Below are 144,032 nucleotides of genomic sequence, written 5' to 3' on the forward strand. Positions count from 1 at the left end.
GAACCCTCAACAACATCTAAAGAACAGCATATATACATATATATATATATATATACACATACATACACACACACACATATATACACACACTTATCTCATGGCCACAAGTTAAACGTGGGCACGCAATAGCATTTCGTGGCCTCAATGTAAATATGTTTTTCTATCTGTGATCCTTCTGGTGCTCCGCAGAAAGTTAAGTAATGTTATAAATTTGTTTTAAAACAAAAAAATTTCACGAGACAATAGGAAAAATGTGTTACAATGCCAGTTTTTGTTGGACTTGCACTTGGTAGTATTAGTGTGTTTCACATTTGCACCTCGGTTAGTTTGTGCTGTAGAAAAAGTAAAAGTCAAAATCAGAGCAATATTGGAACCATAAACAATATGGTTTCAACACTGTTGGCGCTTGGACCGCTAACAAAATAAACACCAGAGTTGTAGCTCTGAGGTTTTCCCACTGCCAGCAGCACTTTCATAAAGTGACTTTGATAAAAAAAAAATAAAAAAAACGTGATAGAAGTGTGATTTTAAAACACGCTGATCTGAGGTAGAGTGACAAAAAGGGATACTTGTGAAATTAAGTGTAAAAACTAGTGAGGTGTTCGGTTATATTACTCAACTTCAGTATCATTCAGGATTCTTTTGTTTCTCATAATTTTCTAAAATATATACAATAAATATATAATATATTTAGGCTTGTTACCAATGCATAGCCTAAAATATTTCCCTCTCTTGTTCTGGGTGAAATATAAAGAAATAAAATTAAAGACCAAACTTGGCCATTAAACTGTACAACGGCATATTAGGGCCATTGTAGGTGAAAAAAGAAATTACGGAGCCGGGGGAGGGGGGTAATAGTTTTAGAAAAAAACTCAAAATTTTGACGATTAAAGTTGTAAATTTACGAGAAAAAAACTTGGATATTCTCTGAGATTAAAGTCATACATCTACGAGAAAAAACTCAAGCCTCCAACCTATTTGAGTGACCATAAAATTAAGTGTTATTATGTTACAATGAGTTTGTTTGCATGCATGTGTGTGTGGGATGTAGACTTTGACTGTTACCCCTTAGGGAGGGCCTGTGCACGGTGCATGCTTCTCATTTCTGGACTCACTTAATTAGTGTTGGTCATGTTATGACTGGCTGACTAACACACACACATACACACACTGGATTAGAAGACAGCAGTTTTGATACTAACTTGCATGTCTCTTCAAAGTCCGGATGCTTATGATAATATGGTGATTCTGGGCTAAAATCAAGAGTAAGCTACTTCCTTACTGCTAAATTATTCAGATTCCAAAGAATAATTTGATTAGGTTATCCACCTTGCAAAGTGAAGCGATGTGATTCCTTGAAAAAAAAAAAACAATTTTCACGAGTTTTTTTCTTGTAAATTTATAACATTAATCTCAGAAAATCAAGTTTTTTCTCCTCGTAATATTACCCCCCTCCCCTGGCTCCATAATTTATTTAATTATTTTTTTTACTTACAATGGCCCTAATACGCCATCGTAAAAATGACGAGTAAAATTGATTTTTTGACATGTTGGATTTCGGTGGCTGACTCATCTCTCAGCTCATCACATTCATACCTTGTTAGCATTGAAAGCTCATAGCAGGTACACACATAAAAATCTCTTAACCCTGCCAAAAAAAAAAAAAAAATTGTTCTTCTTTAACAAAAAAAGAGTATAAATCAACACTGATGTTTTGGCTGCTGTAAATATGTTGTATAGATGTTTTTTTTTTGTACAATAACCAATAAGAAATAACACACAGCATTAAAATAGGGCTTCAAAATGATACAGCTGAAGGTAAAAACTCTTGTTTATCACAAAAACAATCAACAATTTCAAGCTTAAAGATGAACAATAATCCTTCCATGAAAAATACTTCTCTTTCCTTTCAGGGGAAATTATTTGGGTGTATCCCAAAATTGGATATAAATAGAGGGTGTTAATATTCTTTTTTTAAATATAAATTCTTTTTTAATATAAATGTCATGATGGAAATTTGTCCCAAACGGTCAACTCTATGTCAGTATTGGCCTTGCAAGGTTCAGGGTGATTTCAAACAGTATGATGGCGTGTTGAGCCATTTTCAACCCATGAAATGCAGATTTTCATAAATTTGGTAAGAATGTCAATATTAACACCAGCATTTATGTGTTTCATCAAAGTACAGTCATACAATTTAGTTTACAGATCAAAAAACATGTACCTCTTTAAACTGTGCTGTCCCTGTTGGTCCCTCCGTCTTTCTGTCAGTCAAAAAATCTTTGTCAAATTGAACAAAGACATCTTATATGCAGCTCTTTGCTCCCACCCCCTTGTGAAAGAAACATCCTTATTAGTCGCTCATATGATGTTACTGCCTCCGCACCTGGTCAGTGAAGTAATATGTGAGTACCGCCTTCTGGCGAAGAAACATTGATGAACAAACAATGCTTTTAGAGCTTCTTGATGTCAATCGCAATCTTCTGACAACAAAAGTATACTTAGTCCCGCCCTGTGGCAAAGAAAATGTTTCTTTGTTACAAAATGTCAATCAATCAAACCATGATGTTAGCCGCACCCTCTGTGGTCCTTCCACCTGTCCATCAAACGATACTGTCCTGCAGCAGTGGCTCAAAGTCCTCGTCGCTGGCGGTGGGAGGGGTGTCCTCATCACTGCCCGGCAGGGGCATGTTGATGTGGACGCCAGCCAGCGAGGACATCGACTCTTTGCCATCTGGGTGGGGCTTGTCGCTGAGGGACAGCTGGGAGGAAAATGAGCAGGAGGGTTTCTCAGGGATGAAGAGAGCTACGAGGAAGGCAACCACCACGGTACACGCCCCCAACAGGAAGGGCGGGCCAGGGATGAGGGCTCGCTGAGAGAGAGAGAGAGAGAGAGAGAGCGAGAAAGAGAGATACATTTTCCCCTTAATTTAAGTATATCCAGTATTGCTGTTATTTTCTGAGATAAGCATGGCAAGGCAATTTAATTTATATTTATAATATATATTAATTACAAGTAAAATCAATGTGCTTTACATTAAAAAGCAGTTTTCAAATGTACTGACATGAGCACAAACTATATTTTCTGCGTCAACATAGCTGCGAGGGACCGCATCACTAAATTACATCATCTGCCTGTGTCTGGGTCCATATGAACATTTTGCGGACGTGCGCAGCCAGCAGTGTATGACAACGTGGTTCACACATGCTGACTTCACATGTGTGAGCATGTCTGCGTATGAAGCCCAACTGAAATTGCATTTAGTCATCCTTTATTGCAGACAAAAATAATTTCAAAGTCATTTTTAAGCTAATTTTTAATAGTTTTTTTCTTATTAAAAGGAATATTTTTGGGGAAGAAAGCTCCTTTTCCTCTCACTGGTTGGAGGGATGTGTCGATGAAAGTAAATAAACTTCTGCTGTAGCCTACATGTCATGGACAGACAGCGTGTTGTTAGTGGTATTGAAGAGTAAGGACCACACCAGCATCTAACTGGACGCAAGTGACAGTTGCAGGTACGTTTACATGCTGTTTAATGTGCTGTAGCTGAGCAGCTAATTATCTATTTAGCCTGCAAACTGACATTAGCAGTGCACTTTTCCCTGGTGGATATTTGTTCAGTTGTTCATTCAGCAGGCAAAGGTGCAACACAAGACGTGTCCTTGTTTGTGAATAAGAAGGAGACTAATGTGGGTTGTTGTTCAAAGTCTGTGTTGTGTAGCAGGCTGCTGTCTGGCTATAGCGAGATGGTCTGCCAATGATAGAACGCTGATGTTACTGCGTTGTGCAAATATGGTTTAAATGGAAACAAGTTCTCCATCTACGTAGACGAAGAACTAATGGCATTCCGACTAATTAATGCAAAGATGTGGGTGCCATCATGAAACCAACAAATACAAAATATGTCTCTCCCTTTGTTTTTTCTCAAAGGAAAATAAAGGACATGTGATTTACAGAGCAGATATTTATTATGTAGTGCACGCATGTCCAAAGTCTGGCCCGGGGGCCAATTGCGGCCCGCATTCAAATTTCAATCGGCCCGCACTCTCTGTCATAAAATCAATAATATGCGGCCCGCCGGCACTGTTGACTACAGTATAAAATACATGCGTGCAAAAAAGCTATTTTATATTTCACCAGAAGATGGCAGTAGACCTGTGGCTGCACTCTCGCCGCGTGACGCTTGTGTGATCCTTTTCGCCCATTTCTGAAATGGCGACTGCAACTAAAAAAAGGAAAGGTGACAGCGAGGGCCGCCACTTCCAGGACAAGTGGAAATTGGAGTATTTTTTCACTGAAATACGAAACAACTGTGTCTGCCTAATTTGCCAAGAGACTGTGGCTGTTTTCAAGGAATTCAATATCAAGAGGCACTACCAGACGAAACATGCTAACTATGACAAGCTAACTGGGAACAAACGTGGGGAAAAATTGAAGCAACTGGAAGCTGTTTTAACGGCATAGCAGCGCTTTTTCACAGGAGCCTGTGAGTCAAATGAAAATGCTACAAAGGCGAGCTACGAGGTGGCAACACTGCAAACCTTTTACTGAGGGTGAATTTATTTCAGACTGCGTGATGAAAATAGTGGAGAACATTTGTCCTGAGAAGAAGCAAGAGTTTGCCAATGTTTGCCTGGCTTGTAACACTGTGGTATGGAGAATTGAAGACGTTTCATCGGATATTAAGAGACAGTTGGAGGCAAAAGGAGTGGAGTTTGACTTTTTTCGTTAGCCTGCGACGAAAGCACGGATGTATCTGACACCGCTCAGTTACTGATTTTTTTTGAGAGGAGTGGACAATGAAATGAACATGAATGAAGAGCTACTTGACCTCCAGAGCCTTAAGGACCAAACAAGAGGAACAGATTTATTTGTTTCTGTTTGTCCCGCTGTAGATGACATGAAACTACCGTGGAATAAAGTCACTGGGATTATTACGGATGGCGCACCTGCCATGGCTGGCGAGCGAAGTGGATTATCAACCCTAGTCTGTAACAGTGAAGAATAACAATAAAGAATAATAATAATAATAATTATAAAACTCCACTGTATTATTCACCAACAAGTTCTCTGTGCCAAACATCTGAAATATGATCATGTTATGAAACTGGTGATAAAGGCTATTAATTATATTTGCTCCAAAGCCCTGCTTCACTGTCAGTTTCAACAGGTTCTACTCGACATCCAGGCTGAATACGGAGATGTTGTGCATCACAATGACGTAAGATGGCTCAGTCGGGGGTCTGCACTGCAGCGCTTCTACTCTCTTAGGGAGGAAATCGGACAATTCTTGGCAAAAAAGGGACAACCAATGCCAGAACTATCTGATCCTGTTTGGCTGGCTAATTTTGGATTTTTAGTTGACATAACACGACATCTGAACGTGCTGAACACAAGCCTTCAGGGGCAAAATGCAGTGGTAAGCCAACTGTATTCACACATCAAAGCCTTTGGGACCAAGCTGCTACTTTTTCAAAGGCACCTGTCACAAACGCAGCCCAACACCACACATTTCCCATCGCTGCAGGAAATAATGACCAGTTTTGCACAGAACAATGTCAGTACGCAAATGAGGAGGTATGCAGCACACATCTCTGGCTGAGGAGTTTCAACAGCGCTTTTGGGATTTTGCAGCTATTGAAAAGGAGATCACGCTTTTTTCCTCTCTTTTCTCCGTGGACCCTGATGACGCTCCAGACCACCTGCAGCTGGAGCTCATTGAACTGCAGTGTGATGCAGAGTGTCGCAGTCGGCACCAACAGCTCCCTCTTGTCAACTTTTACCGCCAGCTGGATAAAGGCAGGTTCCAAGAGATTCGAACATTTGCTAAGAAAATGCTGAGCTTGTTTGGCTCAACATACTTGTGCAAGAAGACATTCTCGGTTATGAACATTAACAAGAACCGCGTGAGGACGAGACTAAGTGACTCTCACCTGCGTGACATCTTGCACATCAAAACCACAGTTTTTGAGCCAGACCTGGCCTATTTACTGCAGTCAAGATCTCAGTATCACCTTTCACATTAGTGCAGGCAAGTTATTTGTAGGTGAATGAATTTTAAAATCTCAGTGAATTGATTGTTTTTGTGATGATCAAAACCACAGTTTTGAATATGCAGTCTTTTCAATCCGTGTATCATTTGTTCTTTTGTTTTTCAATTGACAATCAAACCGGGTCTCGTAAACCTGACAACTTAAATATTAAAATCAATGTTTTGTACTTCTGAATAACTGTTTTCCTGTTCACATTTTGAATTTAGAAGTTTACAGTGAGCATTTAATAGTGAATAATATGTAATGTTTCAAATGAACCTAGATATGTTTAATATTCCCAAAAGTTTTTTTTTCTAGACATACTTTTTCTTCATTTTATGTGGTCTTGAAATATGAAAGGCAGAGTGATTTTGGTAAAAACTTGTTTAGATTTATTTGTGTTCTGTGTGAAAGAAATGAAAAGTATGCCATTTGCAATAACAATTTCATAAAATAGTTCATTTGCATTTAATATTAATGGTTCAAAGAATGTCAGGCTGAATGGCCGGCCCCCACACATTTTCACCTCACCAAATCTGGCCCTCTTTGCAAAAAGACTGTAGGACTGACAACAATGAATACTATACCTCAGTGGGACTGTGCAGAGGCAGGGGGTCGATGTTATAGTCTCCCTGGATGGGGTCCATGGTGTTGAGCTTGACGTCAAAGAGGAAGAAGATGAATCCGTACAGAGCTGGACCCAGACCATTACACAAACCTCTGATCCCTGTTATCATCCCCTGGACCACACCTACAAGGGGAGGAGACAGGCCATGTTATTGGTGATGCTCCACAATAACACACTGACCTAATGATCTGAGAGGAGAGGAGAAGAGAGAGGAGGAGAGGAGAGGAGAGAAGAGCATAGGAGGAGATGTTCTTTGTCACCTTGTTTATCAGCATCAGCAGACTGTGACACCAGAGCAGAGACAGCAGGGAAGGTGATGGAGGACATTGCTGCTACAGCACCAGCCGCCCACATCGTCCTGTTAACACACACACACACACACACACACACGGTTAATGGTGTATATATGTAGCTGTGTATTTAAAGGTGTATCTGATCTCTTTGTGATATCGTCCATATTGTTTTTCAGTGTATTGAGTATCTGACATCAGTCTGAGCATTCACACTGTTGACTAACGTACATGCACAAAACAAAACAAGTCCTTTTTGTGGTGCAGTGTTTGCTGCAGATAGATGCCTCAACTGAACGTCTGCATCTCAGCTTTCCTCCATCTTTACTAACTGGAGCCACCAGCGTCATATATGATCAGCTGCCAGTGTAGAATCATCATGAATGATGACTGGAGTGATGTAAAAACAGAAATCTGATAATATAGTTGTATTCGTTAATAAAGAATTTATACATTTTATATATATCTGTTTATTATATAAATTATTGATTAATCTTATCAACAAAATTAACTGATGTTATGTTCACAATCAATTGACTGTTTCCCTCCATCGAACAGACACTGACCAATCATAGCTAACATAACTGTAGGTAGGCACGGCAGGCCTGTCAAGATTTCTACATGCTGAAATGTGTACGGGTGTACGCGAATCTGTAGTTAGAGTGATACTTGGTCTCCAAGAGTTTGGAGAGTGGTGCCTTTTATTCTTTATTTATTCTAAATAAACACAAGAACACTGTTTATTTGCTCTAACATAAGATGGAATCTTTAGCATATCCAGCTAACTAGCTTACTAACGACAGTAGTACCTGTAACTAAGAGTTAGTATATCATTAACTAACAACATTAGTTTGTAGGGTTACATGTTACGTTAAAGAAAGCCTCATTCACAACTTGAACATCCAAATTATTTCCCCACTGTGTGGAAGCCGCTGCTGGATGCTATCAGAGTTTAGGCTAATGTTAGTCTTCCTGCTCTCTATTAGATTTGGGGAAGTTTACACTTCAGCAACTCCAGCCAACGTTACCTGAGATAGCATACCAGTTGCGAAACACATCGGTTAGTCCTCATCCTAAAAGACTTCTCTCTCGTAACGTTAAAGCTAAGCTAAGCAGCCAAACAATTGTTAGAATGAAATAACAGTCGGATCTTACATTTTTTCCTTATCATTCTTATAATGCTAGGACTAACTAGCTCTACACTGCAATACAAGAACAATATTGTTTCTTTATTTTCATGTCTTCTATATACTGTAGATCATCAGTTGATGAGGATGATGGTTTTTTTTGCCAGAGACATGCAGCTTTAGTCGCAGTCTTTTAGCATGATCATGCAGCTTTATGTAGCCATTAAGCATATATTTAAGACCCAATTTCCAAAGTTCTCATTTTAAAGGTGGGGTATGCGATTCTACTCCAATAAATATCTTTTTGTCAAAGTGAGTGAATATCTCCTCACGGTCCGCTAGCTGTCCGTTCAGTGTGTGCGCTATAAAAAAATATGGTGTTTGTACTGTACACAGTCCTGGCTCTGTAAATGGGAGATAAAGTGGCTCAGACCGAGCCATAAAAACACTATTCCAGCCGTTCCAGCCATGATTTGTGTGTCAGGTAACATTAAATTACTTGCCCACGGACATGCAGCTTACTTTCTAGTTTGCCAATATATGCTGTTGTTGTGAGGTTAGATGTTAAGAAGCAGGACAGTTGTGAGTATTGCTGTCTGGCGCTGGGAAACCGTCTCGTCCTCTGCATGTTAGCTTCGCAGCAGCAACTGTAGCGGCAGTTTACTAACCCACAACCTAGCTAACGTTAGTTACATTACTTGCTGTGTTGTTGTTCGCTCTATATTTAATTTAATTTTATTTATATAGCGTCAGTTCACAGAAGTTATGTCATTGCACTTGTCCTATAAAGCAGGTCTAGACCGTACTCTTTATAATATTATTTACAGAGACAATTCCGACCATGCGAAAACATTTGGCGACAGTGGCAAGGAAAAACTTCCTTTTAAGAGCCAGATAGCAGCAACTGTAGCGTAGGGTACAGATCACTGGTAAGAGGTCAGCTGTGGTGGATTTGCTCCTTGCTTCTGGCCAATCTAAATACAGAACACTGACGCTGCTGTGCAGCAGACAGGAGTAACAGCAAATGGTAAATGGAAAATGACGCCTTTCTAGTCTTTCTGACTACTCAAAGTGCTTCAACTGCGTATCTCATTCACCCCATTCACACACATTCAGCAATTTGGGGTTGAGTGTCTTGCCCAAGGACACTTCATTACACAAAAACAGAAAACACACTCAGATCTCACCAAGGCTCTGATCCGAAGCCGTACCAGGCCAGCTGAAGGATCTGGAAGCCCAAACCTAACAGAACTGTGTTTTTATTACCCAGAGTCCTCATCAGCAGAGTGAGGAGGAGAGTCTGACAAGAGAGAGGGAGAAGAATGGAATTCTTTATTTTGTACTAACCTTGTACTTATGTAACAAACGTGTATAATTAATTACCATTTACCATTATAATAAGTAGCAAAAGTAAGTAAAATATTTAAGTATGTAGATGTAGTATGAGCACATGTGATTATTTGTGTCCATTTACATTTTTCATTTAAATATTTGCACTTAGCCACATACTGCATCTCCAACAATCAGATCACAAGTCATCCATATGTTTGTGCAAATTTATGATAGTTGTTAGTTGTAACGGTACGTGTATTCGTCCCGAACTGTTTGATACAGGACGTTCGGTTCAGTATGCCTTGTGACCCAAACAATTACTGTCAAAATAGTCTATATCTACTACTCACGCATGCGGAACAGAAATTCTTGAGCATTAGTTTTACCATGAATGTTTTGGCAGTGCGCCAGTTGTTAACTATAGTATGCTAATTGGTTTATCCCAGTTAGCCAGGTTAGTCAAGTTCATGTAGTGTTGCTGCCATCCGAATGGCAAAAACAAATGAGTGTTTGTGAGAGCTGGAGGATCCTCCCTTGACATTTAGATCCACTGTAGGAGGAGGAGCACATTACAGTTTCTCGGTTAGATACAGCGAAAATGGGCAACGATTAGTGTCAAACTGTATGCCTATATTGTTCAACTGATGTCGGGTATGTCTTTTGATACACTTAAAACATGTCATTTGTGACGGAATCACCCGAATGTGTTGATTTGCGGAACAAGACAAAAACAGACTGGAAGGCGAGTCCTTCTCCCCACAGCGTTCAAGCAGCCTCTCACTGTAAATTCGGACCGTGCAAAAGCAATAACTAATGCTATAGGAGCGTTTATAGCTGCGGATATGCGACCATACTTGGTCGTAGAGAACAGAGAATCCAGAAGCCCTACTACAATGTGCCTTCATGTGTCAGTCCATTATGCCTGCCCTGTATAAACGAGTGCAAGCTGCAGTTGTTCAGGAATTATCAACAGGTCAGAGTCTCACGATTATGTCATTACTGACAATTGTGTTATTTATTTTGGTTATTGATTTTTCTTATTGACAATATGCCAGTATTTAAGTGCCTTAAATGTTACAGTATGAATTATGGCCAATGAATCACTGTTGAACTACATACTGAACTGTGAATTTTGTGTAGTGTTACACTCCTAGTTGTTAAACAGTTATTCTGGTAACTAAATGCATAAATTATTCTTCTTTTGTATTTTTTGCAGCATATATTGCAGGAAGCCCAAGACAGATGCTATCAGATTTGTAACATGGTTAACGAAGACATATATATGTATATCGCTATGTGTAAACAAAGGTGTATTAAATTACATCTAGATTGAATCCGAATATGTGACCCTTGAAATGACAAGTGTAAATGGGGTCTATGTGTAAAGAGTGTTTGTGTGTGTGTTACCTGTGCTACGATAGACAGAATGCCCACCACTCCAATAAAAACAGCAATGGTTGTGGAGGAGAAATTTACGACCTGGGGAGACAAACAGAAATTATTATTATTTAGTTACTTTCAGAGGAGCCTGGCAGGTGCCATGCAGAAAAAAATAATTAAAATAATTTGCATGCACGAATTAAAAGAACATACAGACATACGCCAATATATTGTTGCCATTTTAACATATGTTTAACGGATGTCAATGCCAGCACAACAATATTTGAAAGGTAAAATTCAAAATCAAAACAAAATGCCATTAAATCCAAGCAGCTCATTTAGATTAACATGGTGTGACAACTTTCACAGCTTCACTGAGATACGTAGATATATATACTTCGAATTTGCCTGTAAAAACTACTTTGTGTTATCTTGGACATTCTTTAGATATAAGTTAAAATATTAACTTTAGTTTAAAGTTATGTTCTGTTACTTTATGCACACAAATAATTAATTTAAGAGCAGAAATGTCACAAATTTGTTTTGTTTCGTTTATTGTCCATGACACCTGCCAGGCACTACAACCATTAGTGTATTCATCCCAGTGTAACAGCATGCATCGCTGCCTGCTAAAATGTCATTTTTGATACCACCACTGGAGGCACCAAAGATGAACATTTTTTAATTCTACACACAGCGGCTTTAAAATGCAGTCTCAGTAATAATAGCAGTAACAGTGTTTGTACTAGCAGTATTGCTAGTATTTGTAGGAAAACACAGTAGGCAGTGGTGTGTCTCACCTGTCTAAGGTAGAGAAAGAAGCTGGAGTACTGTCCAGCCTCCGGCAGGTAAGACAGGAACACAGTGATACAGATCAGTAAGACTGTCGAGTCCTGACCCACCTTCCTCAGAGACTGAAAGAGAGAGACAGAGAGAGATGGACAGAGAGACAGGAAATACAACACCGGCACTGTTAGGCGATCAGTTAATCTTCAATTAACGCCTGTAACATTGACCCTTCGAGTGGTCAGTGTTACAATCTGCGAAATGCATCTGACTCATATCCACTATCTCATTTTATTATATTATTAATCAGCAGTAACAGGCTTCCACACATACTATAAACCTATAGCATCATTAAATTTTTAAAATAATGTTACTGTGTTGAGGAACATTGAGGTGCCTTCGCCCACATCTCCACTCTACTTACTGTGTCCAAAAACGAAGAGAATCAAGTCATTGAGAAAAGACTACAAAACGAAGCAAATCAACCTGCTAGGAGTAAATTTTTCAACCAACCAATCAGATACTGTACTATAAATTACTAGTAACTGACAGCGAAGGGGTCGGCCTGCTCCCAGGATATGGGAGCCCCCCAGGTGTTTAACCTCATCTTGTCCGGCAGAGACTCGGGCACGGCCAACAGGATGAAGCAGATGTCGGCCAAAGCGATCAGTGTGGCCACCAGAACAACCAGGTTGTCTCCGTACCAGGCTGACAGGTACGCCCCGATGGCTGGACTCGTCACCAGGCTGGCTGCGAAAGTAGCCGACACCTATGGGTTAAGAGGAGAGAGGGTAAATGAATGGACTGTACCGACTAGTCAAAGCTCTTCAACTACATATGACATTCACCCCATTCACACACTGATGACAGGTGCCATCAGTTCAAAGAAAGTAGATCATTCTCACACACTCACACAGGCCTCGGGAGCAATTTGGGGTTCAGTGTCTTGCCCAAGGACACTTCAACATGTGGGTGAAGATCGAACTGCCGACCTTCCGATTGGTGGACGAGCCGCTCTACCACTAAGCCACAGTTGCCCCTTGGGTGATGGAGAAAACTAGTTTTAAAGGATGGAAAACCCAGTTAAGGCAGCATTTTATTTGCGGAGCCATCAAAACAATGGCAGAGGCTAATGAAAATTGTCTAATGTAATCCAGGTAAACAATTCCCCGAGACACAGAACATTTGCTAATTAAAGACAAAGTCCAGTTGAGGTTGATGGGAATGTGATTAGTCTGACAGGTACATGGTCACAGAAGTATTCGACAAATTTAAATTTTGACCTGGTAGCTTAAAAAGGGCCTTTTTTGGAACTTTACATATGGACCTGAACTGAGCGCACAGCTGACAGCTGTAGAATTAAGGAGGTGGTTGAGTTAAAAGATCAAGACTGGTGGTACCAAACCAAAGCTTGTCCAAAGGTAGGAATAGTGTGCAAAATATAAGTTATCAAGCTAAAGTCAGCTGCTGCTATCGTAGAAAAGGTTTCAGTCATAGTCATCTGGACACTCAGAATCAAGACGTTTCGGCTCCCATCCGGAAGTCATTCTCAATTGTGAAAATGGTCTGAGAACTCTGAGAAATTTAAGCTACTTTGTGTTGCTTAAGCCCTGCCCTCAGGGAAGCAGCACAGAGTGTTGTTTAAGCAACACAGAGTAGCTTAAATTTTTTCTTAATTTCTTTTCTGAATTTGAACACAAAAGATATACAATGGTGTGCAAAAGTGTTTGCCCCCTTCCTGATTTCTTATTTTTTTCTTAGTTTGTCGCACTTAAATGTTTCAGATCATCAAACAAATTTAAATATTAGTCAAAGATAACACAAGTACTGTCGTAGGACTGGGTTTTAGGACCCAAACATAGAACACACGGGACAGAGCACGGTAAGTTGACCACAGTCTTTATTGATCAGATAGTAGGTGGGTAGTGAGAAGTTCGGCGTAGTTGATGGCCGCCTCGGGAACTTGACCGGGCCGGGGACGAAACTGGCGGTGTTCCGGATGAGACGAGGTTAGCCGGCTCAGGACTGACGAGTATAGAGGTGGTAGCTGAACTGACCAGGCAGTGGACTGGTGAAGCCGAATGTGTAGAGGAGTCTGGAGCGGTGATCACCGGCAGCGAACGTGTCTGAGGCAGAGGGAACGCCCTCATGAGCGCCTCCCCATTCCAGCCTGAGGCTGCGGCCAAGGTGTGGAATTCGGCTGTGTAGTCTGCGACGCTTCGGTTTCCCTGATGGATCCACAGTAGCCGCTTACCCGCGTTGCCTCCGTTGTCGGGATGGTCGAAAACTTTTCTCAGTCCGTCCAGAAATTCGGCCAGGGACATCAATGAGAGTGGTCGCCAGGCGTGTGTAGCCTCCGCCCAGGCTAGCGCTCTGCCTCTCAGTAATCCTACTATATAATTTACCTTTGACTGGTCCGAGGCGAAGGTGACAGGGCGCTGGCAAAAAACCAATGAGCATTGCAACAGGAAGCTCCCACATCCCGTGACATCACCAGAGAATGGAACTGGGGGTGTCGCCGGAGGTTCCGCCAAAGGCGAGGGTGACGCTGACGGGGCTGTGGTGGAAAGTTGGGCGGAGAGCTTGGAAACTTGTTGAGCCAACTGAGTGAGCTGAGTAACCATGGCCTGATTACTCTCGGCGAGAGCCTGTATGAGTTGCTCATATTGGCCAAGACGAATTCCCTAGCTGGCAATCGTCTGCTGAAGCGGAACTGTTTCCGGGGTTGCGCCTGCTGGGTCCATGCGGGCCAGATCGTTCTGTCGTAGGACCGGGTTTTAGGACCCAAACGCAGAACACACGGGACAGAGCATGGTAAGTTGACCACAGTCTTTATTGATCAGATAGTAGGTGGGTAGTGAGAAATTCGGCGTAGTTGATGGCCGCCTCGGGAACTCGACCGGGCCGGGGACGAAACTGGCGGTGCTCCGGATGAGACGGGCTTAGCCGGCTCAGGAGTGACGAGTGTAGAGGTGGTAGCTGAACTGACCAGGCGGTGGACTGGTGAAGCCGAATGTGTAGAGCGGTCTGGAGCGGTGATCACCGGCAGCGAAATTGTCTGAGGCAGAGGGAGATCAGAATTAACGAAAATACTTTTTACTCGTAACTTACTGGAGGCCGTAGCGAACGTGGCGTACTCATGTACGGGGATGATCTGGCGTCTGTGGTGTGGAGGTGCCTGGTGCCAATGTGGCCAAACAGCTGAAGAAGAAGTTCCACGGCGAAAAAAAGTACCAAAATACTTTCTGCCCTCATTTTCATAAAGAGCGTAGTTTAAACTATACTTACACACAAGTTACTCAAGTTTGGAAGAAAAAGGAAAGTTAAAAGTTGGAAAAAGTAAGACGACGAGACGGCAACGGGCAGCATGCGGGCTGGTGAATGCGCACACATATACATACATACATATACATCCATACACACATATACATACATGAACATAAAAAAAACCAAAAAAAACTTTGTCCAGTGGGTGGTCTCATCCTTCGAGCTCGGGTCCTCTACCAGAGGCCTGGGAGCTTGAGGGTTCTGCGCAGTATCTTTGCTGTTCCTAGTACTGCACTTTTCTGGACCGAGATGTCTGGTGTTCTTCCAGGGATCTGCTGTAGCCACTCCTCCAGTTTGGGGGTCACTGCCCCGAGTGCTCCGATGACCACGGGCACCACTGTCGTCTTCACCTTCCAAGCCTTCTCCAGCTCTTCTCTGAGCCCTTGGTATTTCTCTAGTTTCTCATGTTCCTTTTTCCTGATGTTGCCATCACTTGGTATTGCCACGTCAACCACAACGGCTTTCCTCTGCTGTTTGTCCACCACCACGATGTCTGGTTGGTTCGCCATTACCAGTCTGAATCTGGAAGTCCCACAGGATCTTGGCTTGGTCGTTCTCTACCACCTTTGGAGGTGTTTCCCACTTTGACCTCGGCATTTCCAGTCCATACTCCGTGCAGATGTTCCTCTACACTATGCCAGCCACTTGGTTATGGCGTTCCATGAATGCTTTCCCTGCTCCTGTGCAGCCATGATGAGTGCCTCTCTGCTGTCCTTCAGTCCGGCCCGCTCTAGCCATTGGTAGGATTTCTTGATATCAGCCACTTCAGTTATGCTCCGGTGATACATCCCATGTAGGAGTTTGTCCTCCCATGATGGTCCCTCCTCTAGCACCTCTTCCTCTGTTCCCCATTGCCTGAGACATTCACTGAGCACGTCATCTGTTGGGGCCTTATCTTTGATGTACTCTTGGATGTTTCATCCTGGATAGTGGCTCTCACACTCACTAGTCCACAGCCGCCTTCCTTACGGCTAGTGTACAGTCTCAGGGTGCTGGATTTGGGATGGAACCCTCCATGCATGGTGAGGAGCTTTCGTGTCTTAATGTCTGTGGTCTGTATCTCTTCCTTTGGCCACCTTATTATTCCCGCAGGGTATCTGATCACTGGCAGGGCGTAGCTGTTTATTGCCTGGGCCTTGTTCTTGCCATTGATTTGACTTCTTAGGACTTGCTTTACTGGTTGGAGGTATTTGGCAGTTGCTGTTTTCCTTGTTACCTCTTCGAGGTTGCCATTTGCTTGTGGTATTCCAAGGTACTTGTAACCATCCTCAATGTCTGCTATTGTTCCTTCTGGGAGTGAGACCCCTTCTGTGTGGACTACCTTCCCTCTCTTCGTCACCATTCAACTGCACTTCTCAAGCCCGAATGACATCTCATTGTCAGAGCTGTAGATCCTGGTGGTGTGGATCAGTGAGTCGATGTCCCGCTCGCTCTTAGCATATAGCTTGATGTCATCCATGTAGAGGAGGTGACTGATGGTGGTCCCATTCCTGAGGTATCCTCGGTATCCATAGCCAGTCTTGTTGATTATTTGGCTGAGGGGGTTCAGACCTATGCAGAACAGCAGTGGGGACAGAGCATCTCCTTGGTATATGCCACATTTGATGGATACTTGTGCAAATGGCTTGGTGTGTCGGGTTCTGCAGTCTTGGGCGACTGTTCGGTCAACCAGGAGTTGGTGTTTAGCTCCTCTGGTTCCTTTGCTGATGCCCTTCTGTGCTTTGCTCATGTATTGATCCATGTGCTCACTTATCTTATCCGCGATGATGCCTGACATGAGCTTCCATGTTGTGGAGAGACAGGTTATTGGCCGATAGTTGGACTGTACCCTCTGAGGGATCCTTCAGGATCAGGATTGTACGCCCTTCGGTAAGCCATTCAGGGTGCGTCCCATCCCTTAGCAGCTGGTTCATTTGTGCTGCTAGGCGCTCGTGGAGTGCAGTGAGCTTCTTTAGCCAGTAGGTGTGGATCCTGTCAGGGCCCGGTGCTGTCCTGTTTTTCATACCTGAGACTCTTTCTTGGATGTCTGCCGCTGTGATGGTGATTGGATTCTGTTCAGGGAGGTTGCTGTGGTCCTCTCTCAGAGCCACCAGCCACTGTCCATCGCTGTTGTGTGATGCCTCCCTCTCCCATATACTTTTCCAGTACTGTTCAGTTTCCAGCCTTGGTGGGTCTGCTCTGCTGTTATTACCCTGCCATTGAGCATACACTTTCGCAGGTTGAGTTGCGAACAGCCGGTTTATTCTTCTGGCTTCATTATCTCTCGTGTACCTCTTTAGGCATCTGGCCAAGGCTTGCAGCCTTTGTTTGGCAGTCTCGAGTGCTTCAGGTATGAAAATTGTATAAAATCGTTGTCGGACAAATTACTATATTTTATCATTAGATCATCATAACATAACTCTTTATCCATATAGTAAAGTAAAAAATAAATAATGTTGACCACACACAGTAGAACACACATCTTGTACTTGTTTTACAGAATGTTGCATGTTCAACAATTTATATTAAGAAATACAGAAAATGATTCTATAAAATGTAGGGGGGTTCCCAAAACTGTCAAAGAATGAGCCCATACCCTGCTTATTAATATAAATAGCGACCCAATGCCGACCACTCAAGTAAGAGGGATCTGTATTTATCACTAGCATAGCAGGTCTCTTTTTAATAACTGTTTTAGGAAGTTGATCGCTGGCAAATACCCCTAGAAAGAGGCTTTGTTTTACCAACTTATCAAGAATTTCCGACAATACTGTTGAATTCATATTACAGTCATTTAAATTTATAAAGTCAATGAGAACTTGACGTCTTGAGAATATCTCAATTACAGAATCAAATGTAGCATAAATAACAGCATTTATTGTTCACTGAAGAGGATTTCTAAAATGAGCCTCTAATCTGACATTACTATTTTTTTATGAGATGTGAGCCTTCGTCAGACAAACAAAACAAACTATATTCTCTACAAAATTCGTCACAGGTTATGGATACAGCATTGTTTTTAAGATACTTTCCAGTTGTTGAATATGATTGATGGTATTTTCTAATGGCGTTACTCCTAGCAAAATTAGGTTAAAAAGGCTTTTTGGGTATTGCTGTCCATCAACATAAACATAAAAACTATCAGTTACTAAATGTAAAACTACCTGTAAACACTTTGATCTACAAATCCAACGACAATAATTTTTGGTATTTGACCCAAGAATATATTTTCTTGATTACAAACCCGAGTGCCTGTGCTAACATTTTTGAGACTGACTCTGTCGATAGGGTATTTCACATTACTGTGCATTAGAGCCATGGCATGAGCTAGTTCAACAGCAGGAGATACTGTGACCTTCTTTACAAACAGGCTTGCTGACATAATATTAACTAGAAAGTCATCTACAGGGTTGCGCATTAAACAAAATTAGTTTTTAGCTCTTATAAATTTGATCTTAAGATCAACACCATTTATCATTAACTTGTCCTGAAAAAACAAATCAGAATGTAAAGGAGCAATTAACTCTTTTATCTAAAACATCTTTAAACGCTGCTGAGACACGTCTACCAAATTTATTTTGCAAGCACCGAACCCATGAGTATTTTTAAAACAAGTCTATATGTATGTATATGTTAATAAATAACCCCCATCGTTTCCTGAAGGATAAGCTGACATCCACTAGATCTAGCTGGAACTGCCAGTCTATAGTATTCACTAACACTATTTCTCTTAAAATGCACTGGAGCTGTTTTGTGAAGAGTATAAGCATCTTGTTTTAAGAGCCAGTTATCTATATCAAAGTCTGCACAGCGAATACCTGTACTGTCAAATAGAGTGTTATTAAATTTTTGTGCAATTTCCAACAACTTCCATGACCATATATGGGTTTTTTCTACTGGTGGTAGGGGGCCTTGGGAGCCAAATGGCTCCTTCATCCAACACACACACACACACGTACGCAGGTGCACATGGAAAAAGGTGTCTTATTTTCTTCTTTAACTTTTTTAATTTCCTTTTACACTTTGTCTGAATGATGTATAAAGTAATTTAGGAAGGAAACACAAACATGAAGGTTGTTGCCTCCTCGGATATTTTCCCGTTCTGAGCTGTACTCTGATGAAGCCGAACTGTCAGTTTCTGTTCTAAGGTTGCAGATTCAGTGCCATTCAACACCGCCATCCTGCAGTCTGTATGATAGTATGAGGTAATTGTGATATTTATGTCACCATCTACGTGAGTCCTTTGTGATTCTTTGCGCCCTCAAGAGAATGTTCTGTTGCAATTTGTCAAGCAGGGAACAGGGAACACACGGGAATAGGAGCCAAAAGCAGACTAGGAGGCAGAGCAGGTGCAGATAAATGATTTATTAAATAAAAGGGCTTACATGTGTTGTCAGTGGTTGAAATCAGAAAGGCAGTCCAACAGAAGCAAAAAAGTCCAAGGGGTTAAGCAACAATCCAAAATTTTCAAAAGCAAGGTCCAAAACAGAGTAAATCCAACAAACTGGGAAACAAAGGCCAGAACGCTTGACAAGTAGACAATGACAAACTGACCAAGAACAAAGGAAGCACACAGACTTAAATACACTCAGGTGAAGGGAGATAACGAGACAAAGGTGAAACTGATCGGGGCGGAGCAAACGAAGACAGGCAGTAAAACTACCAGACACATGAGGGGAAAAGAGCATTTCAAAATAAAACAGGAAATAACTACACTACAAGCCTCATCTAAACCTGACCTCTGTTACCTAAAACTCATTACCTGCCTGTTTTTGAGCCTTGCCAGATCTTTTTGGAATTTGGATTTTCTGCCTGCCTCTTTGGAATTGTTTGCCTGTTTGGACTGCCAAAGGTTTTGACCCTTGCCTGCCTCATGTTTCTGTAAGCTTTTGTACCTTTATCTAGTCAATAAGTCCCTGAACTTTATCAGTCTGCTTGTTTTATCTGCATTTGGGCCCCATCCTTGTTGCCTGTATTCACTGGTTGTGACACAAACAGGAGTCCTTACCAGACCGTAGGCTGTACTCCTCTTTCTTTCCTCCGTGACATCAGCAACATAGGCGAAGATGACCGAGAAGGTGACAGAGAAAGCTCCAGACATGGAGATCATGGCAAAATACCACCTGCGGGACGAGCAGGTGTGAGGAAAAACTTAACAGTTTCAGGCAGACAGTGTTTTTTAGTATTTTGAATGTAAAAAAGAATTTGTACTTCTGTAACTGTCCTGTGAATGACTTAAAGCTCCAAATGAGGATTGACTTTTCTGATGCATATTGGAGGACCCAGCTAGTAGTTAATCTAAAGCTTGATCAATTAGCTCATAATAATCACTGTACAAAGTCAAACAATGTGGAAAATATGATGGAAATATGGCATCTATGTTTATTTCATGTATTAATCAGAGGAAGATTACAGTCTCATCGCGCCACACAGATCTGATGTTTTAGTCTGCCTCCATTTTTCGTCTCTTTAGTGGAGCAGAAGATTGAGTGATGTTTAAGTCCCATGCTTCATGTACATCATGATATTTGTTACGTCTGCTTCCATTGCACTTTTTTTTATTCAATACACCAACTTTTCCACCTCAGCCATGTAAAAACTTTTTTGAGGTACTTTGACCTTTTTTCGAATTTCCAAAAAATACATGGTTTTCCCATGTGGAAGAACTTGACTGGCCTGCACAAAGCCCTAACCTCAACCCCATCTAACACCTTTGGGATGAACTGAAACACCAACGGTGAGCCAGGCCTTCTCATCTAACATCAAGTTTTCAACCTCATTAATGCTCTTGTGGCTGTATGGGAGCAAATCTTTACAGCCAGGTTCTGACATGTGAAGGAGAGCCTTCCCAAGAGTGGAGGCTGATCAAGTATCATATATGGCTGTAATATTCAATGTAATATTTTGGCCATATAGTGTGCATGTTGAAAAAGGTCCGCTTCATTGAAACTGGAATCACTCTGATGTCACAGTTTATGGCCACAACATAACCCAGGTGACTCGCCACTCAACTGTACTGGTATGACATTAACAACAGTGAGTCCTACCAGGGGCTGAGCCTCATCAGAGGGATCGGGGCGCAGGTGAAGAAAACGGTGACCAACAGGAAGGACCGTCTGCCCCACACATCCGACAATGCACCAATCAGAGGAGCAGACATGAATGACAGCAGACCCTTGACAAGAAGAGTCAGAGTCAGTGACATCATAAACAACCCTTGCTAATGGAAGCGAAACAGTGAAATATATTTTTGTTGTTTTGTCTTATATTAAACAAGATTCCACATTGATTAATCTTTTAAACATAAGTAAGATAAGTTTACTAGTCATAGTTAGTACCTCTCAGCCTTTGAAAAGCCTGACCCATGCTAGGGACTAATGTTAATGTCTCTTTTAAAATGTATCAATATCTGTAGTATGAGTCTCAAAACTGAAGTGTTAAAGTTCTTACCTTCACGCCCTGAATGAGTCCGTTCATCAGGAATGTGTGCTGGGGAAATGTTTCATGTAAAACCTACAAAGAGAGGCACAACACCAACATTTATAAAACCTACACAGATTTCAGTTTCAGCAAAAAAATTGTTTGTGGAGCAAGATCCAAACTATATCGGTGTTTGAAGAGCAACTTAACACGATGTTTTAGCTTGAGCACATCCCCTTCAATTATTCAAAAATACATTTAAATCCAGCGTGAACCTGCCACCACCCCCTGTGGTTACCCCATGCTCCAGCAACTGTGTTAGTCCCCGTCTACACTGGACATATTTCAGTTATCGGTCTCAGTTTTAATCAGTAGCTCTCTACAGTGTAACAGCAAATGTCCTCGCACGTAACTGCGACCCGACTCTTGATGTCTTGAGTTCATTTCAAATTAAAACTCCATACTAAAAAAGGTACCTATGTAACTACAGTTCAATGTATTCTGGATCACTGCCAGAGATGGTATGTAATACCTGGATTTCTATGGAAGTTTTTATTGGACTTTAATAGTTGTAACCCACAGAAGAAAACAAATTTGTACCATGATCCACAAATATCTCACTATCCTCAAATACGTATTTTTTTTATTTGTGTTGTGTATGTTGTGTATACATATTTTAATTTTCCATAGAAATTTTATGTTTTATGTAAAGTCATATTTATGCATTTGTGGATCCATTTGTACATGTATAATGGGTTTTGCACATTTGTGGATCGTTTCCTTTCGGTTTATGGGCCACAAGACATTTGTGACTTTGTAGATTCTTGTGAAATTCGTACAGCAACAGATCTGAAGAAAAAAAAAAAAAAATCCACAAATGTGAAGTGCAGTTACTAGCTACACCAGCAGGTGGCGATGTTCCTTCACGTGAGCTGATGGAACTACAGTCTATACTGGAAGAAGGCTAAAACAAGTCTACCTAGCATCTGCATCCTTACAACAGGAGACAAGGAGAAGGACAGCAGCCTGGCTTCAAGGGACTTGCGAAAGCCAAAGTGGAGCATCTTTATTTAACCCAACGGTCGTGATTCAGGATTGGGTTCATCATTGTCATCTCCAGATGAGTGCTGTGCTTGCTTACAGGCGTTACCTACAGTATGCCAAGTTAGTGTTAGCTGTGGTAGTTGTGTACAAGCTAGCTCACATTAGTCCATTTATCTCAGGTACAGAGAGACTTTGTCTGCGTGGCATGAATAGCAGCAATAGATACTGACAACTGTCAACTTGCATGGCCAATGTTACAACTGGTATCTGTGGGCCTGGGGAGGGTCGCTAGTCAGAATGAAGCGTTAGCTACTCTGTTTTGGCAAGGTTGCAGCACTGTGTAATGCTTGGACATAGTATAGGACAATTCACACAACAGGAATTACCATCAAGTCAAATGTTCTGGTTCCATAGTGATGTAATCAGAAGTAGGACAGTTGGCCTGATCAATGCAAAATTATCCTAGTTACAGTAATTTAAACGTTAAATAAGTAAATAATGTCTCTGGTGTGTTTCTGCTACATGATTAAGGGATGATGTGACTTCTGAATTTTCTCTGCGAAATCACTGACCCTTTCATCTTTTTCTTTCTCCCCGTCTTCTCAGCAGCACTTTGGACTTGTTTCTCCTGACCAATCACAGGACTCCAAGCCACCATCAACACCGCATTCTGTGTTTGTAGTTGACAGTCTTGCATGAACAAAGCATAATCAAAAATGATCATTAATTACTACTTAAGTTGTACAGTATACATTTATTTTTTATATATGTTACACTTTCCTTTCAGTTGTTAAGGAAAGCTTTGTAAAAGTATATGTAAGCATAGCAAGCAGGGAACAGGGAAAGGACAGCCGAGGCAGACAGGATGATTTCAATGATATGCAGCTCACAGGCAGGCAGACAGGTACAGGTCCAGGTAACAAGCAGCTCAAAGCAAAATCCAACATTGCAACTGGGCAGCAGTGAGGACAAGGAGCTGGCTGGAGTACGCCTGTACCTGACAGACATAGTGGCAAGGCAGAGGTTTTGTTGTCTGCCATGAAGACTGGAAAACTGGCTGATACTACGAAGACCTCCCGAGCCAGGTGTGTGACCAGGTACGGGTTTGGGGCTGTAGCCGGCTCAGGACCTGCAGGCTGCAAGCTCACAAACCCAAGCCTAACCAACTGGAGGAGTGCAGGCTCGTTGCTGGCAGACCAGAGGCTAGCCAGCTGGAGGTTAGCAGGCAGGGATGAAGGCTGAAGGCTTGCATGCTGGGATGCAGGCCGAGGTGCAGGCTGAGAGCTAGCATGCTGGAGGCTGGTAGACTGAGGGCTGCAGGTTGAAGGCTTGCTGGCTGAGAAACAGGCTGAATATCAGGGGTATTAAAGTCTTTTGCCCACTCAGGCAACGAACTCCTCAGCCAGTGCTTAACGGACACCTCCCTGTGTGCCATATTCAGAGCTGCCTGTCTGTACTCAGTACAAGGGGCCTTCCTCCAATAGTCTTTGGAGGTGCATGAGGGTAAGAACCAGGTTTAATAGCTCATCTGAAATTGGTTCTGCTGGGTCCATTGCTGGTCGTTTCATACTAACACGTTAAGTGCCAAAACAGCACAACAGGGAAAACGTGGGATTGGACCCAATTGCAGACAGAGGCAGAGCTTGGTGAAATTCAGTTATTTAATGAGGAATTAAGGATTACATGGATGGTCAGGCAGGTAAAGATCAAAACCAGGAAAGTCAGTCCAAACTCATCATAACAAATCCGTTATGGAGTAGGCAGAAAATCCAAGAATAAATCAAGAAAACAATCCAAAACAAAGGGAAAATGGCTGGAACGTAGGCACACAAACAAAGACAAACTGACAAGGAGGGAGTGAAACCACACAGACTAAATACTCAGGTGAGGGGAGCTAACAAGACACAGGCAATAAAACTATTGCACTTTTTGTTCACTCTTTGGTATTAACATAATACACTTGTAATGAATACATTAATTTGCAACTCAAATACTAGCCTACTGCATATTGAATTTTTAAGTGCAAATAAATACTACTTGATTAAAATTCACTTTAAGTTTATTCAAATAGTGTACTTAATAGTGTATCACAATAAAGTCGGAAAGTCGACGCCAAGCTGCTCAAAGAATGACACCGATGTGCAAATGGATGTGGCGTATTCAGGTCTGTCCTGTGTGCGGGTGTGTATCACCACCTGCTGGCGTAGTTACTAACTACACCTCACATTTGTGATTTTTTTCTACAGATCTGCTGCTATATAAATTGGACAAAAATCCACTAACAAATAGGAGGAAAGTCACAAATGTCTGACAAGAAGCGATCAACAAATGTACAAAACCCATTTCACGAGTACACACGGATCCAAAAATGCGTAAATATGATTTTACATGTATTTGTTGTGGTGAAACTATTCACATTTGTAAAACCTATAACATTTTTATGTCAAATTAAAATACGTTTTTACAGAGTAAGTCATGTGTATTTGCAAATCACTGTATTTTTGTGGATATGACTTTACACAACACAAATAATTTAAAAAAAAATTGTTTGTGGATAGTGAGATATTTGTGGATAATGGTACACATTTGTGGATTGTCTTCTGTGGGTTATGCTAACTATTAAAGTCCAATAAAAACAGATTCCCACTGTCTGTAGCAGTCAGGAAAAATAAAAAAGAACTCTCCACATTACAGAGAGTTGATTTCTGTTTTTATATGTCTTGATATAGGGGCGTGGCCCAGACCAGAGTGAACGTGACATTGCATTGTACAACAGGGTGCCGAGTACAGGCAACGTCACAACGTCACAGATTTTCACTGTTTTGTTTTGTTTTCTTTCTCTGGAAAAAGGCAAAGAACTGCTGTTGCAATGAACACTATAGACTGGGATCAGAATCAATTACTATATTAAAGTGACTGTACATATAATTTTCCAAACACTTGAACACTTGCAGAAGAACTTTGTCTAAGAAACCAAACAATGGTTAAATCAGGATTCAGGGATAAACAAAACTAATATCTGACTAAACATTCAGTGTCAACTTTCAGTACTTGACAGATTTACGTCCTTTCTGCCACAGACACAGTCAGAACTCAGAAAGTACTGATGTTCATATTCACACATTATTTAAGCAAAATGCAGACAGAATACTTTCGAAACTGATCTGGAGAATAGGACTTTGATGCCGTCACAGTGAGGTGTTGAGTATTACAGTTTTCCTTCATTGGTTTGGCTCATTTCTTGAAACAGAAATTACATTCTCAAAACTACATGGACAAACCTCTAAACCACTTGGCAATTGTTCACAACAGAATTAAATTTCTCATTCATTTTGCAAATTGCAAATGTCTAAGTACATGTCTCAATGTCTCAGTACATCTTTGCGAATGATTAAGTACAGGTAGCCTACATTTAGCACAATTTCCAAGTGAATAGATCTTGTTGATCTAAACTGATTGTCGATTCTCAGTCTAATAATTGTTTGCTCCAAAACGTGTCAGCGTCATTTCATTGTATAAGTCATCACATGCACAATAGTTTGTTCAATTGTCAAAATTACTCAAGAACATAATACCATGAATACCATATATGAATCCTTGGAACATTTGATAAATTATTACAGCAATTGACAGTGAGGTGAAACTAGAACTTGACTAATGAAGGAGGAGTTTCACACATCTCAGATGACCAATCAAACAGTATGTTTACCTGACAGGTGCTGTCAGTGACTGTGAATGCTGCAGTACAGTTTCTGAACATGGAGGCACCTGGCCAAGTAAATGAACAAGGGCAGCTACCTGCTCGAGGAAGAGGAAGAGGAAGGAGAAGAGGAGGAGGAGTAAGGGTGCGTGGTGGTGGAATAGGGGGAAGAGGCAGAGGGGGACGAAGACACCATGCTGTCCCGGATGAAATTCGGGCCACAGTTATAGACCATGTCATCAACCATGGCCTCACAATGGCGGAGGCAGGTCGTCGAGTGCAGCCTAATGTGCCTCGCTCTACAGTCTCCTCCATCATCCAAACCTTTCGCAGGGAAAACAGGTATGTTGTCAATGATGGAATTATATGTTGTATAGGACAGTGAGAGACTGTGCATAGACCAAGAAATATATTTATTTACACATTTACCTATTCCTATTATGATACTAAAAATGACTAGAAAAACATTGGAGAAAATAAACTATTCCATATTGATGATACAGTTTACAGTAGTATTCCAGTCACTGTGCAGTGATGCATTAGAATTGTGGTAAAGTTACTGTAAGTAAAACAACAATAGAATTGCATAGGTAACTCATTCTATAAGGAATACATAAGGTATATATTACGAATGAAGTGTCCTTTGAATTCTATGTCTAGGACAACCTTGCATAGGTGGAAGAAGAAAACTTCTTAGTGAACAACAAGAACAAGAGATCTGTACCATGGTGATGGCAAATAATGCCATCACATTGAGAGAGATCTGAGCTGCAATCCTACAAGACAATGCCATATTCCAAAATGTCAACTCTATAAGCATCTCCACAATAGACCGGATATTGAAAAAGCATGAGATGACAATGAAGCAAATTTACAGGGTACCATTTGAGAGGAACTCTGATAGAGTGAAAGAGTTGCGGTACCAGTATGTACAAGTAAGTCGGTTACTGGTTGTCCATCATTATAACCTTTTTACAATTAAGCAGTGGTTCCCAAACTTTTTCGGCTCCAGTACCCACTTTACCTGATTTGTGTATCTAGGTAATCCAGGTATGATAGTACTTGACTTATCTGACTTCAACATTTTGCCTAAAAACGGCAGCTTACTGTATGATGCAATTATCATTATAATCCTTATTTTGAAGAATATAACATACAATAAGAAAAAGGTGCCTCCCATGTAAATCTATCTAATACTGTGGGTTTTACTGTAACATTTCAGTAAGTCTATTCATTGATGATTTTCCCTCTCCCCTTTCAGTCAAATACCCCCTGTAGTAGCGCTGCATAGGGGTAAAAGTACCCCAGGTTTGGAACCACTGGAGTAGTGGCCAGTAGTATATTGAACTTGTGGAAAACATAGAACATTCCTGTGTAATTGTCTGTAACTGTAGTGTATGACGCTTCTGTATGACTGATTTGATGTTTTCTTTTTTTACACCATTGTAGAGAATAATGACATTGGAAGGAAACGAGACCCCTCACATCCTCGTGTTTGTGGATGAAGCTGGCTTCAACCTGGCAAGGGCCGAAGACGTGGCCGTAATATTATTGGCCACCAGGCCACGGTGGATGTTCCAGGCCAGCGAGGGGGCAATATAACCATGTGTGCTGCCATATCTGAGAATGGTGTGGCCACTCACATCCCCAGTCTTGGCCCATACAATACACAGAAGCTCCTCATCTTCTTGGAACGCCTTCATTTTGATTTGGTCCCTGAAAATGAGAGAGGTCTCATAGGGCCTCAATTACCACAATATGTTATTGTATGGGACAATGTGAATTTCCACCGTGGCCCGCTCATCAGGGCCTGGTTCACGACTCATCCAAGGATGGTCATGGTTTTCCTACCACCTTACTCTCCTTTCCTCAATCCTATTGAGGAGTTTTTCTCCGCTTGGAGGTAGAGAGTGTATGAGCGTAGGGCTCAAGATCAGAGGTCCCTGCTCCATGCAATGGATGCAGCGTGTAACGATATTACAGGTGATAACTATAGGGGATGGTTGAGACATGCACGTCGTTTCTTCCCACGTTGCATCGCAAGGGAGAATATACACTGTGATGTGGACGAGAATCTGTGGCCAGACGGACAGCAGCGTGTGGATGGCCAGGAGGGTGAGGACGGTGGCCAGGAGAGGGAGGGTGAGGACAGCGACCAGTAAAGAACCTTTCTTTACAGCACTGTAGGCTGCATATAATTTTCATTGTCTTTTGTTTGTGTGTTTATATTACAGTATATTATGCTGTATACATTTTCTTTTTACTTTTTTCTTGTGTGAATAAAAATGGTTACAATTTCCTTGGCAGTATGGGTGCAATGTGTGATGTCAAACCTTGGAGGCTACTCTTACCCTAAAATCATATTTCTTTTTTTCAGTTTTATTTACACCATTGTATTCTGTTAGCTAGATAAAAAAAACAGTACAGTAACCATTGTGCCATAGTGACAAAACATCTAAACATTTTGACTTGCAGTGCTTACACTGACGAAGCCTTTTGGGGGCACTGACTGTTTAAATGTGAAGGAAATTTAGTTTTGACACATGAGTAAAATGTTTTAGGAGAGGTATGAGCTTTTGCAGGTAAACCATGGTGTTGTGCCGAACCATCCACATTATTTTGACAAAAGCACCAAGACTGTTGAGAATGTCCGGTCTGTTTTGAGAAATGAGCCAAAGCAATTGAGAAGGATCTTTGCCATTTCTGTGGCACTGACTCTTTATATGGAAAAGGAATTTAGTTTTGAACCATGAGTGAACAGTTTTGGTAAAGATATGAGCTTTTCCAAGTGAGCTATAGTGTTGTGCTGAACTGTAAGACTGTTTTGCCAAATTATCTTAGAGTTTTGAGAATGTAATTTCTGTTTCAAAAAATGAGCCAAACCAATGGAGAAAAACTGTAATAACACTGCTGACATGACGTGACGAAATCTAGATTTTTTCATGAATCTAGTCATCTAGTGCGTGGCCTTCTCCACATGGGAGCTGATCCCTCTGTATGAACCCAATCAGCTGCTCAGATGTTGATGCAAACATGTGACCACCATCTTCCCACCACCACAGTGTTACTCACAGTGAGCATGGGCGTGGTGAGTAATCCCCAGGCGAAGAACTCCAGGAAGATCACCACCACTGCATGATACACACTGGGCCTGCCGATACCCTGTTGGAGCTGAAAGACACAATCACACACACACATTTTACAATCACAATTACATTTTAATGTGATTCTATAATTAAAGGGGCACTCCACCAATTTTACATATCAAGATCAGTTTATCATCTTGGTTAGAAAATCTATGCCTTCTGTGGCTCTGGATGTAGACCAAGAAGTCTGCAAAAATAACCCTGATGACATCACTATGACGTCGTCAGGGTTACCTCGGCTTGGGCTTAGGATAACAAAAGGCTTATGTTACAAACTGAGCCACAACCTCAGTTTGTAATATAGTAGTTTGTAATATAAAATTTAAAAGACGTGGTTGTTCCCATCAGCGAGTCTAAGAAAGATGGTATCAAATTGCAATATTGGAATATAGGATCCAGTATTTTTGGAGGTTGGCCCCTTCTACGGACTAAATGTCAGGATATCTTGGCCTCTGCTGCACAGGTTTTGTCTCTTACGGGTCCAGCATTAGTGCAATACTAAATCACTAAATTATCTCTTTAACTACAAGTTTTGGCTCATATCCTCCCAGCTGTTTTACCTAGCAGCATGAGTTTGTCATCGTTTCTCAACCAACCTATCACAGTCTGTCTCTCTGACCCTCTTCTTGCCATTTTCCATCCATCCACCAGATGCCCTCCATTCCCCATCACCTGACTGCTCCATCCATCTTCACACCTGTTCCCACTTCCCTCATCTGCTCTGCAGTTGCCTGACCTTCCCCACACACCTCCTCACCTGCATCTCATTCTCTCATCAGTCACTCACTATATATACCGGCTCAGATCATTTGTTCCTCTGTCAGAGTGTCCTAGTTGCTTTGTGCTTTTATGTTCATCTGTTGTCTGTATGTTTACCTGGTCCTGTACCTACCAGTAAGCTATTTCATTAATAAAACACTGAAGTCATCGTGCTGACTCTGTTTATGATCCTTCCTCAAACACACTGAAAGGTCATAGAATCATTCAAATCATTGGGATGCTTCCTCTGGGGGCAGGAATATCCACATCAAGTTACATCAAAATTTGGCAAAAGTTGGACAGACTTGACGTTGGCCCTCACAATTAGCGAGGCAAAAATGTGGTATTTTTTGAAAAACAGCCGTACAACTTTCCCTAAATAAAATAAATACAGTCCAGTCCTACATGCAGAAGGAAACTAGTGATCTCAGAAATGTTTACCTCATATTATTACTGTATATACATATTATACAATTATTCACTTACCTGTGTATTACATAGCTGTACATACTGTTTTTATAGATTCATTATAGTTATACTCAGTGCTTGTATTATGAAGTCAAATGGGGCACCTTACCATGCCAATATTACGTGCAACATACATTGGCCGTATGGCGGGGAAGTTGCATTAATTGACGCCTGTAGCACACACTGAATGTGTCACACAGAAAATAAGTAGTCAAGGTACAATAGCTGGAATTTGCTGCTCCAGTGAGTGAATGTGATAAAATTAGTTTTTCTGGAGAGTTGACACATGTCAATGCTGGGAAATAGGACAGTGGTGTATCCTGATGAGCTGACACGTGTCAACATATGTGATGCTCTTGAGACATCGGTGTACAGTTTCTACAAAACTAAAGCTGGATTTAGGGCACAAACACGGTCCACGCAAGTACGCAGACGCTTCTAGCTACGCATGATCGATTTCACACGTTGTTGCGTTCTGGAGTGTGTCACCTGAAAATCTTAATGCAACACAAGTGGAAGCTGCAGTCTATAGCATGAACCAACAAGAGAAAGCTGACTCCATCTGATTGGATTTACTTCCGCTCAAGACAATCATGGCTGACTAGTTCAACGCAGCTCTAGCTGAAAATGTCCCTTTGTCACCTCTTCATTCAGACAGGAATGCAATTGAAAATGTAATGGAAACGCTCTGATTAGCTCTATACCCTTCAGGACTGACATTTGTTACCTCCACCAGTGCATAAGAGAGCACGTTGACTATGTTCACCAGGGTCGCGCGTTCGTACCAGCTGAACCTGGCGTATATCCGCTGGGCTGACTGCCTTTTTTTTTTTTTATTCACTTGTATATTCTGCTGTCAACCCAGCTGATGTGAGTGGATATTGATCAGTGACGGTGGCAAATCACCATAGTGTAGCACTTTGCTTCATGTTTGGCTGGTCTTCAGTGGCTTTACTGATATTACTGTATCTACCAACTGAAGAACACAGCACAAGCCCATTTACCAACAGTTGCTCTCGTGCCTTTTACTCAAATCAGAAATGCATTATATTTGAATGGGGTGTATCTATAAAAATACAAAATAGTGCATATACTGTATATATAACACAGCTACAAGTGAGTGGGCAAATACACAAATACCCTATATGCCACACTATATGAGGGTACGTTTGTGTCTTTATTATGCAATCAAAAAATAGATTTGAGAAAACTATTGACACTGCAATCAAAATGTTTTATTGGAAGTAAAATCCCTCCATGACCCATCTGTGTTGTCCCTTGGGGAAAAAACTAAAAAGCCTCAGACCGCAGCTGCTAATATCCTCGGCGCTGCGTGGCTTATCTGAGCTTTTACTGGTTGACTCTAGGTTTTGACCTGTGCCGCGAGGTTCACCACTGGCCATGTCAAACACCCAGATGCCCCAGTATTCCCCAAACTTCCTGTGGATGGTGCCAAATTTTCCACTGTCAAGTACTCAAAACCTTTGCTTAAGTAAAAGTAGAAATACCATAGTCTAACAATACTCAAGTAAAAGTCCTGAATTCAAAATGTAGTTATTAAAAGTACAGAAGCATTATCAGAAAAATTTACTTGAAGTATCAAAAGTAAAACTCAATATGCAGAATGGCACCTTTTAAAAATGTTATTTTATTATAGAATATTATATTATTCTGTTTTTAATCACTAACAAATATATGTAAGAATATTTTAATGTTGTAGTTCATCAATGTGGAGCCAGGTTTAGATACTTTGTATACTGGGTAGATTAGTAGCACAGTACTGTATCATATCATATCAGCATATCATGTTTTTTGATGAGAAAAGTAACTATAAGTGTCAAATAAATTCAGTGGAATAAAAAGTACAATATATGCCTCTGAAATGTAGTGGGGTAGAAGTATAAAGCAGCATTAAATGGAAATACTTGAGTAAAGTACAAGTATGTCAAAACTGTACTTAAGTACCTGAGTAAATGTACTTAGTTACATTCCACCACTGTCTAAAGGATCATTCATTAGTGGCTACAACATTTAACAATAACACATTCATACTCTATGCAACAGGTATGTGGCCTTTCAAATCAAGTGGTTCCTGAAAGTTGGTCATCAAGTAGCAGTTGGTCCAAAGCTGGTTGACTGTCCTGGACAAAGTTAGAGGAAGAGTGTTGTCCCAGATATGATACTCTTTCACTCTTCTGAGTGTCACTACACATTCCTATACTTACTGTATAAAAGTAATTTAGGTTGGTGGGCCAAAAATCGGCACAAGAAAATGCGAATGAACGCTTTGTTTCCATCCACTACCTTAATGTGAACAAAGTAGAAAACATCATGGAAATGTAACATTTCTGTTTGTTTCATGTGTTAATGTGATTAAGGTTACAGTCTCCTCCTCGCTCCACACAGATGTGACAGGTCACAGGTCTGCCGCTATTATTAAAAATCGAAAATGCGCATAAAAACAGGTGGATGGAACCCAAACAGATCAGCTAGCAAGACACCTAAGAAAAGGAAATAACTAATGTTAACCTGGCTAGAGGCTAATAAAATAATACAGCACGTCACAAATATAGAATTAACTAACGTTAGATCGTTGAACCTAAATAGTCCTGTTAACTAGTAGCTACATACACAACGTGTACAGGGTACTAGGCAGCCTGGGCACGTAACGGTAGTGACTAGCTTATTGAGCTAAGGTAGCAGCCACAGGCTGACAAAATATGTAGTTTTGTTTTTAAAGACCATTACAATATCACAGATCGTTAAACAAAAGCAATTGATGTGCACCAGTTAAAACATAACATTCTTGCTATCACTAAGACGGAAGTTATGTATAAACATACCTGTGCACTGATTTTCTGTCTTCTCTCTGCTCCCGCTCCATCTTCTTCATGAAACTCAGTCTGTTGTCTGCTAACAGTGAATGTTGCCAAGCTCTCACTCTATTTGAGGCTGGCCAATAGGGACGTGTCTTACATCTTTCAGCATAGGTCCCACCCACGAGAGTCAGCCAACAGCAAGCAAAGCTTTTCGTTTCAAATGCAAAGTTTTCGGTTTCAAAAGCAAAACTTTTGCTTTTTCATTAATCAATTTTAAATCACAAATTAATTTTACTTCCAATAAAAAATTTTTTTGATTGCAGTGTAGTTGCAAGTCAGTGGCAGCTGAGGCTGTTGGAAATGCCACTGCTAGCTGCCACTGCCACTACAGTGATGTTGCTAGGTGCGTCCTGCATCTCTAACGCATTAAAATCCGGAAGGACACAGTTAACTCACTATCAACGCGTCCAGGGGACGCACCCTATTTTTTCCCTGACAATGCTACATTGTGAACAACAAATACGTGTTGAAACCATATAAATAAACTAAAGAAACCTCACTGTCAAAAAACTTGGTGTAATTTATTATCAGGCTGCAGCCTCTCACCTACTCTGTGTCGGCTAAGCACACACACACACACAAACACACACACGGAATGCCGTCAGATCAGACAGGCAGCGGTTACTCGAGTTGACGACAACGCGTGTTCCTGTAAGTAAGTGCAATAAAACCCTAGCGAGTAAAAAGACAATATTTTATCAATACACCTGTTCAACAAGCATAAATATGTAAACATGCAGAATGCAATATTTTAATCTGCTCTGTCCGTAGTCTGATCCACTCGCGCTATGTTTACACATGCAAAGCGTGCTAGCTCGGCTAATAGCGAATTGTTACAAACAAGCTAAAACAAAAGTTGTCTGTATGTAGAATAACTGCTTAGCTTGGTTTGCCATGCATCTTAAAATTTGGCAAATTCTTGTAAACTTACTGCTAGCTGAGACAAACCAGCCCCTCCTCTCTCTACCGGTGGTAACTTACCTGCAGTGAATCACAGCAGCAGCAGAGGGAGGAGAACAGAGGACAGGAGGAAGCACTGATACTGACTACTGATGTCTGAGTTCTTCATTCTTTCTAAACTTCACTCAGTACTTTGATGTCAGGAATACGATTTATTTTATTGACATTTTAGATTTGTTTTCAGTGAAATATTATTGCGTTTATATAGTGACTTTGCTGTTGTAAACATTGCTGTTGCTGCTCTAGAAACATTTAGTTATATTTAGAATCAGAATCAGAAATACTTTATTGATCCCCGAGGGGAAACTCTTGTTACAGCTGCTCACTATCACGTCAATGCACACAGGAATAGAAGTACTAAGCAAATGAAAATATAATACACTATAATACAGGTAAGATAAATTAAGTACAAAGTGCATATAAGTATAGTATAGTATACAAGCTAAAATAAGTGTAAGTACCAAAGTGGATTTAGAGGTTGATAAGTATGTATGGTATAATAATACAATGTAATAATATAAGTAATAAGTAATAGTGCAATAATGAGTACTGTCAAGTTAAGTGTAGCTTATTAAGATTATTATGAGACAGTGAATATTGCACAGCAGTAATAGAAGTATGAATAAATATCAATAAATAGGGAATTTTAAACTGAATATAGTATATTACACATTAGTATTAAAAAGAGAATATTGCACAATTATTTCAAGTATTGCAGTGATGTTAATGGTCCAATGTCCATTTTAGTGACTTACGGTCATATAGACTAACACTTAGAGGGAGGAGTTAAAGAGTTTGATGGCCACAAGCAGGAATGACTTCCTGTGGCGCTCTGTGGTGCTTTTTGGGGGGGATGAGTCTTCCGCTGAAGGTACTCCTTTGTTTGACCAGCACGTCATGGAGTGGGTGGGAGACACTGTCCAAGATGGCATGTAGTTTGGCCAGCATCCTCCTCTCTGACACCACCAACAGAGAGTCCAGCTCCACCCCCACAATGTCACTGGCCTTATGGATCAGATTGTTGAGTCTGTTAGCGTCCGCTACCCTCAACCTGCTACCCCAGCATGCAACAGCATACAGGATAGCACTAGCCACCTCAGACTCATAAAACATCCTCAGCATTGTCCAGCATGTTGAAGGACCTCAGGCTCCTTAGAAAATAGAGGCGGCTCTGGCCCTTCCTGTCAAGAGCTTGAGTGTTCTTAGCCCAGTCCAGTTTATTGTCCATGTGTACACCCAGGTACTTGTACTCCTCTACAATGTCCACACTGACCCCCTGGATAGAAACCAGGGTCACTGGTGCCTTGGCCCATTGTAGGTCTACAACCAGCTCCTTACACTTTGTCTCATTGAGCATGATGGTTCTGCTCACACCATGAGACAAAATTACCCACCACAGCCCTGTACTCAGTCTCATCATCATCGCTGATACATCTCACCACAGCAGAGTCATCAGAAAACTTCTGAAGGTGGCAGGACTCTGTGTGATCCAGTCAGGTAGTCAACAATCCAGGACACGAGGGGGGCATCCACCTGCATCGCTGCCAGCTTCTCACCCAGCAGTGCTGGCCAGATGGTGTTGAAAGCACTAGAGAAGTCAAAAAACATGATCCTCACCGTGCTTGCCGGCTTGTCCAGGTGGGTGTACATCAACAGGAAGATGATGGCGTCCTCAACTCCCAGCCGGGCTGGTAGGTGGGAAGGGAGTCCAGGAGGGGTCTGACCATGGGCTGCAGCTGTTCAAGCACCAGTTTCTCCAGGGTCTTCCTTATGTGGGAGGTCAGTGCCACCGGTCTGTAGTCCTTAGAGCCACTGGGACGCGGCATCTTCGGCATAGGAACAAGGTAAGATGTCTTCCACAAAAATATTAAAATATTAAATTCTAATCCTAATTCTAATTTATTCTCTTAAAATAATATATTTTTAAACAAGCAATTATTTAGTAATGAAAAAGAACCGATAAAGAATAGATAAGACCCATCCCTAAACATGAGTTTAACACTACAATTTGTCCAAAAACTTCACCCTGGGCTGGGATATTATGACTGATAGCTTGTGCTGTGTACAGCCTGTATGTAAGATGTTTTCCCCTGTGTAGTCTAACTCATGCAACTTCTCAGGCCAGCAGCTGTAGCCGCACCATAGACTGCAACTAACTAACAGTTAGATAAGAGAAAGTGGGAGAAGGTACAAACCAAGGTCAGAGACTAACAGAGGTGCACTGAGAGAATAAGCTGTGGGAAAATACTGAATGTTGTGTGATCGGTTGTGGCTTTCACATATAATCACCTGCTTTGTGCCTTAAACTTCAGACACAACTGGGGAGCCGTAGATTCAAGACGGTGAGCATGTTGTGTCTCCAGATATATCTGTATTGTTTGTTTGTATTGTTTGTTTGTGGGGAAATAAATACTTGTAAAAGACATTGGTGGTTAATCAAACTATTTAAAACTAAATTGAGAGCCTGTGGTAAGAACTGTGAGTAGGTTTGTGCAAATTTAAAGGTAAATAAGAGACCAGGAAAATGGATGTAATGTGATACCCTGACCTTGGATTGGTTTGCCACACCGTGACCTGACGAGGGCACGGAACACTGGGTTAGAGTCCCAGTGAGCTGGGTTAGAGGCCCGGGGAGTTGAGGTCCCCCGAATGCTCGGTGTGAGAGTTTTAAGGGCCCCCACCGTTGTTTTATTTGAGGTGAAAGCCCTCGGGGGTATCACAAAAGAATTGGCATTGCAGGTTGATTTATTGGTGCAGGGGTTAGAGTCCCCCACTGTGGATTAACTGTGTTTGGGGTTAAAGTCCTCGGTAAATTGAGTAACTGTATTTTGGGGTTCGAGTCCCCGGTAAGAGTGACGCATTGTGTATAAAAAAAATTCATTGTGTTTGAGGGTTGGAGTCCCGTAAGTTTTATCACAAAGTACCAAAAATTAGGGTTAGAGTGAGTGAGAGACATTAATGACTTATCTGGGGATTTGTGTGTGTAATAATATTGAGTGCGTGTGTCATTAATGGATTGGAGGTAGACATTAAAAGGGGAATGAATGTGAAACAACTTGGTTAAAAAAACTTTACACAAAAAAAAAATTTAAAGTATGTTCTTTGGGGATAAAGTGAACAATTACTATTGGGAATGAAGTGGTATAATAATTAATAATTAATTGAATTATATTTTGTCATTCGCTGTGGTATTTTATTTCTTGTGTTGTGAAGCACTTTGTACTTTGTTTTGATAAGTGCTCTATAACTAAAGTTTTAGTATTATTATCATTTATTATAATTCTCCAGGGAAAGACTGAATTGAGTGTCTCAAATATGAAAAGCCTCCCCTCTTTGTTCATGGATACCTAGCGGTGTTAACAAAGTGATAAAGAGGAAGTTGAGTGAGAAGTAGTATTTGACTGGGTCAGTTGCTCAGGTGAACGCCATACAAACTGACTGGCTTAAATCAGTAGATAGGCAGGGAAAGCATGGACAGAGAATTTGATAGAGAGGTGGACGAGGGGGGCAGGGGCCCTGGAGGCCACAGCCCCTGGAAGCCACTGAAGGAGCAGATTCCATATATGTTGATTGCTGTAGGAAATGTGGGATCAGAAAATGAGAAAAAGAAAGCTAAGAAGAAAAGAATCAGCTAAGACAGAAATTGAGATAGTATTGGAAACACTAAAGGTGGATTTGAGTTCTTGAGAACCCCTAAGTATTTGTGGGGTGAGGAGAAGAAGTACCGAAAGCAAGCTGAGGAGGCAAAAAAAGGCGAGCAGGAAGGAGGAATGCTGGTGAAATGCAAGTATAAAAAGGCTTATGAGGAAGCAGAGAAGCAGAGACAGAGGTGGGTTCAGTGGGCTATGTATTGGCAAGGAGTAGATCACTGCGCTAAGAAAGAAGTTGGAAGAAAGAAAAAAGGAGGACCCCCGCCCTATGATCATGATGTCGCACGTTGCTCAGTTCCACCAGCCTCAATGTATCCCACTCTCCACATTACAGACGGGCAGTTTCAGATTGAAACCCTGCCCATCAACCCCCACCCTTGCACTTCACCGCCTAAGAACAGAGAGAGAAGGTCAAAGAGGGAGTCAGACACAGAAGATAGTGAAGGCAGCTGGAAGAGAAAAAACCGAAGGGAAAGTAATAAGAAGGAAAAAAGGAAGTCTAGGCTGGGAGCTAGCTCCGCAGATTTACAGTCAGAGGGAGAGAAAAAAGAAGAGCCATTTGTGACACGAAGCAAGAGAGAAGGTAAGGAGTCAGGTAGAAAAAGGAGCAGGGAAAGTGGAAACAGGAAGAGAGAAAGAAAAGGAACGTCAGTTAAAATGATGGGACTTGGGTCTGGTCTATACAACAGGGAGAGTGAGGAGGACCAGCCAGCGTCTAGGGTAGAAGCAGCAGGCCACAATAAAGGGGCCTGGTTAGGAGAAGGATTGGCAGAAAGTAGCAGCAGAGAGTCAGAGAGTGAAGAGGAAAGAGAAACATAAGAAAATCAAGCACCACAAACACACACCCTTAGGAACGGAAACATGTATGGGAGAAACACTTAGTGCATCACCTACAGAGAGCTAGAGATGAGGCTATAGAGGAAGCTAGCACTAAGGACTTGCAGTTGCAGTTGTTGAAATGGCAGAGGTTGGTCAAGGGGAGGAGGAAGGGGCGGTCAACCCAACAGAAACAACCAATACAGAGCCGGTCACTACTGTGGAGGGTATGGACATTGGGTTAAAAACTGCCCACGCAAAGCCCCACCCCCAGGAAGGGGGCGTGGAGGACCACCTCAAGGAGGTGTGTTTGCTCCCAACCCACATGCGGCACCGCCACCTAGGGGCCAATACCCCAGCTTTGGAGAATGGGAAGGGCCAGAGGACTCCCAGCAGTGACACACCCCACAGAGAGACCCGGAAGCTGAGGCACAGGCAGACCCCATGCTGGAGATGTGGGTTATGAACAACACACTGCCGTTTCTCCTTGATTCAGGGGCCACCTTTTCCATTATCAATAAATGGACAAAATTTCAGCAAAAACTGTGGACATTTCTCCCTAAGCAGTGGACAATGGCTTGTGCGGTCAGTGGAACCAGAATGTGCCGACATCTACTGGGGCCTCCTCGAGGCTACCACCACTTCAAAAGACAGTATCCTGTTCCAGTATGCTCAGTGGAGGCCCTGGATCTCTCTTCTTGACCCGTACCTCTCACCTCCAGACCCACCTCCTGTAACACTCTTTTACGATCAGGCACATACTGATTGGTATCAGGAAGCATTTGGTCAAATACAAGGCTCACAGTGGAGCATTAAAACACAAAACATTTATGTTGGTCCTGAGGGTGTAGCTGCAGCCGCACAGTTAACATCTGAACAACTTGGGTGGTATCGTATGAGTGATGAGTCGGCCCCTCATATCTCACCCGCATTACATTCTAAACATCAAGCTAAAGATCTCGATCCTATGATAAAAGCCGACACAACTTCCGACAGGTGAGCCACATGAGTGCGAGAGGGAAATCACAAAGGATGTCAAGGTGAGAGCAGATATGGAAGCTCAACCAGTGCTAGGCTCAGAACAGTTATTCACAGACGGGTGTTGTTATAAACATGACATAAACGGATTGCAGGCAGGATATGCTGTAGTCAGGCAGACAGACACAGGATATGAAACAGTAAGAGCAGAGCAGCTGCAGGGACAGCAATCGGCACAGAGAGCAGAGGTCATAGCAGTCACAGAAGCACTCAAATGGGGAAAAGATAAAGAAGTGAGCATCTATACAGACTCAGCCTACGCGGCAGGCGCGGTGCACATGGAAATGAGACAGTGGATGCGCACAGGATTCTTAACAGCAGGGGGCAGGCCAATTAAACATGAAAAGGAAATGAGAGAGCTGATGGAGGCACTGAAACTGCCCAGAAAGGTGGCTGTGGTGAAATGTCGAGGACATGATCAAACAAACGCTCCAGTGGCGAAAGGAAATCAGGAAGCGGATACAGCAGCAAAAAGGCAGCAGGGTACTTGCAAATGTACCAAATGATAACCAGTGAAGAGACTGAGCTACGACCCAAACTTACTGCAGAGGCAGTAAAAGAATATCAAAAGGGGGCGGGGGCCCAAGAAAAAGCAGTCTGGATGCAAAGAGGAGCTACGGAGCAAAATGGACTCTGGAGGGGGCCGGCGGACGAATGGTCCTCCCCCAGGTCTCAGGGCAAGAACCCTGAGAGAAGCACATGGCTTGGGGCATGTTGGAGCGAATCAAATGAACAGGAACTTGTGTCATTGGTGGCATCCGTTCCTAGCAGATATGGCAAGGCATTTTGTAAAAAGTTGTACAGTTTGTTCACATTTTAACCCAAAGCCGGTGGTGAGACCGGAAATGGGGCGTTTTCTTATTACTACCTGCCCTGGCCAGGAGGTGGTGATAGACTATACGGATATGATTGATCCGGTGAAAGGTTTTAGGTATTTGTTGGTGTGTGGATACGTTCACAGGGTGGCCAGAGAAAAACAGGAAGACAGTGCCACTGTAATCAAGTGCTTGATTAATCATTACATCCCAAGGCATGGTTTTCCAGCAAAAATTAGATCAGATAATGGAACTCACTTCAAAAACACAGATCTAGGGAGAGTAGAAACAATGCTGGGGTTGAAACATTCATTCGGCACTGTCTACCACCCCCAGTCACAAGGTAAGGTGGAGAGAATGAACCAAAACATCAAACAAAAATGGAAAGGAAGGAGAAAAAATGGAACACAAGACATATTTTAACGAACTGCAAGCTCTTGTTTCAGATTTCTCCAAACAGGTTGGCGAAAAGCAGGCTTTGACAGAAGGATCCACTCTACCCACAGCCCGGTGGGTATTACTGAGAGTCATCAAAAGGAAGTGGTCAGAGCCCAGGTGGACAGGACCGTTCGAGGTTACAAAGAGGACTTCACATGCGGTCCGGGTAAAAGGTAAAGGCGACACCTGGTTCCACTGGAGCCAGTGCACGGCGGCCTGAGGAGCCAGGATGGAGTGTGGAGGTGATCGGAGCAGATCTACGGCAACTACAAGCTGAAAGCACCGGCTCGGCTGAGTCGGAGAACACCCAGACCCCAACAAAAGAGGCAGAATAATCCTCTGGTCTGTGGTCGAACGGTACAGGGAAGTCAACCCCTGTACCCCGAGAGGAATCAGCGACAAAAACACACTGTTAGCTGCAAAAGATGAAGTGCTAGTAACCTCTCCTCTAGGTCATAGAAGAGCGTGCTGGACGAACACAATTCCCAGCCAGAAGTTGAAGACGACGGCATACCTCGACAGGACCCACTCAGTTTTCGAGGAACCCACTCAAATGACCACCTGTTGGTCCCAGGGACTCACAACATTGAAAACCTATCAACATCACTGCACTATTTGAGCTTGCTGTCTCTCAGTTCTTGAGAGCTGCTTCTTCTCTCTTATGTTACACTGCTTGCCACTGTAGTGACAGCACACTCTGCTGGATAGACTTTGTAGTAACACCAATATATTAACACAAGCCTTTCAGTTATATATCGGCTCATATCAGATAACATATGTCATACCGATATATCTGCGATAGGCCAATATCGGCCAATAATATCGTCCGACCCTAGTTCTAAGGCGCTAAATGTTTTGATAAATTACTATTACTGACTTTTTACTCACAAATGGACATCACGGCTTCTTAGAGATTTCTTCCTTGGGTTTGTAGTCATTGTAAATGGTGGCATGTGTTCCAATGGAGAGCATTTCTTTTTCTATTTGCGCATAGCACGTTTTGGCATCAGTGAGCAACCAGGACAAGAAGGCTACAGGCTGATTCTTTTGCAGAAGGGCCGCCCCTAATCCTTGGCTACTAGCATCTAGGGTTGGGCCAATGAACGATGTCATTGTCCACTGAGCCCTCTACCATCATAACATCGTTATTCAAAATAACCCCCATCCCCTTAATATCTCGTTACTGAAAGTGCAATAAAAGCTTTGCGAGTAAAAAGCTAATAAGTAGTTTATGACTTGACTAGTATTTTTTTATATATCATATGATCTGCTTAACGAGGTAACTTAAGCATAGTGTTAACTGTTCCTGCTGCAGCTTTCAGACCGTGGTCGGGAAGCACAGGGAAGACTTTGTTTTACTCCAGGACTGAAGTTGATGCTAACCTCTGGGCTAACCACCTTCACTTTTACCCAGCAGCTTGGAGGCAAGACACAATAACGTCTTGGATATTGAGGAGCTGCAGTATTAATTCATGGGCAAACTGTAACCTACACTGTTCATTTACTGCCACTAGACAACTTCACTGCTAACCGGTCCCTCTCCTCCGATCGCCAACACCTGTCTGCTCTGCTCTGAGTGCAGTCACTGTCTCTCTCTCTCACTCAACCACACACTCACTAGCACTGCCCTGTTCCTTAAAAAGGAGCCACGCTACTCTTATAACAAATAAGAGTTCTATAAAAAGAACCGGCGAACGCCATCTTTGTCGGTCGGCGGTGGAATGCGCTGTACTGCCTTACTTTTTGCTGGGTCAGGCCTCATGCCTTCGGCTATTATCAGAGGCCCCACATATGGCACTGACGCTTGATGGATGTGACACTTTGTGAAACTGAGCCTCAGGTTGTAGCTTGTGGCTCTCTCAGCTACTTGATGCAGAATTTTGTCATGCTCTTCCACTGTTTGTGCTGCAATGACAATGTCATCCATCATGCTTATGGCTCCGGCAATACCCTCTAGCATACTGTCCATGATGCACTGGAATACTTCTGGGGAGTATTTCAGGCCAAATGGTAGCCTTAGCCACCGAAACCATCCATTTGGAGTGTTGAGATTTTGCATCCAACAATGAAAGCACGTTGTCACCCAGTATTGGAGACACAACCTCTTCAACAGCACGTAGGGTTAATGCTCTCTTGATGACTTTGTTAAAGGTGCTTGGGTCTATGCAGATTCTTATCTTATTATTGCACACTGTGGCTACCAGTGAACTCACCCACTCCGTAGACTGGCGGACTTCACATCCCATGCAGTTTCTCCACTATCTTTCCTTTGAATGTGGTGGGTTGTCGGCGAACGGGTTGGGCCATGCCCTTTGCATCTGGGTCAATCTTGATGGTGTATGTACTTGGCAGTGTTCCAGTGGTGCGTGTCAGTTCTGGGTAATCGTCCAGTCTGGCTGGGGCACTCTGTGATGAGCTGGAGTCACTAGCTCTACTTGCCTATTCTGCAGCAGTATTCTGCAGTGAGTCAAGACGGACTATTAGGCCCAAAACCTCAGCTGTTGCGCCACTGAGCACATTCTCCTGTGCTATGTCCACTATCTCAAGCTCTGAGCTTGAGATAGTGGACATCTTTGTACTTGTGGAGATCTTTGTACTTTATTACGAGGTCAACTGCGGCCACAGGCTTTAGCTTGTGACTGCAGTATGAACTCAGTATCCTCTAAGAGCGTTTCAGCTCACTTGTGTGCATTAGCAGCTGATAACTGCTTAGAGTTATTGTGATGCACTTCGCGCTGGTGTCTATTCTGAACCTCACTGCTTTAGACAGGACTTGAATGTCTACTATCCATTTATCTTCTTCAGGGGGATGGGCCTGTGTCATGTTTATGTTCAGAGCTTGACCTCCACCGCATCATCCTGCACTTGCTCTTCATTCACAGAGTTCATTGTGTGCTTCCTACACACAGCCACCCAGTGGTTTGGTTTGTGACAGTAGGAGCATTCTGATCCTTTAGCTGGACACTTTCTCTGGTTCCACCTATGCCGAGGGTATTTTCCACAATTTGGGTAATTTTTGGGTTGGTTGACTGACGTTTGACTTTCATGGATTTTTTTCTCTCTGTCCTATGATAGATGATGTTCCTGCTAGAGGAGGCAGTGTATTTTGGTTTGACAGACACTGCTGCTACCTGTGAGTCTTCTCCTCTGACAATTTTAATTTCTTTTTGTGACATCTGAAGTGGGAGTGAGGGTGAGAATGGTAGCCACAGTGCACAATTACAAGATAAGAATCTGCATAGACCCAAGCAACTTTAACAAAGTCATCAAGAGAGAGCATTTACCATATGTGCTGTTGAAGAGGTTGTATCTGCGATACCGGCGCCAAAGTGCTTTCATTCTTGGATGCAAAATCTGGATTCCATCATATTGCATTGGATGAAACATCTTCCCTGCTCACAATATTATCTCAAGGTGAAGTCCTTAAATGTTCTATTCAATTTAAAATGATATAAAACAGAGAAAAGCAGCAAATCTAGTAATGTAAACTACCATTACATTATTACTATTTAAAAATTCTATGTGGAATTTGCATTGTGCTACTGTATGCTATCTCTCTCTCTCTCAACCCAACACAGCAGCGGTAGATGGCTGCCCACCCTCAGTCTGGTCGGCTGGAGATTTCTGCCTCTTAAAGGAAGTTTTTCTTTGCCACTGGGAAGTGCTTGCTCTTGGTGGGATTTGTTTGTTCTCTGTAAATTATATTATAAAGAGTACGGTCTAGACCTGCTCTATAGGAAAAGTGCAATGAGATAACTTCTGTTATGAATTGGCACTATATAAATAAAACTGAATTGAATCCTCACAGTGGAGAAGCTGGAACCAGACAAATGTTTTTCAACTTTTTTGCTTGATGCTGTAACATAATTTGCAATGAAGGTCATTTTTACAGCACATTTCAGTTTCTTATTTTATGTGTGATAGAAAGTAAATTACGAACTACGTTGTTGTTTAAGATGGTCTTAAAATGTAATTGTCTGACTGTTTCTGTAAAGGATGGAGCCACGAGGCCGTTGAATATGCGCTCTCTGCCTGCCCTGTTGTATTTCAGGCAGAGAGCTGTTATGTAAGAGATAATAGATCGATCCTGCACACATCATCCTCACATTAAGCTGAGCTGTCTGTGGGCCACATTAAACCCTCTCTGCCATGTCTCCATTTCAACAAACACTCGTCTCGATCCGACAAAAACAGCCATTTTGGCCCAGACCTGCTCTGTTCGGGCTAATTTTCGCTGATATAATTTTATCGTTTTGTCTATTACAGTGACATTCGGATAAACGTTTACTCCCGCTAGAATCGTAAACAGAAAATTTGAGCACTTTTTGTGATCCTATTCATGGGTATTTTTGCTGTAGTTAACATAAATGTCCGCTTTTTTTAAACCACCACCGAATTTACAAATGAGCCATACGTCGTTTGTTTAATATCCTGTTGTGTCATACACTTAATGACAGAAATTAAAGCTTACTAACTGTAGATGTGAGGTGTAGTTGAAATGAATTGAATCATTTATACAGCCTACAGAATGTGAAAGCAATACAACTGGATTAATGCAGGAAAAACAATCGTACAGGTTGAAACATTAATAATAGAATAAAATAAAAAAAAAAATAGCGGGTCATCCACCCACCGGAGCTCCGTCCTTCATTACGATCTTCTTTACCAGCACCACCCGGCCGGTGCACGCCGGCGGCTCCCCAGGCATCTCTTCACACCTGCCGCGGGTCACGAAGCATCCCTGCTGCGGAGATCTCCGCGGTTCTTCGGGTGCTTCCAGGATGCCTCCTTATTTAGCCCCGACGAGGCTTAACCGAGCTAAAGGATAATGATAACAATATAAACCGTGTTGAGACAATATCCAAAATGTCTCCCGTTAGATTCGCAGTCAGGTCAGACCGACAGTCCGCGGCTCGCCTGCTACGCTCGCTGACACTGTCAAGTTAGACAGAACTAGGAGAGGGTTTCCGGTTTAGGTTGCGGTTCTTTTCAGATCAAAAGCTTTATTTGTAAAAATCCACAACACTAAACTACTACCCAGAGATAAAAATATCAAAACCACAGTGTAGAAATACTCTGTTACAAGTATTCATGCATTAAAAATGTTACTTAAGTAAAAGTAGGCTACAACAGAATTATCATCAAGAGTACCAAAAGTACTAATTTCAGAATAATAGGCTATTAATACTGTTTCTAATTTTATAATAATATTATACTACACCACTTTAATGTTGCAGCTGGTGAAGGTGGGGCTAATTTTAAGTACTTTATCATGCTGGGTAGCTTGTGAAATTTCCCCTGGGGATCAATAAAGTCTTATTTCATCTTAACCTATGATAATGCATGACAATTCATTAGTTGATTATATTTTGTATTATTAATCTAAATCTTCAACGTAACTAGTACTGAAGTTATCAAATAAATGCAGTGGAATAAAAGGTACAGTAATTCACTCTGAAATGTTGTAAAGTAGAAGCATAAAGTACAGAATAACAGAAAAAGGAAATACTCAAGTAAAGTACAAGTACCTCAAAAATGTACTCAAGTATGTTGCTTGAGTAAATGTACTTAGTCACTTTTTACTGCTGCCAATCATCATTTACAGAAATCTAATATATATTAATGTAAACTGTACTTTTTGTGGGGAACTCAGACAACCCCTGGTGCATTTGTTTTGGTTTACACAATTTATATTACTTTGGGAAAATGTATTCACTGAATATGACAGGAACTCTTGGCCTCTGTTTTACATGCTTAATTTAACTGTTATTTTGGCCAAATGACATATTCATAAATCGAAATTTACAAGCAAGGGCCCAAACTCTTCTCAGCTTTTCATCTGTCAAACAATACATTTTGTCTATAGCTGAGCATTTTTGGTTGCAGAAACATCATAGTTCTCCTCAATTCTTTGCATATTTCTTTGTGGTAAATGGTTCCTAGACTGATCTTTTATACTGTGAAAGAAGAATCACTTAAAATACCCTTAATGAATTATTAATTTAACCCTGAAAATTCTCCAGAATCTGTATCAAGCAGCTTGGTAGCGAGACATCCCTTAATTTATCCCTTAATTTGAAAACCTACAGACCTACCCCTTAAGACACTTTCATTTCAAAAGCACTTACTCAACAAATTAAGTAAAATTTAAGGAGTACTAGTACGGACAGAAGGGCAGGAGACGCCGAGGTGGAGACAGAGGTGGTTTTATTCACGACACAGCAATGAGACACACAGTTAGTTGAGCAGTGGTGGGTGATGGATTACAGATACCGTCCTTGATAGACTGTGGCCGGAGGTCGGGAGCAGGAGTCACACACACTGGAGACAGGAGAACACTTGACAGGAGGAAGGAACACAGGACAGGAAACAAACACACGGGAAAGGGCTGGAGTCCAAAGCGTTTTCTTGTTCAGTGAGGATTCGCATCCTTGAATAAACGAGACTGGACAACTGACTGAGGTGAGTAGGGTGTTCTTATACTGGTGGTGATGCGGTGCAGATGGGGATCAGGTGTGTGTGATTGCGAACAGGTGTGTGTGATTGGGATCAGGTGTGTGTGATTGGGAACAGGTGTGTGATTAGAACTCTGGTGAGGGAGTGCGCTGTGGCTGGGTGACAAGTACATTCATAAATTGTAATATACCAAGGAATTTTTAATGGGTTTTCTGAATGCATTAAGGGGTTTGAGTGAAAATGTACAAAGTTACTTGTACCTTAGAGGGAAACTTTGCCAGCTCTGTATCATTACAATGTGGGTAGTATATGCAAATGAACAATGGTTAACTAGCCTTCATGTTGCCTGCACCCAGAGCTCCCTGTTCATTTGCTGGCAAAGTCCACCATGTGTCATCCGGCGGACTGTTGCTGGCTCTGGGGCTGTTGTTCGAACTACAGATTGTACTTCCACATTTTTTGTATGCCCGTCTCCACGAACTAGCTGATGTGGCGAACGGACATCTAAGCACCGAATCAGGTGTTGCGGCAATTAGTGCAGGATTTTGCGGCGGTTTGCTGGGGGGTGGGCATATTTATTTGTGCTTTAGAATGTAACTGCTATGAAACAATCAGAAAATAATGTTTTAGTTCTCTGATTCGCCGGCTTTCTCACTACCACCGCTGCTCTCTTCATTCACTCTCTACCTCACTCGACCACCGCTGCTCTCTTCATTCACTCTCTACCTCACTCGACCACCGCTGCTCTCTCTCTCTCTCTCAAACAAATGGACACAAACCAATACAATACAGACTGTTTTGTTACTAGCACGGCAACATTACAGTGTAAAAACATACAATACACTTTTTTTTTTAGGCTTAGCACATACACTGCCCCAGTTTGTTACCCGGCGGTGCTATCAGAGTTTAGCCGTGGGGTGAAACAGATGTCCGAGCACTGAGTGAGTGCAATAGCGACAGTGTTTTGTTACTAGCACAGCAACGTTACAGTGTGAAAACATACAAGTTTTCATGAGGCTTAACACATACACTGCCCCAGTTTGGTCCCCTGGCGGTGCTATCAGAGTTTAACGTTACCCAGCAAACATTGGCCAGACGGTGGCATTGACTCCCTGGCCAAAAATTGTCCAAGTTGGACGCCAGAAACTGCAATGTGGTTATGAGGCGGATGGCCGGATGGTAACGTTGTTTCCAGGTCCAATAATGGTCGGAGTTAGACCCTCTCGAACAAACCAGTAAATGCTGATCAAATTATTGCTATGAAAAAAGCAAATGCATGTGTCTTTTTTTTTTTTTAATACGACATTTGATTGACAATTTATTTGGTGGTGAAATGGTTGTGATGAGACGTTCACACTGTGACTTCCACTCCACATACAAAGACAGTATTACTTGACGCCCATTTTTAAAAAATAAACATGTTTGTGCCATTTATGTAGATATACATGTAAATTATATTCCTGTCTCGTCATTTTAAGCCTGTGGTGTTTGTAAGAGCAGAAAGTCTTTATTCAAGCTGTGTTTGATCAGGAAGTTTGCCTTTAGAGACGTTCTATGACGTCAGAGATGATATTCTTCAATACTCCTTTAACATATAGCATTAAATCTCTCCCTGAATTTTTCCCTTAATAGAAAAATGAAGGTTCTTTAAGATCTTGATTAAAGGATTTTGTTTTATTTCATTTGGTCAATGCTAAGTTTTTTTTTACACCTTAGAAGTTCTTAAATCGTGCAGATAATCCATTAAAAATACATTAATATATCCATCCCATAATGGGATGTCCAATTAAAATACCTTAATCACATATTTTTTTAAGGTAGGCCTACAAATTGAAGGATTTTTTTTTATATTCGCTGACTGGAGGCACAATGTTTCACATTTGAACAAATACAATGTTACTTGGAATGCCAAAGGAAAAGTTTTGCAGCAGTGTTTAAGATTAGATCTAATTTTCTCCCAGACGGGACATATTAATGGAACCTGGATTCATTTACTACAATCTGATGCATTACACATACATCTTATTCTGCTTCCAGTAGTGCTGCTACAAATGAATGTGACATGATCGCCTGCAGGAGCTGTGGAGCCCTTCACAGTTCAGTGGTTTGTTTGAAGACACTGTGGACAAAAAAACATGTCAAACAAGTCAACATCCTGTTGCTTTTACAAACAGACAAAACAATGAGAAAAATACAACAGGCAAATAAATTCAGGCTTACTGCTACTCTTCAGCAAACATTATGACTACATAACCCATCACACACTGCTAAACAGAACTACAAATATGGAAGCTCACAGACAACTTTTTCAAGTCTCAACACAAAATATTTGATACTCTTTTCTTCAGTTACTTTGTTAGTTACAAATATTTTATGCCATCTTCAGTGCTACACTATTAGTACTACAGTGGTAACCATGGAAACAGTCATCTATCCTGTTTGCCATGGTACAGTGCAAAAAAATCTCCATACCTGTTAAACATCAGATTGTTAGCATTTATTATTTATTAGCATTCATCTCAAACCTCTGTGGTGCCTGAGTACAACCTCACACAGCCGCTAGCATGGCTATAGACTTTTAGACTTGTTTTTTGCAGTGTAATAGCCCTTTATTTTTTCATATATTTTCCTTCAACAGATCATTTACACTATCTGTGCTTTGTAATTGAATCAGTGTTTATTATAAAGTTCTCACATCACTAATCAATCAATTAATCAATCAAATGATGTTTTTCTATTATAGTATGACCAACTGTCATACACTCAGCAGTACAAGATACACATTCTTTTTTGCAATATATTTTCATTGAAGGAAAGTTACTTTTAATACATAAAGAGCAATCCCTAAAGAATTTTCCCCCCTTATCTCTGTCATTTCCCCTTTTTCAGGTAATCTCCTTCTCACCCAGAACAGACCAAGGGACAAAACCATCTATCTCACATTCCTTTGAACTGCTGCATGATGGACTGAAGATGTTCACTACGTTTCTGGATGCTCCTCCTTCAGCCTCTCCTGCTCCTGCAACATCTCCTCCTGAGGAGGAAACCCATCAGACAGACAGACAGAAGGGAGAGTTCATTTAAATGTAATGCTCCCATATCACAAACAGCGAGTAACTGATGAGTCTGAGAATTTCAAAACTCCTTGTGCTTTTCTTTTGGTGCGCTGAGACTCAACACATTTCAGTCCTGAGAAGTCTTGCAATGTGTTTGTTTCCCCCAAAAAAAGATAAGGAAAAAGAATCACCTCATGTCTTGATCATTGATGAATTTTATTTGGAGCTAATGGAGTGACAAAAATCACGACGTGTTTACTCGTAAGGCCTTCAATCGAGCATATATGAAAGCAGTGTAATCTCCTTTTAAGGACACATCATGCAGTGAACAGGGAAACTGTGAGAAGATCCACACGACCAAAAAAGGGGTGCGTGGGGGTTGTGATGTGCAGGCTACCCCTAAGAAATTTTACTGATGACCTTTGTGTGCGTCGGTACAGCGACCTGACAGAACGTCTGTACAACATGAAATGGGAAAAAGCTTGTGTGAAGTGGTGTGTGTGTGTGTGTTTACTGACTCTGAGTCTACAGAGCTCCCTCCTTTCTCTGTCATTCTCCTCAGCTCTCGCCACGCCTCATTTTGAGAGCGATGTGTGTCCATCATCTCCTGCAGCTCCTGACACACACACACACACACACACACACACACACACATCAAATTTATTTCTCAATATTACAAAACATCACAAAAATTCTGTCCAGATGTTCTGTTTTCCTAATTTAGCATGCTAACATGCCCCAAAGCATTTTTCCATGCTAATTTGTTAGCATCAGCATGTTAACATCATTTAATATAGATAGATAGATTGATTGATAGATAGAATTAAATCAGATAGATTAGATCAGATTAGATCAGTGTAAACTTGATAGAATGAATTAAATAAATAGATTAGATTGTTTAAAGCAGGATTATATTAAATTAGATTAGTAGAGAATAGATTGGACTGAGGCAGTGATGAACCTGTTGCTTTTGTTGTCTGTGGGCTTCATGAGCTTCTTTCTCTCTTTACAAAGCAGACTTCTCTTGAAAAAAAATTAATTTAGCCGTGAAGAAATCAATACAAATTTTGTAGTTATGTGGATATTCAGAGAGTTAATCAATTAATCAGCCAACCAGATGATCTCTTCAAAGTACTCCCAACTGTATCGAGTGAAGTTACTTTTACAAATGGTGGGTACGTTCATGTGAGCCATTCTTATTACTTGTATTGACATTCATGGTCTGCTGTAAATTTGTGAAAACAAAAATGTACATGTACCGATCCAGTTTCTGGAACTGCTGGTCTAGTAGAGTGAAGACTGTCTGGATCATTTTCATGGCTTGATCTCGAACTTCACTGAAGTCTCTGTGGACAAACACCTGCAGGAGGAAACATTACATGACCTGTGTTATTATTAGTGTGAGCAGATAGCATGCTTTGACTGCTACACGTATATCACCTACCAGGACTACTGCTGTACTGCCAAATCTACTACTGCTACAACTACTACTGTACTGCTACTCCTACTGCTGCTACTACGTCAGTTGCTGCAACTACTGGACTACACTGGATGGTAAAGTAAAAACCCATGAACCTGGCTCAGCTGCTAGATACAGGGGAGTTATATCTGGAATAGCACTATCTGTCTCAATGGAGGATATCAAAACAGAACTGAAAGGAGGGAAAGTGCTTGATACTAAACAGAATCAAGAGCAGAAATGATGTCAGTAACCATCGACTTTGAAAACAACCTCCCAAGAAAAGTTATGCTAGGCTTCTTCAGCTATGCAGTAAGAGTTCAGTCCTCCAGCATTAAGATGCTTTAAATGTCAAAGAATGGGTCATACTGCCAGCCGGTATGAAAGAAAAGAAAGATGTGGAGGTAATCGTGCATTTGGAAAGTGTGGGAAAGATGTGCCAGTTAAATGTTGCAATTGTGGAAGAGACCATGGTGCAGCCTATGGGGGATGCGCAGTTCAAAAGCATGCAAGACAACTTCAAAAATGTTGTCATATGCAGAGGCTGTTAAGAGGGTCAACAACAAACATGTAGCAATGGAAAACAGCACTGAAAGTTATAACCCAGGAAACTAATGATCCTCCAAGTTCAGAAAACAGACAGACACATCAGAGAGGACCACATGAGACCTCCCACAGGTGCAGGGTAAAGGAGGGAACCATGTTTGTAGATAAAGTTAATTTTGTTGCATTCGTATGTAAAGTGCTGTACATCGGATTAGAACAAAATGACAGGAATGAGAGAATCGAAACTATTGTGGAAGCAGCAAAAGAGTACCTTGGGATGCCAAGTACAAAATGTAAAACGATTGATGAAGCCGTTCATATATGCTGTGTCTAGTGATTAAACTAGTAATGGTACTTACCATCTTTAAGTGGAATAGCAGAAGCTTAATAGCAAATGGACAGGAATTTAATAAGGTCATAAAGGATTTAAAGGACAAACCAGATATAATATGCATTCAAGAAACATGGCTGAGACCACATCTAGATTTTGTATTGGCAGGATACAATTCAGTCAGACATGATCGAGTAAATGGACAAATAAAAAAACAAACAAATTAAACAAATTAAAGATAATTTAGCATACAGAATAATACATCTTTCAGGTGGACATGAATGCACAGTTATTGAGGTATACAGAACACAAGGGTCAATCAAAATAATTATTACAGTCCATGTCAAACTTTAACAGCAGCAGCACAGAGAAGTTTGGTGCGGTGACGATAATGCACACAATAGTCTATGGGGAAGTGATCATACTGATTATAATGGTACAGTGATTGAAGAAGTGATAGATACCAGAAATCTTGTTGGTAAAAACAATGGTAAAGGAACAAGATTAGATATAAATAGAAATAAGATGTCATGTATTGATTTAACACTGGTTTCTGCAAATATGGCTAGTCTATGTGAGTGGAAAATATGCAACGATAACATAGGTAGTGACCACTTTCCCATTATATGTAATATAAATATAGATAGATGTACCCAAGAAAGTTCTCACATATATATAGATGGTGCTTTAAAAAGGCTCAATGGGACAAATTTAAAGAATTCTGCAGGGAATTAGCTAGTAACATTAAACTGAATGAATGAATGGAAATGTAGATGAATGTGCTAGTGAAATTACGTGTATGATAATTGAAGCTGCCTCAAAAGTATACCTAAAACAGTGATAACAGGGAATAAGAGAATTGTGCCATGGTGGAATGATGAGAAAGAAAGAAAACACAGAAAGAAATAGTGCTTTCAGAAACTTCAGAAATAACATGAATGTTGACAATTTGATGGAATATAAAAGGAAAAGAGTCATAGCGCGCAAAATAATTAAAACAGCTAAAAGGAGACAGTTTAGTTCTTCTGTTGGAAGAGAGAGAGAGATGAGGGTCATGTATGGAATATGGTTAAAAAGATGAGTGGGAGAAGGTTAAACAATAAAATATCAGTACTTGCAGATGGAGACCAATTAGCAATAACAGATATGGAAAAAGCCAACCTCCTGGGAAGAGTCTTTGCCAGTGTTCACAGTGGAAATCACCTCACTGAGAGACATAAACAAAGGAAAGAAGAAGTCCTAAAAGATAATGAAAAGGTGCTTGGTAAAAAGGTAGAAATCAGCTCAGCTTTGAGTATTGAATTTATCTTGAGGGAAATGAGAAGGGCATTAAAGGGCAGCAGATATTCTGCTCCAGGAAAAGATCAGCTGAGTTATACTATGTTCAGTCAATTACCAGAGGGAGCATTAGAAATAGTGTTTAAATTTTTCAATAAGGTGTGGACAGAGGGAAGACTACCTGTGAAGTGGAAGATGGCATTCATTTTACCATTTGCTAAAACAGGAAAAGATACATCAAATGCTGAAAACTACAGACCAATAGCACTAACCTTACACTTATGTAAATGGATGGAAAAATTGATTGCCTACAGGCTTTCATACTTTTTAGAAAAAGGAAGACTGTTCTTGATCTTCCTTTCCTAAATCCGCTCTGATACTCATTTAACAGACGCTCTAATTAAAGTAAGTAATGAAATTGAAAAGACCCTTAATGTGAAGGAAATGGTGGCTATAGTTTTCTTTGACATTGAGAAAGCGTATGATTCCATGTGGAGAGAAGGTCTGTTAATTAAATTGAACAAGCTAAGCATAGGTGGAAGGTTATATAATTGGATCATGGATTTTCTATCAAACAGAACAATGGGATTCAAAATGTCAGTAGCAAAATCATGCTATATGTTTGTCACTAAAAAGAAGATAAGTAACGAGCAGGGGTTAACACTATATAGCAAGCCCATGGAAAGAGTCAGAGTGTTTAAATATCTTGGTCTATGGATTGATGAAAAATACACATGGAAGAATCATATTGAAAATATTGACACCAAATGTAAAAAGTTGTTAAATTTAATGAGGTGTGTGGTCTGAACTGAATGGGGAACTGACAAAGAAGCATTGTTACATAAATACAGGGCTTTGAGGAGAGCTACTTTGGATTATGGCTGCATGGTGTATGAAGCAGCAGCAATTCACCTAGAAAAACTGGACAGGATTCAACACAGAGCACTAAGACTTAGTATAGGAGCAGTCTTTACTTTATATAAATCTATAAAGTGTTAATTTTTGTTGTTGTTTGTTTTGTATCCCCCCCGTTTGTTAGTCTTGGTTAAAGTTATGATGTTACACACTCCAATACAGTAAGTGGCGGCATGCACTCTTAACGTTGGTTTGTGGCCCGCCAGTAAATCAAAGAAGCAGCAGCAGCAGCAGCAGCAGCAGAAGAAGACGAAGAAGACGAAGAAGAAGAAGAAGAACAACAACAACAACAACAACAACAACAACAAAGTCACTAGCGCATTTATTGTGAAAGGCTTAAACGGACGTTAAATCGTGTTTAGATGAACTTTCCGTGGAGTCTCTGCTGGTTCCTGAGAAGTTGAAACGGGCACTGTGGACAGTCAGCAGGAGGCGAGAAAACCCGCCGCAGTCCGCTCCGACCTCCATTTAAAAAAAGTAATAACGGTAAGACAGAAACAAACATGCACCTGTCTCTTAGCTTGCTAGTCAGCCCGCAGGTAAACAACCAAAAACAACACACACTGTGCGCTCGTTTTGTGGGTGGCGTTCTCCCGCCGACGGTTGGTCTGACGGGGGAAGCAGCAGACAGCCAGAGACCTAACCCAGTCTGCCGCTGTCTTTCTGTCTGGGATATTTCTGCCTTTTCCGCAGAAGTGATGACGGACATTCCTTCCGTTGTCCACTTGTCTGATGCCCCTTTCCTCTCCCTTTCCCCCCGATCTTTGGCTGTAAATAATAGTAGAAAAGGCGAGCAACATGGCTGACGCTGGCCCGGCAGAACCTGCTTGGTCGTTTGTCAGTGCAGATGATGACTGTATAATTATTTATTTTTAACCTAGCCAGTTAGCTAGGTGGTGGTCAAACTAGCATTCTCATTCACACTGACAGCAGAAAAAAGGGAAAGACACAAAAGAAACGTTGCTAAAATAGCTGTCAAAGTGTAGATTGAAAGCAGTAAAAACCTTAATTTTTAACTCAGGGTCTGGTTTGGCACAGCCTTTTGCAGATGCATTTGCAGCATTTTCTCATTCTAATGCAGTCAATGAAGTAATAAAACCGTGTAGGGCCCTGGGATTTTTATGTTAAAGTTGTTGAAAGCTGAAATGAATGCCCTATCTGCTGATAGCTACGCCCCATTTTCCAACTTTTAACCAAATCAAAGCAAAGGTCAGGAGTCTGATCCTGTGAGCAAAACTACAACCCGGCTGCCGACATGCTGATGCTTCCACTGAACAAGAATTGAAGATTAGAGTAATAAAAGATTACAGCTGCGTGTTTTTGTCTACTTGCGGTACCCAAAACTGTATTATTTCAACACATCTGCAGCACATCTGTCTTACCACATGGTGAAGCGGACAATCTGCAACCAAAAGCTTTATTTTCTTTAAAGGCACAGTTCACACAAATCACAATAAAAGCATGCTATCCCACTAACACAGTTGCATCTGTAACCTTTCCATGCACCTGGTGTTGGTTTTTATATTAAAAGATTTTGACATATCTGCCTCTTGAGATGTTTGCCACCACCTAAGCACAAAGGAAATGAATGGAGTTTTGTTAGTGGTGACCACAGCATTGAAAAATGACAAACATTTGGAATAACGTAACATTGAAGTATAACTTTGGCATATGTAACCAAAAGATCATTCTCAGGAATAGTCATGTTTGACTGATCATTTGACTTGCCATCTCCCCAGTATCGCCCTTTGTTGATGATGTCAACACTGGTGACTGTTATCAGTCCCCTCCTCTCGGTAGATGCTTGAGGGATGTCTATGAGGTGCAAGGTGATGGTCACATGACAGACGGAGGGCATCCATAGCTGTTTTTTTTAAAGTAACGGTTGTATGAAGGTCTAACGAAAAGTAGCCTACAGGTGCCTTCAGCTGCCTCCGTGTGTCATGTGACCTTCGCCTTGCAGGGTTGTAGACTCTCCCCCTCCTCTCAGTTCTGCTTCAGTCTAGCATGGTTGCTAGCCAAAGACGGTTACAATAGGGTGTAAGATGGATATTAGCTACAGATGATATGTGGTTGTAGCTCAGGATCGGGAACATCACCCAGACACTCATTGCTAAAGATGGGTTGCTTCAGTAACTGCTTGTGTTTTTATGCCTGGCTGACAAAATACAAAAATGTCTGCCACATTGTACCCCCTTTACATTGTGTTCACAGTACATATTTAAAATTAGCAGGCTGTCTCTTTTCTCACAATCGCAGCTTGAGCCTGAAGCATCAATTTCAATTTAATTAGAGGGGAGGGGAGAGGGAAGCACAATGCAAATACCACCTAGAATTTTAAAATAGTAATAATGTATTAGTAGTGGTAATATTAATATAAAAAATTAATAATTATAGGAATAACAGTCATAGGAATAATAATGACAATAATAGTAATAGAGTTGGTAACATGCAGTAATGGTATAAAAATGCATCCCGGCAGTCTAGGCCTATAGCAGCGTAACTATGCTAACTATAAGCTTTATCAAACAGGAAAGTCTTAAGCCTACTCTTAAATGTGGAGATGGTGTCTGCCTCCCGAACCCAAACTGGGATCTGATTCCACAGGAGAGGAGCTTGATAACTGAAGGCTCTGGCTCCCATTCTACTTTTGGAGACTGTAGGAACCACAAGTAACCCTGCATCCTGGGAGTGCAGTGTTCTAGTCGGGTAATAAGGTATTATGAGCTCTTTAAGATACGATGGTGCTTGACCATTAAGAGCTTTGTAGGTGAGGAGAAGGATTTTAAATTCTATTCTGGATTTTACACGGAACCAGTGCAGAGAAGCTAATATTGGAGAATTATGATCTCTCTTCCTAGTTCTTGTCAGTACACGTGCCGCAGCATTCTGGATCAACTGGAGAGTGTTAAGGGACTTATTCGGGCAGCCTGATAATAAGGAATTGCAATAATCCAGCCTAGAAGTAACAAATGCATGGACTAGTTTTTCGGCATCATTTTGAGACAGGATGTGCCTGATTTCTGCAAGCAGCAGACATTGGGGACAACAAAGCTACAGACCGGCAGAGGGCGAAAACGACTCTCCACTGACCAGAATGACTGCCAACTCATTCGAATGTCCCTCAACAACCGTAGGATGACATCAAGTGACCTACAAAAAGAATGGTAAAAGGCAGCTGGGGTGAAGTGCACGGCGAGGACGGTTCGAAACAGGTTCCTAGGGGCAGGACTGAAGTCGTGCAATGCTAGAAAAAAGCCCTTCATCAATGAGAAGCAAAGAAGAGCCAGGCTGAGGTTTGCAAGAGACCATAAGGATTGGACTGTAGAGGACTGGAGTAAGGTCATCTTCTCTGGTGAGTCCAATTTTCAGCTTTGTCCAACACCTGGTCGTCTAATGGTTAGACGGAGGCCTGGAGAGGCCTACAAGCCACAGTGTCTCGCACCCACTGTGAAATTTGGTGGAGGATCGGTGATGATCTGGGGGTGCTTCAGCAAGGCTGGAATCGGGCAGATTTGTCTTTGTGAAGGACGCATGAATCAAAGCTGTGATTCAAAATCAGGGTTATTCCACCAAATATTGATTTCTGAACTCTTCCTAAGTTAAAACTTACTTTGTCCCAAATCCAAAAACTTCAGACGTCCATATTCAATCGAGGCGTGATCTTCTGACCCGCTGTATTATCTTATTATTATTGTTTGTGGCGTGTTCATAAAGTTTATTCATTTAGAATTGTGAGAGGGGTAGGAGGGGTAGGTGTAATAAGCTATGGCTTCAGCCTACACGTTTTTGGTCATTGCTATAATCAGTCTCAACCTTGATTTATTATTTTGTGGATGTGAGAGCCCCTGAGCTATGTCATTGTAATTTTTGACTTCATACTAAATCATGATTTAGTATGAACTCAATATATATAATAATGTATATTTGTTCATGAATGGCTGAAAGAAATTAATACCCAGGGCATCAGATAAATACACATAAAACACAGAATTATTTAACATTTAATAATATCAGCTGAATCATATACATACTGTTTTGGATAGTTTGTTTTGTGGTATATGTTTGATTATTTTGTTACTGGGGACATATTAGTATAAAACTTCATGATGACATGGGGTCGTATTAATAACTACAAATCTCTTTACTTATTTTACTGTTATAATTCACTGGGTCTTGGGTCAGGGTCTTTTTTCAGATTTATCATCTTCCAGTTTTGTTGTATTGTTGACTTTGTGTTTTCTGTCACAAGTTTGATCCTGGTTTTTGTAGATGAGCAACCTGAATCCTGAAACTCCAGAAAATTGCTAAACATCTCAGATTTCAGCTGTTTTTTGTGGCTAGTAGTCACGTTGTTATTCCTCACAGGAGATAACGTGTCCTCTGTTTTTCTCCTGCTGTTGTTTAAGCCCTGGAAAGGTTTGTGTTATAGCTGTGTGGCCGGGCAGCCTGGCTGCCTCCCAGCCTCCAGATGAATGAAGAGCACTCAGGGACACAGACACACAGCTGATGCAGGTCAGAGGTCATCCTTACTGCCAAGACACACACAGCTATTAACATTTAACTTGCAGACACTACATGGCGGTAGTACTTGTTTTCTGATTGATTGCCATTGGATTCAGTTCATTTGTATGAAAACCAATTTGAAGAGATTTTAAACTTGCTGCATATTGAAAATCTATCAGTCTGTGATAGTCACTTTTTATTTTGTTGTTTTGGGTTATCATTACGTGGTGATGCGAACTGAGAGGAAGGAGTGGTTGGAAAACCCTGTTGAGGAAAAATAATGAAATTTGAGTCAGCTGCTGAACAGCCACATTTTCAATTAAACAAATGACCAAATTCATATGATCCTTTTTACCATGTCCATGTTTGAAGATTGTTTCTCTTTGCAGACAAACAGCTTGTCAATGCAATGTATTTTAGAAGCGGACTCACAAAAATGTGGATGTTAGTATCTATGAACACATGTCCAAGGAGAGCTTTCATTACAGTCTCCGTTCACAACTGTATTACTGCATGATGATAACTTTGACAGAAAGATAATGTTGACTAAATGTTGACTGTGATGGATAATCTATCAGCAGCAAGTCTTAAGTCTCCGGAAGTTGGTGTTTGAGGTTGTATGTGTCCAAGAGATTTTCACTTTTATTCAAATGCTTCTGAAAATGCAGGATCTGTAGTAAATTGGCTGGAACACACAAATCCACCACCATGGTTAGCAGGAAGTTGTTATTTGTACAGTGTTCGATGAATGTGCTGTGATTTTATTTTTCTCCTCAGGGCATGCAGGTATTTCTGCAAATACGATGAAGAAAAAGAATCCTCATAAGTGAGTTAAGATGCTTTGTAGCTCATTTATTTTTGTTATGGCCTAAATAATTGGACGCAAATGTCCTGTAGAAGGGATCATGAGATCATAATATGAGATAATGTTTCTGTTCCCACATTAGGGAATTCAACAGATTCAACTCAAAGTACAAACAGTAAATACAATGTCAAAACAGACAATGTTGACAGTGTTGTTTTATGTCTCCTCGAAGGAAACCGAAGAGCAGTCTGGGTCCGACCACCAAAGGTCTGTCGCAGCCACGACGCAACATTGTCGGCTGCAGGATTCAGCACGTCTGGAAGGAAGGAGGAGGACACGTGGTCTGGAAAGGAACAGTGCTCGACCAGGTAAGCAGAGGGTCAAATAATTACTGAGAAAGTAAGGGGTTTAATGGAGCCTTGCAGTAGTTCAGGCAGGCACGTAAATTGTTTTATAGTCACATGTTCCATATACTGTCTAATAAAATGTGTAGACCTATTTCTAATAGGCAGTCCATAATAAACATTTAGTTCTCATTCTATCTGCATACACCACTGCTGAGCTCTGCATCCTCACTGCTACACTGCTACCTGCAAACTAAAATGTGTATTATTGTTGACGCAAATGGCCTTACTAAAACAATTGTTTAAGGATGTGTGGAAATAAGCACCAAAACAATGGAAAAACAGTGTTTCAAATGCATGTGTCCACCAGGTGCCAGTGAACCCGTCTCTCTATCTGATAAAGTATGATGGTTTTGACTGCGTTTATGGTCTGGAGCTTCATAAAGACGAGAGAGTTCAGGGGTTGGAGGTGCTCCCTGACAGACTGGGTAAGATTGAACTGACAACAGGATCACACTGACTGAACACAGTGGTGATTAGAACAATTAGTTTACTAGTTTTAGGAAGAAAGTATTTATTTTTACCTTTTTCCGACTTAAAAATAAAGCAACAGATTTTTGAACATTTTCTACCAACAAAAATATAAATCACATATACTTACGACATATAAATTTTTGTCGGCAAAATATAACATGCTAGCTAAAATGCCAAATGTTACATGCTAAAGGTCAGCATGATAACATTTAATAGATGTTAACTTAACATGTATGTTAACATGCTAACTGCATGGTAGCACTAGCATGCTAAGATTAGCATATAGCTCAAAGCACAGGTGAGGCTAACAAAGTCCAGCTTAGACTAATGAAAGTTGAGCCACGTCTGACCGTGTAAAGCTGTCTGACAAGCTGAGTCTGAGGTGCCCTATAAAGGCCGCTGTACAGAGGATAAACCCATGGTAATGATCTAAAAATAGACAACTTGTCTCTCCATTTTCCATCCATTCCTTTTGTTTTCTTGTGTATAATGAGCATCACAGCTTCACAGGTGTGCTGATAACGTAACGTAACTGTTTCCTGAGTCGGACACTTTTTTGCTAACATTCCATTAAAATTTCCCTTTAACTACTAATATAAATGATTGTGTAATGTTTTCAGTTAATTTAATGGTGTTAAAGTATAGTCTTCCTACCTTTCTAAACGAATATCATTTTAACCATCCTCTTTAGCTCCGACTTTACCAGAGTCGGTAAAAGGATGCTAATGTGGTGATCTAGCTGTGCGCTAACTGTTTCTTGAGTCGGACACCCGTATCTCCTCACTGTAAACATTGAGCGCCGCTGGTTTTGCAGGAGTATTATGTTGTTCCTGAGTCGGTCAAACCAATACCAATGCTGTTAACACATCCGGGACCGTACTTCCCTAATTCAAAATAACATAGCATGCTTCAACAACACCCTGTGTGAAATAGTGATTGCCCCCTAAACGTAATAACTGGTTGGGCCACCCTGCCACAACTGCTATCAAGCGATAACTTGCAATGAGTCTTTTACAGCGCTCTGGAGGAATTTTGGCCCACTCATCTTTGCAGAATTGTTGTAATTCAGCCACATTGGAGGGTTTTCGAGCATGAACTGCCTTTTTAAGGTCATGCCACATCATCTCAATAGGTTTCAGGTCAGGACTTTGACTAGGCCACTCCAAAGTCTTCATTTTGTGCTTCTTCAGCCATTCAGAGACCCCTCAACAACATCCAAAGAACTGCAGGCCTCACTTGCCTCAGTTAAGGTCAGTGTTCATGACTCCACCATAAGAAAGAGACTATTTCACACAGGGCCATGTAGGTTTGGATTTTGTGTAAACACAAAACTGCATTTTGTGTTTACTTGTGTTATCTTTGACTAATATTTAAATTTGTTTGATGATCTGAAACATTTAAGTGTGACAAACATGCAAAAAAAATAAGAAATCAGGAAGGGGGCACTTTTTCACACCACTGTATATGTATTTGTAGTATAACTATAAACATAAGCGTTCATGCATTAAATGGAATTTTTTAAAATATGGAGAAAATGATTGAGAAGATCATGAACAGATTTATTAAATAACACATTTTTGACAAAAAGACATGACAAAAATGAAGACATAAATAGATAAATAAAATTAGACATCTAAACACCAAAAACATCAAAAAATCATCATCCAGCTCCTCCTCCCAGCCCACACAAATGGTGTGGAACCATTTGTAACAGTTGTCACACTGGACCCAGGACACCAATCCCTTTCTGGAGGGGAAAGGCATTGGTGGGATTCCGGAGGGTCAGGCTTCCTGCACCACCCACACCGCCAAACCACTGGCTCCTGTCCTCTCTTGCCAGCGGTGTGACCTACTCACAGAAGAAAAATATGTAAGAAAATATCTTTATTATGATGGGTTGGCATGCAAAGACTGTTAACATTAAGTACACCACCAGTGTATGTCGTGGGTCCAGCAGACAAGGAGGAGGAGCTGGGCAATGAGGGAGCACTGAGGGTGGTAGGATGTATAAATAAGAGACAAATCGTAGGCATTACTCATTATGATGGCTAATGTCACCAGCATGTTAAAATGTTGCTTATTTTCAGTATCAGAATCTTCAGTCTATTACCATGTATTAATTTGTCTTGGGATTTTGGTGCAAAACAAACACATCTTTTACCATTCACTTGTGGACCGGGAGACGGGGGAAGATGGCGATGTCCCTGAGCAGGCAGGCTCGCTGTGGATGGTGTGCCATCGGGGGCAGGCAGCCGGTGACCGTCGGAGGCACAAGAGGGGGCAGAGCGGGTTGAGGGACCGGGGATGGCCGCAGCTGGTAGCAGAAGCAGCCCCGAGGGGCACTCTTCTTCTGCGGCTGGGGCGGGAGCTGTTAGGCAGAATAGAGGAAGTGGCTGCCAGGCTGGTGTCTTTGGCCCCCTGCTGCTCTCTGTCTCTTCTGGCCAGAGCTTGGGCCTTCCACCTTGGGTGGGTTAGGATGACATCAGACATCTCCTGAGCCGTCAATAACCTGGCCTTGGTGGAATTCCTCTTGACTTTGCCAGTGTTGCGGGCATAGTTTATCTTGGGTAGGAGGCAGGGCCCAGGAAGATGCCGATGGGGTTGGCGGAGCTGTTGAGGAGGTCCCCGTGGCATGACCCGTGATCAGCCAATGGTCCAGAGGGTAGAGGCCATCCCAGGTCAACGGTATCAACATAGTAACACATTTCTGACCTGCTAAGAGTACCTCTGCCGCTGCCACAGAATTTGCCTGGTGTTTCCTTTGTCTTAGTTGTTAAAAAAAAAAAAATTAGCTGTCATTTCTGTGTGTGTGTAAGCAACCTACAAAGTAATTGATACAATTGCCTGAAATCAGCCTTCCACTGACTCGGTTACTCAGGCTGGACTCGGGGACTCCAAACTGCTCGGCTGCCTGCCTGCTTACATCTCCTGTATGGCCAGTCCCATGGCTTCTGGGGTCCACTTTCTTGTCTTCCTCTCCCACTTTTATTATGGCGGATGTTAGGCATCTAAAAATGCATATACATTTTTTTCAGAAATACAGTATATTCAAAATTTGGTTTAAAAAGGTACATTATCCATGTATAAATATATTTACCACATGCATAGACACAAATATATTTACCTTAAACCAAAGAAGCATTACAATTTCTCTTTTTCTCTTTCTCTTTTACATCTTGATGCTCCTGTTAAGGAAATAAAAACCTCTCTCTCTCATATACACACACACAAACACCATTTACCTACCTTTTGTATTTTAACTCCCTGTCTTGTCTTCTTTCCCCTTCCTATCTCTTTTCTCCTGGTCTCCCTTTCTGACTCGTCCTGTCTCCTTCTTCCTGTCTCGTTTCTCCCTGTCTCCTTTTTAGTATCTCCTTCTTTCTCCCTTTCTGTCTCTGTTCTCTATCTTTTCAGCCAGTGTCAAAAACATTCAATTTTGGTTAACCTTGTACATATTATATTGAAGGTTAATCTATAACCAAGATTTCCCATTATAAGAGCCTCTACTGGCCTTCAACACATACACAGTGTGTGAGAGCACACCCAAATTCTTTTCATAATGTATTAAATCATGGTGCATGAATATAGTTTATTTGACCTAGCTTATAAACAACAAGAAAATAAGTTTGAATAGCTAATTTGAAAATATATAATATAATATATCATGTCATGTTTCTGAAAATAAAAAAACGCTGCATTTGCTACATGCATCTTTGTTCGTCTTTCCCGCGGCTGTAACTTTTTTCCCTCATACATTCAACATTTCTGCCTCTCTCCAACTCGACTATAGACTGTAACACAAGATCCTATATTTTCATTGGCTAGACAAAGCATTGTAAAGCTAGCTACAATGTGCACTTATATGAGTGTGTAGTTTAAGCAGCACAGTGAAAATACACTTTCAATTGGGGAGGAGCGTCGTCCAAGCAAAAAATGATCAAAGCATTCTTGCGGCTTTCTCTCATCAAAATCACTCGTATAGTAATCAGACATGCAAAAGTTTATGTATAGATGCGAAACCTGACATGTAGACTCTTAAACATGTATAAATTACTTTTACTTATGCTTCGAGGGCGATTGAGAAACGGAAACGACAGGAAAGTGTGTCACGCTGACTCAGGAACATACTAGCTAGTGGTGTCCGACTCAGGAAACCGTTCCACTACATTACTGCTTTTTGCACTTCTGGTTAGATGCTAAACTGTATCTCATCTCCGTACATAAATAGTAAAGTTGAATATAATCTAATGTGGCAGTGGACTTAATTTTTTTGTGGAATTATTGTTTTGGCATTTTTACCTTTTATTAGACAGTCAACAGTGAAGAGGCAGACATGAAAAAGGCGAGTAAGAGGTGTATGACATGCAACAAAGCTCCACCGGTTTTTAAGTCTCGTTGTTTCTAAAATGTACATATAACTGCCTGGGAAGTGACTTTTGTCTTGATTAGAATTTTTATCCCTGCAGCTAAATCCCGTCTAACAGACGTCAGCCTGGCGGACACCATGATAGGTAAAGCGGTGGAGCACATGTTTGAGATGGAGGAGGGTCCGAAGGAGGAGTGGAGGGGGATGGTGCTGGCCCGAGCTCCAATTATGACCACCTGGTTCTACATAACCTACGAGAAAGACCCTGTCCTTTACATGTACCAGCTGCTGGATGACTACAAAGAGGGAGACCTCCGCATCATGCCCGACTCCAGTGAGTGAAGTAATCTTATTCAGCCTTTATTTAAACTGGTGGGAATTTTAAAGAGGTGGAGATTTTAAAGAGGAACCTACTTGAACCCACCTAGTCCCTTTACTGTATGTGTCTTGAGCATTTTGCATTATATCTAAATAGGTACTAAAAAAGGCAGGTGTAAATGTACACAGGTAGGGCTGTGTGATAATCCAATATTATTAGAAGGGCATTGCAACAATATGATCATATTTGAGAAAGAGAGAGAGAGAGAGAATACAGTAGTACAATGCAAATTCCACATAGGATTTTAAAATAATAATGTAATGGTAGTGGTAATATTAATAAAACAATAATAGTAATGGTAATAACTAATAATAAGTGTAGTGTGGTTGGTCGGGATAACTAAGGGATGGTTCAGGACTCACCTGAGCCAGCCCTAACTAAGTTTTATCAAAGAGGAAAGTCTTAAGCCTACTCTTCTATCTGTGGAGATGGTGTCTGCCTCCCGAACCCAAACTGGGATCTAATTCCACAGGAGAGGAGCTTGATAGCTGAAGGCTCTGGCTCCCATTCTACCTTTGGAGACTCTAGGAACCACAAGTAACCCTGCATCCTGGGAGCGCAGTGTTCTAGTCGGGTAATAAGGTATTATGAGCTCTTTAAGATATGATGGTGATTTTAAATTCTACTCTGGATATTAGAGGGAGCCAGTGCAGAGAAGCTAATATTAGAGAAATATGATCTCTTTTCCTAGTTCTTGTTAGTACATGTGCCGCAGCATTCTGGATCAACTGGAGAGTCTGAAGAGACTTATTCGGCAGTGACTTATCATTGTCGTAATATCCATTTTAGCCATATGACCAGCCATGTGATTGGAAAGTAGCAATGAGGGCAGGGGAGTACAGCCAGGGTCACAGCTGTATTACAGTTTTTTGCAATTGCTAAGTCACATTTCTCTATACAAGTTAACTTTTTCAAAACTCTTTACACAGTCAGCACAGTAGAAGTCAATTTGGACTAAACTGTGGATCACTTTTCATTGCTCCGGAGCTGCAGAGACTGGATCTGTGGTTGTGGGCCACCTGCTGCCCTCGTGTTCCTGCTCGACAACTGCTACTACAGTTGTTGTTATTGGCTCTGTTACTGATGCTGACATTATTTTTCCTATAGCTGTCCTATTCCTATTATTATTCATTTATTAATATTAACACTACAATTAATATTCTACTATTTAAAAAAATAAAATAAAAAAAATCTACATGGTCTTTGCATTGTGCCCCCATCCCCACCCCCCTCTCTCAAAACCTAACACGGCAGTGGCGGATGGCCGCCCACCATTGAGTCTGGTTCTGTCCAAGGTTTCTGCCCTCTTAGAGGAAGTTTTTCCTTGCCACTGTCGCCAAATGCTTGCTCATGGTGGGATTTGTTGGATCTCTGTAATTAATATTATAAAGAGTACGGTCTAGACCTGCTCTATAGGAAAAGGGCAATGAGATAACTTCTGTTATGAATTGGTGCTATATAAATAAAATTGAATTGAATTTTACACAAAATGCATTCAATGACCACATCTTTCAAATTTTATGAACTCAAACTCAACCATAACCAAAACTGTGTATTTATACTCCATTTTGCACATGTTTACATACTATTGTCAAAACATAACACAAAATACACAAAAAACCCCAAATAAAAATGTATAAACTCCTAATTGGGACACTCAGCGCCTCTTTTTATTCCTTGATTACCTGTATGAAAGATTTGTGCCAGGTGGGGAAAGGGGGCAAGTGAGGCAGATTCCAGAACGTCTTGTAATTGTATGGGACGATGTGGCGTTTCACCATTCTCTTCCAGTCCATCTTCCACTTCTCCATTCCTCAACCCCACAGAGGAAATCTTTTCCTCATGGAGGTGGAAAGTTTATCACCACCAGCCACGAGAGGACACATTGAATGCTGGATGTTTGGACATATCTGCAGAAGATTGCCAGGGATGGATCAGACATGCAAAAAGACCCTTTACCAGGTGTATTGCAAGAGGACATAAGGTGTGATGTGGAGGAGAACTTGTGGCCAAATGCACAGGAAATGCATTGACTTGCACTGTTGTATTTCTATATCTGTAGCTATCCTATACAGGTATGTATAGTGAATATGTATAGTTTAGTATTGCATTATTAGAATTACTTTAGTTTAATTTTGTGCACTTGGAACGTGTTACTATTGGCGGACCAATGTTGTCAGTGTTCGGGTACACGACTTGATCCTGAGATGTGTATGTGTAAGTGTTTTGGGGTTGCATTAGTGCATTTTGTATGATAAACTATTGTGCTGAGCTGCATGTCGGTAAAGAGAACTATGTGAAGAGTTTGAAAAAGTGAACTCGTTATTTTCTGCCGATATTTTTTTCACATAGAACCGAGCTGGATTAAAGTTAACTTTTAACTGACGTTATGCTGGTCTGGCAGAGGTCTACTGGAACTAGCACTAACGTTAGGTAATATGTGACAGCTAGCTAACATTAGGCTCTATGTGAACAAACAACGGCAGAGAGAAACAGACTTATTTGTGGTTTGGGAGTTCCAGGGAACTCGTGAAAGCCATTGCCGTAGGTTTGCAGTGATGCCAGAGGCTTTGGAGTGGATGAGAGGACATCTGGTTCAGGTATTGTAATGTTCTCTCCTTAGTATGCAGATTATATGTAAATCACACTCTCCTTGCCCCCTCCCCTCAAACCCCTCCTCTCCATGCCAAAGACAGTGACAGAAAGTTGAAACTGAAAACCACTGTCACTGAAAGAAAAAACTGACAGGGTACAAAAGAGTGACATGAAGAAAACATCAAAACATTGTCATTGGAAAAACACATCAAAATGCAAAAAATATCAAAATAAAATGAAAACATTTGTGTCTATGTTTTATTTTTCAGTGAAACTTTTTTCAGTTCCAATACTTGCCAATACAACTTTTTCCAATACAAATGTTTCAATGGCAATGTTTCCTTTTTCAGTTCCGGTTTTGTTTTCGATGCCAAATTTTAAAGTTGCTGTCCTGGCTCCAAAACCAGGTAAGATGGAGGACATGTTATCGCCAGTTACTGGTAACATCTCTCTCTCTCTCTGTCTCCCTGCAGATGACAGCGTCCCGGCAGAGAGGGAACCTGGCGAGGTGGTGGACAGCCTGGTGGGTAAACAGGTTGAGTACGCCAAAGAGGATGGGGGCAAACGAACGGGCATGGTCATCCACCAGGTGGAGGCCAAGCCCTCTGTCTACTTCATCAAATTTAACGACGACTTCCTCATTTACGTCTACGACCTGGTCAAAACTTCATAAGACTTTGCAGACGTCCTGAGCCCGTCCCACATGACATAAACAAAATGCAGCACGTGTTGAAACATCTGAAGCACTTGATCAAGTGCTTATTCCTCAGACCATCAAAGACAAAAATAAAGACTCGAAAAAAATTCTCACAATGGAAAAAGACAGGATAGATACTTTTTGTGAAGCGGCTTGTTAATGTGTCTGGGAACGGTTAAGACCAGGGGAAAAAAAATCTAGATTGGTGACGCTGAAGACTCATCTATTACGTTTGTAGACCCTTAAAATAGAAAGAAAATGGTCATGGTTTTATGTTAAAGGTCCAAAACATTTTGAATACCCCTGAATACCTTTCTGAAAAAAGCAAAGGCATCCAAAAATTCTCTTTTACTCTAGAAAGAGAAACTAAACCTTCAAATTAATTTTCAGTGTCTGATTTCATCCAGAAGTTGGACTTCAGAGACTTTCTGAAGCCTTGGAAACCTAAGGGGCAAAAAAAAAATAACTTTAACCAAGCCTGATGGTTTGGTCACACACAAGGGGACACTTTGGAAATATCCCAAGACTTAATTTATGGCCTTTTTGTTTGGAATAAAGGTTAACTGAAGTGGGATTTCTGTTCCGGTTGCTGTACAGAACAAGACACATTTCTTCATCATATATTTTACTACTTACACAGGCTCCATTTCACCAACTTCAGCTGAATATTAACGAAGAGGGTCAAAAATTCCTCGTCTAAAGATGTCTGCAGTTAAAAACTGTGATTAAAAAATGGGGGCTTTTTTTTTTTTTTGCTTTTATCATTGCCAAAACCCCGTCTTGTTGTGTAGTTGTTTTATGTTGAAGACGATCGGACAGCTTTTTCTTGTGATTTCACCAAAGCCTTTGGATTTGCTCTTGTGCTGTCTTTTCAAAGTCCTCAATGAAGGATTAAAAGGATGGAGAAACTAAACTGAAACTTGGCCAAAGCCCTTTCTGTCCTTGGCAGTTTGTGTTAATGTTAAATACCTTGTTACAGTAACACTTCGATCTGCGATTTCTTGGGTGGTTCTTCCTCCATTTGAACTTCAAACACAGTGATTGATTCTAAATGTAAAAATGTGTTCATTTAAGGAGCAGAAAACATGGTTTAATGCACCTTAAATCCCTGGGGAGCAGACAAGAAGAATATTCCCTGGACTGTTCATGAGTATGTTGGACTTGTCACCAGAATCTACAAGAAAAACAAGTCTACTGCAGTGATACAGTTTTCAGTTTCCGAAAGCATCAGGGGGACTTTTGTCAAGATGTTAAGCATTGGAATCCTGATTCCAGTTCACTTCCATGTCTCAGTTGATCCGGTCTGTTCCACAGCATGTATGCAGTCAGAGAGGACACAATCAGTTGTATTTAGTATATGAAGAGATTAAAAACTAGTGAAGGTTTAAATTTCCCTTTTCCCAAATGTACATTTTATTTTATTTGTATTTACTCAAGACTGAAGGTTTGCCATAAACGTGTTCTGTACTGATTTGAACATGTAGTTTAGCGAAATATTTAAGCAAAATTTGGAATTTGAATGTACTGTATGGTTAGAGCTGTTTATACTGGCAAGTGACTGATATCCCAAATAAAGTTGCCATTTTCAGTATTTTGTCAGCCAGCTACAATTTTAGAATAGAAAAGAATCCTTGAAGAGTCTTTATAAAAGTGTAAGACCATTGATGATGATGGCAGTTGGAAAGTTTGTTGGTTCTTTAAAGGATAATTCCAGTTTATTACAATGTAACATCATCAGAATACATTAATAATTTAGATTTATTTTGTAAGTATGTTTGTAGCTGTAAACAAAGCAGGAAAACAGACCTTTTTTTTAATTATGCAAAAATGTTGATTTTCCATTTATAACTGACTTCATTTGTATATGTCAGTATATGTCAAGTTTTTGGGGTTGAAAAAATTATGGGTTGGACCTTTGAGCACTTAATGCAACAGCTACCAGTGAATGTTTACTGTCATTTTATTTTTCTCCCAAAACAAGTTAACACAGGAGTGAATGAAAAATTAGAAAAGAAACCAGTAATGTATGAAAAACCTTCAGTCTCTGTACTTCCTGTGATGTAGTTAGTTGCTGAGACAGATTACAGGTCTTATAATATTAAATTCATAACTTCTGTTGTGAATTAGCGCTATACAAATAAAATTGAATTCAATTTAATTGAATAATAACCACACTAAAAAAAAAAAAGACACTCTCCCAGAGATCTAGTAAAACTGTGATAATCTAAACAGGCACTATTTTAATTAGTTTGATTATGTCCAGTCAGTTTACTCTGTCAGTTAATTTCACTGTTATAATGATAACAGATTACTGTTGCTAATGTTTGAATTACATGGGCCTTCTGTCATCCTTTTGCCTTGTATTGTTTGTTTTTGTATGTTTTAAAATGTATGTTCATTTTTATTGTTAATGGAAAACCTGACATGGTGTGATTTGTTTTCTTTCCAGCGTGGTTCACTTTTGACATCTGAGACTGTTTTGTTCACGTGAGCAGGTAGGAAGGGTTTTGTTATTTTCCTCAAGGGCACTTCAGCAACATGCAGCACCTATGGAAGCTGGAATTATACTTCAGTGAAGATTATGAGAGCACTGACAAGTTTACTTTTCAACTGTAAAATATTTCGCTCAGTACATATCTTGGTCACAATTTTTAATAACCACATTTAAGGGATCTTTGTCAAAAATGTGTATGTGTTTAAATTGGCTGATAAGTCATTATTGTATTTGTTAAACTCTCATAAGCCAATAAGCCTAAAAAATCCAGCATCAGTCATGCTCTTCTCCCAAACCTCAAAAAGAGTGTTTGAGTGGCCTTGTGCAAACATGCTGAATGGTTAATTCAGCTTCCTAGTGGGCCACACGTGCAACAGACATGTTTAAGGAGTAGTCCAACATTTTAGGTAAAAAATCTGGGGTTGTGGATTTAGAAAGAAGTGAGCTCACCAGACTATAGCCCGCTCCTCATCTCTGCTTGAGGCTACAGGGAGTAATGTAGGCACCAGATTTTGACAAGGAAGAAGAATGTGTGGAATAAAAAAAAAATGGTATCTCTGTTCTGATTGTTTTTTTAATTTAATTTTTAATAAACTGTCCACTGTGACTCTGACAATGTTATACAGTAGGAGTGCAATTCTAAATCGGTGGAGTACCCTTTTAAATATGTAAGAGTAGATCATATCTGGCAACTAGCCCTATAACAGAAGATGCTGCTTTGTGGCGTGAGTTAAATGCTGGAACTATTTCTTGGCGGACAAGTTTATTCATCCACCGTTTTTACATTTCTGTTTGTCTACAGATTAAACAAACATCTACAGTGTGTTAATTAGTGAGCTTTAGAGGTGTTCATGGATATATTTTTGAACTTTGGACAGAGCCAAGCTAGTTGGCCTAGAAGCTGGGACTGGAGAATGTTTGGTGTCCATCCAGAAAACTGAAAACTTCAAATTGTACCTCCTCCATGGAGATTACAATGTTAGCCTGTTTCAGGCAGAAAGGAAATCAATAGTAACTTCAATTCTGACATGTAGGCCTGTCGTGATAACAAATGACTTATCTTACGATATGTGGACATGACCTTGATCATTTTTGCTGACCTTGATATTGCTGCTGTGTTTACATGCGTGTTTGTTAAGAATGTCGCCAACATGATGCCAGAATAAACAGCAGGGTTTACCCTACCATTATAAGACTTGGGACTCTGCACTTAAGCATTTTCTAACAGTGCCTGAATGAACTGAATGAACAGAAAAAACTAATTTCTGGTCACGCTGCTTCTGTCCTCTCGTAGTCTGCTCTCTCTGTGGAGTTTTAGCATAGGCGGGGCTCAGGCAGCTCCTCATCACACACACACACACACACACACACACACACACACACACACACTGTTGCCAACTTGGCGAGTTTCTCGCTAGATTTAGCGACTTTTCAGACCCTCTTAGTGACTTTATTTCTAAAAAGCGACTAGCGACAAATTTAACAACCTGTCAACAAACCATCATAAAAGCAAGAAATGTATATTGTAATTCATTCCCATGCATGCTGCTGCTCAGAATAATCGCAGTCCTCGTCTCTCCTACTTTTGAGCCATGTGCAGACAGTGTGGCATGTGGGGCAGGCAGGTTTGAGCTCACCGGATCTCTGGCTTAGAGTGTTCCTATAGCTTGTAAATATGTAAATAGTTTGTTTGATCTTCTCTCTTCCTTTGTAGATTTTTTAAAAAACTTTTCAACTTCAAATATACAATGTCCCTGTAGTGAGTTTGTGATTATTTATAATAATTTATCTCTCTACCATATCTCTCCCTTGCTGCAACCGACAACCCCTATGCTTTATGCAAATTAATGCAATGGAATGTGACGCAAATGAATGGCCTTAAAATGTCAATAATATCGTTTATCGCAATTATTGCTGTGACAATATATCATCCAACAAAAGTAGTTATCTTGACAGGCCTACTGACATGAACACAAGCTTTACCGAATTAAACATTTCCATCGGTCTGTGTCAAAGTAAAGACAAGCAAGGGTTAAAAATGGAGAAGTTAAAAAAAAAAACCCACTTTTCTTGCATCACATCAGGCATTTGTTGTCTTTCCTTTTTTTAGTATGAGTCAGCACTTCCTCTGTGACACTTCTCTACAAACAACATATTACCTAAGAAAACCTGAAATTAACATAAACTTCTCTTTAACTGATGCCAAACTCCATCAGTTAAGGGATACACTTGTATTAATGGAGAATACATTATTTTTTTAAATTTAGGGGGACAGAAATGTGACATTAAATCTTTAATGTCAAAACCCCCTTAAACATGCCTACTGTACATTGGCCAGGTGTGTGGAGGTGTAAGAGTAGGCGGGAATGTGAACTTGTCTTGTCTTTTTCATTTTTCACACAGCTACTTCCTTCACTTTACCTGTGTAGAACGAAGTGCAACAGTATGAATGCCTTTGAATGACTGTCCGAAAGCGTCCATTATCTCCATTTGTATGATTCACGCTGTCGCACCCTTCTCTATTACCATCTCTACTTTCTCTATTTCCATCCAAATGAAGCATTTTAACAGAATTTCTAGAAATTTGGCAAAAGGAAATGCGAATTAATGTGCGTTTCCATCTGCTACTGTTCTATGAATTGAGTTGAGCGTATTGCGATTAACAGTTTGAGGCATTCATTCTCCAGTCGGATGCCATTAAACCATTACTGAAGAAGAGGGTGCAATGAGATGACATAATTAAAGAGCAGCAGTCAAATATCAAACGATGGAAAACCATGAGGAAAACATGATGGAAATATGGCCTTTATGTTTGTTTCATGTATTAATTTGAGGAATATTAGTCCCATCGCTCCACACAGATCTGATGTTTTTGTCTCTTCAGTGGAAGCCAGAATGAAGTTTAAATACCTCACTAAGTCTGTTTCCATTGCACTTTGTCAAATTTGACAGGCTTTAAGAGAACAAAACTAGAAAACATTTTTACCTTGATGACCTTCGAATAACGTCGTTCAAATTACTTTTAACCATACTGAGGTCTTTAAGGCATATGATTGAGATCTATCGTATGTCTTTCATTTTAATGAACAATTGACTGTTCGCTAAGCCCCACCCCCTTGGTTACTCCTGTTATGCCTGTTAAGCTTTCCATTCTCGTACAATACATATGCACTTTACAATAACAGAGGCAAGACTAAGCACTTGAAATTCTTCATCTGAAATCAAGAACCTATTGTTATAAAATTGACTGAGGTAGACTTAAGCAGCTTCTCATTTCTAGTCGGAGACCATTGATTTTTAAATGAAAACTGTCGCTAGCTAGCTAATTAAGCCAACATTAGCTCCATGAGTCGGCTGAAAACGCTGTCTCCGGCTGCCTTATCTTTCTATCTGATTCATTTTAAACAAGAATCTTGTAAAAGGGTTTAAATATGCACTTAATGGCAACATAGATGATATAGTGCTAAAAGACTGAGGCGTAGCCGCATGGCAAAATCCAAAGCCTGCCATGCCTAGTTACGGTTGCTAGGCTATGATTTTACTCACACTGTTCGGAGGACAGGTTGAGAAAATGGTCAACTGACCCGCTGAAACAAACTTAGTAGAAAATGTATTTATTAAAAAAATATTTTTAATCCCGCCTCAACATCAAAATGTCAAAGTCAACATCAAAACAAAAAGACCAGTGAAATGTGAAACAATAAATATTAGGTAAAACCAAGTAACCTAAAAAACAGTCAACAGTAACCGGTCACCTGAATTTCTGAAGAGAGAGCGGAAACCACAATAGCAAACTCCCTGTGTGAGGAACATCTGCCGTTGCACAGATACTTGCAGCTGTGACTCTGACTTCCATTTACACAATAAGACTGTTGGAGTTACACAAACATTTGAAATGTGCCTGTCTCTTTTTACTTCTACGTTTTTTGTCTGATAGAAAAGCGAAAGTGAGGATTTAACCAAATGTCACTGTTCTTAAAAATAAAAAGAACAACCTCTGGCCCTGGCTGGTTTATTCATCATAAAAGCAGCTAATAGACTTTAAGCTGACACTCTGGAGCAGCATACAGAGTGAGCAGGTGGTGATCTGATGCTTTGCCCAAGCTTTGACAGTACTATTGGCTGTTGCAGGGGTCAAATTGGTAGCCTTCTGGTTTCTAAGCTGTATGTTAATCACCTTGCACCTGGATGATGTTAGTTATCCAACAGTAAGCCATTTCACCAGAACTCATTCATCCATCTGTTTTTACCAGCAGGAGAGAACAAAAAACACTTGGAGGAAATTACAGAATATATCATTAATCATTAAACTTAAAATTAAATGACCTTGGTTTAATAAAAAAAAAAAAAAAGCATGATATAAAAAATTACTCAAAAATATGAAGACCCAGCTCACGGTTTATTCCACTTAGTCATCCCCTTTATGATGGCTGATCGCTCATGTATAAACAAGCATAGTTAATCTTTCTGTACAGGTATTTCTCCACACAGCACGGCATATGTTGTCCGTGTATGTTGGCACTGAGGCAGGTGTGTATGTTACAGACAGAGCTCACGACCGTCAGTCATCGATGAATGTCAGCCGGCCCGGCCCCTCATTCCTCATCCAGCGGCGGTACCTCTTCATCCTTGGGTCGGTTGCCATCTTCACCTTCATCTCCTCCTCCTGCTCCTTTCTGTACACCTGAAACAGATCAGGAACGTTTATGCAAATTCTACAGTTTACAGTGCTGCAACTGAGGCTGGATGGCTCTTTACTGCAGACAGCCAGTCCAAGGTTTCCTGCTGCATATTATAGGCCAGAACTAACAAAGGCTGATAAAAACACATTGTGGGGGTGGAATTACCTTTATGATAATAGCTTACATTTCAATTCAGTATAATATACATTTCCACAGCACCAATTCCATCAGTACAACAACAGTAAAGTCATACTCACCACTCTGCTGCTCTCAGTTTGTCTTTTTAACACTTTTCTCATTCACTAAATAACAGTTCTACTTTGCTGTTAAGCTACTTTAAATAAAATGATTAACTCCCTGTAGACTTTTCATTTAAAAAGCCTACCAGGAAAGGATGGGGTTGAGTTGCTGAAGACTTTTGACATCTACAACTAGGGTTTAGTTTTATTGACGTAGCTTTGAGATGGCAAACAATGGCAAAGCAGAAGTGACTTGAAATAGACGTGCAGCAGCTGTTTCACACTGAAGGACATAAGACAATGGGTGCCTGGCGTTGGGTTAGTAACAATTATCTTTAAGTTCAGTAGAAATGATTTTTGAGTTTTTTTTAAAGCTGCACTAATCAATACTTATATTAGCAATGCTACAGACTGAAATATCACCTCTCTCTCTCCCTAACATGGCAGCAGCAGATGGCCGCCCACCATTGAGTCCGATTCTGTCCAAGGTTTCTGCCCTCTTAGAGGAAGTTTTTCCTTGCCACTGTCGCCAAATGCTTGCTCATGGTGGGATTTGTTGGGTCTCTGTAATTAATATTATAAAGAGTACGGTCTTGACCTGCTCTATAGGAAGCGCAGTGAGATAACGTCTGTTATGAATTGGCGCTATATAAATAAAATTGAATTGAACTATTGGATAGATTGCCACAACATTTTGTACAGATACTGATAGTCCACAGACGATGACACCTACTGACTTTGGTGATCCTCTGACTTTTCTTCTAGTGCCACCATGAGGTTGACATTTAGTGAAATATCTCAAACTTTTGGATGAAGTGACATGAAATTTGATACACACATTCATGTCCCCCTTAAAGCAGTTATAATCGATATTTTTGTAATAACAATGTGTTGTAAATATGTGTAGGGAAACAGCAGCAGTTTAATTAACATTCTCCACCAAAATATGTAGTAAAATTACGCAGTGAAACAGCAGCAGTTTCAAGAATTCACCATCATTAACGTGTAGTTAAAAGTTAAGCTCAGTTTTACACTAAGCCATTTGTCTTGGTTACCTTTCAAGAGATAACGCACAAATTAGCTTTGTGAGGTAATTAACTTGAACTCAGGTAGCCCATTTTCACTTAACTTTTATTGGCGTCCTCTCTGAGTCCTGGTGGGAGTCCATTTTATTATCCTGTGAAGACAGGATGTTTGGGAGAGTTCCTCACAGAGCTTATTTCATGACACAGAGGTCATGAGGAGAAAATGTTATTTCTTTTTATCAATAAAAAGATACAAAATGTTCATCAGAATCTGCATTGATCCACCCTACATATTATCAAATGACAATGTGAAAACGACGTGAAAGCGGTCGCTTGCAGTGATGAACCTACAGATCTGCAGATTCCCTCTGCTTTACGGAGTGAGTTCCAGCTCATTGGTTTGCTGTTCGCCCCCCAACTTTACTGCAACTTTACTCTCACTGCTCTCATCTTTGGCTGCAGCAGGCAGCTGTTTTATGCAAAAAGCTCTAAAAAGCCACTGTAGACTACCTGCTCAGCACCAAACAGCAGACACACATAGTTGGTGACTAGCTGGTGAACATAGTGGACCATTTAGCAACTAAAAATGTTATTTCTGTGTAAATAAGCAACTCTTTGCAAACAAGTTCACCATATCAAAAGGTGTTAATACGTCAATGTTGTGTTCACAACTTGTTTCTGCTGCTCCCAAGTGGTTGTTATTGCAGGTTTAAGGATAAATTGTACTAACTTTGGAGTATCCCCTGACTATTCATCTAGCGCCATCATCAGATCAAAATCCTAATTTGTCCAATACTTTTTGGTTTACGATTAAATACCTGCAAACCTAATGAAACTCCCATCAGCCTTCACTTTGTGTTTAGAGAGCTGAAGTGAAACCAGAAGTTCCAGGTTCTGTTCCAGAAGTAATAAAACCTCATTCAAAATCCCATAATATTGGTAACTACGTTAGCTAAAATAAATAATAACTAAAAATACAGCCTTGGAACAGAGCCTTTCTCAACAGTTTGTCGTGTGGCTTGCTTTGTATGCTAAGATAAAGACGTTTTACTTTTAAATGATCTAATATCAATGTTTATTCAATAATTATGTTTTTAAGCTGCATTTAACAAACATTACCCAGATTTCGCTGCTGCACTTTGTAAATTGTTTTTGCTCACAAATTGTTGTTTAACTTTGTTAAAATCAAAGGTTTCTAATAGCAACTGCTGTAGTGGATGATGATTTGTCTTAGAATATGGAAAGTAAACCCCAGGAACATTTCATTTTTTCAGAAAGACCAATGAAAGAAATGCTGAATGAGAGATTGCATTGAGCTACAGAGGCTAGCCATGACATGATGTCAGGACGTCTGCTCTCTATAGTGCTTATTAGCTAATATTAGCATAGTAAAATGCTAAACCAAGATGGTGAACATGGTAAAACATTATACCTGTTAAACACCAGCATGTTTGCATTGTCATTGTGAGTATGTTAGCATGTTGACGTTAGCTTTTTGCTCAAAGCAAATCGCTGTAGATTCTTAGTCTTATTACATTAACAAAGGGTCAAATCATCTTCATGCTCTAACAGGTGCAAATGTTTTGACTCTGAATGACATACCATCTGCTGGTTGCAGGAATAAGGGTTGCGGTAGCTTTTGTTTATAGCGTGAGTAAATGGACGGAGGAAAAGAGGCAAGAAAAGGAAGATAAAAGGAAGATATCGGAAAGAAGAAAGTAAAGAAGGAAGAATGGAAAACCCATAAGGATGAATCAAAAAGGAGGAGGGAGGGACTGTAAAGAGAAGAAAAGGAAATAAAGGAAGAGGTCCAGAAGATAGATTAAGTCAAAGAAGGAGAAGAGATGCAAATAAATCCACACAGAGAGAATTGTAAATGACAAACCTCGTAGTTTTCTTTGATCCAGAGCTGTTTCTCCAGGAAGGACTGTCTGGTGTTTTCATCCAGAGTGTCAAACTGAGACTGAGACATCTTCATGTACCTCCTGAGTGTTAAAACACAGAGTCTGCTGTGAGGTAACCTGATACTGAGAGGACGCTGAGGTAAGAAACATATAAAGGTGTCTAGATTCATCTCATTCATCCAAGTAGTACAACTCTGTAGTAAACTTTCTGTGAGAACTGACCTAATGATGTAGAGCCTCTCCACGTCTCCATACTCTTCCCTGCAGATAGTGAAACGGTAAACCCAGGCCACGTACCAGGCCACGTAGTTGGTCAGGTAATAGGGGAAGAGCACGATCTGACAAAGCAGGATGTCTGACAGGTTGGGCTTCTGGTAGCCTCCTTTGATGTCAATCTTGTTTTTGATGATGTCACGGATCACCTCCTCCTCCTGCTCCCGGATCTCCTCTTTGGAGCGGCGGTTCTTGCCCTTCTCCTTGGTGCGGTTGAGGAGGCCTTGCTGCTTGGCTATCTCCATGGCCTGGATTCGGTACTTGGGGACGGTCACCAGGTAGTTGATGGCCTCGTTGTAGCTGTTGTGCCAGCTGTAGTACTAGAGGAGAGACAGGGAGGTAAGAGGTATTTACTGATGGGGTTTTACCTGCCTGTCTGAGGCTGTGTTCACATCTGTAGATGTGTTAGAGGTAAAAAAGACAATCCACTGCTGCAAAGGCAGGGCATTTATTCAGTATGGTCATTTACTGACTCTTAGTGGAATCATATCATGATGATAAGAGGTGAACAATGAACCAAACTGATCAAATTACAGCCACAGTTAATCTTTCAATGTCCTTAATTTACTTTGTGACTGTGGGCGACTGAGGCTTAGTAGTAGAACAGGTCATCCTCCAATAGGAAGGTCGGCGGTTCGATCCGGGCTTCCCCCAGCCTACATGTCGAAGTGTCCTTGGGCAAGACACTGAACCCCAAATTGCTCCCAAGGGCTGTGCCTTCGGTGTGTGAATGGGGTGAATGTAATATGTAGTTGAAGCGCTTTGAGTAGTCAGAAAGACTACAAAGGCGCTATATAAAGTACAGTCCATTTACCATTTACTCTCATTCCAGTTTTCAACAAAACACAATTTTAACTGGTCATACTGAAAATAATCCTGACAAACATAAGACAGCATGAGAAAGGAAGTAAGTATATATATATATATAAATACACACACACATATACAGTGATGTGAAAAACTGTGTTTGCCCCCTTCCTGATTTCTTTTTTTTTTTTTGCATGTTTGTCACACTTAAATGTTTCAGATCAAACAAATTTAAATATTAGTCAAAGATAACACAAGTAAACACAAAATGCAGTTTTTAAATGAAGGTTGTTATTATTAAGGGAAAACAAAATCTAAACCTACATGGCCCTGTGTGAAAAAGTCATTGCCCCCCCTGTTAACATACATAACTGTGGTTTATCACACCTGAGTTCAATTTCTCTAGCCACACCCAGGCCTGATTACTGCCACACCTGTTCTCAATCAAGAAATCACTTAAATAGGACTTGCCTGACAAAGTGAAGTAGACCAAAAGATCTTTAAAAGCTAGATATCATGCCGAGATCCAAAGAAATTCAGGAACAAATAAGAAAGAAAATAATTGAGATCTATCAGTCTGGAAAAGGTTATAAAGCCATTTCTAAAGCTTTGGGACTCCAGTGAAACACAGTGAGAGCCATTATCCACAAATGGCGAAAACATGGAACAGTGGTGAACCTTCCCAGGAGTGGCCGGCCGACCAAAATTACCCCAAGAGCGGAGCGACGACTCATCCAAGAGGTCACAAAAGACCCCACAACAGCATCCAAAGAACTGCAGGCCTCACTTGCCTCAGTTAAGGTCAGTGTTCATGACCATAAGAAAGAGACGGGGCAAAAATGGCCTGCATGGCAGAGTTCCAAGACGAAAACCACTGCTGAGCAAAAAGAACATTAAGGCTCGTCTCATTTTTGCCAGAAAACATCTTGATGATCCCCAAGACTTTTGGGAAAATACTCTGTGGACTGACGAGACAAAAGTTGAACTTTTCGGGTGTGTGCCCCATTACATCTGGCGTAAAAGTAACACCGCATTTCAGAAAATTAACATCATACAACAGTAAAATGTATATATACACACATATTTAATAGACAAAAAGATAACATTTATGGATTAAGATAAATGGTGGTACAGCAAGACTAGCTGGAAGTATGGAGAGAGATGTTTTTAGAACCTGTTGGTAGTTTCTGACCCTGCTGGAGGCTGCAGTCGTACCTGGAAGATGGAGATGGCGCAGATGGTGACCAGGATGACGATCCTGACGTCCACTTTGGGGGTGAGCTGTCTACGGTAGTAGGCGTAGTAGTGCTGGTAGTACTCCTCAGGATGGTCCAGCATGTAGTCGTAGTCCCGCCGAGTGTCCTCATCCTACACACACAAACAACAAGACATTATCTATATTTTACTTGACTCTTTCTTTTATTAAGACCTGCAGGAGGAGCTCAGACAAACCTGGTTTCAACGTAAATTGTTTTTTTTTTTAAATCCCCAAAACTTTTTTAAAAATTTCATAATGTTAAAGGCAGAATAAGTAGGATTTGTCAGTTTCTGTTTGTAAACACATGATTCAGAGTCGGCCCCTCCCCATCTCAGAGCACGAGAGAGAGCAAGAGAATGAATGAAGAGAGGGAGCGGCGTTAGCAAGAACAAAGCAGTGAATCAGAGAAATAAAACGTTATTTGCCGATTCTTTCATGGCGGTTAAATTCTAAAGCACAAATAAAAATCGCCCACACCTGTGGGAAGGAGCCAGCTTCATCCTGTGTGTGTGTAGCTCAGACCCGACCTATCTCCACTACTCGTTTTAGCGCCGTGCTGCTGTGCCAGTGCTAGAGGTACATCAATGAGACAGACTGAGAGTAGAAGGAGAGAGATGGAGACAGCGATGTAACCTGCTCGCTACGTTTTTATAAAGTCCCAAAGTCACAGCCTGCGCGCTGTTATTGCCTGGGTGCTACATACCACTGCCCAAAGGTTGAGGCCCAGAAACTACAGGCAGCGGGCAGGGTCTCTGCAGATACAGACACCGCCACACACTTCTACTGGGTCATAAGTGATGATTGATTATTTTTGTATGAGTCTGTACATTTCTTTTAGGAAAATCCTACTTATTCTGCCTTTAATGTTACATAACAAAACACGTTAATAACAAAAACACATGTATCTGTATTTTTTCAACTCAGTTTTGTTTATTGGGTTATGATGGGTACCATAAGGCCAGTCCCTTCATGAATATTATCAGAAAATTAAAAAGATGTCATCATAAGGCAACATAAGTTCCATGGATATTTATATTTTAAGATAAATAAGGCTGTGAACACACTATAAATCCCTAGAAGAGTACTATTGGAGTATTATGAAGGAGAAAGTGGACAACAGTTTTGTACTGTCTCATAAGGCAACATTTAATGAATATTATAAGAATGTTAGATTAGTTATAAGGATATTATTGGACACCGTATGCATTAGGAACCATCTTAAGTGTCTGCTGGAAGTATCTTAATGCAAACTTTGACAGACACTTGAACAGACCTTTAACGTCTCGTACGCGGTTGCGATGAGGAGGAACTTCTTCTGGGCGGACTCCCGGGTCTCTCCCTCCGTGCCGGGGTCTCCCAGTCTGAACCGGTCTGGGTGGTACCGGCGGGCCAGTTGCCGGTAAGCCCGGGCGATCTCCGCCTTGGCGGCCTCCCGGGTGACGCCGAGCACTTCGTAGCAGACCTCGGTGCCACAGTACAGACCCTCCACCAAAGCGGTGACCGTCGGAATGGAGGACACGGAGAACAGGAGCACCGCGAGCCGCCACCAAGGATGCACAGTCCGCGGACAACCAGCAAGCCCTCTTCCACCGCCGTGGTACTCCTCCGTGGGCGCAGCCATCTCTGTCTGCTGCTACTGCCAACTCCGGAGCACAGGCTGTCCTGTCGCACGCTGATTACATCATCAAGACGTGCCGGGACTAAAGGATGACGAAGCTTTTTTTGGTTTGTTTTTTATGAGAAAGTTCTAAGTGTGTCACTTCAGGTGGCTTCACCTTCACCTTGCAGGCAAACCACAAGTTTTTATTTCACATTAACTTTGATTATAAAAGCCTCACATACTAAATTAAAAAATACATTTTTAATTCACGTTAACTTTGAATATAAAAGTCTCACAAATTAACAAATGCAATTTTGGTTCATGTTAACTTTCAATATCAAAGTCTCGCAAGAAATCTGAGATTATTTTTCTTAACTTTTTTTCTTTAGAATTATAAATGCAAGACTATTAATTGGGGGAGCACCTTACTGCATTTGACTGATGAGCAAACACTCATCACTGCAATCAATTTAAAAAACAATGAATGATGGGGCTTAAAAACTGCTGATATACTCATTCTGCAAAGATGCCAGTGAATTTATGTTACAGGAAGACTCATGCAAGGATCCTGTGGCTCACACATTTTTATATCGAAGTGCTCAAGAGAGTTTAACTGAGCTAAAACAACATTCAAGGCAATAAAAATCCACCATAAGTCCACCATATTCCACATCGCAGCAATGAGGTGCATCTGCAACAAATTCACTCACATGACTGAATTTCCATCAGAAAACACTGACTTTATCCATGTGTAGTTAACCATGTGCCATGGAATGCCAAGAGTTTGCAGGTTTTTCTTTTAATCAGATACTATAACGTGATTATACTTAACAAAGCCTGTGCTATAGAGGAGGAACCGATGGGTTTACCTGATTGTGCTTGGAATGATAACCTGCAGACACTTGGCACTCCATGGCCTGCTCCTGGTATTAGTTTTGTACTGGTGGCCTCTTGCTAAAACGAATGCACAGAACAGGATAAAGGAGTTTGGATTATACCACATCAGCCCTAAATCTATTATCACAACATTATCAACAGATCATCTGTGCTGTACATAAACAACAGATTAACAGTGCTTCACAAACTTTGTTTTTTAGTAAACTCAGTAACACCTAAAGGGAAATTTGTAACAAGCACCTTGTAATGTTAAGAACCACAATCAATTTCAAAAACAGAGAAACATTTCTTCTAGGTTTCAAAGCCAATGGTCTTGCTAAAAACTGTATCAAATAATTTGTTCTGTTACTGAAAATGAATGGCTAACATTGTAAACATAATTGTAAATATAGCCAAGTTTAAGTTAATGCACTTGGTGAAAATGAACATGTGAAGACGTAACACTGCTACATAAAAAGGACAAATAACAGTCCTTGAAACTGTTATTGACACTACCTTGAGTAGCTAGATAAACCCAAATCCAGTGTCAGCTGTACGAACAGCTGCTTCAAGAGCTTCTTTAAGTCCTTGTAGCCTGTATGATGTCCCATAATTTGTTAAGGTCTCATGGCAGGTCTTGGGCTTTGGCAGTGGGCCAGAGGTAACCTCAATATAGAGGTGTTGTGGAAAGACCACCCAGCCAACCCAAAACTTGAGGACGTCTTTCAAGTTCTCTGAATTGGCATTTTCCACATACTGCTGGAAAAATACGAGAGCAGAGCACTGCTGTTCAATGTTGCACTCCTGCTCACTGTCAGAGGAATCATTTGAAGGCCAAATGAGTCATTCAAGAATCATCTCAGGTATGACCACCAAGCTCAAGGAATGGGGGAAAAGAACGCAGTCTCTGGTCTTTCCTTGAGGAGTTGCACAACTTTTTTCAGCTGCTTGATGGATTCTTTGAGTGATTACTGAATGGTGAATCTTTTCTGCAAGCCAGTTCCTGTTGGTGTCGTTAACAATGGTGGGCATCCCAAGCCAAACATATCTACACAACAACACACAAACATTGTGTTTATCAGCTGGGCTCAAAGGGTCCTTGCTGGTAAGCAGAGTGACTATTTCCCTCACATCGATGTCTGGGCTGTCTTGAGGCGCAAGCTGGTTTGTGGAGCAGGAAAGTAGAAGCGGAAGGTACCAGGTGGTCATCCTCATCAAAAGAACCCGTTCAGTCTATATCCCACTGCTGGATTACCTTTCAAAAACACATAAAATGGACTGGCCCAGTTGATATTATTTTGCTTATAGAAAATCACAGCCACATGCTCTTTCTCCTCTGGGCTCTCATGCATGTCCATTACAGCTTTCAGACTCTTGAATGTTTCTGATTGTTGCAGTAAATGTCTTCTGTAAATCTCAAATGCCCTTTCTGAATCCTTTTCAGCTTTCCATTCGGCATCACGAAGTCTTTCAGGAGATTGTTTTGATTGACTGTTGTTGAGTGAACCATTGTTACTGCTGCTTGATGGATGTTCTTCCCTTTGTCTCGATTGCTTTCTGAGTTTGTGTGGGTCACTGTCAGTATGTGGCCATCTGTATGGGTCTCTCTGTATGTAGGCTGCTTTCAATCTGTGTCTGCCTGTGCATATCAGCCTTATTTTGCGTCTGTCTACGGCCACTAACCTCAGGTATTGCCTTGAATGGGTGGGGTAACTGTCAATCATTTTGTAATTTGGCCAATCAGAGGCTTACAATCCTCTGTCAATCAAAAACAAATTTCACCAATAAGCAGCCTCGACCTGTGGTCAATCAGTTTTTAATTCGGCTAAACATCTTTCACTTAGGGGAGGTTTGACACAAAGAAGCAAAGTTGCCTTGTTTCTCAATGTTTTCAGCTCTAGTCAAAGGATCAACAGACAGCAACATTTTTAATCAACATTTTAAAGTAGAAGTAGAGAACTTTTGATCATAACATAATATAGTAACTTTCACCACTTCTCATTTTAGAAATGAAATGATGCAAGTTTTGTTGGAAAGGTAGATGCTGGCGGCTAATGAGCTAACATAGGCTGTATGCAGTAAACTGCAAGCTAATGTTAGCTAACTCGCTAATCTCTATTTGAAATTACAGTAGTAAGCTAACAGGCTAGAAAAGCAGTGGAAACCGGAAGTGCAGTAATGCCCTTGCCTAACAAACTTTTAAATTAAGCATTGCAATATAAGTACTTTACATTTACTGAAGTTATAAAAAACCTGACACTTGTTGCCCGATCCGTACCTACACCGGCTGCCTGATCCGTTCTGCATATACGCGTACTTATTATTACTACCCGATTTGTACCTTGATGTGTGAACGTTTTACTTGACGCTGTCTCTTTATACATGAATGTATAAAGAGACAGCCAGTGAGTTTTTTTAAACTTTATTAACAACACAATATTATAGTCTAAGTTAAAAATAGATAACTACATTTCAAAATAATTTATTATTTTTTATATTATATACTCTGTATATTTACAACAACTTTCATAATAACATACTCTCTGGAACATGTATTTTTCATATATTGAATGAACACAGAATTAAAACAAAACAGAATTATGTTTTTTGTTTTTAATTACAAATGAAATACAAACTATCCAATGATACACAACTATTACATTTCCAATGATTAAAAACCATTTTGTTATCTTAAGTATGAGAGGATTGTTTTATGATCAGTTATTCACATCACAAGTAATTTTGAACAGGCACATTTGCAGTAACCTCCGTTGACTGACAGGACCACTTTTGCTCATGTGCAGAACGGATCAGGCAGCTGGTACAGATCGGGCACTGACAGGACTCTCTCATTTCTCAGTTTGTACCTCCTTGATTCCTCTCCTCGTGTCGTAGTCACTCCCACCTGAGATGCGTGCGGAGGAGGCGAGGAAGATACTCGAGGAGAGAAGAGTCGAGGCAACAAGCATTTACGAAATGAGATATCCTTGCTTCAGAGTCGCAATTTTAAAGCAACGTCAATTAAATACGACGTGTGGGACAGCTGTATCATCTGTCCATTGTGTAGTGAGAAGAGCGGGGGGGTGAATTTCTCCCCATATTCACCCACCACAACAGACAAAAGTGTCAAAAGTGCCTTCAACTAGCCACTGTTGGCCTGTGGCTTTTCTTTTATTCCAGTTTTTCATACATTTCAGAATTAGTTTTTTGTAGTCTCTTTATAATCAATTTCGCTGGGGTAGTTACCCCTTCGCTTGTGTTGCTCTTCCCCATTTTTCCTGCTAGTGCTCCCATGTATCCCTGTCTCGCACAACTAGGATCTGATCTCGGAATTTCAGCCTCTACGTCTAGTTTCCTTGTTCTGATCAGCACTATTATTTTACCTGCAGTTACTGCTGCTTTATATTTTTTTGGAGAGTCAGAATCAATGCTTTGGCTTTCAGATCCATCAGATTCAGCTTTCCTGATACTATATATACTATAATATTCTTTTGCAAATTGCACAAATGGCTCTGGTGGTATATTGTTAGGAAAATAAATTGCTTTGGGAAACTGTCTTTTAAAAAAACAATTATTTCTCAGTGTGTTTGCCGTGTGTCTTCCAGATCACAAAGTGTCCTACTGACAGCCTTATGTCAGTCACCTTCAACACGTACAATTCATTCTCCATTCATATGCACAATAATTACTAGTACATGTATACTCAACTCACCACACAAAACTTTTCACTCATCTGCCCTCTTGCTGCAGCGTACACTCACACACACACACACATTCTCACTTCTGGCCAGTAGTCACTGTCCCAAAGATTTCTCAGGGATTATTCTGTGACTAAAAAGGCTCCTTAGCAAACCCTTAAAAACTACCTGTCTGTTCAGACCTCTTTTGATACACTTATATCCACGGGATATATGCCAGCCCATTCAGACCTCACTCTACAGTTTTTCCAGTTCTTTAAGTGAGCGGTTTCCACAGGACTTTACTCATAACTTATAGGTTAGTATTCATCATTACTCATTCATCAATGCATGCTAGTCATAAAATCACATTGAACTCTCTTTTTATGTTTTAGGTTCTTTAGAGGAGAGGCTACGTACTGTTTGTGACCCAGGCGAATGCACACTGCGCTCAGATCCAACCAGTATGCTTACCTTTATTTTGGTGGCCACTGTTGTTCTGAGCTGCAGCCGCTTCGTCCAAGCCACAGTCCTTGCGCCACTCCTGCCTACGGCTCGCCAATAAATGTTGCAGGGAAACCTTCCTCAGGGCCAGATGGAGTTAGGTCCCCTACCACACTGTTAAATTACCTCTTAAAGCAATACCAACAAACTGTAGAGTTCAGTATGATAAAGGTTTAATGTAACTTCAAACTTTAAGTAAACTTTGTCCTTCGGCTGTAGTAGAGAGGAACTTGAAGGTTCCCTGGTGCCTAATACGAAGCTGTGCGGGATAGAGCAGAGCATATTTGACATTGTTCTCTCGCAGCTTCCTCTTCACGCCTATGAATTCATCTCTCCTGCACTCCAGATCTGCACTGTAATTTGGATAAAATTATATTGTCTTGTTCTCATACGTAATCTCTCCTTTGCTTCTGGCGAGATGGAGGACTTTCTCCTTGTTGCTGAAATTCAGGAATTTTGTGATGATGGACTGTGGTCTATCAGAAATTTTCCCGATGTGGTGCGCTCTCTAAATTAATGGGTGAAGTAAAGTTGTCGTTACCCAGTAATTGCGGTATGATCTGTTCCAAAAATCCTACAGTGTCGCAACTTTCAGACTGTTCGGGGACATTCAGTATTCTGATGTTTGATCTCCTGCTGCGATTTTCCAGATTGTCATTTTTGTCATTCAGGTGTGATATCAGTCTCTCCATCTTGTCAATGCAGTTGCGTGTTTTTTTAATGTCATCGTTTGCGCCCCCTTGTGTCTCCATACTCCTGAACCTTTTACAACAGGTCGAGACTGGTTGTTCCATGTACGCAATGTCCCAGTCTCTTGTATTTAAATTAGAATTACGAGGAAATGACGCAGGATAAAGGCAGTTGTCAGGGCTTACCACCGAGAGCTCATGAATACACATCCACTCTCCTTGGCTGCATCTGAAAGTCCTTTTGTGTCAATCTTCATTGGGTGTTGTTGGGACTCCACAGATGAATTCATTAATTTGTTTAATTTTTAACTGAACTTTCATTAGGAGACTGCGTGCTCTTCTGTATTGCAAAATCCCAAGAGCATTTTAACTCAGCATTCCAAAAGCAAGAGAGCATTAAATGCAACCTCACAGTGGCCAGTCTGACCCGGATGTCACCAGGTCAATAAAAAGGTCAACGATCATTTGTTCTGTCACTTTTTCTCCTGGCTTTGCTTCTCGCATGCAGCACCTCTGCCTCTGCTACCACCACCATGTAATCTGCTCAGAGCAGAAACATGCAGCAGAACCGAACTCTTTGATCTTACCGCAGTGATGCAAGAGCCTACATAAAATCCCTGCAACCAAGTTTAGCTTGCGCCAATGGCTATCACACAAAGCCTGCCAGCTAAACTGTAAAAGCAACTAAGAAAGTTAGCGCCAAGCTAACTGTAAGGAGGACAACAGACGTGACACATATATATATATATATATATATACATATATACATGCTTACATAACAAACTTCGTCCTTCACCCTCCGTGGGTGGTCTCATCCTACGAGTTCGGGTCCTCTACCAGAGGCCTGGGAGCTTGAAGGTTCTGCGCAGTATCTTTGCTGTTCCTAGTACTGCACTTTTCTGGACCGAGATGTCTGCTGTTCTTCCAGGGATCTGCTGTAGCCACTCCTCCAGTTTGGGGGTCACTGCCCCGAGTGCTCCGATGACCACGGGCACCACTGTCGCCTTCACCTTCCAGGCCTTCTCCAGCTCTTCTCTGAGCCCTTGGTATTTCTCTAGTTTCTCTAGTTTCTCATGTTCCTTTTTCCTGATGTTGCCATCACTTGGTATTGCCACATCAACCACAACGGCTTTCCTCTGCTGTTTGTCAGCCACCACAATGTCTGGTTGGTTCGCCATTACCATTCTGTCAGTCTGAATCTGGAAGTCCCACAGGATCTTGGCTCGGTCATTCTCTACCACCTTTGGAGGTGTGTCCCACTTTGACCTCGGGGTTTCCAGTCCATACTCAGTGCAGATGTTCCTGTACACTATGCCAGCCACTTGGTTATGGCGTTCCATGTATGCTTTTCCTGCCAGCATCTTACACCCTGCAGTTATGTGCTGGATTGTCTCAGGGGCCTCTTTGCACAGCCTACACCTTGGGTCTTGTCTGGTGTGGTAGATCTGGGCCTCTATTGCTCTGGTGCTCAGGGCCTGCTCCTGTGCAGCCATGATAAGTGCCTCTGTGCTGTCCTTCAGTCCGGCCCGCTCTAGCCATTGGTAGGATTTCTTGATATCAGCCACTTCAGTTATGTTCCGGTGGTACATCCCATGCAGGGGTTTGTCCTCCCATGATGGTCCCTCTTCCAGCACGTCTTCCTCTGTTCCCCATTGCCTGAGACATTCCCTGAGCACGTCATCTGTTGGGGCCTTATCTTTGATGTACTCGTGGATCTTGGATGTTTCATCCTGGATAGTGGCTCTCACACTCACTAGTCCACGGCCGCCTTCCTTACGGCTAGCGTACAGTCTCAGGGTGCTGGATTTGGGATGGAACCCTCCATGCATGGTGAGGAGCTTTCGCGTCTTAACGTCTGTGGTCTGTATCTCTTCCATTGGCCACCTTATTATTCCCGCAGGGTATCTGATCACTGGCAGGGCGTAGCTGTTTATTGCCTGGGCCTTGTTCTTGCCATTGAGCTGACTTCTTAGGACTTGCCTTACTCGTTGGAGGTATTTGGCCGTTGCTGTTTTCCTTGTTACCTCTTCGAGGTTGCCATTTGCCTGTGGTATGCCAAGGTAGTTGTAACTATCCTCAATGTCTGCTATTGTTCCTTCTGGGAGTGAGACCCCTTCTGTGTGGACTACCTTCCCTCTCTCTGTCACCATTCGACTGCACTTCTCAAGCCCGAATAACATCCCAATGTCAGAGCTGTAGATCCTGGTGGTGTGGATCAGTGAGTCGATGTCCCGCTCGCTCTTAGCGTATAGCTTGATGTCATCCATGTAGAGGAGGTGACTGATGGTGGCCCCGTTCCTGAGTCGGTATCCATAGCCAGTCTTGTTGATTATTTGGCTGAGGGGGTTCAGACCTATGCAGAACAGCAGTGGGGACAGAGCATCTCCTTGGTATATGCCACATTTGATGGATACTTGTGCAAGTGGCTTGCCATCGGCCTCATGGGTGGTTTTCCACAGCCTCATCGAGTTTGCAATGAAGTCTCTTAGAGTCCTGTTGATGTTGTACATCTTCAAGCATTCAGTGATCCATGTGTGCGGCATTGAGTCATATGCTTTCTTGTAATCAATCCAGGCAGTGCACAGGTTGGTGTGTCGGGCTCTGCAGTCTTGGGTGACTGTTCTGTCAACCAGGAGTTATTATTATTTCCCTGCCATTGAGCGTACACTTTCGCAGGTTGAGTTGCGAACAGCCGGTTTATTCTTCTGGCTTCATTATCTCTCGTGTATCTCTTTAGGCGGCTGGCCAAGGCTTGGAGCCTTTGTTTGGCAGTTTCGAGTGTATATATATATATATATATATATATATATATATATATATATATATGGTGTAATCAAAAGGATCCAATTTGGTGCACTTGATAAATGCTTCACGGTACATAATGCCTGCTTTACGCAACACAACAACATTATTGATCCCATACGCTTGGAGCTCAGCCTGGAAATCAAACACCCCATACCGCACTGTATTGTACCGCTGCATGAAAGTTGCCCCGTCTTTGTCAGACATGTTGGCATATCCATAAAAATCTGAATCTGGATATGGTCCTACATAGTTAGCATTCTTGGCTCTGTTGAATAGGTGTGGGAAATAACTTTTTTGGCATCTTCCAAACCCAACGCATTGGGAGGTCTCGATAAACCCATTGGAAGGAAACTGAAAGAATTGAGCCACCTTTGTTTGTATATGTCGTCATGCATTAATATGACTTTGCTACCACGCATAATTAGTCTCGGGCTGATCCCCTGGTCGGCAAAGTATTCCAATTAAATCCTGACGCATTGTGCGCCATGAATGTGTAGTTTTTGTACTTAGGCTGCCTACATTTTTTCACAAAGAGATCGACGCAACTTTCACCAAAGGCACACCAAATTTGGTTTTCAAAATTACTTGCATAGACAAAAACAGCTTCGTGTTTGTTGTTATGTGTTCGCATTTCAGAGTCATAAAAGATATATTTAGTCAGGGGCGGTGACGTTTTTTCTGGTTGAATGAAACACTGATGTTGTACGTCTGATTTTAACAGATCCCCGCAATGACCACATTTTTGACATTTATACCCCACTGCATTTTTGTTTTGTTGTTAAAAATATTTTGTCTTATCACACGGACTAGCTTTTTTGCGGTGTTTGGTTTCTGTCACGTTTTTGTGCTTGTTAAAACAAGACACCGATCTGCAAATGCAATCTGGGCACCTTATCTTTTTCAAATCCTTTCGCTTATGACACTCTTCAGACAGACATATATTGCAAAACTATTTGCATTTGTGGTAAGCAGGGCTTTTATAACCCTTGTAACAGGATTTACACACATAGTTACTTCTACTACCTGTTTTGTTTTGTATCATGTAACAATGGTCCTTGTACAGATAAAGCCATGCTGTGTCTTCCTGGGGTTGCTCTCGGGTCTGGAACAGATCCTATTTTTGTGATGAAAAACAAACAACAATCTTAATACACGTCTTTAAAATTTTGACACATCTACTAACGAGACTTTGAGGGTCGAGCTAAATCCTGCATCTGCTTGGATTTTTCGCACCTGTTCTTGAATTTAATTTTCAGACATGTCAGGGTTTTTGTAACGTGCGAAACACATGGAGAAGCACAAGTTATTGTCTGTGTTTGGAGGGACATAGAGACATGCTCTTTTCTTTTGAATTATCTGATCATAAGGCATGCTCCCTAATTTGCGTCTCACACCTCCGTGTTTATTTAAGGCAACTGAAACAACAACTTTAAGCCTATCATCTGTTTCTATTTTTTATTACTTTGCATTACATTGTCTATTTCAACTAATATCAATACCGTTAAACTTTCTCTGTGATGTTAAAATCGCACACCCCACCCGCCCGTCTTATGCGATCAGTTAGTTCAGCGCTGTACGACTCGATTGTTTTTGCGGTATGGTCTTACATTCTATTTGAGCTGTTTTGGGTTTGGGGACTGGCTGTTTGTATTGTCTTTGTGGGTCTGTGCTACCCCCCTCTTTGATCTGCTTGTGAATCATTATCTGGTTCAATAAATTCTGAGACATCACGTTTTGCAATAGCTCGAGACTCTAAACAGGTGTCAATTCTACATCCTCATCTAATGTGTCAATTTCGTTTTCAATATTAGTGAAGTTTTCAAATGTGGGCGATGTTCCATATGCTTCAAGCCATTTCTCTTCAATGTGTGAATATGTATCACTAACATAGCAATCAATTTCATTCTCTATATCTGAAAACCTCTTAAACTGCAATAATTCGTGATCATAATCACCACCACTCATCATCACTGATTTAAAATAGCGCAACGTTTTCCATGTTTGGATTTACGTAAGCATTTATGACTCATGGTCGAACACTATGAATAAGATAAGAAATATCAGACACAACTTGTTTGAACACGCACTATGTTTATATATACATCTATTCAAGAACAAGTCAAAATTTTGTGTTCATCAGACCTATATCCCTTCTAAGACGAGAAATTGCTTTTCTAATTTTATAACATGTTTTAAAGCTATAAGGGCTAGCCTCTTGGAGTTTTTTACTACCAACGCTTTTGTTATTCTACACACCTGTAGCTGTGCCTTGCCATGCCTTACCAGCCCTTGGTGGTCTTTTTGAAAATATGTGTAAGTCTTGTTTTGAAGCAGCTGCGTCTTGAATTTTGTACCAATGGCGTAATGCGTTGTTTCTTACTATGTGATGATGTCTGTGGTTCATCCAGTGGAAAACTGCTATCGTCCCAACACTGGATCTGGGCGTCCGTCCAGTCCAGTAACTCTGAATACTCTTCGGATGCTGACTCAGGCGGCAGAAGACTTGGGGCTAGAATTAAGGCTGCCTCTCTCAGGTTCGGGTGTCTGGAATTCGCTTAGGTTATTCAGAAGGTCCTGATACTGGTGTATCACTGATCCATATGGTCTGGGATGATGTCATCGGAGTATCTGGGGCACATTTAGGGTCTGTTTTGACCATGTAAAACACACACACACACACACACACACACACACATACATACACATACAAGTTCAATCACAAACAATATGTTGTTTAAAACAGTCTATTTACATGATACATATTTGAACACAAAATACTCACCCAAATCTTGGGAATCGAGTAGCACAACGGGGTCCACATCTTCTGGTTTCTGATATTCAATAGGCCTTGCCAATGGTCTATCTGAGACACTAATAGTATCTGTTTTGATCATATAAAAACAACACACGCACACACACACGCGCATTGTCAATTACACAGGTTAAATTGTGAAAACAAAACAAAAAACAATGTTATTTAAAATGATTTCAAGTGTACATTTTTTGGATCCAGAATACGGACCTCTACTCCTGGGGGATTTCATCAAATAACTTGCGTTCCTCTAGAGATAACAACATATATCAAGTTATTTAAAAAGCAATATATCAGTTTTATTTTAAAAGAATCATGAATAGCGCATATTCGTCACAGACACATGCAGTATCATGTGTGCGTGTAAAACAGACCATCACACCCCCTACGTGAGAAATATGTCCTCTTTCTTGATCCACTGCTTGAATTTCCTGTCCCAGGGATTCAGTGCTGTTTTGAAAATACTTGTATAGTTTGAAAATAAAAAATATATCATATGAAAAGATACTATAACATTTTCGAAAACAGCATTTAGATCAAAGTTTTGTAAGTAGTCACCAGCAACAACAGCCGTGTTTGAAGTGTTTCAAGATAAATCAGTACCGGTTAAGGGCAGGGGGTCATGAAGCTGTTACTACTGAGGGATATAGGAATACATGGCTAAACAGAGCTGTGACTCTGTCAGCCTGGCTACAGTGCTGAAATGAAACCTGGGGTTGTTTTATTTTCCTCTGTTAATGATGAGTAGTAGGCTGCTCTGGCATTGAGGAGGGCTTACCTGTATGTTTTAAGACTATCTTGCCAGGCTAAACAAGATTCTTCCAGATTGTTGGAACGGCATTTCCTTTCACGTTTTCATGATTTTTGGTTTAATTTGAGGGTTTGGGGGTTATACCATGGAGCTAACCTTCTTTGTTTTATTATCTTCTTTATTATCGGGCAGTAGAATCGAGTGTCATTCGCAGTGAGCCTGCAGCACTATCAACAAGATGATCAATTTTGGAGGGGCTGAAATTAGCATAGGAGTCCTCTGTTATATTGAGACATACCATTCAATTTTATTTATATAGCGCCAATAGAGTGAGGCACAATGCAAATACCACCTAGAATTTTTTTTCTAAAAAAAACCAAGCCAGCCCTAACTATAAGCGTTATCAAAGAGTAAAGTCTTAAATGTGGAGATGGTGTCTGCCTCCTGAACCCACATTGGGACCTGATTCCACAGGAGAGGAGCTTGACAACTAAAGGCTCTGGCTCCCATTCTACTTGTGGACACTCTAGGAACCACAAGTAACCCTGCATTCTGGGAGCACAGGGTTCTAGTTGGATAATAAGGTATTATGAGATCCTTAAGATACAATAGTGCATGACCATTAAGAGCTTTGTAGGTGAGGAGAAGGACTTTAAATTATATTCAAAATTTTACAGGGAGCTAGTGCAGAGAAGCTAATATTGGAGAAATATGATCTCTTTTCCTAGTTTTTGTCAGTACACGTGCCGCAGCATTCTGGATCAACTTGAGATTCTTAAGGGATATTATTATTATATTATATATATTATTTGGGCAGCCGGATAATAAGGAATTGCAGTAGTCCAACCTAGAAGTAACAAATGCATGCACTAATTTTTCAGCATAATTTTGAGACAGCATGTGCCTGATTTTTGCAATGTTACGTAGGTGAAAAAAGGCAGTCTTTGAAGTCTGTTTCATGTTGGAGTTAAAGGATAAATCCTGATCAAAGATAACTCAGAGGTTCCTTACGGTGGTGCTGGAGGCCAGGGCAATGCCATCTTGAGTAACTATATCTTTAGATAATGTGTCTCGGTGGTGTTTGGGGCCAAGTACAATAACTTCAGTTTTGTCTGAGTTTAACATCAGAAAGTTGCAGGTCATCCAGGTCTTAATGTCCTTAAGGCATGCTTGAAGTTTAGCTAACTGGTTAGTTTCATCTGGCTTGATCGATAGATATAATTGGGTATCATCTGCATCCCAATGAAAGTTTTTCATCACGGTTGATGTGTGTAAAAGGTGTTTATTTTTTTCTTAGGTGTCATGCAGCGCCGAGACCTTCATTGTGGCACCGTGAACCTTCCATCACCAGATAGCAATGTGTCTGTCATTGCTGCAGGAGCAACGATGACAGAGCAGTTTGGAAAGCTGGATGTTACTCTTCACCTCAGAAGAGGATGACTTCAGAAGATCGATGCCATGCATCCAGCATGTGACCCATTATCATATGTACTGCTGCTGCCTTGTGGTTTCCAGGGGTACCACACTGAGCTGGCAGGAATCACACCAACAACTTTCTACCGCTGCCATCTTCAAGAGCCCGACCCTGCTCATCACTTCAGTCTACTGCTCCGTGGTGGGAAACTGGTATGGTATGTAACATGATGGCAAAAACTGAGTCACACCTCCTCAACTGGATCCACCAGAAGGCTGAAAAGTACAAGGTCATTGTTGATGCCCTGAACAGTGATGCTGAGGTGATACCTGCCGGCGTCAATTTATGGATCACCACGGTGGTATGCAAAGGAGTTCCAGGATGCGATGGCCTTGGTCTGAATCAACCCCAAATGGCCTGACATCACAGGATCACTTTTTGAGGGTCAGCCAGCCAATCAGAGACCTGACATCATTGCGTGTGTGGGGGGGGGGTATCCAAAATGGCTGCTTGGATCCAAAATGTCTGACGCTGTATGGCATTAACAAAAGAAATCTAATTCAAAATGGCGGCTGCATGGTTAGACAAAGAAACAAAATTCAAAATGGCGGCTAGGCCATGTTTGAAAGGAGTGTGGCTCTGTTAAAGGTCAAATTGTAGTGTACGTGTGAACTGTGTATGGTAAACGGTGCCAGGTTAGAAAAGCAGATAGTTGCATGCAAGACCCTGTGTGTGAAACATCACTAATATCAACTTAGCATGTGGCTACCAAAATAACCTAACAATGAAAACACATCACAACAATAAACTTCAATGAACCACATCAATACATATACATTAACAAAAGTAACACAGTCCTGTGCTTCGCTGTACTCTACCATGCTATGTTATACCCAGTTATATGCTCAGTGGTTACGTTACCAGTCCGTAAAGGATGAAGTTACTTTGCGGTAGGCTACTCCTTGTTAGCCCGTCTGTTGTAGATGGGCCAAGCTGGAAAGAACTGTGGGTCTGGGAAATGTCCTTGCTGTGCAGTATTCCTATTATGCCTCAAACATTTGTAATAATCTCTAGGATGTTCACAACGAGAATGTTTAATTTAGAGGGCTGCAACCATCAAGGCGATCTTGTCAGCAGTAGAAGAGAATTTTTCTGTTAGTGCATGACGGAGCTCTTTGTAGTGATTTCACTGGGAGGTTGCGACTGTAAAAACTTATAGACAGTTTTAGAGCTGGTCTTCCACACAAGTTTAACTTTCTCCCTTTGGGTTACATGGGACAAGTAAATTATACGGTGATCTAATTCACTAAATAATCATCTATGTGTTGATCACAGTTGTATGGGTCAAAACGTTCAATGTCTTAAGCTATAAACTCAAGCACTTCAAGGTGGGGACACTTCAGGGTCATTTCTGGTGAAGGCAAAACTAAGCTAGCATTATTGTAGACCTGTGGATCACGTGCTACACTTCAACTTCACTGGAGCCTGAGTGACCTAGTACCTAGGTGTGACGTCCTGGAGGATTGTGGGACTTCAATGGCTCTCCTTTATTTACAGAACAGAAGAGTATGTGTTCTCATAATAACAAGTTCAGTTAAAGTCCCACAAATGAATGAATTTATCTGTGGAGTGCAAGTGGTCCCAACAGTATTGTCTGTCATTCCAATACAACTTTCTTTTCCTTCCTGAAACCAGTTATTCTCAAACTCTGTCTCTGTTCCTTCACAGTGGCTGTGCATATAAATCAGATGTCTGCATGGACATGTGCTGTGACATCATGTGTGTGCGTTTTGTGTCAGTCAGGCAGATAAGCGGTAAAAGAGCAGCCACAATAGTATCAGTAATACACACACATACACACACGTATGTGTAAATATGTGTATACAGTGGTGTGAAAATGTGTTTGCACCCTTCCTGATTTCTTAATTTTTTGCATGTTTGTCACACTTAAATGTTTCAGATCATCAAACAAATTTAAATATTAGTCAAAGATAACACAAATAAACACAAAATGCAGTTTTTTAATGAAGGTTGTTATTATTAAGGGAAAACAAAATCCAAACCTACATGGCCCTATGTGAAATAGTGATTGCCCCACCTGTTAAAACATAACTGTGTTTTATCACACCCGAGTTCAATTTCTCTAGCCACACCCAGGCCTGATTACTGCCACAACTGTTCTCAATCAAGAAATCACTTAAATAGGACCTGCCTGACAAAGTGAAGTAGACCAAAATATCTTCAAAAGCTAGATATCATGCCGAGATCCAAAAAAATTCAGGAACAAATGAGAAAGAAAGTAAATGAGATCTATCAGTCTGGAGAAGGTTATAAAGCCATTTCTAACGATTTGGGACTCCAGCAAACCCCAGTGAGAGCTATTATCCACAAATGGCAAAAACATGGAACAGTGGTGAACCTTCCCAGGAGTGGCTGGCCGACCAAAATTACCCCAAGAGCACAGCGACTCATCCAAGAGGTCACAAAAGACCCCACAACAACATCCAAGGAACTGCAGGCCTCATTTGCCTCATTTAAGGTCAGTGTTCATGACTCCACCATAAGAAAGAGACTGGACAAAAATGGCCTGCATGGCAGAGTTCCAAGACGAAAACCACTGCAGAGCAAAAAGAACATTAAGGCTCGTCTCATTTTGCCAGAAATCTTGATGATCCCCAAGACTTTTTGGAAAATACTCTGTGGACTGACGAGACAAAAGTTGAACTTTTTGGAAGGTGTGTGTCCCATACATCTGGCGTAAAAGTAACACCGTATTTCAGAAAAAGAACATTATACCGACAGTAAAATATGGTGGTGGTAGTGTGATGGTCTGGGGCTGTTTTGCTGCTTCAGGACCTGGAAGACTTGCTGTGATAAATGGAACCATGAATTCTGCTGTCTACCAAAAACTCCTGAAGGAGAATGTCTGGCCATCTGTTCGTGACCTCAAGCTGAAGTGAACTTGGGTTCTGCAGCAGGACAATGATCCAAAACACACCAGCAAGTCCACCTCTGAATGGCTGAAGAAGAACAAAATGAAGAATTTGGAGTGGCCTAGTCAAAGTCTTGACCTGAATCCTATTGAGATGCTGTGGCATGACCTTAAAAAGGCAGTACATGCTTGAAAACCCTCCAATGTGGCTGAATTACAACAATTCTGCAAAGATGAGTGGGCCAAAATTTCTCCACAGCGTTGTAAAAGACTCAATGCAAGTTATTGCAAACGCTTGATTGCAGTTGTTGCTGCTAAGGGTGGCCCAACCAGTTATTAGGTTTAGGGGGCAATCACTGTTTCACACAGGGCCATGTAGGTTTGGATTTTGTTTTCCCTAATAATAACAACCTTCATTTAAAAACTGTATTTTGTGTTTACTTGTGTTATCTTATACTAAGATTTAAATTTGTTTGATGATCTGAAACATTAAAGTGTGACAAACATGCAAAAAATTAAGAAATCAGGAAGGGTGCAAACACTTTTTCACACCACTGTATATGTGAGAGAGACAGAGAAAGAGGTTTAGAAATATATCTAAACCTCTTTCTCTGTCTCTCTCTCAAAACCTAACACGGCAGCGGCAGATGGCCGCCCACCATTGAATCTGCTTCTGCTCGAGGTTTCTGCCTCTTAAAAGGAAGTTTTTCCTTGCCACTGTTGCCAAGTGCTTGCTCATGGTGGGATTTGTTGGGTCACTGTAAATAATATAATAAAGAGTACAGTTGTTACGGACAGATCAGGCCGGAGACACAAGGAGAATCGTGAGTGCTTTATTTATACACAAACAACGTGGATTGGGTATGGTGGGAAAGCTACTGTTCTTAAGTCTGGAGTAGACGGAGATCTGGAGCAGAGTGGGAAGTCCAGACGAGAAGCTTGACTTGAGCCAGGAGACTGACGTAACTCCCACAGAAGACGAGAGACACACGAACCCAGGGGATGGAGTGGAAGTCTCACGGGAGACTGGAAATACACAGAGGCTGGAGCTGGTGTGAACACTCACAGGAGACTGGAGATACACGGAGACTGGAGCTGGAGTGAACACTCACGGGAGACTGGAGAAACACGGAGACTGGAGCTGGAGTGAACCACACGGAAGACAGGAACACGATGGAGCCAGGGAAGAGGTACTGAAGAGCGGTTGCAAGGAATAGTTAGGTTTAGGCAAGGTGAGTCCAAATTGTTCTTAGGCTACAGGGGAACTAACGTTCTGTCCTTCACCATGAACGAGACCGGACACTGACTGAGGTGAGGAGCTGTGTTATATAGGGAGTAGAGTGGCTGATTATGTGCAGGTGTGCTATGGGTGACAGGTGCTGGGAATTAATAATCAGGTGAGGGAGTGCAGAGTGACGGGGAAAGAACAAGACAGACTGTGACAACAGTCTAGACCTCCTCTATAGGAAAAGTGCAATGAGATAACTTCTGTTATGAATTGTCGCTATATAAATTGAATTGAATATATCTCACCCCTATTTACTTTTTAAAACCTCTTAGGATTAAGTAAGGTAAACAGGAAAATGTTCAGACATTCAAGATAAACAAAATACTGAATAAGTTCTAAATAGACTAAAATAATAGAAGAGGACAAAACACTTTAACAGCACATAGTAGCAGTGGTGAGAGAGAGAGAGAGAGAGAGAGAGAGAGAGAGAGAGAGAGCTCTGAAGGAAGAAAGTGTGTGAGTCTGTATGTGTGTTTGTAGGTGTGGCTGCCCCCAGCAGAGGGAGACAGAGAGGCTAGTGCATGTGTGCGTAGGGTGTAACCAGCAGCCCAACTCACTCCAGAGCAAAGACAACAACTGCACCCTTTACAGCAATTTAAATATGCCTGTTAGTTTCCACTGTCATGCACTAATGTCTATGAGAGACTGGTGGGAGGTGTGGTGAGTGCAGGTACATTTTAATGTGTGAAATGCTGACCTATGGAGTTCTTTCTGTAATATCTGAGTAAGAGTCACATGCTCTAGTGTGTTAAATTCAGTCTCTGTTGTACTCTGAATCTTTGTAGTCTGTCAGTAAATGTCCCCATGCACTTTGCCAGGTGTCAGCAAATCTTCCAATTTCAAATACAAATTTGTATGTTTCCAGTTTTTTCTTATTGCTCTGATTAACTTTTTTGAAAGCGGACTTGGAAATTAGCCTAAAAAGGCTTTGTCCAAATTTACAAACACTGTCTTGCTCCACAGTATTTCATATATTTCATCTGGTGAATTAAATATTTCCCTCCTATCTGAGTCAATTATGTATCTTTTTTCTGCAAAAATACACATGCTCCTCTTTGGACATGTGTTTTTCTGTCCCTATTCTCTTCTTTCTTCTCAATTTTCTCTACCCCTCATAAATTCAACAGTACCCAGATTGGTTTAGGAGCAGTACAAAACTGAGGTTGCACTAACACTGTATCAGCTGGATACAAAATTTTATATTAATTGGAATTTTATTTAAATAACTATAGGTGATTCATTTTAAATCAGTAAGCCTTCTGCCTATTTTGGCAACTTTCTGAAACTGATGAGAGCTGTTTGCTGGCAATACCTTGGTGAGATTACCCACCTACCATCAAAGGTCTTGTTGAAATTGTTGCAGGTTTGTTGAAAAGCCTGTCTTGCACCAAGAGCAATGTTTTCTTGGTAAAAGTGGTTTGTGTGTTCTTACTGTTGAGAAAAGGTTGTCAAACCACAGTAGATTGTAAAACCTCTATGATGAAAAAGTTACCATAGAGTTTTGACACAAAAAGTGTATAGTTTAAAAGTTTTGTCAGTGTTGGCAAAAACAAACACCAAAAAAAGAAACCTGTTGTTTACAGCTTTTAGATTGAAAACTAAATGGTAACTTTTATTTAGTTGTATAGTCGTTTGATGATGTTGACAGCCATGATTGTGGCCTTTATATCCTTTATTGATGTGTCATGTTGGGTTTTGCAGTTTGCAAAATAAAAATGTGTTTTTGTAGAATACAACATTTTTACATTAGATATATTTATTTTTACTGAGTACAGGGCATTGCCAAAATGTATTTGAGTTTTTTTTTTTAGATGAGTGAATTTTTAGTAGTGTCAACATTAATGCTTTTAGTAGGTATATTTGGAGAAGATAGGTGTAAACAACCAAATATAATGGGTTTGGTTCACATCAACGTTAGAGTATATTCACCTCAATAGGAGTAGATATATTGACATAATAGCAGTTTGAACACTTAACCAAATAGATTTTAGGTTCCAAACACAATTCTTTTGTGTTTTCATCACACATTAACAGTAGTGGTGTAAAACTGTGTCAACACAATTGGAGAGTTTTTGTTTAAGAAAAAAGGGTAAATATGGTAGAAAAGATTCAATAATGTAATTATAACAAAAATATGTGTAGTTAACTTCATTTTTATAGCACATCCAGCACAACAAAAGGAGTTATTTTGATGCAGTATTTTGGTGTTTAGAATAATGGTTTAATTACGTTTTCAAACCTAAATAATTTATGCTTAATGCACACAGTGAGTGAAGTTTTATAAAGGAAAATAGATAAAAATGTACAATTACAAATATGTAACCATATTAAAAAAAACAAACATTTAAATTGCACTAAAAATACTGGTTTGAAAATGAATAACTTAATGTTAAGTTGACTGTAAGGCTTCACTATGTATACATTGATTGTACAATAATAATAATAGTAATTCAGTTTAGTCACATCATTGTGTTTGTGTTGAAAAAACATTAATATTTACATTTATCATCTTTTGTACTTTATGTATGCTCGATATTCCCACTTAATATGACATAGAATTCTATGTTATCAAAACAAATTATTTTAGCATTTGGTTGAAAATGACAGAAATCTCTGGTCAGACGAGGGTCATGTGACACATTTATTTTGTGTCAGGTTTACTCATAAACGTTCATGTACCATGTTTGGTATTTTTCTCTACACATTTGGTTGGAAAAGAATACATACAGCAAAACAAGATTTGTCTGAGTTATGTGGTAGACAACTTATTTGTATGAAAATATAACAGAACACATTTTACTGAAAAACAATCAGCATCTAACATAATAATCACTAAAATCATCTGCAATGTTTCACATTGTTTTTCTCTACAGTGATTGTTGCGATACACAGCATAGATAATAATAGATTCATCTGTATTCTTTTTGAGAGTTTCTTGAATTTTAGCTAGTCTCTGTTCAATGTTGGACTCTGGTTGTAAGTCAGTAAGTTATATATCTATGTGTTTATAACACCACCCCTTTTTATCGATGGGTCCAACCCAGTCACCCCTTTGTAAAAAGACAGATTAAATACACCCACAACCAAAACCCCTCAAACATTTCACATTCCGTTCACATGACACAACCAGCATCAGGGCACCTTTCTCAGATGGTTATAACACCACATCACATGTAATGCAAATTGTTCACAGGATCCTTACAAGAGTTATACGACTCTTAGGGTGACTCTCTGTAAGATTACAAGCACTTTGATTTAAATCTGAGCTATACCTAGACAAACGGGTCACAGGGAAGTTGTATTTTTGTAAATAATCTGTCACTACATACTTTGTCAACATGAAAGGCATCACTATCTATATACTACAGATTTTATTGTCAACTCAGGGTGTTATTTTAATGAATACACACTACCAAATTGTCACACAACAGTAGACTCTTAGGGTCACTGGGTCACTGGGCTAGTTGTTGACCCCCACCCTCCCCCATCATGTGACACAAGGGCCACATGTGCACACAATGTCCACTGTGCGTGCGTGTAATGCACATCACATGCACCCACATATTATTTCCTTTATACAGAACCTTTCACAACCGGGATCACGGTCCTTTACAACAACAAAAAGTGCAATAAAAAGCAGAAAAGTAAAATAAAATCAAAACCAGAAAAAAGAGTTAATAATTAATGACTTTTTAACAGAGTTGGATACTGCATGTTTTTAGATATTTTCAGGTACAACACATTAAGAATGTTTTCTTTATTTTTCTGTATTGAGACACTGTGGTTTTAAAAATAAAATTACTTACTTAAGAATGAGACAGCGTGAAAACCATCTTGTTAAAATACAATCAACTAATCTAGACATTGAAATGTTGTGGAGGACCACAGATGTCATGTAAATGTTATAAAGCAAATAAATTATTTTACAAATGAATTCATTAATGCATTAATCCAAAGGGAAATTGAGTAAATTACGTATAAGTATTGCAATCACTGTTTTTGAGTTAAATGTAAATGGGCAATAAATAGAGGGATTATTAAAAGAATTTACAAATGAATATATTAATTAATCAAGAAATAGGTCAAATTAAAAAGGGGTTATTAAAATCAACATAAAACAACCAATAAATACATCATATAAAAATAGATGAATGAATATCTAAATATATAATGCTAAAATATTTTATAGATTTAATTAGCTGGAGAAGAAACAATTATGGAGAAACTAACTCATAACATACAAAACACTGAGGACTTTCTGGGAAAAACGTGGATTGTTTGAGTAATGGAAAATTTCAATAATACAGGTATAAAAAAAATGGTTACAAACCGGCTTTCCCTCTCGTTTAATTGTTAGTAAAATACAGTATTTTGAGCATTATTCTGTCTTTGCTCTGATGTGATTGTAATGGCCAATGTATGTACCTGTAAGTATGGGCTTTAGTTATGCTGTACAATGTGCAGTTCATGAACAATGTATATTAATGATATACTACATACAGTACATGTGTGAATACATGTATGTGTATATGAGTTTGTGTGTGTGCATCTGCACAGGGTTAATATTGAAAATTCAATGAAAATATCTGAATAATTGAGATTAGCTATCTCCCCCTGAATCTGCAATATCTTTTGTCTTCTCGAGATTAAGAGACCGGTAGTTCTCTATAATAATGTGTTAAAAGTCATAACATTTTTAAAGTCCAGAAATACTCTTCAGGCATGGCCTTCAATTGTAAATGCTTTTTATAGTCAGTTACAACTCCAAAAGTCTGAAACGCTCTGCTTAGAGGTACCTGTAAAGAACCTTACTTAACCCATGGTTTTCTTGTAATGAATGAAAACTTCAGAATGTCTCTGAATGAAAAAGTCTATCAACCTATAAAGAAGCTTTGGAATAAATAAGTATATCACACAATTTTTATATTTATTATTCTCAGCAATTCTGCACACATTTTGCCATTTTCTCAATTTCTCAGTTTACCTTAAGCACACAATAGACTGAACGAATCAAAATCAGGGAACCACTTCAGCAAGTTTGTTTTTATTTGGTTCATAAAGCGTATCAGGGCCAGCATACAGTTATCTGACAGCCCTCCAAAAGGTAAAGTTAAATAAGTAAACTGACCTGGGGAATGGCTTTAATTGATACATGTGACACATGGGTAACATCTAATACAGTCTGGATGAAGATTAGGGTTACATATTGAACAGAATCTCTTTAAAGCAAGCATTTTCAAGGCAACATTTCTTATGTAACAGAGTCAGCTCCATAGATGACACTGTGGGCACGAAGCATCCTTCTTAGGAGCTCTTCTTCTCTTCAAAAATGATGTTTGCTGTGGCTTTCTTGGCTGTAGACAAATCACACACAAATGTTAGATGTCTTGTTTATCTAGAGTCTGATAGCTACGAACACTTCCTGGGGCCAGAGCGGGCGACGTTGAATCCTATTTAAAATTGCTGGCTAAGGATAAACGTAAATACAGTAAGATTGTTTTTCACGTCGGCGGTAACGACTCCCGATTACACCAATCGGAGGTCACTAAAGATAATGTTGAGTCGGTGTGTACATATGCAAAGATAATGTCGGACTCCGTAGTTTTCTCTGGGCCCCTGCCAAACCTGACCAGTGATGACATGTTTAGCCGCATGTCATCATTCCATGCGTAACTGTTGGGTTGGTATTGCGCAGGTGACAACCCGTGCCTGGTTTCGTCCAGACATGACGCTTAGAATTGAGGCCAAACAGTTCAATCTTGGTTTCATCGGACCAGAGAATCGTATTTCTCACAGTCTGAGAGTCCTTTAGGTGCTTTTTTGCAAACTCCAAGTGGGCAAGGGACTGCCATTTGACCTCATGGCTTGGTTTTTCTCTAATATGCATGTCAGCTGTGAGACCTTATATAGACAGGTGTGTGCCTTTCCAATCCTGTCCAATCAATTGAATTCACCACAGGTGGACTCCAATCAAGGGGTAGAAACATCTCAGAGATAGAATTATTCATAAGTATCTATATTTTAATTAATACATTGCCATAATGTTAAAATAACAATATCAGTATAATAGTATTATAATAGTTAAATAGGAATATAAAGTGCTCAATAGATGAACATAAAAATATGTCTATGTAGGTAGATCCTCCATGACCTCCTTTTACCTGACAGAAAACTACTTCATGTCAGTAGTTGGCAGTTCATCTTTTAATCAGCTGTTACGTTGTGTTAAATGAGCCCGAGTGAATATTTTTGTATTTTGGCTCCATTTAGAGGGGCCATATTCCACTAACCCTAATGTAAAATGGACCTAAAAGGAGAGTAGGCCAGTGTGGCTCTGTCTGCATGTGCTTTAAACTTGAAATAATGTTGATATGATTATAAAAGATATGTTTAATTCAGAAAATAAAATTTGTGTAAGTGTACAGTAAGTCACAAAGTTACTCTAATACTTAAAAGTGTTTAACTCGTGGGCTATTTAGGGCCCATTAATTCAGTTGTAGATGCATTACAACAGGCCTGACCTGAGGGACGCAACATTATTGTTTATTATGTGTCAGTTTACACTGCACAAAAGTTGCAAAATGAAATTGCAGTACAAAATATATATTGCTGTCTATATTTGATCACTTCTTTTCTTAATTTAAGTTGAACATAGTTTTGGTTTATTTGTCATTTATGTTTTTTGTTATATTTAGTACTTTTTCATTATTAATCATATATATTATCAGATGTTGTCTTTCAAATAAAATTGATTTCCTTCCTTTGTTTATTCTGGAATATCGGAATATTGACTGATATATATCAGTATATCAGATTGTTTTTTTCCTTTACTTAAAAATCCATCATGGGTCAGGCTCTATTTACAGTAAACACTACACAAACGTGATTTACTCACCCTCATCTTTGAACTTGTCAGCAGCTTCAGATGCCTTGTCCTTGAGGTTCTTCACCACATCGTCAATCTTGGCTTCATTCTTGAGGAAAAACGGTCGAATGACGCGGTTATAAATCTGGACTGATCCGTTGGAGGGAGTCGGAGCCATGCACCACACCAAGAAGGCACACTGCGAAAGACGACAAGAGATCTCTCGTCAAACTAGACACAGACATCACAGTTACATTACAGTACCAAGGTTTGTGCTGAAAGAAATCATTCGAGAAGTCATAAACAAAATTACAACCAAAAAAAAAAAAAGATGTTAACAAAACTGTGTTTTACTTGAAGTAAAAGAATGCTGTAGACTTAATTAAATCTACAGATCTCAGTTTACTTTTCTTTGATAGTAGGCCATTGTTGGCATATTACTAAACAACTATTCAATTTTGAATTTAGCTGCCATCATGACACTCCAAAACATGATGAAGTAGAGTGATTGCACTCACTTCGGGCTATCAGAAATAATCTATATTTATATTAAATAGTAGAATTTATCTTGCATTAAATTCACCTCAGGGCACCACCCTTAAAGAAGGGAAAACGATAGCTAATTAATTAATTCAGTCTCAATTCTGGAGGTTGCCACTAAGTTCTTGACTCATGTACAGTGACCGTAATACTTCATACACACAAACTCACATAACCAGGTTTTTTTATAAACCAAAGCTTTATTAAACTACTAACTACACACACAACTAATAACTTTTAAACATACAAATGAGTGAATAAACGCAACCATGAATAAATGCAATGAATACAGCGATGACAATCAATGATAAAGATAAAGGAGTGAATGATGGTAAGATGTATTAGGAAAGTAGTTAAACAACGTTGTGTTATCTTTGACATGTTAAAATGTCAATAATACATTTTAAATGCTATGTTCTATTAATTGGTGGCACACAAATTATTAATCAGAGATTACAATTTATTAATTTGTGTATATAAATTTGTTTCTTTCTTAACTCCAGTAATATAGCTGTAGGGTATGACAGTGTGCCTGTGGTAGCCAAGCCAGCAGCTGGTTTAGCCTACAGAGACCATGGCAGCACATTATAAATGATTACCACATCAGAATCTTGTTTTTATATGTCTGACGTTAATAAGAAGAGAAAATGAAAACAAACACAACAAGAGCCTCTGACAGGACATGTATCTTTCAGGCCGCTTCCTCTCCACACTGTCTCAGGCAGGGGCCTAACATGACATGAGGGTGAAGATTATCACATATATTGCACGTCCCTTAAAGCAAACACGGGCTCTCTGCATTACTGGCAGCTGGTGAACCTGCTGACAGAGCTCTCAGCACTCAGATATTCTTTATCATCAGTGCAGTGTGCTCCACCCTTGATTAGTTTAGATTAGAGTAGAAGAACTGAGAAAACACATCTCACAGGTATCAAAGTCAGGAGGGGAAAGCTGCACACTCAACTCAGATTGAGTCTTTTTATTTTTTGGTTGTATGAATCAGTGTTTCAGCACATTTGCCGACACATTGATTGAAATACAAACAAACAGACCCAGCTGGATTACCTTTCCAATATAGTAGAATGGGAACCAGGAGAGGAATATATCAGCAAAAAACTCTGCCACACTGAAGACTCCATACACCACCCAGTAGGTCAGCCATTTAGTATCATCGTCTTTGGTGGCACTTTCAATGGCCTTAATCCTGGAAAGAGAGAGAAACAACAAAAAGTCAACATTACTCTCACTCTTGATGATGTAATCCGGTCCAGTATGTGGTCATCTCATTCTTTTTTTAAACTTCAATCACTCCTTTCTCCTCTTTTTCTATTTCTTTCATTTGTTCTCTCATTAAAGCCTTACCTTACCTTCCTTTTTTCCTTCATTTTCTTTCCAGAACATTCCTGACTACTTTAGGGAGTTTGTTATGGTAGTACTTTGTAGATTTCACAGATTTTCCAACATCTGTAGAATTAGACTGAATTGAGCTTTCTACCTTCTCAATATAAGTCCTCTTACCTAAATGACAAAATAGTTTGTCAGTGCCTTCCAACATGACCGATTTAACTGTACCACACATCACTCATCTGAGTGTTTTCTGATCTGTCACCTCTAAAGTGACAGTTCTGGTTATGGAAAGATAGCCATGCATAAAAGTAACTAAAGGACACTGTTGATGGGAGATGGGAACCAAAACACAACCTCCGCTGTCAAAGTCATACTGTCACAGTTTGTTCCTCAGTCGCTCCCTCCAGCCACATTCCTTAATGACATTCATTGCCATTCTCGTCCTATCCATCAGACGCCCTCTGGCTTTTTCTCCTGTCCCAGTGACTTTCCCCACTCACCTGATCACCTGTTCACCTGGGGTGTATATTATGATATATGATACTGTTAAATTAAGAAACACCTTTAGGCCCTTGCTAGGCAACCACCGACTAATCTGTCCTTAGCCTAACCGTGATTTGGCTGTGAAGTAGACTCACAGATCTGTACCTTTTATTTTGTCTAGCTAGAAGTGGTTAACTTCCTACTTAGTAGAGAGTTGGTTAGTTAGCTACCTAGTGAATAAACATCTGCATAAAAAAATGGACAGGCAGAGGGCACTTGCTCTGGGTCTGATTGAGGGTGAGAGGCTGTTCCCAAACAGCACGCTGGACACAGGAAAACGGAGATCCGTGTGGGTACATGAGACTCTCTGTTCAAATCATGGTAACTACGGACAATAGGAGAAAAACGCAAATGATGTCAGGTGCTTTTCTGCTATGAGTTTTTTTCCCACTCGAGGTGTTGAGAGAAATGTTCTTTGGGAATGATTTTACCCAAAGTTGAACATATTTCTAAAAAGCACGCAAAATAGATGCTCAGTGCCTCATCACTAGGGGTGGGCGATATGGCCTTAAAATAATATCACGATATTTCAGGGTATTTCTGCGATAACGATATTCTTGACGATATGACAAAATACTGAGAAATACTTAATACTTATTCATTTCAAGGACGTACAATTGCAACAAAATAACAGTTTTATATGTCAGCATAAACGTAATAGTTTGCCTTCAAATATTCAGTAAAAACTAAACAAAAATTACATCTGAGTTCACTTTAGTGATAATGGGCAAAACATGCACCTAATGCTGCCTGAAAATGCTGCCAATTACAGAAAGTAGCTATACAGCTGTCTCACAGTCTCAGATTTTATGTCAAGATTACAAGCATATTCACTGAAACAGGCTTCAGTGCTGACCTTTGGCCTCCTGTGCTAAACAGCCTTTCAGAGACTGCACTGGTGGCTAGGATGCACAGATATTTTTGGCTAAACAGCTGACCTTAAGAACGTTAACCTCGTGCAGCTTCCAGCTTCCACCATGTGAGAGGATTACTCTCACTGTCTGCTGTTGGACACTGTAAGTAGCTGTTTAGCTCAGCCTCAATTGTCTCTCTTTCAGACTGTCCCATGTTGTCAGTTTCTGCCCTCTTGAAAAAGCTTTCAAGAGTCTTCTTTGGTCTCTGTGCATCACTTGCTGTGTCTTCTGCTGATCCTGAAGCTTGTAAAAAGGTGTTTCAGAGGCAGATGTGCCACTCTGCTCTGGCAGAAATTATTCCATCTCTCGAACTCTCTGGCTTTCATGACCTGGATCTCTTCTGGGCCCATGTACTGAGTGTGGAAGAGTGGGTCAAGCATAGTTGCCAGACTTATCAGTTCTCAAGGTCTTCATACTTGTTGTTACTCGAGTATTGACTTCTTCATTGTCTTGGTGAGGTCTGTTTCGTTCTCCTTCACTTGCTCTCTTTCACTGTTATAAGTTTGTGTTGAGGCAGAGAGAGAGATCATATTTTCTAATATCAGCATTAACTTAGCACTAAAATGAAATATGATTTTTTAATATAATTTCATTATCTATGTACACATTACATTTTTAAATGCTAGGCATAGGCAAACAAAATGTGATGGCTTCGATAATTTCCTTCCAGCATCTGCTTCTGTCATAAGGAGTTCACCTTGTGAAAGATTCGGCAATGCTATGCTGAGCCAATGTAGTTTGTCTGCATAGCTGAGAACTCACATTAACTGCTCAGCTGTCCTTACAGGATTTTTGGCTCTCTTCGTACTCAACCGGGTGCTTTTGCTTGAAGTGGTGAAATAAGTTTGATGTATTTCCCCCTTTTGCTGTTACAGTCTTCTTGCACTTCTTGCATATTACTGTGGTTTGTTGTACATCCGACCTTTTGTAACCAAACCATGTCCACAGTACTGAAGTGCCTTCCCTTTTTGGAACTAACTCCTCCACCGAGCCAGTAGCGATGTTTTCACTTTCAGCCATGCTTCTGTTGTTGCTGTGTAATGGAGTGATGTAACGGTATGACGTATCCTGCTGGACCTTTTAGCAGCTTTGACACGCTGAAGACACTCCTCTCCGCCACTACTGTCCCTCAGGGTTCTGTTCTGGGTCCCCTCCTCTTTTTTCTTTGCATTTGGCTGTTATTCACTCACATGATTTTTCCTACCACAGCTATGCAGATGACACGTAACTAATTCTGGCTTTTCCCCGGTCTAAAACCCAGGTGGCAGCATGAATCAGCTCGATGCAGCTATCAGTGGATGTCTGCACACCACCACCAAGCTCGACCTCGACAAGACCAAGCTGCTCTTCTTTCCAGGGAAGTCATCCCCTGTCCACAACCTCTCCATTACCATTGAGAACTCTGTGGTGTCCCCTTCTTGACTGCAAGGAACCTGGGTGCGACACTGGATGGACCAGCTGTTCTTCGCTGCCAAAATTGCTGTGACAACCCGCTCCAGCAAATTAATTCTCCACAACATCAGGAGGATATGTCCGTTCCTCACCCAGGACTGGTCGTCAGGATCAGTCTTCTCTGGTCTTCAGCCTACTAAAGTTCTCCCACACTACACTGCTCCTCCGCACCCTGCACTGGCTACCGGTGGCTGCTCAAATCAGATTCAAGACACTGGTACTTGTCTACCATGCTGCGAATGGCCAATCCCCATCCTATCTCCAAGATATGGAGAAACCATACACCCCAGCCCATCCACTACGCTCTGGTACTGCCGGCTTGCTTATGACTCCATCACTACAAGGAGGGCTGTTTGCCAAGGTGCAGTCTGAACAGATGAGTTTTCAGTCTGTGACAGAAGATGTGTACAGTTTCTGCTGTAAAATGACTTATGAATTATTTCTTGAAATGTAATTTTAATTGTTACATAATGTGATACCCAGAACTAAACCATAATAGTGTTAAATTGTTGTAATTATATAAAGAGTTTAAACCAACTATTACAATTTTCTGTCTGTGGTTATTGTATTAATTGTACTATAGCCTACAGAGTCAGAAACTGCATGTAACAGTTATTATGCAGATCACTGTGTTTCACAATAAATAAAATGTGGCAACATTATGCACAGGAAACATGTCATGACAGCACTTTTAGACACACAATTTGCCCTGAGTGCAGGGCTTTGTGGTGCCTGTATTCATGCTCTGCCACTCTGCCTCGACTATTACAACATTATTTTCTTGTTTGGAGAAGCCATCTCTGCATATGGTGAGCCATTCTTGTCCATAGGGACCTTTGTTTCATGCCATTCCCCTCTCTCTCCCCTCATACCCTGTCTACTATGCACTATCCAATAAAAGCAAAACAAAAGCCCCAAAATTGTAGCTGCTTTCACTGTGTTGTTGACCTTTTTATTGTCAGTTTGATTGTATCCTGACATAAACAAACTACAGACAACACACCTGTCCAACTGTTCACAAAACAATCATGATGATAAATTCTTTGTCATGATTGGGCTTTATCGATTAATCTATCCATTAGTTTTCCAATTAATAGATTAATTATAAAATTAATCCATACAATGCCAAAACAATGTAAAAAAAAAATGCCCATCACAAGTTCTCAAATGACAAGGTGGTATCTTTAAATGACTTGTTTTCTCTACCACAGGGTCCACTCCCGAAGAAATTTTTTTATTATATTTATAATGATTAAAAATAGAGAAAACCAAATCCCCACAATAAAGAAACTGCAACCAGAGAATGATTGGAATTTTGGCTTGATAATCTATTTCAAAATTGTTGCTGATTGTTTTTCTGTTGATTGACTAAATTAATCGAAAATCATTTCAACTCTGAGTTGACATAGCTGAGCTTGTAGTTTTTCTATTGGTATGATTCAGTGCATGTTTTCACTGCACTGCAGTTTTGATGATGCTATTGTCAGTGGAAATGAATCCCCTTTGCTAGGATATTATGATTCTTCTTGTTGTTTCTAGACAGCTTTGATATGTTAATTAATTGATTGATATTTGACAGTGTAGTCCCTCATTCGTCCAAGAGTGTTCTATCGTAGAAAAGGTTTCAGTGAGAAACCTTTTCTATGATGATTGATATTTGGTTCATGTTTTGGTTTATCACCATTGCCCATAGATTATTATCTTTAAAATTTAATTGGGTATGATATTGGATGGGTCTTAAGAGCTGGTTAACTTCAGAAGATCAGTTCAAAACATGTCATTGCTTCAGATTGATGGTTATGCTCTTGTTCCATCACCACAGCTCCAGCTAACATGATGGAATATTGAATATTAAATGTTTTTAGACTCAGTGAGATAATCAAATTATAAATGCAATAGAGTCTGGTGGCCGACCCTTGACCCATGGGGGCAGACACAGCCCGAAAAAAAAAAAAGGGGGAGCTTGGGGACATGGAATCCGAGTGGGCCATGTTCAAAGCCTACATTGTGGAGGCAGCCACTAGGAGTTGTGGTCAGAAGGATCGTCTGTCCCTGTCCTGGCGGCAACCTAAGAGCCCGCTAGTGGACACCAGCTGTGGAAGGAGGCTGTCAAGCTGAAGAAGGAGGCCTTTTAGGCTTGGTTGGCCTAGTCTCCTAAAGCAGCAGAGAGGTACCAGAAGGCCAGAAAAGGCCGCAGCTTTGGTGGTTGCTGAAGCAGGTAGGCAAGCTCTGGACATTGTTGAGCTGTCTTGGCTGACACACCTCTTCAGTGTCGCGTGGAGGTCGGGGACAGTGCCTGTGGAGTGGCAGTCTGGGGTGGTGGTTCCCATTTTTAACTGGCGGGGGGGTTGTCATGGGAGTTTTCCCATTTAGTCTACATGCGTTTTGTGGACTTGGAGAAGGCTTACGACCATGTCCCGGGAGTCTTGTGGGAGGTTACTGCGGGAATATGTCCTTAAACAGTCCTTATATAACCAATATGCTCATATTCTCTGCACAAACGTTGGCTTCATCAGACTGCGACCTTCAGCACGCACTGGGGCAGTTTGCAGTCAAGTGTGAAGCAGTCTGGATGGATGTCAGCAGCTTCAGGTCTGAGGTCATGGTTCTCTGCCAGAAAACGGTTACTACCCCAAGCAAAGGAGTTCAAGAATCTTGTGGTCTTGTTCATGAGTGAGGGTAAAATGAGATGGACAGGCGGATTGGTGCAGCATCAGCAGTAATGCGGGCGTTGTACCGGACTGTTGCGATTTACAACCCATTCCAACCCTCACCTGTGGTCACAAGCTTTGGGTAGTGACAGAAAGAATGAGATCTCAGATACAAGCAGCTGAAATGAGTTTACTCCGTAGGGTGGCTGGGCTCACCCTTAGAGATAGGTAAGGAGCTCAGACATCCGGAGGGAGCTCAGAGTAGAGCCACTGCTTCTCCACATTAAAAAGGAACCAGTTGAGGTGGTTTGGGCATCTGATCAGGATGCCTCTGGGCACGTCCAACTGGTAGGGGTACCCAGGGGAAGACCCAGAACATGCTGGAGAGATTATATATTTCATCTTGCTTGGGAAAACCTCGGGATCCCCCAAGAGGGGCTGGAAAACGTTGCTGGGGAGATGGACATCTGGACTACCTTGCTTAGCCTGCTGCCACCATGACCCGGCCCCGGATAAACGGAAGAAAACGGATGGATACAACAGTTGCTGTACCAAAACATAGCCATTTAATACAATTACCAAAGGTGCTGATATTGTGTGAAAGCAGATTTGTAATATGTTTGCTGTTTAAATAGAGCCCATATTGTTACAAGCAGGGATGTAAAGAGTGCTAGAGTATTATACTCAAGTAAAAGTACTATTACTTTAAAGATGTATACATTCAACATGTGAGGAGACACACCAGCACCAAATTCTCTCTGCTGCAGCTGCTGATTCCACATCTTTCTTTTGTTACATTCTCACACGGTTTATCAGCACTTATTTTTGTACTCTGATGCAACTTGAAATGTAGCGAAGTACAATATTTGTGAGTAAGTATTACCTATTTCAAAAAACGACTGTTACAGTAACGAGAATAAATGTAATTTGTTACTTCCACCCCTGGTTACAAGTATATCACATAGCGTTACAGAAACACACAGTGGTTGCCTGCTTACTTGTTACTATTGGTTTATCTTTGAACAACATTTCAGGACATCTTGTCAAACACAGAGCAGTTTTAAAGGATGTGTGCAACAGCATTAGAGGGAAAAAAGTAAACAGTCATTAGTTTTCACTTGAAGTTTGTTCTAACATCAGTCTTTATCATGTCTTTATATTCTCCCTGAGGCCTGTGTGTCTCAGTATAAAAGCTCATCTCTGTTTTCCGACTAACAGTCACATGGTTCCATGCTGTTTGAGTACAGCAGGCTGCCAGCTTTATTTGTCCAACTACCAGTACTGGCAAACAGCATAACTCTAGAATAGATCATCTCAACACTCCCTCTGTTAACTTCAAAACTCATCGACACGTGAGGAAATTAATTCACCACCTTATCTTAGTGTTTACTCACAAACTACTTTAATCTGCTCACCAACGCGATTCCGTTTTACAGCAGCAGGTGAGCCGCATGTGGAGGAGGCTTGTTGTTAATGACGTTGCCTATCAAATCGATCGAAACCAATACCGAATGGTACCGAATGACATAGGCAACAACAGGTGCATTTTACAAGCTTTTACAAAACAACGGCATAAACATAAACCTACATAAACAAGAGACTCTCTCTGTGTGTGTTTTTCTCAGATTATGTGTGACTGTCAGTAGACCACACGGCAGGGAGGGAGCAAGGGGAGATTGTGGGCGAGGTTTTAATGCTGCAGCTTGTCCTCCGGGGGAATCCACACTTTGACTGGGTTCAGCCATACGTCACTGCGAAGTGCGGACGCACGATATGCAAATCGTCCCAGCCCTAAAAGTCAGGAAAGCCTATATTGATTTAAAAACAAAACATCTCTCTCAGCGTCCCCTTGCTATTAAAATGGGCAGTATAGAACCCATTACCAAACATACTCCAAGGCCCTGGCTATAATGACATACCGTCAGATTAGTTGTCGATGGAGAGGAAGACGCCTCATGGTGGCACTATAATAGTGAGAACTTTGAATGTTTGGCACGCCTAAACGGTTCTGATTGACCGATTTACCTTGCTCTATAGAAAAGTCCCCTGGACCATAAAAGTATGCCACGATGGATTTTTTGGCTCATTTGCATAATCTGAAAAACAGTAATATGATATCTATTTTTGGGATTTCGACTGTATCAACACCAAATTTCGTATACAACCTTGCAGTGACAGAGCTACACTAAAGCAGTATAAATGGGCAAGATTGATCCAAAAACATGGCTGCCATCAATCAAAAATTGGGCATGGCTTAGCAGAAAATGGCCATAACTCATTGACCATTGGTCCAATCATCATAAATCCTGATAGTGAGCTTCATTCATATTTGGAAAGAGACTTGCCAAAGCATTTTGAGCCTGAACCATAAGGGGGCGGCACAAATTCCAAAAACATGATCTCTGTGAAAGTGGTTGTGCAGATGCAACGTACATGGTATAGACATCCAAAAACACTCAGTTGACAGTCATTACTTTAAAATAACATGACTAATTCAGAGGATACTGGTCATACTTTATGATGCCAACTGTAACATTGGGTGGCCGCTGGATCAAGATAATGAATTACATTAGGTCACAGATGTCCACTGTTACAAATCACATGGGTGGCTTGGACCCCGATTATAACTGCTTACAGTTCTAGTTTTGTTTTTGTTCTTATGTTATTTAAATGTCTGTCTTCACAGCTGTAATATCTGCTCTCCTTAGTGAGAGACTTTGGGTTTTCCTCAGCAGAGATGAAGCAATAAAACTAAATGAATGCTATAAAACCTGTTCTTTCCAACCCACTATTTATCAAAGGATCAAGTAGGAGATGATAAGAAAAGCAGAGCTGATAATGCAAGTCCTGTCAGAGCCTTTCCCTACACTGATGAAGCTTAACCACTGCTCAGGGCAAGTCCCTTCAACATTTAATAACCATGCTCATCATGTGCATGATTAATTAACATGTTAATCAATTCAAAATTCATCACAAAAGTTCATATGGCTAAATTTGAAACCCGTTTTTAACCAAACTTTTTGCTGCTGCTCCTGTGAAAGATGCTTTGCAATCCAGTCATGTGCTTCACTGATCACATAAATCATTGTTTGCTTCAATTGTTATTATCCACATTATTGTTTCTACATCCAGGCAAGCCTGGACACCTTACACACAGCTGCCCAGCAGGTTTGGACTTACCTGCCTTTAGTGATGCAACATTAGAAGGGCAGGGTGTAGTCCATACACCTTACTCAGGTTCAAACAAATTCAATTCCAAATCAGAGCATAATTGAGTCAAAACTGAATCTAAAAGTGACAAGATCGAGTCTTGACCAAGTCTGAAAGGGAATCAAGTCAAAAAACCACTGAAAATTGCATGTGTGTATGGAATGTAAATTCATGCAAATGAGTTGTGTCAGTGACTGAAGGTCCAGAAGCTGTAAAATGTATTACTCTGTTGTAGGCATGGAGGTTGTTTTCATTCACTGGAGAGATCTTCTGCGTAGTAGAGAATGTTTGAGGAAGGAAAGTCTGTTTACTAATCGCTCATCACTTTTTGGTTTATCTGAAGAGAGCGTGAGAACAGTCTACAGGACTCCATATGGGTTTCATTTCATACTACGGTTATTAGACTTTTTGTATTCAATCACCAAGCTCTTTATTAAGCTAACTGCATGACTTGCCTGCTATTTTCTCTCACAATTTTAAAAATGGAGGTGTAGGAGAATTATCTTTTGTACTTAAAAAGGTAAATTTTTCACAGATGCAAGGCTTTTGATCTATTATAAAAAATAAAAAGAAGTTATGGATACTGCAGTGCTACTGGTTTGGCTCCTTTGAATACAGTTGGCAGCACTGATGGGTGAGAAGCTACTAAGGGATTGTGTCAGCACTGGTGATTCTTACTGGTTGGTCTGTCTACATTGTGTCTCCTTTTGTCTAAAGCCTTGTGGGGCTAAGAATGGGACTACGCAGCAACATGGATGACATAACAAGACTACATAAAGCAATAATTGAGATACAAACGATACAACTTGGTCACATTGGGTACAAACGTAGGGGTATAAAAACTGATGTGCAAGAAAGGATATGATGTGTACTTGCATAGCATACTGGCCCAGTATCAAGCCTTTATACACCAAAAAGTACAATACCCCATTGTGCAAGACATGTCTTCAATAGCCCACATGAATTCTTAATTAATCATCAAATCATCAGAATTAGTTAAAATCTTTAATAAAATATCCTCATTTGAAAAATATAATGATGCTACATTTTTTAATTGAGGGTAGTTTGTGGTAGGTTTCATAAATTTGCCCCCTAGTGCACAAAATGTCACATCCAAAAAGAGTGCTTGGTGAAAAATAGTTCCCAGGGAAGGACACACCATGGAAAATGTCCTGTCAAATGCACTAATGAATGACAGAACAATGAGAAAGATGAAAAGAGATGTGTGTCTTCTTTGGAGAATCATCTACAGCTCAGAATGCTCAGCTGTTTTGTTTACCTTTATGGTATAATCACATAAGCACGATGCAGGCCAGTAGAGATAATAAATAACTAACTAGAACATAATTGAAGGTAGGTCTTTTTTAAAAAGTCCAGAAATGTCAATGATGAAATCTTACATGACCAAACTATTATATGCCATAGTTAGAACCATACTTGTTATTTCACAAGAGAGATTTCTGTATTTGTGTTTTTATCTGTGCTCATGGAGATGGATCTGTTGACATGCAAGCTCAGTAGCCTCATAATTTCATCCACTAACAACTGAGCACTGATAAAGAATCACATTATACTGTTGAAAGCTCCAGAAGCTAGAAAGTGGATCTTGAGTGAAGATTGCTTTGTCAAATGAAATCCCACTAACTAAGTTGTTGGGTTGTCTGCGCTGGTTGCCAGGGAGATGAGCTGTTAATCAAATCTAATTAAACCATAACTATAAAAGTTCTGAAGATTTAATTGCTAAACTGTAAAAGAGAAACACTAAGATTTGAAACGTTTATTTTCAGGTGCTTTATCCATCATGGCGGTGCCACATCATTTCTGAAACTCAAACGGTATGACAGCTTATGGCAGGAAGCATAGTTGTTGTGGTTACTGACACTATCACGCTGACTTTCTTCAGCCTGTTTAAGATCATAACTCAATTATGTTATTTACTGAAGACAACAAATGGTGATCATATTAACATTTTTAACTCAACTTCCCAAAATATTGATCTGATCATAACAAATTAAGGTATCAAATGTTCTATTTTTGTAATCACAGTATCAAGTCTCATTAGCTGAGGATAAGCCTGGTCATTCTATATTTGTCTCATCATTGAGTCATTCCTAACAGCCTTGAGACAGAGAGGTGTCCAAGAAAGTAGTGTTGTGAGATAATTACATCATAACAGTTTCATAACTTTAGTTTACAAGATAATTAAATTGTTTTCTCTGGCTGCCTTAAAAATGAACATGAGAACCACAAAAAAATGTGTTATTTGAGAAAACTATATAATCAAGTCATGATCACTAATGTTATAGATGAGGATCAATTTACTAGTAATGAGTACTACTCAGTTGTATAATGTCTTCTGTGGCTGTGGAGGAGCTTTGTCAAGTCTGAGGAAATAACCCTGATAACAGGTGCCTGCACAGCATTCATTCGAAAATGCAATAGTGACTATTCAAGACTACAGTACGCTACATGCATTTACTTAGTATTTATATTATTATAACTATATTCTCAACTAAGTTGGGTGGCTTGAATTCCATCGATGTTGTTTGAGTGCGCTTGTGTGTGTGTGTGTGTGTGTGTGTGTTGGGTGGGGGTGTTGGGCAGGCCCCTCCTTGATAGAACTGCTCTAAGAATAATACACTTACGATATGTAGGCTGGATAAAGAAAGCCGATGAGGTTACACAGTAGGGAGGCTCCGTAACCAATGACCAAGTAAACTGCGATGATACCGATGACAGCTGGAACAAATCACACCAGATGTTTGTCACGCTTTTTTCACAAATATATTATACTGAACATATTATATTACACTTCTTGTAAATATATACTATCACTGATTAAAAAACGAGCAATATTTAATTTCTTTAGTGAGATTATGACTAAAAGTAAATGCAGCTGCCTCTGCCACGCGCTGACTCAGTTCTTTGTATCTCTTTTCCTCTGTGATGCACTCGGTCTCTTTCCTCTCTTTTTCCATCCCCGTCCCTGTCAATACTCACCGAGAGCGATGTATGTCCTGCTTACTCCAGTTTTTGCCTCGACTTTTGCCAGAAAATCTGTCATGAGATTATTTTCATGGAGAAACTTTTCGAATCTTTCCTTGAGCCCGTGCGCCATGGCTGCACTTCCTTCTTTAGCGATGCTGATCAATTACGAAATTGTTCTGAACCAAACTGCGACACCCAGGAAACCCAATACGCCGCTGTTCTCGGAAGCGTAAAGTCAGACAGGATATACAATACAGCCTCCGATCATAACATTCAAAATAAAAGCACGGGGTTTATTTAAAGCTGTACATTTAAGTGATAATCATTTAGAATACAAAAATACAGATAATTGCTCATCACGTCATTATATCCCAAGCGAATATCTTAAAATCACTTTCTTTGTCCCACATCTAGCAATTTTACCTTTTAAATGGCTTAAACGATACAATGAAATAATCATATCAAAATCAATTAGGTGTGAATTTGGGATGTAGGCCTCCACATTATTATGAATGATGAGGCTTTGGAACTAACTTACCAGGGCACCCAACATAGAATGGGCCCTTCACAAGCCTGGAATGAGTTTTTACTAGTCTATATCTGCATATGTCATATGATGTGTATGTGGACCCAAAATCAGATTATCAGGAAGCAGTATGAGGATGAGGTTGCCGGATGACTACAGTGTTTATTTGGTGAAGTGGTATGCAGACAGTTCAACAAGCAGAGGCAGATAGGTTACTGGCTGGCAGTGGTGGAAGCAGGGAAGTGAGTCCAAGGTGGCAAAACAGTTCAATAGGGAGCAGGAAAATTACAAAATCCAGAATCCAACCAAAGTCCACAGGAGACAAAGAATCCAAAACAGAACTCACTGAAAAATGCCAGGGAACTGGGCACTGGAACCAGGTACAACAAATGGTGCACCAAACGGCAACACACACAAAGGTCAGGAACACTCAAAAGACCAGCACAAAACTCAAGGCAGGACTCACACCATACATTAACAACAATGACCCAACACTGAACAAACACAGAGACACAGACTAAATACCCTAGGGGAAGTGAAACAATGAGACACAGGTGCAAACAATCAAGGAAGGGCCAACAATCAAAACTGGAGGGAAAACAAAGACAGGAAGTAAAACCACAAGACACACAAGGGAAGGAACACACTACAAAATGAAACTATGACAGCATATATATATATATATATATATATATATATATATATATATATATTATATATATAATTAGAGCTGTAGTACATTTTGAAGTGTCAGAGAGACTGCTTTTGTGTATAAAACAATATTTAAATAATGAAACATCATCTTGGAAACAGTAGTTTGACATAGAATCATAACTCAAGGTCTAGGCTACTTACTAGCTGTTTCCGGATCGTTGAACTGCATCTCGCTGTCTTTCTCAGCAGATGGAGTTGTCCATGTTCTCCATGACAACTGAGCAAACTCAATCTGCTGATGAAGACCATGAGGTACAGTTGAAAACTCTCTATAAAGCTAGTAAGTGGACTTTGAGTTACAATATTTATGTCAATTGGGGGCTCTTCTGCCTCTGAAAGGTGTACACGGTGTAGTCCACGAGGTAACTGGGCTGATGCTGGTTTTTGGGACTTGATTGCGTGGAAGTTCTCTTCCACGCAATCATGTATGGGAGTTCTCATGTCAGTATCACACATTTTTTGACATATTTGCTTAAATGTGGTATAAACAACTCATTACTTTTCACCCTAATAACCACTAAAGGTGTATGTGTTCAGTCGTTGATTCAGTAATTTGTACATGCATGAAAATGGCTGTATTGAGAGGGGCCCACTGCAAGCCATGCATACACCACTGCAGTCAATATATTTTTGGTCTATGGCTGTCCCACTTTTTCATGAAAATACAAGTTTGTAAATTGTCCAGCATGGATGTTTAACCTACAAGTGGACTCATGTAGCAAGAAGAAAAACTTAAAATGTGGCCTCAGACTGCCATTTTTCTCTACTAGGCCTAGGCCTGATGCTGTTTCATCTCTCTGGACTTCCAGCTTCACTTTCCACTGCAGTGAAATGTCTTTCATATTTATTTATTTTTTCTTTTTTAAATACTGTTTTAACAGAATATTATCATATAAATGTAACAGCCATCTAAAGAGGAAGTGCATTTTTCTATTGTTTTATGATGAAATTGACCTCAAATGTACACTTTCTCTTTTGTTATGGTTCCCAATTTCCCCCAAATCCCCAAATTTACACCCATGTCACTGCTGATATTTACTAAAATCAAGGTATTTTTATAGCAGCATATAGGCAATATATTCTTTTAATTCCTTTCATTTGAAAACCGGCAAGATGATTCATCCTTAAATCTATTTAAACTGTACTTTGGTGAATCCATCTCCCTTACAGTTGTACGTAACAATAACAGTAAGTTTTTTCTTTTTTCCCCATTCTGGAAATCCCACCCCAATGAAGTGTTGCGTGTATTTTTACTGTGAAGGTAAACGGAAGTAAATGTGGTCATCTACAGTAACTGTGGCTAGCTTGATGCAGCTGGTACTCAACAATTATAGGGAAGTGGCTGGATTTTCCCTGATCACAGTCTTACAGGCACTGCATTCTAAAAGCTCTACCCATCAAAATCCCATCAAATCCTTTAGGTTGTGGGTTGTTGAGGTTAGACATACAGTAGGTCATGATCAGGTTAGAGATTGTCAAAGGTGCTGAAGAACTGACTGCTTATATTAGAGGAATACCTCCTGAGAGGTTAAAGTCAGGGCACAAATGATGATATATTACCACTGAGCCCTCTGCAGCCACACCCTTCCTTGCTTTGATGACATGGCAAAATACAACTGCTGGCATAAAATGCAATTATTTTAAACATTCTGCAGTGTGTAGCAGCTGATTTACAGGCATCTGCTTCTGTGACATTTTATAGGGAGAAAAATTCTGATGACAGAGTAGTTTTGGGTGATTTAATAATGTCCATTTGATAATTTATGGTGTATGTAGGCTTTACCTGTTTGTTTTCTCTACTCTGTAAATATTCCTAACATATAGGCTATGTTTCATCTACAGTGGCAGTTTGTGACTAGAGTGGTAACGTTACTGGTAGAGTTTTGCGATAGAAAAATTAAATAAATTAAGCGTTGCCGATAACAGCAAGTTTAATTAATTGGTCTCTGTCTTTTACAGAGTTAAAGTATGGATACATGAAGGTAAGAAGGATTATGTTCCTATAGAAGCCATTACATTTAAGACAATGAGATGGTGGCTATACAATGGGTTTTTTTTTTGTATTTTTACATTTTTTTAAAAGGGAGTAAAAAAGGCATGTATTTTTAGTTACAGTGAGAAGGTCATAATGTGCTCCTTATAATAAAGAGTGCTAGACACTGGACTTGAACATAAACAAAAGCTAACACATACATTTACAGTGATCTTGATAAAACTATTGACAGCGTGTAACTTCTTTATATATATATATATAAATATGACATTATACAGTCACCCAAGACTGCAGAACCCGACACACCAACCTGTGCACTGCCTGGATTGATTACAAGAAAGCATATGACTCAATGCCGCACACATGGATCACTGAATGCTTGGAGATGTACAACATCAACAGGACTCTGAGAGACTTCATTGCAAACTCGATGAGGCTGTGGAAAACCACCCTTGAGGCCAATGGCAAGCCACTTGCACAAGTATCCATCAAATGTGGCATATACCAAGGAGATGCTCTGTCCCCACTACTGTTCTGCATAGGTCTGAACCCCCTCAGCCAAATAATCAACAAGACTGGCTATGGATACCGACTCAGGAACGGGGCCACCATCAGTCACCTCCTCTACATGGATGACATCAAGCTATACGCTAAGAGCGAGCGGGACATCGACTCAGTGATCCACACCACCAGGATCTACAGCTCTGACATTGGGATGTCATTTGGGCTTGAGAAGTGTAGTCGAATGGTGAAGAAGAGAGGGAAGGTAGTCCACACAGAAGGGGTCTCACTCCCAGAAGGAACAATAGCAGACATTGAGGATGGTTACAAGTACCTTGGAATACCACAGGCAAATGGCAACCTCGAAGAGGCAACAAGGAAAACAGCAACTGCCAAATACCTTCAATGAGTAAGGCAAGTCCTAAGAAGTCAGCTCAATGGCAAGAACAAGGCCCAGGCAATAAACAGCTACGCCCTGCCAGTGATCAGATACCCTGCGGGAATAATAAGGTAGCCAAAGGAAGAGATACAGACCACAGACATTAAGACACGAAAGCTCCTCACCATGCATGGAGGGTTCCATCCCAAATCCAGCACCCTGAGACTGTACGCTAGCCGTAAGGAAGGCGGCCGTGGACTAGTGAGTGTGAGAGCCACTATCCAGGATGAAACATACAAGATCCACAAGTACATCAAAGATAAGGCCCCAACAGATGACGTGCTCAGGGAATGTCTCAGGCAATGGGGAACAGAGGAAGACGTGCTGGAAGAGGGACCATCATGGGAGGACAAACCCCTGCATGGGATGTACCACCGGAACATAACTGAAGTGGCTGATATCAAGAAATCCTACCAATGGCTAGAGCGGGCCGGACTGAAGGACAGCACAGAGGCACTTATCATGGCTGCACAGGAGCAGGCCCTGAGCACCAGAGCAATAGAGGCCCAGATCTACCACACCAGACAAGACCCAAGGTGTAGGCTGTGCAAAGAGGCCCCTGAGACAATCCAGCACATAACTGCAGGGTGTAAGATGCTGGCAGGAAAAGCATACATGGAGCGCCATAACCAAGTAGCTGGCATAGTGTACAGGAACATCTGCACAGAGTATGGACTGGAAACCCTGAGGTCAAAGTGGGAAACACCTCCAAAGGTGGTAGAGAACGACTGAGCCAAGATCCTGTGGGACTTCCAGATCCAGACTGACAGAATGGTAATGGCGAACCAACCAGACATCGTGGTGGTTGACAAACAGCAGAGAAAAGCCGTTGTGGTTGATGTGGCAATACCAAGTGATGGCAACATCAGGAAAAAGGAACATGAGAAACTAGAGAAGTACCAAGGGCTCAGAGAAGAGCTGGAGAAGGCCTGGAAGGTGAAGGCGACAGTGGTGCCTGTGGTCATCGGAGCACTCGGGGCAGTGACCCCCAAACTGGAGGAGTGGCTACAGCAGATCCCTGGAAGAACACCAGACATCTCGGTCCAGAAGAGTGCAGTACTAGGAACAGCAAAGATACTGCGCAGAACCCTCAAGCTCCCAGGCCTCTGGTAGAGGACCGGAGCTCGAAGGATGAGACCACACTGAACAAAAATAAATCATATTTAATAACCCAATTTTGGTTGCAGATCTTTTGTAGTCAGTGATCCTAAAGGCTGAAGACCAGCAGCAACAGTAAACACCAGACCTGTATTGGCTTTAATATAGTAGCACTTAGTAGCATCAAAATATGATATTATATATATATATATTTGATACATTTCTTATATGTTGTGATTGAAGCTGCAAATGGAACATTATCTGTTGATAGTGCCATAAATAACGTGCCATAGATCTACCAGTTCTATTCTTCAAAGTATAGCTTATATCCCTAATTGAATACCACAGCATGTGATGTTCAGTAGGGTTATGGGTTAAACATGCAGAGAGTAAGACGGCCTAGTAAAAGTAAAAGTAAATATATCAAAATAAAAGCCAAGAGGATGGAATGGCCATTCTATAAAAGTGTAACATTATGCAAGCACATGATCAATAGTCTACCAGGGAAACGTTAGAAGATAAATAAATAAATAAAACATTTATTTCAGAAGCTAAAAGTTTGATTCTGTTTCCTCTGGAGACTTCCCTCTGTCCTGTCAAGTTTATAATGACAGTTTTTAGTTTTGCTGCTTAATTGTCTCACAATATTTACTGTGACATTACTGGAGAGAAATGTCCACGCGGGTGCGTTTGGGTGGGTGGCGGCTGGATGATTTATGTGTAGATGCGGAATCGGATGATGTCAGAGCCTATCTAACTATCTATCTATCTATCTATTGCAAGCATAGCCAATTACAATTTTTTTTTAAGAGATGCAGTAGGAGCAGATAATATATGACAATAAAAACAAGTACTTGTTTTTTGCTTTTTTTGTTAGCTGTACCCATATCATACCTATCAAAATCACCACATATGGAGATACATGGGTTTCATCAGACAGGAAGGGTATGAAAAATTGTAATCTGGAAAGTAACAAGTAACTAAAGCTGTCAGACAAATGTAGTGGAGTAAAAAGTACAATATTTGCCTCTGAAATGTAGTGGAGTAGAAGTAGCATAAAATAGGAATACTCAAGTAAAGCACAAGTACCTCAAAATTGTACTTAAGTACAGTACTTGAGCAAATATACTTAGTACATTCCATGACTGGGGAATATTAGCTTGATCATTACGTAGACTATGAAGACACTTTGTAGCCTATATTACTAGTCTATATGAAACGTTGAACAATAATTTGGTAGCATGTGAGGACCTCTGTTGGTTACTTTAGAAAACACAATTTGGGAAGGACCACACAGGTTATTTCCACATATAATTAATTAGGCTATTAATTCACGCTACGCAACTAAATAATATATCATACACTTTTTGGATAAACGAGAGACTATTTCATATCGCTACGCAACGAAATAGACAGGCCCAGCAGGAGAGCGACTGTCGTGCAAAAGAGGCATTTCCTTGTTGATTGATGGTTTGTTTAACTATGACAACACAAATGTCCATTATGAAATTAACGGGAACCTGCGGTTATCTTCCTTGTTCTATTGTGGGGTGTTTGACAGCGAGTCGTGATTGTCTCTCCCGCACCAAAGCAGCAGAGAGAAGCCCACAAACAGGCGCGACTACAAGCTAGCGCCTGCGGGGGCCGTCAACCAGCCAGCCGGCCAGCCACGCTCACAAACCCCGCTGTGAGCTAGCTGGAGCGGAGTACCAGGGGGGTGAAGGCTACCGGGCAGGGAGCCCTGCATGGGCCCACTAGAACATGCTGGAGGCTGGTTATGTCAAACACAAGGCCGATAACCACAGGTTAAGCCGGTCGCTTGAGAGCTCCTGGGCCCGGTTTTTCAAAAGGTTTAATCCGGATAAAATTGATCCGGATTTAGTAATCCTTTTTTTGCGATCCGTGATCACGTAATCCATCTTACTTTTGGAGCCAGTTTTTTAAAGCAACATCGGATTGGATCAATCTGATCCGGATAGGAACTTTACAGGATCACCAAATCTGGATAACCAGTGCTGGATAACCAGTGCTCAAACAGGATAGGAAATCACAATGTAGAACTATAGATATGTAAAGAGCAACAAGTAGAATAGCCAGTGTGGGGTCAATATAAGTTTATTTTTATTTGAAATGAAAACACACACATTTAAAAAAAAAACTAAAAACAAGAAAAACCCCACCCCATCCTCTTCCAGCAGTCCGCTCATCTGAGACCTACAACACAAACACTGTACATTGCAGAGCAAGATGTGCTACAGTAGTTAGACACTATTTCTGATTTGGATTTGTTTTGGATTTCAAAAATCAGTGATTGCCATTCTTTGCATTTTTTTGGTTATTCTGTAATCATTGCATGCATCACTAATAAATATTCTAAATACAAAAATGTTGTGATTGTGATGAATATATATATCAATTAGTGACAGAATAAAATTTATTGTTTTTGCTCAATTTTGACAGCTGTTTGGGGGATTATTTTATGAGGCTAAACTCTTTCTACTTTGCTGTAGGCCTATACTGAAAGGCTGAATACGTTAAAGCCTACCTAATCACTGTAGCCTGACGGATGAACAAATAAAATTAAAACCTTATGAATACATAGGATATCTTGTAAGATACAGCATGATCCAAATATAGTATTATTTGATACATTTTTAAAGTTTTCATTACATTTTGGCCATGAAATCCACGCTGAATCCACCCTTCTGATGGGATCAGTTTAATCCAGATTTTTTGGATCAAAGTGATCCAAATCCTACAAAAAAGTTCTGAAAAACCCAAACTAAAGGTTTGATCCGGATCAAAACCAAGATTGGATTACGTGATCTAATCCGATTATGTAATCCGTTTTTTCTTTTGAAAAACACATTTTCAAGATTTGATCCAATCCGTTATCCAAAATCCTAGTGGATTACTTTTAAAAAACCGGGCCCAGTAGCTCACAGCGGGGTCTGTGAGTGTGACTGGCCAGCTGGCTATGGCTTCTCAGGAGCTCTGACAACAAACTCAGATCAGAAATTTCATAATGTAGGCTATCCGGTCTAAAGAATGATTAACCACTGTACAATTCTAAGGAGATGTCTCACATCTTTCTTCTCCCTATACACTCCACTGGAGTGTGTGACTCCAGTGTGTATAATAATAGACTACAAACAATCCCATTATGGCACGCAATTTTAGAGAATCCATACAAATTTACAATTTATTCGACATAAATAGCACATACATACTTTCAATGGCATTAATAAACATCATATTATGAATTAACATAAATCATGCCCCAGTCCAGGTTTTTTTTCTTTTCTTCTAACTTTACCCTGGTATGTGATTGTATAATGTTATAGATTGGCCACTATTCTCTTGGCTTTTATTTTGATATATTTACTTTCACTTCCGGGTCGCGTGTCTTGCTTTTCTTATTTCTTCAAAGTTATTATTATTATTATTCCTAGGAAATCTGCCTTCCCATGTGTGAAAATAAACCAAAATTTGCATATAGGTCCAATCCAAACGTCCTCAACAGGAATTGTGGGCCAATAGTCCTGATGGTGGTGCTACAGCAACTGTCTAAAGTTTAAAATTTTGAAAACAAATCAGACGTAAATGGTACCACTTCGCAACTTTCACCAAAACGTAGGCCCAGTTGAGCAGAATAGTTCACATGCTTCGAGCTGCCAGGAATTATGAAGTCCATCACTCTGTTTTTCTCACAAACTATGAAACTAATTAAACCGATCTCCTCCCACACTGTATACACAATCGACACCAGAATTGCCACAATGCATCTTCAGACTGTCCACCACAAACACTCCAGACAGATTTTTTAAATTTTAAAAACTGAGCCCACAGTGCATCAAAATGTTTTACCGTGAACAGTACGGTAAACAGCTACTGCAAATTCTTGATAAAATAAATGTTTGCAGTTATGGTAAATGTAGTGGGGTAAATTTGAAAATTGTATCTCAAAAACTGAATTTTTGACAGTATTTTGAATTCTATTCTATTGTAAACCATTGCAGTCAATGGAAATAGAGCATATTTAAACATCAGTTTGTCATTTATGGAGCAATCAGTCTTTGTAAAAAATAAATTACCCACATCTCTATGTTGTCTAGATGAAGTCCACAAATTCTCAGAATTTTTTCTTGATAACTGAATTTTTGACACTCATTTGAAATATGCCTTTGAGCAACTATCACAACCCTGGTGGTTGCATAAGTCTTAGTGTGAAGCCACCTTCCATTTTCCTGTTTCTGCGGGTAGCAGAAGTAGTCATCGACCCTGCTCCTTGAAGACGGTGTAGTCCCTCATTCGTCCAGCAGTGTTCCATCGTAGAAAAGGTTTCAGTCGTAGTCATCTGGACACTGAATGAATGAATTGGCGCTATATAAATAAAACTGAATTGAATTGGATTAGAGAAGAGTAATTTAAGGTTTAATAACTTTGGTCAGGGATGTTCTGCTGATGGACTGCATTTGTCTTCTTTTTTCATCTTCCTCCTTCTTCTACTTCCTCCTCCTCAAAATGTCCGCCTGACTCACAGCTGCGCAGCAGCTATAATTTGAATTTGGTTTTGTCGTTTTTTGAGTCAGACAACAAAAACAGAAGAACGGCTTTGTTTTTCCATTTTTGGTATAAAACAAAAAAACATGGTATTTCCGTTTCTTGGTTCAAATGAAAAAAACAAACTATCAAAACATGCACTGACCCAAATTAGACCATTATTTCAATTTGGTTTTCTCGTTTTTTGAGAATGGAAAAACGTCATGAAGTCGAGGAAAGATGCGAAGAAGAATTCATGAGGACTTTATGCTGCATTCCATTCAATGTCGGAGGTCGGAATTTCCCAGTTGAGATTTCCAACTTCCGACCTCCAAGCGTTCCAGGTGCACGACGGCAAACCTAAACAAAAAAACATGGCTGATCATGACAAACTGATGTTTCTTTGGCAAGTGTACACACAGCTGAACTCTTAGCAGTGCAACCTTCTTGCACATATAAACAAAACAGAGGAGGAAACAACGACACATGAACAAACACCATTATACATATTATTTTACGGCACCTTTATACTCAGAAACATATCTAAATATTCCATTCACTAGCTTAATAAAATACTGTAGTCTACAAATACATCCCACCCCCCTCCCCTATTGATTGAAATGTAGCCTAATGTGTGCTTCCATGGTGCTGCCATTGTTGTGTGATGTCAGACAACTGCTTCTTCGTTATGTTGGGGTAGTATGGGGTGTTTTTTGTGCTAGTGATTACTTAACTGAGCAGACAATTGTGACGATCGTTGGTAGCTTTCTCGCGAACTAACAAGCGGCTTGACCAATGATGTTGCGAACGTACGCTCCCTCGCCACTACATCTAAAAGAAACTTTTACATATTGTTATTACCCAGTGATTGTGTTGCCTGTATGGATGTCGCGGGCTTGAACAAACAGTCACAATTTATTTTCCTCCTTTATTTGGTTTTATTTCCTATTAAAAAAAGTGTGACAAACTGTCAAAGTGAAGTAAGGAACCATCACTAACTTAATTCATCCTCAGCACACCATGTAAAAGTTGTATTTATATGACTTATTTATTCACCCATCTATTGTATACATTTTTTTGTATATAATGATTGTTTTTGTGAGTAGCATAAAGGCAACTACAACATAATGTCGTTATCCAACCCTGTGTTGTAAAATGATAAATCCACCTTGTACCTTGTAATGTGAACCCATAGGTTCCTCCAATCCAATTTTCACAATGAAAGGGGAAATGAAACTTAACCCTTTCAGGTGTGTGATTGTTTGAGAACTGAACATTGTAATTGTTGTAACAATAGCCAATGGTCAAAGAAATATGTATTTTTTTAGAATTCCAAGATAACATAAAAAACCCCTGATAGAGTTATTATTATTATTTAGAGACAGACTTTAGAATGTTTCGTGCCTCCTATTGACTTAAACAAGAATGCTTGCGATTCTAACAGAAACCAGCAATTTCTTCTTTTAATATCTCAAACATCAGCCCTGGTAAAAGTGCTTTGTGGAGGGACTGAAAATGACTTAAAATTTTTTCCAAGCTGTAAATGAAGTGTCATGCAAAGCCGTTTAGATTAAATACCTTCGAATCACAGCTTAGAAGCTAATAGTCCAAATTAACCACTAGACCTGATTCTCACAATATCTTCCAAGACCCTTTTTTGTTATTTGTAAGTGGCCAAATTATATCAGACTTTGTGCACACTTAATGGCATCCATAAACCATCGCTGGTGGTGAATTGTAAAATGTAATCAGTATACATTTTTTGTGTTTAAAGTGGAAAAGTAAGTTTCTTGCTCACACATCTGCTTGGATCCTTACCTGCACAGCCACGTTGGAAAAAAAAGTATCCAAAAAAAAAAAAATAAAAAAAATAATAATAATTCAGGGGGCTGGGAGTGGTTGGATGGCCTTAAATCCCACCTGGTCCAGCCAAATGTGCTTGGAACTTTATGGTCATGCTTTGATTCACCAGGGACCGGTAGGGGAGCCTTCCAGTACCTCCGGCCTCCTCTGAAAGACACGGACACACACATGCATGCATGCGTTACACAATTTTACACAGTTTGACAATTCTGACAATTCTGACTTTCCCCTCCTGTGTACAGACTATAAACATGTATTTGTTAAGGTGTCATAATCTTATGATTGATGGACACATTAGATAAATAATTTATTAATTCGAAAATAATGCCACTGACTCATGGAGGCATGTTAGGTTATCAAGATACAAGTCTAAGCCATTTCTTCATTACATTAACTATACATTAGCTGTGTTTACGCAGATTCCACTAATAGTTGGACTTATAGCCATATCTGACACTACTAATGCATCAGCTGACCACCTTGCTCTGAATAGACTAGCCCAACCAGTAGGAATTCAGTTTGAGAGGGGTGGTATAAGCCTTTGACAATGTCTTCGATGAGAGAATATTTGATACTGATAGCCTTGTAAACATTTGACCCAACTACTTTGTTTTTGTACAGACTACATGTGCTCTTACTGTACATATTCTTTCATGTTATGAATAAGCACCTATTATGGCTGCCTTCTCATGTTTAATAATTGCTCATTAAATACATTCGTATTACATGCTTTGAGTCTGCAAATCATCAGATGACTTCATTTAGTATACCCTACATGTTAAAACATCAGCTGGAATATTTATTTGGGATGAATTCATTTGAAATGATGAAAGAATCAAAAAATAAACACTTGAATTGTCCGTCACAATGTTCTGCTCACATCACAATTGCTGTCAACCATCCTTACATTTGTGCCCTACGTGCTGCTGCCTCATGAAGGTATTTCTGCTTCTCCTTTTCTCCTAATGTGGACCACCTACCCTTTATAGTTTTCATTGTGCCTGAGGAAAAAAAAAAGATGCACAGAAAACTTTACACTTTAGAGTCTGCATCTCTTTTTTAACTACATTCATGCAGAGACAATCTGCCCAACACACTGGTTTGCACTTGGGTTGTGAAACCCATTTATCTGTACCCATGGGCTTCTAATTATGTTTTAAAGTGGGGAAGCAAACTTGGAAAGATACATAATCAGCAGGGGTGTCTGGAGGTCCACCCCCAGAAAAAAAAAAGTAATTTAAACCAAATTTCCTGCATTTCTACACCACCTAACCTGATTTATGGTAACAATAAAGGAACATTTCCAAAACATAAAATAATCCTAATTTTGTATAGGCCCTACTCAATCTTACAGTTAGATGAATAATAATGACACATTATGAGACTTTGTGTTCCTCACTTTATTGGGGGGGGGCGCTCTAACAGAGGTTTGGGAAACACTATTCTAGGTTAGTCAACACAGAGGGGATGTAGTGATAAAATAAAAGGTGGGTTAACTATAAATGTCCGTTGGCTAAACTCTCCATTATTAGGTCAAAGGGTGAGTAAACCCTATGTTGCATTTGAAAAAGGTGGGTAAACTGGCTTAATGTGCGTTTACCCTCCACTACATCGAAAAATAATAAAATCAACATGGCTAATGCCAAATATTAATAGCCATGTTACACTTTAAAGAGCCGACTCTTTGATTTGGCTCCTTCGCAAACGTCCCATCTCCACAGCCGAATCCCATCCGATCGTAAATCAGTTCGCCATTTTGACATTAAAATCATACTTTTAGCTAATTTAAGGTTTGGCTGGAGTCAGTGGGCCAAGCAGGTTCATTCAACATACGCTAGCCTTTTCCTGTGTGTTATTTTCAGTCCATGAGCGCAGTTATATTTCTTTCTTGGGTTCTTGACAGTTTCTTGACTGTGGCTTAGTGGTAGAGCGGGTTGTCCACCACTCGGAAGGTCGACTGTTCGATCCCAGCTTCCCCCCAGCCCACATGTCGAAGTGTCCTTGGGCAAGACACTGAACCCCAAATTGCTCCCGACGGCTGTGCCTTCGGTGTGTGTGAATGATTAGTTACTTTGATGAGCAGCTCTGCCATCAATGTATGAATGGGGTGAATGAGATACTGTATGTAGTTGAAGCGCTTTGAGTAGTCAGAAAGACTAGAAAGGCACTATATAAGTAGTCCATTTACCATTTCTTCTTTCTGATTGACAGCCAAGGCATGCTGTCGCGATCAGCAACAGATTTGACTGAACCAACTCAAAGGGTGGTCCAAAAATGTGGGATTTTTTATTACTTGTTTTTGTCAGTTGCTGGGATGCATTTACTCTATTTGCGCCGTTGCTCAGGCGCCTATGTCTGTACCAACTCTGTAAAAACAACATAACGTGTAAAGTAAATTACCTGATTCTTTTCAACAGACACAGCAGTCTGCAAACAACATAAAGATTACAAAGACAACAGACTCAAAGCCAACATCTGGGAAAGTATAGCGGTTGAACTGGCTTGTGATGGTGAGTAGCCTAGAAAAGAGGGTTAAACATACTTTGTTGTCAAGGTAATGCGTAGAAAACCATTAAATTTCAAGTGCATTAGATATCGCTATGCTATGGACGTTAGCCAATGTTTCCTCTTTTTTTGAGCCAAAAGATACATTAGAAACTCGTCGTCGCTACTGCTGCTGCTTGAAGACTTCATGACAAGGATGAATCGTTGATTGTGTGCCAGTGCGAAGCTTTAATTTTCGGTGGAATGTACAGAATGCAAATATTCTTGTCAGACTTGGTGTGAAAGGTTTGAACGCGAAAAATCGTGAGCGGATATCCGCATTTTCATTTCGTTTTTTCGTTTCGTCCCCGGTGTGAAAAGACCTTTACTCTCCACTTTTTAACTTCAGATTACACTGCTTTTTTTCTTTTCATTATCTGTAATCCAAACTCCATTCTAAGCACAATGCAGTCCCAATCAATCCCATTTTTCAATGGGATTGATTGGGACTGCAGTCGCTGGTGTAACAATTATTTGGTTATTTCCGAACAAGTGGCAACAATGTAGTTTAATTGTGTTTGTGTATAATTTTGATTTAATTTGATGTGTTTGCTAACTTTCTGGTGCTAATGAGTTATTAATTAATGTGATGCTAATGGAGTTTTAATTTATTATTTTGCCTTCCCTCTGTACTCTGTTTAGCACTTGTGCAAGACAGCAAATTAAACATCTTCAGACCATCAGTGAAGGTTTTCATTTTTCGTCTGGACGCTACTTCATCCTCAACTTATTTTATCACTCTACATAGCCTATTGTTATTGCGCATAATATTAAGCTTTAACTGGTGATTCTATACCATTAAATGCATTATGTTTACTTCATCCTGTTAATATATTAGAACTTAAATTAAAACTATTACTATAACCATAAATTTACAGTTTAACTTTTTTTGTTCTATAAAATGGTAAAGGGACTGTACTTGTATAGCAGCCTTTCTAGTCTTCCTTATAGTGCATTACTTTTCGTAGGTATAACTACAAAAAGTGAATGAGAACAGCCTGATTCTTTAGCCTATTTATTCTCAGGTTTTTGTACGTTAGGCCTGGAGGGCCTGAGAGTAGGCTATCTTTAAAATCAAATTGCTTGAGTCAGTAACGAAGACAAACAAAACCATGGCTGCTGGTAGAGGTTTATGCTAGTTATAACATTCACTTTTAGCAAACATTTTTTATATGTAGACTAAGTTTTTTAAATATTGTCTTCTTGGACATCCCATTTCTCTGAAAACAACAACAGACCATGGAGGTCTAGATGGCAGGTTATACATGATTCTATTTTAGGTTATTATGTTTGATATTGTGATTGTTTTATTTATTATTTTTATTATTATTTATTTCAGACAGAGATCCTGATAACTGGGAAATCCCTGCACACACAAAAATAAATGGTTTAAAAATAACCCAACTTTAACCCCACCGCTGGCCAGGGGCGTTTCATGAAGTTGACAAGGTCTTGGGCTAAGCCCAGACCATCTGGGACTGAGGACTTAGTGTGTGCTTGCGCGCGCCAAATTTTGGGTCGTCCCTGCTGTTCTGCCTGAAACACTACTGCCCAAATTTCATTACATTTTTCTGCATTGTTATGATTACTGCTGTTTGCTTTGTTGAATGCCTGTTCTCTCATGTTGCTGGCTGACCTGAGAAGTTAAAACAGATACTAACATTAATAATGAAATTTAATATATGCTAGCTACTTTTCTCAAGACCTAGAGTCTGCTCTTGACTACAGTTCTACTAATTACTAGTGTGCTATTTAATTTGCACTATATTTTGTAGTGATCAATGACAGAATGAACAAACAAAGCATGTATTACTACACTTATCTAAAGACTACTTTCTAAACCTAACACAACATCTAGGCTATACTGTATACTACACACTACAAATAAGTTAATTACAGTACAGGGGAACTGTTACCAAAGATCAATTACCAATCAAAACTGTCTTTGCTTATCTGCTGACAAACAGGGACATGCATAAATGATGACAGACACCCAGTGCACCACAAAACTGGTATATACCATGGAGGTATTAGTAGTAACTATGGAATCCGCAGAATCTCTAGTTTTAGGAGATGCCTCAGACTTCCCTGATATGGATTTGGCGCTGTGGGCGGCGTGTCTAGCTTCGATGGATACAGCCACAGAACACTGTTGTCATCCACCATCGAAGCGAAAAGGGCGCCGGTCTGGCTCTTGACATGGTGGAGTGGGAGTTGACGGAGAGACTATGGGAATGCTGGTCTTGTCCTTCGGTATAGGTCCGACCTTCTGTTACAGACAGACACGCAGGAGACACCGATATGGAGACAGAAGGTGTTTTATTAGTTAACAGGAGGGGAAGACAGGTGTGTGGGTCTGGAGATGGAGGAGTCTGCTGGAGGGAACCCTCACTGGCGTGGAGGTCGCTGGAGAGGGAGGTCGCTGGAGAGGGAGGTCGCTGGAGAAGGGAATAGGCATAATGCCGAGTAGCATGGGGAGTCCTAGTCTCAAATGAGGTCGGACACTGACTGAGGTGAGTGCAGGGCTTTTATGCAGGCGGTGATTGGGAGCTAATGGGGAGCAGGAGTGTGATAGGGAGCAGGGGGTGCGGTCTGCTGCCATCCTGCAGGGGGTGCTGGCTGCTGCGATCTAGCAGGGAGTGATGATTGCTGTGGCGCTGGGACTGGAGGCCTCTATACACACTCTTAGTGGTACCACCTCCCACAGATGTCACAGCAAAAAAATTTAATTCCTTCAATAGGATAATATCATTATCACATACATGCATGCCTACTTAACCTTTGCCATCATCACTTGTCTTTAACTTAGTGGCTACTACTAATATTACTCTTCATTCTGTTTTATCCATGCATGTAAAACTGCAGTTTTCAACAAAATGTAGTAGACAATAGAAAGTAAGACCTGAGAAGGGTAGATGAAAAAGGCACTATATAAATCCAGATACTGTTATTCCTTTATTCACACATCTGTACAATTATGAAATACAACTGCATTGTAATTGCCACAGCAATCATAATAATCTTGATGAAGTCTAAAAGCTGTAAAATATATCATTAGATTTTTGGACAAATTGCAATGTTGAATAAATTACCCATTGTGTGTCATCATGCTCCTCCAACCCACAGTAATGACACAGGTCACTGAGACTTAAGACAAACAGCATTTATAAACATTAACTGTCAATTTTCTTCCAACAAATATGCGGAAAGTAAAATAAATTATATTCCACTGTACTAATTCACTGGCTGTATGCTGTCGTTTTTATGAAAGGACATGCATTTCTAAGAGCTTTAACATGAAGAGATTGACAGTGATCAGCCAAAAACAAAACACACCAGATTCTTGGAGGAGCAGTGGCTACATCTAGCCTCAGGTTGTTTATTGCTTGATGTTTATTGCCTCGTCTTTTAATAATTTCTCTGCAAACTGAAGAGAACTTTGATTAGTACATCAGCATTATAAGATGAATACATAGTTTAACAAGATGACTAGATCCATGTTTTTACACTACCAGCATTTGATTACATAGGAAAATCATAAACAACTAAATGAAAGTTCAATTACAGTACACATCGCAAACATCCATGATAATGTATGCCCGGATCGACGTCGCTCCCCATGGTCATCCTCCACCACGGGGAGCAGGTATATCCGGGAGCTGGCCGTGGAGGGTGGGGGGGTGTACTGTTACGGATATGCCAGTCTCCACCGTCTGCTAATCATCCACACATGCTCCCTATCACACTCCTGCTCCCCATCAGCTCCTAAACACAGCCAACATAAAAAGCCCTGCACTCACCTCAGCCAGTTGTCTGACCTCGTTTTGTGCAAGGACTCCCCGTGCAACAATGCATATTCCCTTCTCCAGCGATTCCCTTCTCCAGCGATCTCCATGCCAGCGAATCTTCCTCATCTCCATACCTGCACACCTGTCTGCCCATTCTATAACCTAATAAAGAGCCATCTATCCCCATATCGGTGTCTCCTGCCTGTCTGTCTGTAACAATGCGTGTGTTTCAACAACAGAAACAGAATGATACAGATTCAGAGACAACTCTGTTGTGAACTTTGCGGATGACACCACCATCATCGGCCAGATTACAAACAACGATGAGACTTCGTATCAGGAAGAAATCAACAATCTTGCAGAGTGGTGCACAGAGAACAACCTACTGCTCAATGTCAGCAAAACTAAGGAGCTGATTGTTGATTTTAGGAAAAAGGAGGCAAAGAAACACTCCGTATACATCAGTGGAGCTGAGGTGGAGCAGGTGAACAGTTTTAGGTTCCTGGGAATCAGCATCACAGAGAACCTGACATGGTCCTCTCACATCTCCACCCTGGTCATGAAAGCCCAGAAACGGCTGTATTTCTTAAAGAAGGCAAAATTCCTGTGCCAAGTTCTTATTAAGTTTTACAGAGGAGCAATAAAAAGCATCCTGACTGGAAACATCACAAACTGGCATGGGATGTGCACGGCCCAGGACTGACTCTTCTGTTAACTTTTGATTTTATTAATTTAAGTGGTCACTAAGGAGTTTTGGGTGGGTAACTGCTCTAATGGAAATGCAGAGAAACGTGTAGGACTGCAACTCTGCCTTCTGTTCTCAACTCTGAGTTGTCATGGTTTTGGTCCACTAATAAACTCGACCAGATTTCTAGATAAGAGAGCTGCTCTATCCAAAGTGGGATGAACGCCGTCTCTCCTAATCAGACCAGGTCTTCCCCAGAAAGTCTGCCAATTATCTACAAAGTCCACATCGTTTGTTGGACAAATGAGTTAGAACAGAAGGACATGCAGGTTTGACTCTGAGCTAAGGGTGAATGATGAGGATTATACAATGATGAAGGTGCAGTGATGATAATGGTGATGATACAGTGATGAAGGTGAAATGTAAAAATGGGGAGCACAAGACGGTGCTTTGACTGGGTGGTAACTGAAGCCAGGTCCACTGAAGGGTGTCCGATAACAACAAACCAAATGTCTCTTTATTTTTCAACTGTCCTTTATTTATTGCCACATGATCAACACATGCTCAATCTTCCATATACAATAGGTATGTGTGTTTCTGAAATGATATAAAAATATAAAGTAAATACATGCTGTATATAACTAGGTTGCAAATAAACCATGAACGTCAAATACCAGATGACATGAACAGCATTAAATACATCTGTATCTGTCACAGACATGCCAGGCTCCACCGTTAGCCAATCACAGCGCACTCCCTCACCAGAGTACTAAACACACACACCTGCTCCCCATCAGCACCTCATCACAGCAGATAAAAAAGCACACCACTCACCTCAGTCAGTTGTCTGGTCTCATTCTTATGAAGGATTCTTCATGTTGGCCTCGAAAGACTTACCTGTTCTACTCCGGCGTGTTTTCCCAGTCTCCGTGTTTCATCGTCTGTGTGTGAGTTTACCTACCTTCCTCGTGTGTTCATCCTGTCAACGGCCATCTACCCATCCACAATCTGCAGACCAGCAAGATTAAGGACTGTATCTGTGTCCAGTATTCATTCCATTAAGACTCCATCACCTACCCACTTACCTGCATTACTGTGTTTACCATGCTGTTCTCCAATAAACTACCATCTGCTTCCATATTGGTGTCTCCTGCCCTTCTGTCCATAACAGTATCAATAACCTGCATAATTGTTGGCATATAAGCTAACAGTTAACAAAAACGCAAATACATTTAAATACACTCATACTGCAGTCTACTGGTAGAGAGTAAACCTCAGCTTGATGGTACGTGTACGGTCCGTGTGCATTTTGATAGTTTGTTTTTATCATTTGAACCAAAAAACAAAGAATAAGAAATACCATGTTTTTTTCATTTTATACCTAAAACGTAAAAATGGACTAGCAGAGCCGTTTTTGTTGTCTGAATCAAAAAACGACAAAACCAGATTCAAATGATGGTCTAATTTTGGTTTTGCAAATTCCTTTTTTTAATTTTTCTGTTTTGAAAAAATACATATGTAAGTGTAACTAAACCCCCAAACCACTTTTTTCAGCTGAAAACCCAATGTATATGGGTATTGAGTAGTGTTGTTGATGGAGTCGGGTCTGAATCTTGACACTTTAGTGCAAAGTATTGAATTCTACATATTGTGCCCTCTACAGGTTGAAACCTGGTTTTTCCAGTTGAATTTTGCTACTGGCTGATCTGGAGGCAGGTGACGTTTATGGAGGCAGCTTTCATCACTAACCGTAACCAACCAACCACGTACTGACACTCCCCCACAGACACACACACGCTCACCGGAGAGCCTCTCCGAGCCACTAACGTTAGCTTAGCTACAACACAGGTACCACACAGAAACTTTTACAAAGGGCCATGAATGTGCTTCTAGTGACTGTCAAAGCTGTTGTTCCAGTGCGGACACCAGGAGGCTCACAGAAGCTGCTCATGACTGGTCAGAACTGCCACGCTGACTACCAGCTCTATATGCCTGTGGTGGTCAGTCTGTCTGTCACTGGTTGGTGTCTCCTTACCTCCCGCGTCACACACTGACCACGCCCCCTACAGCGGTTGTGAGAGCCACTTTGCTGCATTTTTTAAATATGCTGGGAGGTAGGGAGCTAGCAGAATTTAGAAGTGAAAGTAAATATATCAAAATAAAAGCCAAGTGGATAGTGGCCATTCTATAACATTATACAAGCACATAGCAGGGTAAAGTTAGAAGAAAAATAAATAAATAAACCTGGACTGGGGCATGATTTATGTTAATGCATAATATGATATTTATTAATGTCGTTGAAAGTATATTTGTGCTATATATGTTGAAATTGTTCAAATTTATATGGATTCTCTTCACTTGCATGACATAATGGGAGTGTTGGTTGTTTATTATTATACACACTGTAGAGTGTAGAGAAGAAAGATGTGAGACATCTCCCTAAAATTGTAAGAGTAGCTGACTGCTATCCATCCATCCATCAGTCATACACTATATCTCATACAGTCAACTCCTAAAACAGTGTTCACGCCGTATATAGCACAGTGGCTAATCAGAGCTCCTATGAAGCTGCGAGGGTTGCTAGCTAGCCAGCCGACCAACACGCTCACAGACCCTGCTTTGAGTTGCTTGAGCTCTCTCAAGAGACCAGTCTCATAGACAAGAGGCTTTCATGTCCCTGTTGACGGATGATTTGTTTAAATATCACAACACAAATGTCCATTATAAAATTACTAAAATTAATGGGAACCTGTGGTTATCTGCTTTGTTCTCCTGTAGGGTGTTTTGGCATAATCAGCATCCAGCATGTTCCAGCGGGCCCGTGCAGGGCTCTCTGCCCTCCTGTTTGTGGGGCTTCTCTATGCTGCTTTGGTGCGGGAGAGACTATCATGACTTGCTCAAAACACCCCACACAACAGGCAGATAACCACAGGTTCCCATTCATTTTATAACACACATTTGCGTGTGATATATAAACAAACCAGTTGGGCTTGTAGTTAGAGTGCTCCGCATGTAGAACTGGAGTTACATCCAGGTAACTACTATTTCTATTTTGTACATGCTTCGCCGTCTAAAGGCCTTCGCTATTGGTTAACACCTTCGGCGAAGGCCGTAGGGATAAGATGTACCCCCAACTGGGCCCAAACCAAAAAACACACACACCTCAGACTGAACCAGCAGAGGTCCCCCCAGACGATGCAGCAAGCACCGAATGAGCCAATGACCCAACAGTCATATCCCTGAGATATGACTGTACAAATGTTGAGGTCGAGGACTAAGAGACAGCTAGGCAAATGTCCTCCCCCAAGACACGCCTGAACAATGCCATAGACGAAGCGATACCTCTGGTGGAGTGCGCCCTAAGAAACTCAGGGGGCAGGCAACCCACCACCTCATAACACTGGCAGATCGCATCATAAATCCAGTGAGCAAGCTGCTGCGCAGACAAGGCTGCACCCACAGTCTGACCGCCATTGGCTGACGAACAAGCGGTCAGATCTCCTGAAAACTGCTGTAC

The 144,032-nt window shown here is 40.6% G+C and overlaps 5 protein-coding genes and 1 long non-coding RNA gene across 17 annotated transcripts; 1 reads left to right on the forward strand and 5 right to left on the reverse strand.

Moving 5' to 3' along the window:
• Nucleotides 1–491: 491 nt before the first annotated feature.
• Nucleotides 492–46,166, reverse strand: LOC122865220 (hippocampus abundant transcript 1 protein-like). Of its 2 annotated transcripts, XM_044173339.1 has the most exons (13): nucleotides 45,649–45,672; nucleotides 29,119–29,217; nucleotides 22,919–23,036; nucleotides 21,333–21,395; nucleotides 20,930–21,057; nucleotides 19,891–20,005; nucleotides 12,127–12,345; nucleotides 11,591–11,704; nucleotides 10,818–10,889; nucleotides 9,266–9,378; nucleotides 6,922–7,019; nucleotides 6,621–6,784; nucleotides 492–2,873 (listed from the first exon to the last, which is right to left on the reverse strand). In XM_044173339.1, the coding sequence occupies exons 4-13, from the start codon at nucleotides 21,357–21,359 to the stop codon at nucleotides 2,604–2,606; spliced, it is 1,320 nt and encodes a 439-aa protein (XP_044029274.1). In that variant the 5' UTR covers nucleotides 21,360–21,395; nucleotides 22,919–23,036; nucleotides 29,119–29,217; nucleotides 45,649–45,672; the 3' UTR covers nucleotides 492–2,603. The 2 variants fall into 2 exon arrangements, with proteins under 2 accessions (XP_044029274.1, XP_044029273.1); XM_044173338.1 differs by lacking the exon at nucleotides 22,919–23,036 and having other exon boundaries at nucleotides 45,649–46,166.
• Nucleotides 46,167–50,380: 4,214 nt separating this feature from the next.
• On the reverse strand, nucleotides 50,381–52,141 carry LOC122865221. Its single transcript, XR_006375421.1, has 3 exons — nucleotides 51,787–52,141; nucleotides 51,046–51,143; nucleotides 50,381–50,505 (listed from the first exon to the last, which is right to left on the reverse strand). It is a non-coding gene; the product is annotated as an uncharacterized LOC122865221 (long non-coding RNA).
• A 2,861-nt stretch (nucleotides 52,142–55,002) lies between these two features.
• LOC122865224 (spindlin-Z-like) lies at nucleotides 55,003–71,705 on the forward strand. Of its 6 annotated transcripts, none has more exons than XR_006375422.1 (8): nucleotides 55,003–55,542; nucleotides 59,466–59,571; nucleotides 60,340–60,388; nucleotides 60,600–60,735; nucleotides 61,082–61,199; nucleotides 65,712–65,945; nucleotides 67,782–68,590; nucleotides 69,059–69,193. XR_006375422.1 is itself a non-coding variant. In XM_044173346.1 (8 exons), exons 3-8 carry the CDS (start codon nucleotides 59,532–59,534, stop codon nucleotides 69,256–69,258), a joined length of 777 nt encoding a protein of 258 aa, XP_044029281.1. In that variant the 5' UTR covers nucleotides 55,221–55,542; nucleotides 58,090–58,411; nucleotides 59,466–59,531; the 3' UTR covers nucleotides 69,259–71,705. The 6 variants fall into 6 exon arrangements, 5 of the variants coding, with proteins under 5 accessions (XP_044029283.1, XP_044029281.1, XP_044029282.1 ...); XM_044173346.1 differs by lacking the exon at nucleotides 67,782–68,590 and adding an exon at nucleotides 58,090–58,411 and having other exon boundaries at nucleotides 55,221–55,542; nucleotides 69,059–71,705; XM_044173347.1 differs by lacking the exon at nucleotides 67,782–68,590 and having other exon boundaries at nucleotides 55,221–55,533; nucleotides 69,059–71,705.
• Nucleotides 62,634–65,705, reverse strand: LOC122865225. Of its 3 annotated transcripts, XM_044173350.1 has the most exons (3): nucleotides 64,492–65,705; nucleotides 63,407–64,253; nucleotides 62,634–63,234 (listed from the first exon to the last, which is right to left on the reverse strand). In XM_044173350.1, the coding sequence occupies exons 2-3, from the start codon at nucleotides 63,877–63,879 to the stop codon at nucleotides 63,099–63,101; spliced, it is 609 nt and encodes a 202-aa protein (XP_044029285.1). In that variant the 5' UTR covers nucleotides 63,880–64,253; nucleotides 64,492–65,705; the 3' UTR covers nucleotides 62,634–63,098. The 3 variants fall into 3 exon arrangements, with proteins under 3 accessions (XP_044029285.1, XP_044029287.1, XP_044029286.1); XM_044173352.1 differs by having other exon boundaries at nucleotides 62,634–63,094; nucleotides 63,407–65,705; XM_044173351.1 differs by having other exon boundaries at nucleotides 63,407–65,705.
• Nucleotides 71,706–76,156: 4,451 nt separating the features above from the next.
• On the reverse strand, nucleotides 76,157–83,664 carry dnajc25 (DnaJ (Hsp40) homolog, subfamily C, member 25). 4 transcript variants are annotated; one of them, XM_044173341.1, is made up of 6 exons: nucleotides 83,238–83,664; nucleotides 81,922–82,074; nucleotides 79,849–80,219; nucleotides 79,608–79,707; nucleotides 77,827–77,874; nucleotides 76,157–76,460 (listed from the first exon to the last, which is right to left on the reverse strand). In XM_044173341.1, exons 1-6 carry the CDS (start codon nucleotides 83,583–83,585, stop codon nucleotides 76,338–76,340), a joined length of 1,143 nt encoding a protein of 380 aa, XP_044029276.1. In that variant the 5' UTR covers nucleotides 83,586–83,664; the 3' UTR covers nucleotides 76,157–76,337. The 4 variants fall into 4 exon arrangements, with proteins under 4 accessions (XP_044029276.1, XP_044029275.1, XP_044029277.1 ...); XM_044173340.1 differs by having other exon boundaries at nucleotides 79,608–79,749; XM_044173342.1 differs by lacking the exon at nucleotides 77,827–77,874 and having other exon boundaries at nucleotides 79,608–79,749; nucleotides 83,238–83,663.
• A 22,676-nt stretch (nucleotides 83,665–106,340) lies between these two features.
• On the reverse strand, nucleotides 106,341–122,040 carry reep5 (receptor accessory protein 5). The gene is made up of 5 exons (XM_044173353.1): nucleotides 121,835–122,040; nucleotides 121,480–121,573; nucleotides 109,783–109,921; nucleotides 108,208–108,376; nucleotides 106,341–106,666 (listed from the first exon to the last, which is right to left on the reverse strand). Exons 1-5 carry the CDS (start codon nucleotides 121,950–121,952, stop codon nucleotides 106,617–106,619), a joined length of 570 nt encoding a protein of 189 aa, XP_044029288.1. The 5' UTR covers nucleotides 121,953–122,040; the 3' UTR covers nucleotides 106,341–106,616.
• Nucleotides 122,041–144,032: the final 21,992 nt, after the last annotated feature.

This window comes from Siniperca chuatsi, linkage group LG18, assembly GCF_020085105.1.
Source record: "Siniperca chuatsi isolate FFG_IHB_CAS linkage group LG18, ASM2008510v1, whole genome shotgun sequence".
Classification (NCBI taxonomy): domain Eukaryota; kingdom Metazoa; phylum Chordata; class Actinopteri; order Centrarchiformes; family Sinipercidae; genus Siniperca; species Siniperca chuatsi.

Excerpts from the sequence above, each read along its gene's own strand:
- LOC122865220 (XM_044173338.1), bottom strand. The coding sequence starts at position 45,723 with ATGCCTGGGGAGCCGCCGGCGTGCACCGGCCGGGTGGTGCTGGTAAAG. Across the intron at positions 6,785-6,921 it reads TGCTGATGCTGATAAACAAG|GTGTGGTCCAGGGGATGATA; the intron begins GTGACAAAGAAC and ends CTCCCCTTGTAG. Across the intron at positions 2,874-6,620 it reads CTCTGCACAGTCCCACTGAG|CGAGCCCTCATCCCTGGCCC; the intron begins GTATAGTATTCA and ends TCTCTCTCTCAG.
- LOC122865224 (XM_044173346.1), top strand. The coding sequence starts at position 59,532 with ATGAAGAGCACTCAGGGACACAGACACACAGCTGATGCAG. Across the intron at positions 61,200-65,711 it reads GGTGCTCCCTGACAGACTGG|CTAAATCCCGTCTAACAGAC; the intron begins GTAAGATTGAAC and ends TTATCCCTGCAG. Across the intron at positions 65,946-69,058 it reads CCGCATCATGCCCGACTCCA|ATGACAGCGTCCCGGCAGAG; the intron begins GTGAGTGAAGTA and ends GTCTCCCTGCAG.
- LOC122865225 (XM_044173350.1), bottom strand. The coding sequence starts at position 63,879 with ATGCCACGGGGACCTCCTCAACAGCTCCGCCAACCCCATCGGCATCTT. Across the intron at positions 63,235-63,406 it reads TCCCGGTCCACAAGTGAATG|TGCTCCCTCATTGCCCAGCT; the intron begins GTAAAAGATGTG and ends TACCACCCTCAG.
- dnajc25 (XM_044173340.1), bottom strand. The coding sequence starts at position 83,585 with ATGGCTGCGCCCACGGAGGAGTACCACGGCGGTGGAAGAGGGCTTGCT. Across the intron at positions 79,750-79,848 it reads GAGAGGCTCTACATCATTAG|TATCAGGTTACCTCACAGCA; the intron begins GTCAGTTCTCAC and ends GCGTCCTCTCAG. Across the intron at positions 77,875-79,607 it reads GGATCAAAGAAAACTACGAG|GATAATAAAATGGACTCCCA; the intron begins GTTTGTCATTTA and ends CTGTCTTCACAG.
- reep5 (XM_044173353.1), bottom strand. The coding sequence starts at position 121,952 with ATGGCGCACGGGCTCAAGGAAAGATTCGAAAAGTTTCTCCATGAAAAT. Across the intron at positions 121,574-121,834 it reads CAGGACATACATCGCTCTCG|CTGTCATCGGTATCATCGCA; the intron begins GTGAGTATTGAC and ends GATTTGTTCCAG. Across the intron at positions 106,667-108,207 it reads TGACAAGTTCAAAGATGAGG|CCAAGAAAGCCACAGCAAAC; the intron begins GTGAGTAAATCA and ends ATTTGTCTACAG.